Source organism: Aethalodelphis obliquidens, unplaced genomic scaffold (assembly GCF_003676395.1).
Source record: "Aethalodelphis obliquidens isolate GAN/ISIS:26980383/991018 unplaced genomic scaffold, ASM367639v1 scaffold15, whole genome shotgun sequence".
In the NCBI taxonomy this organism is placed as follows: domain Eukaryota; kingdom Metazoa; phylum Chordata; class Mammalia; order Artiodactyla; family Delphinidae; genus Aethalodelphis; species Aethalodelphis obliquidens.
In genome coordinates this window covers 23,493,807-23,615,933 of record NW_020837959.1, presented here as the reverse complement: position 1 = coordinate 23,615,933, position 122,127 = coordinate 23,493,807, and the positions used below count along the sequence as shown (strand labels likewise).

General features: G+C 34.8%; 1 pseudogene; it reads left to right on the top strand.

The window, feature by feature from the left end:
* Positions 1-1,770: 1,770 nt before the first annotated feature.
* On the top strand, positions 1,771-120,900 carry LOC113625299 (protein enabled homolog; annotated as a pseudogene).
* The last annotated feature ends 1,227 nt before the right edge of the window (positions 120,901-122,127 follow it).

The following is a 122,127-nucleotide window of genomic DNA, read 5'->3' as shown; positions in this document are numbered from 1 at the left end:
AGAAAAACAGTAAATAAAATGCAAGCACAATTTATTTACCCATTGTTAAATAAATTATTTAGCATATTGCCTCCCAATTATGATTTTAAGATATATTGGATTATATAATTAAATTTATATTATAATTGTATGTAATTAATTATAATAATATCATATTTACTTTTTACTCTCCAAATGGATACAAATAATATATGGTGGTCTTAAATCATGTAATTAGAAAGAATATGTCCACTAGTTTTATCAGAAAGACTTTCACAGTCTAAGTGGCTTTTAGAGTAATTTACAGATGAAATTTTTACTTAAAAAAAATACATTTCACAATTTAATCACAGATTAACACTTAGCAAAATGTCTTGTATACACATCATGTTAAACTAATTTTTATTCCATGACTAAAAAAGTTAAAGTGTTTTGTTAATAAACATAGTAATAATGAGTAATGCTAGTTGTTCAGTGGTTCAAAGTATTCCCGAAAATTTACAATCAAAAATGAAAGAACATCAAGAAAATGATGGCAAACTTAGTTTCGGTGGCACAATAAAATAATATTCTCTTTGTCTAATTAATGATCACATGTCAAAATTATATATAACTCTACTCATTTTCTTACTCATAATAAAATTTGCGGCATTGATGAATACAGAATTCAACCATTAAGATCTGACAGTTCCCAGGACAGATTATTCAGACTGCTTTTGTAACACATTAACTTTGATCTTTTGTTATTATTCTTTTTTTATGCATTTTTTTCAAGGATTTTTCTTCCTGCAGATTTCTTCTGCTGCATTTCTCTCAGCTGAATATCTAAGTTTTTCCTCCCTTTAACCTAGTACAACCCATTGTTTTCAAAATGTCATGTACAATTAAAATTACCAAGAAGCATAATCCAGGCAATAAAAGGAATTGAATGCTCAGGAACATTGAAAAGATGGACAAAAGTCCAAAAATCTGGTAGCATATATCCTGCTTAGTTTAATGGTCTTTGGTTTTCCTTTGTTTTTCCTTAACGATACAGGCTTTATGCCAAACATATATATTGTTAACTTCATGAAAATAATTTCAACTTTATTCTACTGGTAACATCAATATCAATAAATGCTTTAAATAAAATGGTAACTCCTTTAGAGGTATATTATAAAGTTTCTATTAATTTATAATTGTGATTATGTTTCCTATTGGACAAAACAATGTCCAAAGAAATCCAAAAGAAAATTAACAATACATGTTAATAAATAATAAAATATATGGGTATTGATTCATAAGAATATTTTAAGGAAAATAATAATGTAAAATATAAAAATAGTGTCAAGATGCTCTTCTATACAAAAATCTAAATGCCATTGGTTTTTTTCCTTCTTCCAAAGTAGTGTAATTGTATCCAAGTATATAATCTAATTATTGAGGAAAATATATTTTGATGCCCCTTTCTGATAAAGCCAAGATGGTTGATAAGTCTCACTGCCATGAGTAACTAAATGGAGGTGAATTTTTCCACATAATGATAATGAAGTTTGACTTACTGAGGCACCTATGAATTCAGAAAGAAAATGAAGTACCTACAAATATATGGTGAAAAAAAAAGCAGTATTTAGTGGTAATCTGAGACCAAAGAGGTATGACCATCAACAAAGTCTTAACTTTATTTTGCTGAAAGTCTTATCATACTATGTATTTCTCCTCCATACTCAACATCTTGAGACAAATATGACATAGAAGATTTTTGCTGATGTGATTTGAGAAGATTTTTGCTGATGTGATTTGTTTAGGGAAATGGAGAAACTGAGTATCTTCGTGGCTCTGGAAGATGAAAGCAGCTGTAAAAGACTTCAACTAGAGATTGGTAATTTAATGAAAAGAGCAAATTAGAGCTAGATGTGACAGATTAAATGTAAACATTCTCAGAGATTTTGATATGCAGGAGATATATATTTTCCAACAAGAGTGGAATTTAGGCTGAAGTCAAGATATTCGAGAAACACTGAGGTTATCTGTGTTGCAGGCTCAAACATTCAGTGACCATAAAATAAGTAACAAAGAATAGAGGCAATACAATGAAATGATAATAATGAAACTAGAATTTAAATGCATACTTTCAGAGTGAACAATTCCAGTATATGTGAAGAGGAAAATTAAAAGCACCCTATGTATATATACATATACACAGACACACAGACACACAGACACACAGACACACACACACACACACACACACACACACACACACACACACACACAGACATATACACCTCTTTCACTTTCTTAGTACAGTACAGTATGCCAAAAACAGTAGCTTGATAATGGTCTGTTTCTTCCATAAAATTTTAATTTGGCTGTTACCCAGATTGATCTTCTCAAGGACAACTGGTCTATGTATACTAAATTTGAAAGAGTACCATTTAGATTCATAACCAAAACATCCCTTTCTGAGAGACCATTAAGTATATTTTTAATATTTCTAATCCATACTAGCCAAGAGAGATCTGGACAACATCCACCGTTTAGTAAATGCAAAAGAACAGTCTGGATTTGCCCTTAAATATCTGTTGTCCAGGTTACATGGCCAACAATGTTACCAAAATGAGAAATAATGCTTATTTCAGTTCAGAATTGGTTATATTTCAAGTTTACTTCAATATTAAATTGAGGGAAGTTATGTTAAAAGTCTGTCCTATTTGGGGCATTTGTTCCATTGTTATTTTCCATAAATCTTGAAGTCATATTGACCTTATTCAGTGTCTAAGAAGGAACTCTCCAAGAGTCATCTTTGAATAGCTTTCTCTCTTTTTTTGAGTATTTAGTGTTACATATTAGGTTTTAGAAAACTCTTCTTGTTTACAAATATCCTTTCCTTTCTTTTGTGGATAATACTTTAACTTCTTTTTATTCTCCTCTATCTGATATTAAGTATTAGTGTGAAGCCAAAACAATTGAGTGATTAACTTTCATCAGAAATTAAAGTAGGCTTCAACATTAAGTTCCACATGTGAACTGAAAAATATCTCCAGTGAGTTCTAACAAATAACTAAGCCTTGTGCCCACAATGTGCCTTGAATGATTTGTTTTCCAAAGTAGCTGTGAAAATTTTATTTCTGAGTCTAAGCTTTTCTGGCTCTATTTTAAATTGTATTTTCTATTTTATTATTTATATTGGAAATACTTTTGATTTAGTTCATAATCTTCCTGCAAAAGATACACTGTACATTTGTACTTCTTCATACATTATACATAACAATAAGCAAAATTTACAGCAGTGTAAGCAAAAGAATAGTTAGCTTTACTACAATATACAAAATTCAGCCAATTCAGCAAAAGCCTTGAAACTCTAGTGGAAACATTTTTACAGGCTGCATATGTGTTAAAATAAGATCTTCAAATATTTGTGCATATACATTTTTTTCCTTCAGAGAAAATTGAATGGTTTAATAAATTGAAAGTGGCAAGTAGAAACACAGTGCTTCTGTTTTGCAGTAATGGTATGTAGTATGGCAGCTCCAAGTCTAAGCTTCCACAGCATTTGCTAAAGGAAACCACTACTAATTTCATGGTTCCATATAAGGACTGGAGCTATTTCAGTTGAGTGTATAGTTGTCATATAAGGAAATTACTGAACCACAGACGAGTCTAAGAAAGCCTTATGTGTCCCTCAGCTTGTCTAAACTTTAGATAGGTTTCTTCCTGACTATAGTCCCCCGACCTTCCTTTCTTAGAGCATACATTTTAGAAAACTTGCAATTGTAAATTATTTGTCCACTCTTTATAGGTGTAAATCTTCTCACATCCTCTTGCCAGATTTATAAACCCAGGCATATCTTCCTCAAGGATTTGGGAACCATCTCTTTGAAATCTAATCATCAAGAAAGCCCGTCCATCACCCAGTTTCTAAGGGAGGGTAGGAGTCAAGTTTAGATAAGTACCAGTTAGCGAACACAGACGGCATAAGCACAGTGACCAACCTCCCTCTCCCCTAACATCCTCCTGTACTTTTCCATGAGCTCATCCCAGTGTAAAAATCCTCCTGCCTTTTGTGTTAGTAGAGTTGAGTTCAATCCCTCTGCCCTACTGCCACAGTATCAAATAAATTCTTCACTGCCTGTTTAACTCCATGCAGTGAAATTTTTCTTTAACAAGTCTTTGTCTAAAATCTCCTTGTATAATAATCTGTGAGGAGTCTATTTCTATAAAACCTTAACTTCAGGAATGATCTAGTGAGACTATATTTGAGTGTGATAATTTGGGGCTTTCCTAATTGCCTAGGCAATTAGTAATGATTAGGAACATTTTTTTCATTTAAATATTTTATTTTCATCAGCCCTTGCCAGTCATTCCTTGGTTTTATTCTCCGACCAGAACAACAACAAAAGACATCTACAGTATAGTCAGCACTTGTATTCTGAAATATCGTTCCACATGTAACAACTGTCTTGGGCTCCCTCCTTGGCAAATTTATGACAAGGGCTAGACTTCTGTCAGTTCTCAGCACAAAAGCCCCATTCAGATGTCCTTCATCCTCTTTGCTCTTAAAGGGAGAGAGAGTCTCTAAAAAAGCATAATTTAGTTTCAACAGGTTTTAGATCTTATACTTATTTGGGGTCATATATGTTGATGAGAATTTTATGTAAGCTCTAAAAATTATTCTCTGAAAAATGAACCTATACATAGACAACTGAAATTCTGTTTAAATTTCAGGAAGCCCCTGGGCTGGGAAATACATGTTAGCTAACACAATTCCACTTCCAATAGCAACTCCTCTCCATCCTGAATTAATGGAATAGTGTAGCTGCTCTCTGCCCCAACATTGGCTCCTATTCTCTCTGCTGTTACTGCTTCATATTCCTCAACTTCTTATGTAACCAAAGATGTTACTTCTATACTAATCTGCTTAAAACCTCTCCTATAAATTCAGAGATAGTTTATCTGTAATCTTATATTCCCAAGTCAATGACAGTTTCAACCCAAAGTGAGTTAAATTATACTTGCAACTACTAGAACTGTTGCTTTAAAAAATCTTCACCAGGTTTTTATCTCTACTTTAACCGAGTTCATTCTTAAATGGTCATTAAGTATTTTCTAATATGTCTTCTATGATTATCTTCTCTATTGCACCGTTTTTCCTCATATTCACTACCTCTTAAAGAATCTGCCAGGAGTTGCTTTATTCACATAGCTAGAATACTATAATTCCATAAGAAAACCTGCTATTTTGTCTTTACCTTCTGCATTTAGTAAATCACTATCAACATTACCAAAAGATCCTCACCAAATTCCCACAAATTGTGTGGCCCGACAGTTTCTTTCCTCTTATCATGAAACCTGTCAGAGAGTTTGCTAAATTCCTGCCTAAGTATTATATTTCAACCTCGTTAATCTTCAGCCAAGTGGTCACCTTTTATCCACAGATTCATTCTAGGGATTTAAGACAGAGTGCTAGAGAAATGACTGACGAAACTGATTATGAGCATTGTGATAATGGTCATCTTATCCCTGGACTCAGGAAGAGAAAATATGTTCAGTGAATCCATTGGTTCAGAACTGACATCTCTCTTTGCTTCCTTGCTCTTGTTTTATGTTAGTACGTATCTTTGCAATTTAAAAATGTCTCTAGTCATGTTTCCTGAAAAGTATTTTTAAAACTCCACAGTCCCAACTGATCTAAATGGGAAAATTTCTCTCCTTACTTGTATCATACTGGAAAATCAACTTATATTTTTCCAAAATAGAGAGATTGACATCAAGTTCTGTTTTCTTTTATATTCCAGAAATTTAATAGAAAGTGTAAACAGGTATTAAAATGCCATTTATATATTTTATATTGGTAGCCTTAAATAATCATAAATCATGCTGCATTTTCTACTGCATTCTTTGTTTTTTTGTTTTTTTTTCTACTGCATTCTTGACAGAGACACACTAAAGATTCACAAATCCCAAACAACTTTTGCTTTCTCTACTATGGAGGACAAACTTCAAGGTGATCCACATGGTCCCTGTCTCCTGGTCTTCACACTACTGTATAAATCTTCCCCTTGAGTGTGGGAAGACATATGACTTGCTTTAACCAATGGCAAAGGTGATAAGATGCATATGATTACATTTACACGATTACAGATGATTGCTAGGATTGTGGTACCCATCTGTTTAGCATCTCTCTCTCTCTTTCTCTCTCTCCCTTTCTCTCTTTCACTTGCTTCCTACCTCCCTCTTTCCCTTTCTTTCTCTTACTGGTTTTGCACTAGGAAGCTGCCATGTGTCTTATAGCTATATCCTGGTTTATCACAGGATATTAAATATAGTTCCCTGTGCTATACTAGCCAAATACATTCATTCATGGTCCAACCACACATTCTATACATGATTTCAATATTTGGTTTTATTATGTCTTTGATTGATTTATTTTCTTTCCATATGATTGCCTAATTCCTCATCTTCCTGTCAAATGCAAATGAATGATCAAATAGCAAGTCCATGTCTCTTGGGAATTCTTCCTTTGTTGACCAAATAAAAATAAATAACTCCATCAAATCCTTAAAGCAGTAATTTTTAAAGTATCATACCAAGATCCACAGCATAAGCATAACTTGAGACCATGCTAGAAATTCAAACTGAGAACTCTGAGGGTGGGGCCAATCAATCTAATTTAAACAGTTCCTCCAGATAATTCCAATGCTCGTTAAAGTTTGACAGCCTTTTTCCTTTTTTTATAAAATTACTACCTGATATTTTGTATGGCAGTTTATGAATCTGTTTTATTCAATAGACAATGAGCTTATTAAAAGTAGGGACTACAATTATTCATTTTTGTACCTCTCATAACACCAAGGACGAAGCTTTGTACAGCATAGAAAATCAATGATTGCCTGCTGAATTAAATCATACTGAAAGGTGAAACAAATTATTTTTTTTCTCTTTATCGAGTACTGAATAAATGAAGTTTGTTTTAAAATCGATGTCCCTTGCTTCAACTTTATTCTTAGTTAGTCCCTCAAAATAAATGCAATCAGGAATATCAAAAGACATATGTTTACTTTTGATATTTAACTGAGACATTTTAAAATGAGAAATTTCCTCTCTTTTTTATCTTTACTAAGTCTGACTCTTTCGGAAGGGGAGGTATCTATATTCAGAGGCAGTAAATATTAAAAACAAAAAAGAATTTTACTTTCTAAAAAGCAATTTTATGTCCTTTTCTTTTGAAGGCAATTGCTGTCCCCTCCTTGGAATAATTCTTTTAGTTAATCAGGGTTGTGGTGTTATTATATTCATCCTCTTCATTGTTGTTGATTAGTTGGTTGGTTTTCAGAAGGAATGCAATTTATCTGATTATTTACATAGGAGGAATAATTGGTATACCCTGACCCCACTGAAAGCTCAAGTGTATACTCTTTAACAACTTTCTTAGCCATAAAAAAGAATGAAATAATGCCATTTGCAGCAATATGGATGGACTTAGAGATTATCATACTAAGTGAAGTACGTCAGACAGAGAAAGACAAATACCACATGGTATCACTTATAGGTGGAATCTAAAATATGACACAAATGAACCTATCTATGAAACAGAAACAGACTCACAGACATAGAGAACAGACTTATGGTTGCCAAAAGGGGGAGGTATGGGGGAGGGATGGATTGGGAGTCTGGATATATAGGATGAATAAACAACAAGGTCCTACTGTATAGCACAGGGGACTATATTTAATATCCTGTGATAAACCATAGTGGAAAAGAATATGAAAAAGAATGTATATATATGTATGACTGAGTCACTTTGCTGTACAACAGAAATTAACACAACATTGTAAATCAATGATGCTTCAATTAAAAAAAGAAAAACCTCCTTCTTTCCCATTACTATTTGAAGACCACTTTTAAAGGTGCGTCATCTTGCCAGAGTTCTGAATTATTACAGTTATGATTCTACTGACATCTCCCATCACAGGAAAATGTCACACTCAAAATAACAAGGTCTTCTATTTTTTATGTACATGCTGTAGACAAGCAGTAATCAAAACACCTTTTAAGTTAATTTAATTTTTTTCTCATCACACCCCATTTTAGTTCAGATGTTATAGCACTATGTTAGTAAGCATATTGTTCCTATTAGATTTAAGTATTTCTGCACACAAACTCATATAATGTAAATTTGTTGACTCTTTCAGTGGATTCTTCCAGATGAGGCTAATTTTTTAAAGTGAAAATTAGAAAAAATGTTTAGTTTAGTAACAGACTGCATGTATGCACTGCTGTGATGAATCTCATTTACTTCTGAGGAATTTTTTTTTTATCATTAAAAAATCTACGTAAGTGATTCATTTTATTCAAGTTCTTATTCTGGCCAAGAAGAAAAAAATGAGGCTAAATTTGGCATCTCACTAAAGGTTGAAGTAAACCAACCATGGTTAATGATGCCATAATTGGCACTAAAATTCGGTATGCATCAGAAGCCCAGGGCTACAAGATGACCCAACTTACTGAGTCAATACCTAAGTAGATAATACTGCTACAAACAAGATAACTGATAATGAAATCAATATGTTCTGTAACAAAAAATACTGATCCAAATCAATATATCAACAAAGCATTTGTTTGTGCTGCATTTGGCACTATTGCAATTAGAGTACTTATGATATATTAGAACTACTGTATTACTGTGATGGACTAATTTTTTTTAAAGTTTCACATTATCTACGTTTTACATGTATATAAAAATATTATATATACACACACACACACACACACACACATATATATATATATATATATTTGTTGATACACTCTTTAACTTAATCCTAATGTTAATAAGCCACTGGTTAAATAAATCTGAAATAAGTTTCTTTGTAACCAGTACCCACCAAACATGATAGGCAGTATTTCAACAGTAAGTTCACAAGTCAATCATTCAATAGTTTGCAAATCAATCAAAAACGTTTGGTCATTTGATTATTTTATTTTTAAAGTACTGCTCCATAACTACCTCTTATGGGTGCTCTAGATGGCACTAGGGAAGCATTATTTGTTGTCCTAGACCTCAAGTATGTACACCTTGTCTTGGAGGTCCTAATGAACAGAAACAAAGTAATAAAAGTGAATATATTTTCAATTCCTAAGGCAACTGATTCAGAATTGAAAATGTGATGACAATAGATAAGTTAGACTTAGTTTCTAATCTTCAATAAAACCTTAAACATGTCTTATACTTTAATAAATATGTATCTTATTTTGGAAGTTTTTCTCTTCATCAATCAGTGTAATGTTAAACACAGGAGTGTCAATGTTTCAGAAAAAACCTGGAAATTTTAATTTTTAAAAAAGTACTTTTTAAGCTTCTGTCTGTCTCAAGCTATCCTTCAACAGTGAAGCACGAAACAAGGTGAGTGAGCTTTGTGCATGTCCCCAGTTCATATTTTCTAGCATGTGTTTAGAACATACACAGTGATAATTATAGCCAGTTACCTGGTTTCCTACCTACACTGACTTGATTGAAGTAAGAGAAGCAACAGCTCTCAAACTTGTAGGCTTCACATAATGTGGTTACCAAATAAATGAACTCATACAGATATAAAACTTCTTTCCTTTGTTCACATCCTTGGCCCAACCCAGCTTAGTACCCAGTGACCCCTCAAGCCCTGTGCTTTGGCTCTCGCCATCATCAGACCATTCAAATGTGGTGAACTGCATGGGCTTTTTTATTATAGCTTAGTGAAGAAAGTTGCTGTCTGGCATTAGTTTCTGGCTTTACTATCCATGAACCCTTGGTTGGTTCTGTTGTTTCTATTTTTTGTTGTTGTTTGTTTTTAACAGGCACCCTTTTAAAAATAAATATAATTATTTCTAAAACTCCCTTAGTCCAATTTTTATATTATACTTTATTCTGTCAAATATATAATTATCAAGGCTTTAAGGAGCTGTCAGGGTCTTGGGGAAGACAGACACCTGATTCTGTGCTACGAGGTGGTTAAAATTATATGGAAGATCAAAAAAGGGACTATTAAATCCACTTATTGACATAGAAAAATCAATATTTTCTTCTAAGGAAAGTATTTTTAAACAGCTGAGCTTTGCAAGTTTGTGTGTATGTGTTATAGTTGCCAATGTTGGGTTTGTGAAACAGTTACCAATGTTGTGACTTGAAGAAATAATTTTAATCCCATTCAAATATATATTACCCTCTACATCACAAGGAATTTGTATGTATTGATTACATAACATAGATATGCCATTTGTAAATGTGAACATTTTCATAGTATTTTGTTTAGAATATTGTAACTATCTAGAGTTTTAAAACATTTAAATGTATAGAATTTTTAGAAACTATTATAAAATATTTGTAGAGTATATTAGTGTTATTCTTACATGTGTAATTTATATTCATTCTTTAAACATATATTTATTGAGCAGGTACTTGTGTGAAGCACTATTTTATTTGTCTTGTGGACATTAGATTTGGATATTGGGGTTTTGTGGGAGAAATACAGATAATGAATTTATGAATGCATTTCCATTTACGATCATCATAACTATTTAAAAGAAAATAAATCAGTAAGAAGTAATAAAGAGTGGAGGGAATGTGTATTTATTCTAAATGTGATGCTGAGACAAGGACAACGGAAAGTAGTTATACAGAAACTTTGATATTATGCAAATTTAAAGCCTTGAGTCAGGGGAAAGCTTGATATGTACAAGAAACTGAACATGGACCATATGAGTAAGGAACACACAGACCAGGTGGCAGTAAAAAACAAGGCTGAACAAAGTCATCTAAGCAATGAAAAAATGGTCAAATTTTCTTCTAACTGCAACAGGAACCTTTCTGAGGGCTTAAGGAAGTGGGTGATATTACTCAATTTGTATTATAAAAAGACAACTTACTGGGCCATATGAATAAACTCAGCCTGATAAACCTTTATGTCCTTCTGCCATTATCTCTCTCTTAATATCCATTCTCACACATATTCCACAGCTAAATGTCTGCATAAATTAGAAAAATCATGCAGTTGTTTTGGATTATGGGCACCTCTTCATGAGTCAATGTTTGTAGTTCACTTTTCGAGACCTGCTTGGGCTTGAGTCTCCTTACAGGTAGAAGCACAGAAGGGTGGTGAGAGTTGGTCCTGAAGAAAATCTGCAGTGTCTTGTTAGGCAGCTACCTCAGGGAAGGTCATTACAGATTTTTCAGGCAAAAGTGAGTTAACAGGGTTGAAAGAGCTGTTTCTACTGGCAAAGGAGACGCAGCAGAATTTAGGGGTCCGATGGCCCCAGCTTCATCAGAATCTGCCCATGTCTCTATTCTGACTTTCAGGATCCCATTTCTTCCCAATCAATGCCCTCAACTTAACAGAAGATACCCTGTATGGTTGGGAGATTCAAATTAGATTGTAATTCAGTCACTTGTATGATGAGACTCTAGATTTGGTTTTGAGAAACTTCAGCTCTGTGGCTACGGGAGATAAAAGTTTCTTTCGGGACAGATATAAAACCTTTCAGGTCATATATGTTGAGCTTGAACTGGGAATTTTAAACCTTGAGTTCATTCTTTTCTTTCCCAACTTATCCCCGTACAATTATGAGCAACCAGCCAATCTCATTATACTAGTTAGTTTGACAAAATTGTTCTAAGATATCAGATATATGGTCAACCAGAACCTCACTTTCATAAGTATTGATATTTAATTAAGAGTATTCAATGATGATACAACACAAAACAGAAAACACACACACATACACACACACACACCACAAAAACTCTCTTTTAAATACATAATGCTGGGTCAATTGAATATCCACACTGGACAAAAAAAAAAAAGAGAAAAAATCTGAGATGAGTGTTTGATCACTGCCTTAAATCATATGTATAAACGAATTCCAGTAAGACTGTAGACCTAGATGTGAAAGGCAAAACAATAAAGCTATTAGAAGACAGCATAGCTAAATAGCTTCAGGACTGTGGTGCAGTCTCCCAATGACACAAAGGAACTACCCATAAGAGGAAAGACTGATAAACCAGACTACATTAATTTTAAGAACTGTTCATTTATAGACACTGTTAAAATGCTGGGAACAGAAACCACAGAAATAGGAAGAATCTATTTTTCAGTACATTAGTATTCAAATATATAGAGAACTACAAAGCAGTAAGAAAAATAGGGACAATAAGAAATATCTAAATGACTAACAAATCTGTAAAGTGGTGCTCAACCCAAATAGTCATAGGGGTATTGTAAATTAAAACCACAGTGAGAGAGTTCTGCACAGCCAGAATGCCTAAAATTGAGAGAAGCAGTAAAAAGCTTAAACGAAAGAAAACTGACAATACGAAATATTGTAAAGGATGGAATTTTCATACACAGCTCTTGAGAGTGTAAATTAGTACAATCTCCATAAAAAGTCTTTTACATATTCTGCTAAAGATAAACATGCATTTATTTTATGAGCCAGCATATTCACCCTGAGAATGTGTCCATCAGAAAAGCCGTCACTCTCTACAAAAGACATGCACGTGAATGTTTTTGAAATATTATTCAGAATAGTCCCAAAAGACATCTCTCATGTCCATTTGTAGAATGGATAAACAAATTGGGATATATTTATATAAAGAAATGTTGTAAAGCAATGAAAATAAATCAATTATACCTATACATAACAACGTGAATAACTTTCACAAGCATAATGTTAACCCAAGAAGCCAGGTGTAAAAAGTACATCCTGCATGATTCCTTTTGTATATAATTCAAAACATGCATTAGCAGTGATGACAATGATTACTTTGGGGGATGGGGGAGGTAGTAGTTATCAGGACGGGCACAGAAGGAGGTGTCTGACATACTCTAACATGCTTGGCCTAGGTAATATTTACATAAGTGTGCTCACTTTTTGATAATTCAATGAGCTATATACATACGTGCCTTTTATCTTTTTCTGGATGTGTCTTGTACTTCAACTTAAAAAGTTAAATGAAAATAATCATGCTAACGATGGAAAATAGGTCCTTAACGCTTTAAAAGATAGTTCAGTGAAAACAATCAAGATTACATTTGCATGTATTTAACCAAAAGAAAAAAGGGAAGATTTTGAAGAATACCTCATTCAAATCGTATTTTTGGAAAAAAAAAAAAGAGAGAGAGACAAGTCAGTGATGATATTTTGCCTGCCTCTGTTGCTGCTTCACATTATGGACTCTCAGTGCCTTCTTTACCACTGGAAATAGAATCATGAATGCCTTTAAAACTCATCAGAGTAGAGAACCAATTCCGGAAATCTTAGAACCAATTTAGAACACTCATCCTTAAGATTCTGTTCTCCAGCACCACTCTCAGTATCAAAATATGTGTCACCAGGGTTCTAGAGCGAGAAACAGAAGGGTATGTCTCTGTGTGTGCACGTGTTTGATACCTATTTATACATTCAATTATGCAACTTTAAATGTTTACCTTTTATATATTCAAGCAGTATATACATGTTACATATATTAAATGTTATAAAGTATATAAAATATATATTATAAACATATATATAACAGTTAAGAGCCGCATCTTTACAGACGACTTGCACGGGCTGGTGGACCGTGAGGCGCGCGCGACGGCAGCCGACGCTTCACGAGCGGCGGAGACGCAGACGCTACGCCACGCGGGCGACGTCACGCGGTCGGCCCGGACCCCGGCTCCGGGCACGCGAGGAGACTGCTGTGAACGCGCCTCGGCAGCAGGCAGGACAGCGCGTCTGGACCCGGCACCAGCCCTCTGCCTGCCGTGGCCACTCCCGGGGCAGGAGCTGAGGGCCCCAGCCGAGCCCTGCCAGATCCAGAGAGTGCAAAGCCCTCGGAGCCCAGGTAGGCCGAGCCGACCCGGCGCCAGGCCGGTCTTAACTGGGAGAGGGGGTCGATGGGAAGTGACGGGCCTGGGGGCCACGCGCGCCTCGTGTCACTTCACGCTGTGTTGTAACAACTCTCTAAGCATTCTTTTCCTCACAGTTGGAAACACAAATGTAATGCAAGAATAAAAAAAAAAAAATGGGGGGGAGAAAAACATATATATATACATGCACATACATATGTATGTGTTTATGTATGAATGTCTCCTTATACTTTAATTTTTGATAAAATATATATTGAGCCTTTTTGTCATGGGCACCGTGTACCAAGTGAAAACGTCAGGCAAGGACTCTGTCTTTTGAATGCTTGCGTGAGAGTTGAAAAAACAGTCAGCAAGCAGGTGATTACATAAAGTGTATCCGTTTGTAGGCTGGGGAAATAGTATGCTCTGAAAGCTCAGTGGACAGCCGTATATAAAACAGACCAAAGATGTCAGGATATAACACATTGATCTCTGCTTTTCCTGGATCCCTACAACCTACTTTTACCTAAGGGCATCCTTACTCTGGTTGTTCTATCACCTTGGAAACTGCTTCCCCTAAATAATTGCATAATTCACTCCTTTAGTTCATGCAGGCCTCTGCTGAGATATTCATCTCATCAGAGTGCTTTTGCCGGCCACCCTTATCTCTTCATGATTCTTTACTCACCTTACCCTAATTTATTTTTCTTCATTACACATGATGTCACCTACTCCTTTGTATGCTTTTGTGTGAGACCCAATAGAGCATGAACTCTATATGTATTATTTGTTGATGTATTTATTCTTAGTTTCTGCGATAAATCTTGATACAGGGTTGGCCCTCAAAACAAGTTTGTTGAACAGATGAATCAATATATATAATTTAAAATTTGGAAAATGAGTATAAATTAACCTGAGGTGGAGAAAAGGGTGGAGTGAATTTCAGGCAGACAAAAAACTTGAGCCCATAGCCAGACATTCTAGAAAATGTACTTTGAATCAACTGAACAATATTGAGTAACTGGAGTACTGAATGTAAAGCTAAGGATGGAGGCAACAGGCAAGAGGCAAGGCTGAAGTAATCATCGGTATTAATTTGGGCAGAAGGGATTGGAAGGGAAAAGACTGAGGCAGATAGGCCAGTTGGGAGATGTGACAGTAATCTGCATGACAGATGATGGGAGTTGACACTCAGGGAGGTATGGTAAGGTGGAAATTGCACATATAACAATGTTCAGGAAATAGAATTACATACTTTTAAATTAATTTGATTTGGAGGTAAGGAAGAGAGCAAGATCAAGAATAAAGCTTAAATTTGTTGTTTGCAAAATGATGTTATAAAGAGGAGAAGAAACAGGGCAAGAGGTGTGGATTGCGAGTAGTGATTGGAATAGTGGACATTATGAGTTTGAGGTGCCTGTGGAACATCTAACTGGACTCGTCCAGTAAGAAATTTGCTATATGAAGTGGAAGATTGTGTGAGACCTTGGAGCTGGAGATAGACATTTGAAAGCCCGGAAGTGAGCATCGATGCTATAGAAATGAATGAGATACATCAGAGAGAATGAATGGAATAAAGTGGACGTGGAGACTCTGGAGAGGGGAAGGGAAATAGGCTCCACAGTATGAGTAAAGATTGATTTTATCATAGAGTGAGGAATGTCTCATTATTCATGGGAACTGAAGGTAGTTTTATCTTATGGCTTCTATTTTTTTTTAATATTGGCACTATTCTATATAGTTATGTGATATGCACTAGTCTCACTTAAACTTTTCCTTTTGTCATAACACATTCCTATAAAGCACATTCATATAAACCCAGGTGTTTAATGTAGATTTCTTATTATTGAAAATTATGTGACTAAGGACAGGCATCCTTGTATTATTTGTGTCTTGATTTGGCTTTTCCTAGAACCAGATCCAGAGAAAAGAAAATGTGTGAAAGTACTTTATTTGGGGGGGGGGGTGCAGGTGACATCAGTATGAGAGTGAAGAAGTTAGTAAGGAGAGGAGCTACAGTTAGTGATAGGTGCACTATCCATCCTGTTACCATTATGCCTGTCTGAAACTTAATTTCAAGGGGGAAATTCTGGAAAATGGTGTAAAACACATTCCTCAAAATTATACCATCTTAAGAGAGATGTTGTATGTACATAAAAACTCCTATCAGACATTAGTTGAGAGATGATCTTGGAGGTGTTAATTTCTTAACTACCACCAGTCTGCAGTGCACATGGGCAGATGACCTAAGATTGGAGAATGCCTCTAGGCAAAGAGATGCTGATGTCAGCACAACACAAGCAAGTGGCAAGACCTAAGCTGTCTGGACTGGTCACTGAAGAGCTACAGATAGTTTAAGTCTTTCAGTATTTTTTATTATTTTTTTGGCCGTACGCGGGCCTCTCACTGTTGTGGCCTCTCCCGTTGCGGAGCACAGCCTCCAGACGCGCAGGCTCCGCGGCCATGGCTCACGGGCCCAGCCGCTCCGCGGCACGCGGGACCCTCCCGGACCGGGGCACGAACCCGCGTCCCCTTCATCGGCAGGCAGACTCTCAACCACTGCACCACCAGGGAACCCCAGTATTTTTAAATTCATAAGTAGAACCGTCCTACTAGCCTGTCACAAATATTTTGTATATAATTGGTTGAATATTTTCAAAATTAATTTTAGATTCAGTAATTATTGAGGCCAATTTTATGCTTTTCTTATGTCTTCAAGCATGCAAGAGTGACTGTGTATTATATAACAAAAACACTCTCCAGAATGCATATTACCCTTTAAAATTTAGTTGAAATATTAGTGAAATAATACCACATCTTAGGTTAATTATTCTAAAGAAACACATTTTACACATCTTAGGTTAATTATTCTAAAGAAACACATTTTACAGCAATAACCAACATATAAATTCCCTTATACTTGAATTGTTTTGAGTACTTTAGAATTACTAAAATGAAGTAAACTTTAGAATAAATTTGCTGTTTCCATCGTTGTTTTATTCCGAGTGTGCCTATTAGCCTAAGTTTCTACCCTTCTCAAATCTTCTATGAATTTGACTAATCACAGATATAGTTATTGAATGTATTTGTTTAATTCTTTAATTCATTTATTTCATTTAATTGTTTTTGGCTGCATGGGGTCTTCATTGCTGTGCGTGGGCTTTCTCTAGTTGTGGTGAGTGGGTGCTACTCTTCGCTGCGGTGCACAGTGTATTTTCAGTTAATTATATAAAAGGGATCTCAGATGGTGCCTGTATATTTTATATTTGCTTTGTGCTGCTGCGTTGATTTATCGGTTCTATTTTTAGCATAAATTTCTATTATATTTATTACATTTAGTTTGTTTCTAAAAGCATCTTGCCACATGGTTTTTGTTTATGTTGTTATATCTTATTTGATCAACCTCATTTTATACAGGAAATATAAAAATTATTGGAAAAGTATGGGAACAAATCTTTAATGGCAATTTCCTAAAAACCAGTTTTTCATCTACAGTCAATATGGAACTAATCATTTTATGTTTTATACCCTTTAAGGTATGTTTATATTTAAAAAGTATGCATTTGAACATAGCCTTGAAAAAGCGCCACCTCCTAAAATATAGAGTAATTTTTATGTTTATTATTTTACCTAATATACAATAGATTTTGTAAAACATTTATTAAGACGATAATCAAAAATTTTATATTTATCTAGGTACCAAGTGTTAATGATGATTGTCTTTAAATTATTTGTATTTGGAATCTTTAGAACTATATTATACAGAAAAAGTATTATTTTAGGTTTATAAATTTTCCTGTGTACCACCAAAATTTTGGTAAGGGATCATTACTGTAAAAAGAATTTTTTTATTGAGGTCTAATTGATATACCAAAAAATGTACATATTTAATGCATGCAATTTGATGAGTTTGGACACATGCATACACCCTTGTGACAATCATTACAATCAAGGTAATAAGCATATCCAACACCTCCAACTGTTTCCTCTTGCCCTGTGTGTGTGTGTGTGTGTGTGTGTGTGTGTGTGTGTGTGTGTGTATTAAGAATACCTACTATGAGATCTACCCTACTGACAAATTTTTCAGGCCCACAATAGATTACCACTAACTGTAGGCACTACATTGTACAGTAGATCTCCAGAATCATTCATTTACATAATTGAAACTTTATACCCATTTAACAGCAACTCCTTGTTCTCCCTACCCCAGCCCCTGGCAACCAGCATTCTACTCTATGCTTCTATGAGTTTGGTTACTTTAGATTCCTCATATACATGGAATCATGCAGCGTTTGTGCTTCCTTCTATTACTGGCTTATTTCACTTAACATAATGCCAAGTTCATCCATGTTGTCTCAAATGGCAGGGTTTCCTTCTCTTTTAAGGATGAATAACACTCCATTATACATATATGCCACGTGTGCTTTATCCGTTCATCCATCAATGGACATTTAGGTTGTTTCCTAAATTTGGCTCTTGTGACTAATGCTCCAGTGAACATGGAGTGCAGATATCTCCTCAAATCCTAATTTCAATTATTTTGGATATGTAGTCAGAAATGTGATTTGTGGATCGAATGGTGATTCTATTTTTATTTTTTTTTTTGAGGGACCTCTATGCACCATAGCAACTGCACCAATTTACATTCCCTCCAAGAGTTCCAGTTTCTCCATATCCTTGTCAATACTTCTTATCTTTTGTCTTTTTGATAATAGCCATCCTGATAGGTGTGAGGTGATAGCTCATTTTGGTTTTAATTTGCATTTCCCTGATGATTACTGATGTTGAATACCTTTTCATATACCTGTTGGCCATTTGTGTGTCTTCTTTGGTGAAATATCTGTTCAGGTCCTTTACCCATTTTTCAATCAGTTTATTTGTTTTTTTTTGTTTGTTTGCTATTGAGTTGTCTAAGTTTTATACATTTTTTTGATATAAATCGCTTATGAGATAATATGGTTAGCAAATACTATCTTCCATTCCATAGGTTGCTTTTTCATTCTGTTGATTGTTTCCTTGATGCTGCAGAAGCTTTTTAGTTGATGCAGTTCCACTTATTAATTTTTGCTTTTGTTGCCTGTGCTGTTGGTGTCATATCCAAGAAATTATTGCCAAGACCAGTGTCCAAAAGCTTTTCCCCGTTTCCTTCTAGGAGTTTTACAGTTTCAGATCTTACATGCAAGTATGTAATGCAAATTGAACTGATTTTTGTGTGTGGTGTAAAATAAGGTTCCAATTTTTTTTTTTTTTTGCATGTCTATACCCAGTTTTCCCAACACTATTTGTTGAAAGACTGCCCTTTTCCCATTGTGTATTCCTGGCACCCTTTTTGAGGATCAGTTGACTGTGTATATGGTTTTATTTCTGGGGTCTGTATTCTATTCTGTTGGCCTCTATGTCTGTCTTTATGCCAGTACCATACTTTTAAAATTACTGTAGCACTGTAATATATTTTGAAATCAGGAAATGTGATGCCTCTAGCTTTGTTCTTCTTTCTCAAGATTTCTTTGGCTATTTGAGGTCTTTTGTGGTTCTGTATGAATTTTAGAATTGTTTTTCTATTTCTATAAAAAATGTCATTGGGATTTTGATGGCTATAGCATTGAACCTATAGATTCAATATGATAACCACATTAACAGACTGAAGGATAAAAATTACACAGTCATCTCAATAGATGCAGAAAAAGCATTTGACAAAATTCAGTATCAATTCATGATAAAAACTCTCAATAAATTAGGTGTAGAAGGAATTTATCTCAACATAATTGAGTCATGTATAACAGGTCCACAGCTAACAGAATATTCAGCCGTGAAATATCTTTGAAAATTTGAAATCTTTTCCTCTAAGATCTGGAGCAACTCATGGATGCACACTCTACAGCTTCTAATCAACATAGTACTGGATGTCCTAAGTAGAGTAAGTAAAAAAGGCGTGCAAATTGGAAAGGAAAAGTAGAATTTTGTCTGTTTGCATATAGCATGATCTTATATATAGAAAACCCTGAAGACTACACACACACACATACACACACACAAACTGCTAGAACTAACAAATGAATTCGGTAAAGTTTCAGGAAAAACAATCAACATAGAAAAATGCTTTGCGTTTCAAATACTGTAACAGTGAACTATCTGTAAAGAAATTTAAGAGATCATTTCAAAATATCATAACAATACTGAGAAGTCAGTAAGCTTTTAAACTGTAAACTGAATTTTTAAAAATATACTTAAGAATATATTTGTTAATTAATGTTATGCTGGGCAATTTTTGCTATGATTATATTATAGCAAAATGCTGTTGCCTTCAGAATGTCATAATCAAGGAATGAACCATAAAACTGAGTGAATCACACAAATAATCTTACGTAATTAGACATGCTTCTTGTGGTTAAGTGTCAGTTTTTCAGTTCAGTCTGTGTTCTTAGCCTATGGCTCCATCGTAGACTTCTTAAACATAGTTCTGATCATTCGGAAATTCCTTGTGATTTATATTTCATTGAGTTTGACTCATGAGTATTAGCTGTAGATGTTCAGATTGGAAATGAAACATAACGAAATACAGAGAACTTTCATAATATAGCAATTACGATTCTATATATTAATAATTAAAATATCAAATATAGTTAAAATATCAAATTATATTCAAACCATTGAACTAGAGGAGATATAAGAAAGGAGTGTATTTATAGTAATCATCAGAATATGATATGTTTTTATTATTAATTGTAGAGTGGTATTTTCCATCTTGGACATCAATTGAATGGATATAAATTGCAGCATTGTTTATAATTGGTTAATAAACCAAGACCTCTATTGAACATTGAGCACTTAAATAAGGCAGGAATAGAAGACATGGAATCTTCAATTTAGGTTATAGTTAGAAATGTTAACAATTTCCATATATATGGATAGTTTAAATAGAATATGAAGTAAAACAATGCCTGAGATGTTCCTCAAATATTTATTTTAGCTCTGTACCAGCTAATTTTAAAATTATAACATTAAAGATGTTTCTCAAGTTTGCCATGAGTCTACTCCTCTTACTACTTCTCACTCCTTGGGGCTGTGGCTGGTAGCTTTTGACATCACTTCCAATGAACCCACCTCTTCGATCTCATGCTCTTCTTTAAGCTTAGTCCATTATTTGTGAGCTGGGCTTAGTGATTTGGTTCTAATGAATAGAGTATGGAAATTAATGGGTTATCATTTCTGGTATGAGCTTAACTGTGACTTTCAACTTGCCTGCACTCATTTTCTCTTGCTGGTATTCTGTCTTGCTCTCTTGTTTGATCACTCTGATGAAGCAAGCCATGTTGTAAGGTAGTGTATATAGACGAAAATGAGTGAAGAAACTGAGAGACAGTTATAGCCAAACCTCATGAAGAACTGAGGTCTCAGTTTAACAGCCTGTGAGTGACTGAAGGCTGCCAACAACCACGTGAGTGAGTTAGGAAGTGAATCCTTCCCAGTGGAGACTGGAAGTGAATGTACATTTGTGAGAGACCTAGAGCCAAATGCATTGACTATACCACTTCAGATTCCTAACTTACAAACATTGTGAAATAATAAATGTTGTAAGCCACCAAGCTTTGGGATAATTTGTTATTGTAGCAGTCAACAACTAATATATAGGCATGGGCTAATTTATCTATTCCCAAGGATTAATTTCTCATCAGTTTTTATAAACTAAAATTCAAGTTACACAACTCTGATGTCTGTTGAAATTCACACCCGTATTTCAAAATTCTCATTTTATGTCTACATTTGATACCTCTTAGGAGCCACAATACCAATCTAAACAAAATTGAACTCATCTTTTTTTTCACAAAATTTATTTTCTCTCTTAAACCTTAGTTCATGAAATGATACCTTAATCAAACCAGTTTCCCATTATAGTGTTTCAGATTTAGAAGTCATTCTTAGACCTCTCCCACCCTCTCATGAATCTACCGTATGATCTTGAAAAACATATTAAGTTTATTTTATTCTACTTTTAAATGCTTCTGGAGTCCTTCTTATAACTCCTGTTTGTACCTGAGTTTAAAATATTGTCAATTTGAAAATGAATTGCTATACAAGCTGCATGAGGAGTATCCATTTTTAGTATGGCAGTGAAAATTATATTTTAAAAATAAACATCTCAGGGCTTCCCTGGTGGCGCAGTGGTTGAGAGTCCGCCTGCCGATGCAGGGGACACGGGTTCGTGCCCCGGTCCGGGAAGATCCCACATGCTGCGGAGCGGCTGGGCCCGTGAGCCATGGCTGCTGAGCCTGCGCGTCTGGAGCCTGTGCTCCGCAATGGGAGAGGCCACAACAGTGAGAGGCCCACGTAACGCAAAAAATAAAAAAAATAAAAAAAATAAACATCTCACAATTGGTTTCCTAACACTTAAAAAAACCTCTCATTTCTTTCAGGTAAAAGTCAGACCTTTAATTTGGATTTAAAGGATCTGATAAAAATGTCCTTTTTAACTCTAATATATCAATTTTTTGTTTATTTTAGACATAAGCTCTTTGAAACTGTCACAATTTTCTATATTATTTATTTCTTTATCCTCAGGCATATTTCTTTTCAATAAATTCATGAAAGAATGAACAAACAAATGATTAAACATAGTATTGCACATTATAGCCTTCTTAATATTAGGATTATGTTAAGAAACACTCTATTAAACACATTGACTTGTAAAGACAGAAATGTGTGAATTTTAGTCCCAACTTTGCTATTAATTTCATGTCTTTGACATTCAGAAAAATATTCTATAGATAATCACACTGGTTCACTACGCTGATATTTCACTGTAATTGAACCTGGTGAGCTAGAAGAATAAGCATTCCAGATGCATTAGTAAGACACATGAATGCAAGAGGGTGAAGAGACACATAAATGAAAAAACAACAAGAAGGGAGTTAAAACAAGAGAGTACACAGTAAGAACGTTTAACATACGTTAACATTGAGGATGAGTCAATATCTGACCATGTGCTTCAGGCAACTGGCCCCAGGTCAAACTGTGTATTCTAGTATATGACAGTCTCTCCAGGTAACTGTGTGTATCAGCTTACTTCATGAGTTGAACATCATGTGGCCACCACTGCTAAGAGAAAATCCTGAGATCTCAGTACTCCACTGATGTTTGCAAATGCTATTGCTTGGCAGAGGGAAAAAAAATCAATAACTCACTCACTGGATTAGCTTTCCTGCACCATTATGCCAAAGTCTGGAGTGGAGTGAGGTTCTGCCACATTCTCCGTCTACCTTTATGATACATTGCACAGTCAAAAAGAGCCATGGAGATAGATCTTTATGCTTCCCTTCAGTATCTTTTTGTATAAATCCAGTGAGAAGAAATTTTGAGGGCTTTTGGAATGTAAGAGCAAACTATTTTTACCACCAAATTATCTTCTATTTTAATGGAAATAGGGTGAATGATATATAGGTGGATATTAATTTGTCACCTCTACTCTGCTTAGATTTACATTTTGTCTACTATACCTTTACATATCACCAAGGTACCTACCCTGACAAATATAGAAGATCATTTTAAAATCATTAATATAGATTATACTAATTTATTTGAAAAATGTTTGCATTCAAAATAAGAAATACACAAATTGTACAATATCAACTTCTAAGTTTAAATTTGACAATGTTGTCTTTAAATTTATGAATTATCAACTGCCATTAATTTTCCACCATTGCTAATTAAATTCCTTTTAAAATGTAACAATCAGGAAGAAAATAGCCAACTTTTCATGCTGGTTGGAGTTTTACATATTCGGAAAGCTAAAGTAGAGGAAACACACAGGTGGAAGCTGCAGGTGTATCCATCTTCCTAGATTTATTTTGTGATAATCATGTGGTTGATTTCTAAACTGGATGGTGTCAAGTATGGTAAAGGGCCTGAGATTTACCTGATTTGCAAACTAGCAAATAAGCCTGCCATGGTTTTATGTTTGCTGACAGAAAACATGAGACACCCATAACAGAGAAAAAGGACTTTGTTTCTCAGATACAGCAAGAAGCATAAACTTCATAATTATATCAGTTTCTCTCCCCGTCCCCTATCCACTTCCCGAGCATGGGTGGGTAGAGCTGCTGGTGGGTAGAGCTGGGTGCAGCAGTGGGCTTGTGTCGCAGATGGAAACCCCAAGATTATAAAACCTCAGTCTTCTATAATGAACTGCAAGCAAAGCTATCCAATCTATTACCCAGAGGGAGAGCTTATCTTCATTAAACTGAATAGCAAACAGTTCTGCCCTCATCATCTCTATCTTCCAAAGCTGTTCACTATGCAACACCCTTAAAAGTAATCCAGGAAAAAAAAAAAAATGTTGTCAGTGTCTCTACTTTGCAGTGTCTCTACTTGCAGGTTTGATGAAGTATGAGAGACACCATGAACAGGAAGGCAAACCAAAAATGCAGTTGACTGTATCGTGTGAATGCATGGTGAGAGATGGGGATAGAGGTAGGGCTTGGCCAGAAATATATCTGTATTTTCAACTGCCAATCTTTGAATTTCTGTCATAAACTAATCAGTTATTAAACATTTACTGACCACACACTATGTAACATTGCCTTAAATTATAATTTATTACTTTAAAGAAAGCATATTTTGTTAAAAATTAACAAAATTCAGCGAACTGGTGCCTGCCGTTAACACACGTGTTTTAGTCATCATTTTATCGTCTAATGTGGTTCTAAGCTGAGAACAAGTTATAAAAATGGGGATAGGGGCTTCCCTGGTGGCGCAGTGGTTGAGAGTCTGCCTGCCGATGCAGGGGATGCGGGTTCGTGCCCAATCCGGGAGGATCCCACATGTCGCAGAGCGGCTGGGCCCGTGAGCCATGGCCGCTGAGCCTGCGCGTCCGGAGCCTGTGCCCCGCAACGGGAGAGGCCACAACAGTGGGAGGCCCGCGTACCGCAAAAAAAAAAAAAAAAAAAAAAATGGGGATACTGAAAGGAGAGATTCTGACAGAGGTGACTTCTCAGAGAGTCCAAGTGTCTCCAAGGAGTAGTGAGCAGTCAAAAAAGTATTACGAGAGAATGTGTTGTATGAACTCAGGAGAACATTGGAATGAAGGTGGGAAAATGTTCCAATCAAGCCTCTTAATTTGAATTGTCCTGTGATTTGCCCTCATCACTTAAGCTGGTTGCTTTCTTAAGAAAATCATTTCGTAGGCTAACAAATCACTTTAATTGCATTTTGGTTGAAATTACATTACTGTAACTTCAAACATGTAACTGAGTACATCATCTAAGAAGACTATTCTCACTAAAAATCAAAAGAACAATTTCTCCAGGCAACAGTGATAATGTATTTATGGCATAATAATTCAGACCTCAGTCTCTGGAATTAGATATTCTTGGCTTTAACCCATTACCACTTACTAGCTCTATGAACTTAGACAAGTAGCCTAATTTTTCTGAGTCTGATTTTGTTCCTTTGTAAAACAGGAATTTGTACTTAATGCAAAAATTCGTTGTGAATATTTAACAAGTTTATGCATGCAAAGAACACGGTGTTATACTGGAATGATTCTATAATTCTATTCTCTTAATAAATAAGCAGTATTTCCATAATTAGCATTATTATTATTTTAAAGAGCAGAGGAGTAACGCTGGGTTAACTACCTCTGAGAAAAATAGAACAAACAAATATTATAAAGTAAAAATAATACTTATAGAAACTAGAGAGAAACCTGGAAGGATGAAATATATACTGTATAGATAATTCCATAAATTTGGAGGTAAGGTAGTAAAATTTCTGAGAATAAAAAAGATAAGATCTTGTTTCTGTTACCTAATTGAAATCAGTTGCATCAAAAGGCATCCACAAGAAAATATATATAACAGGGAACTGGAAATACATTATTCAGGATGACAAAGTTTTTGAAACATGTCTGGCTTAGGAGCCTAAAGAAATGAAATATGAAAAGTAAGAAGATGAGGGTTATGTCTCCCAGAATAAAAATACAGTCTCCTTTACTGTTATTTATGAGGCCATATTTGATGTTCACACAGTTCCAGTGTCCACACCATTTCAAGTTTGTTGCAAACCCATAGGATCTGGATTAGAAGAGCCCACTGCAAAGTACTCTGCTTTCCTTCCCTCAGCTGTCTAAATTTTAGGCACAATTTTAGGAACAATATTGTCAAAGGATTAAATAGTTAGAGATCTTATGTGGCTTAATACTCACTATCAACATCAGAAAAGCTTTGGATATGTCAATGTGTGATCTTAAAGATAAGTAATATTAACTCTTCACTTTACACATTGAGAAAATTCAATTCAGAAATCGCAAACATTGCCTGTGTGAACCCTAGATCTAAAAAGACTCTGTGTCCATGCTGCAGTCCTTCTATTATTCCATAATCACCCCTCATCAGAATACTTAAAATGACATGGTCAAGTATACCAGTGATGGAGGAAATTCTGAGAGAATCAATGTATAGCCAAAAAGAGCCATAATGAGAAGTGTTGATGGACTCAGAGGACCCTGCTGTAGCCACCTAGACAATCAGCAGTATGTGTGCTTTATTCACCTTTGTGCCCCCACACATACTATCACAGGGCTTTGCCTATCCAGGTGTTCAATAAAATGCTCACTGATTGATTTGCTCTGTTTGAAATTCCAATTAAGTTGTCAACACCACTTAATATTTCTTTATCTCAGACCCTCCAGAGGTTCCTCAGAATCAGATAGCAATGAAACTGATTCTGGTTGGAAAGGTAGTTATATGCCTTGCTTTAAGATGTTTGTTCTAATATCTGTTCATCTGTGTCTCATGAAATCAAACAAAAGAGCTTTGTATTCCCTGTTGCCAGTATTCAGCATTAGTGCTCTCAGAAAAATAGTACAGAGTGAAGGTCCAGTTTTAAATAATGGTAATTATAATGGAGGTTCCTGGAAGAACTCTGTATATGTTCCCATTTTGTAAAATTTTTATTTCATTTATAATCTCACTTGTGCTCCCCACTAATCTACTGTTGATTGGTTGATTGACTCATTTATTCCACAAACACTATTGAGTATTTACTCATTACTAGCTAGTCAGCCTGGGTGCTGGGAATTAAGTGATTAACAGTCTTTGGCTTCAAGAAGCTGGGGATCTCATAAAAGAGATATACTTTAAAATTTGGAAATAAGGATTTATATTAAAATTTGTGCCATTAGATTATAGCTATAACAAGGAGACTTACCTAGTGTGAGGTTTATGGAAGACTTCCTAGGAAAGCAAATTTAAGGAGCTAAGATGAGGAGAAATTAACCCATGAAAAGAAGAAGAGAAAGCATGCCTGACAGAGGAGGACTTGAAATTCTGAGAATGTGAATAAACCTATATCATATTTGTTAGGAAAAGATAGTAGCTGACTGAAAAGAGTGAAGTAAATTTAGAGATGAAGTCATAGCTAGTTGCTGCAAGGTTTTGTAGTCTAGAGGAGAAGGCATTGTAGTTTTAAGCAGGAAATCTCCCTTATCCAAATCATATTTTAAAATACTTCTCTGATACTTAGTGATGAACCAAATGAAGGGCTGCAAGAGAGGACAGAGCAGATGAGTTAACAGGGTACTGCAGGGATTTTTTTGTTGTCTTTTATTGAAATATATTTGATATATAACATTGTGTAAGTTTAAGTTGTACAACATGTTGATTTGATACATTTATATACTGCAGTATGATTGCCATTGTAGTGTGTTAAATAGCACCTCTATCAGGTCACATAATTGTCATTTCTTTTTTGTGGTGGGAATGATTAAGATCTAGTTTCTTATCAAGTTTAATTTTTATAATATTATTATCTATAATCACTATACTGTGCATTAGATTGCCAGGACTTATGTATCTACTAGTTGCAAGTTTGTACCCTTAAACAACATCTCTCTTATTTCCCCACCTGGTAGCCACCATTTTATTCTGTTTTTAGAGTTCAGTTTTTTTTTTTTTTAATTCACACATAAGTCGTATCATACAGTATTTGTCTATCTCTGGCTTATCTCACTTAGCATAGTATCTGTCCTCAGGTTCCATCCATGCTGTCACAAATGGCAAGATGTCCTTTTTTCTGATGAATACTATTTCACTGTATGTATATATACAACATCTTTTTTATCCATTTATCCATTGATGGACACTTAGGTTTTCCCATATTGTGAGTAATAATAATACTGCAGTAAACATGGGAATGCATATATTTCTTCAATACCCTGTTTTTATTTCCTTTGGGTATATACCTAGAAGTAAAATTGCTGGATCATATGGTAGCTCTATTTTTAATTTTTTGAGGACTCTTCATATTGTTTTCCATAGTGGCCGAGGTTTAAGCTGAAGAGAATGGTGACTGTCACTAATGTCACGGCGCTGTAGTTGAGTAACAGAGATTTGATCAATATTTCAGGAGTGGAATCAAACAGTTGGTGATTGATTCTGAGGAGGGAGAGAGACAGATACACACACACAGAAAGTCACTCTCAGATTGTAGGTACAAATATCTAAGTGGAGAGTACTCTTGGCTGAGATTTGGATGGTTTTTCAGGTATGTGTGTGGGGGGTGGGGGTGGGGAAGGAATGGGCAGGAGAAAATCAGCAGGGTCCCATGAATTGATTTAAGGACTCTGCCTTTGTATTTCTATTGGGAACAAAGAAGCTCATAGTAAGTGAATAATTGAATATATGATAGAGGAATTTAGAAGAGCAGGTAGGATAGGAGATTTAAAATTGAGCATTGTCACAAAATAAGTCAATGCATGTTCCAGATAATTTGAAAATTTAAAGTACTTTTCTTTTTTCTTCAATTATTAATTTTTGATCCTAATATTAAGCATGTTAACTTGCTCAAATTTCCAAATTCCTTTGACAAATTAATCAGTTAATACTTATTTAAGCTACCTAATAAATATTATGTATAACAGGAACAAAAGAGGAGTAAGATTCAAAGATAAAGAAGTTATTCTGTCTGGCCTCCTAAATTTATATATGTGTGTGTGTGTGTGTGTGTGTGTGTGTTGGTGTGTGATATCTATATCTATGCGTATATCTATATATCTATATCTGTATATCTAAGTATGCAATCTATATATTTCTATCTATAAATATATTGGTGAAACCCAGTGTATGGAAAATATGATAAATTCAAGCTTTTCACATTTAATGTATAGAATTCAGATGAAGGAACTTGAGTGGGCTGACTTCAACTGCAAAGCCTTTATGTTTTCTGTGATTTATCGGTGTGGAATTGGTTTTGAAAAAAAAAAAGTGCTCAAGTTGTTTTGAAAAAGCTGTTTTTACCCTGTATGCTCTTTTGACAAAAAAAGAGAAATAAAGCGATTTAAAACCTTTTAAATGATGCATCTATTGCAATATAATAAGAGGCATCACACTGTTAAGAATAGCATCAAATCCCATATCAGGTCAGCTATTACCTTTTCATTCAGTTCAAAATGACCTTATGGAATGGGCTCCATACTGTGCGGAGTCACATACAGTAATCTAGCTTTTAAAATGCTGTTTATATATTGTATTTCACTCTTCTTGAACTAAATGTCAATTGTATGCCATTGAGTTGATAAAAAATGATTGCCAACAGAAATATTCATATTAATGAGAAATTAATATGTTAATGAGAAAAGGATATGTTATAATTTGTGTCTGGGATAAACTTTTCATTACCATGCAATGTATTTCTCATGTCGTTATCACTTATTTATACACAATGTATTTGTAAATATCATGCCATTTTTGGTTTCTAAAAATGACTCTTTTAAGGAAACATTTTAAAGTTCTTTAAATCCTGCAACCTTTTGGGGGCACTATATAGTTCAATCATTATATCTTCTAAGGGAAGAAAAATAATACAATGTCAGGTGGGAAATTATTATATATAAGTATGTTTCACTGTAGTAATTTTTCTTTTATTTCAAGTATATTTTCTTAGAGTTTCAGGTTTGATTCTCTTGTATGTGCTTTAATATCAGTAACTATGGCAACAAGATTTTAAATGCTGTCTGTAGTATAAGTAAAGGGAAAAATGGAGAGAATAAAACCTTAGAAGAACATATCAGTCCTTTTACTGCCATTGTGAATCACAAAAATAATTTTCAGAATTGTGCTGTCACTTATGCAGGTGATGTATCTTGTATGTCACAAAGAAGTTTTGTTTTAGTTTTAACTTTAGTTTTTATTTTTTACTATGTAAGTTTCCAGTTTTCAGGATTATAATTCAGCATCTGTATACACTACAAAGTAATCACCACCACCAAGTCTAGTTTCCATGTATTACCATACAGTTGACTCCTTTCACCTATTTTGCCCACTCCCAACCCCTCCAATTTCTTTTTTTTTTTTTTTTTGCGGTACGCGGGCCTCTCACTGCCGTGGCCTCTTCCGCCGCGGAGCACAGGCTCCGGACGCGCAGGCCCAGCGGCCATGGCTCACGGGCCCAGCCGCTCCGCGGCACGTGGGACCCTCCCGGAACGGGGCACGAACCCGCGTCCCCTGCATCGGCAGGCGGACTCAACCACTGCGCCACCAGCGAAGCCCCCGTCCAATTTCTTTATAATTATCTATACTTCTTTACAGGCCTTTATGTTTCATGTTACAGTTTTGTGTGATGACTGACATTAAATACATACATACACAGAGTCCATTTCCTGAATAGTGATAGGAGGAGATCTGTGAAACCAATTCCCAGTAGAACAGATATAACTGAGGAAAGTTATATTAAAGAAATTAAAATCACTGGGAATTATCCTAAAGATATAAAGCAAATGAATAAATATTTATTCAAGAAAATATACTAGGGAATTCCCTGGTGGTCCCGTGGATAGGACTCAATGCTTTCACTGCCATGGGCACGGGTTCAGTCCCTGGTCAGGGAACTAAGATCCCGCAAGCTGCTTGAGGCGGCAATAAGTAAGTAAGTAAATAAATAAATAATTTTGATTTAAAAAAAAAAAAGGAAATGTACTAAATATCAGGAAGAGAAAAAGAGAGACTGTATAACTTGAGCCATGGTCTGTTCCCAGCCTCCATGCTGAACCCCTGTTCCATCCTGGGCAGCTGTCGCCAAAATGGGAGGTCTCTCCAACTACCCTCACTTGGGCTTACAGGTTGGAGGTACCACACAGGGAGAGTCAAGCTGAGAAGACCAGAGGCTATTTCTAGCATCCATTTATATCCTAGGCATGTCATTATAAGAGAAGCAAGCAAGTGTTCCCAACCCCATCTTCAGAGCTCAGATTTTTTTCCCAGTGAAAGGTTTAGGCCATAAGAACAGAGGTCACCAGAGTTCTCCCCAAAAGAACTGACTTTATTTTGAAGAGCACGTAGGCAAGATTTAGCCTAGGGCCCCTTCAAAAACAAGAGAGGTTTTAATGGTAAGCAACCAAGGTAAAGGTTAATATATTCATAAGAATGAGCTAAGCTTTAGATCAGCTAGTTTACCACAGACAACAAGGTAAAAAGACAGCCTCCTGGAACCAGGAGAAACAAAAAAACTTTGAAACTTTCAAGATAGCCTCAGAAACTACCTCTGCAAAGGAACCCAAGTGAAGTTGGATCACTGTGTATTAACTTATGCTCCAGAGCATTGATAGAAACTATAACAATCAGCTATCAGTTTCGCTCTCTCACCCACCCCTTACCTCCTGCTGTGTGGCTGGGTTCCTAACAGGCCATGGGCTGGTACTGGTCCACGGCCCAGGAGTCGGGGACCCCTGATTTACAAGGCAGAGGAAACAGGTGCCACAAAAAGAGATCAGCCAGTTCATTAAACAAATGAACAGGTAAACAACAGCAAAATTAGCAAGTCCTAGAGGCACCTTAAAAATATTAAAGGAAACTTTTCAGGCTGAAAGCAATAAACCCAGAGAGGGAAATTCAAATCCACAGCAAACAGTGAACACCAGTGAAGGTAATTATGTAACACAAAAGACAAACAAATGTATAATGTTTCTCCTTTCTTCTCTTAGCTGATTTTTAAAAAGAATCGTGTGCAACAATTTGTATATAATTATATGGATCCGTAGTACATAGAAATGTAATATATTTTACAATAAGAACATAAAGGAGGTAAGTAGAAGCAAAGCTGTATTGGAGTAAGGAAATGATACCATATGATAAGTCAAATCCATAGATACAAATGAAAAGAACCAAAATGATATATTAGCAGGTTAATACAACAACCTCTATAAATATGTACTTACTCTCGATTTTCTATATAAACTTTTGTCAGTGATACACAATTATATAAAATAATAACTGCCGTAATGTATGGCAGACAAATCCAGCTATATCAGTTAATATCATTAAATTCTGAATGGATTAAACAATCTAATTAAGGCAGAGTTTCAGGCTGAATAGAAAACAAACAGGATCCATATATAGGCTGTCTATAGGAGACACACTTTAAATCCAAATATACAATTAGGTTGAAAGTAAAAGGATATAAAAAGATGTCAGTGCAAGCAGAAACCTAAGAAAGTTGGAATGGCTATACTAATATCAGATAATATAGACTCTAAAATAAATATTTCATCTTTGTGCAAAGCTTTTATTATAAAATTAAGTTTGAAAGAGTATATTACATCAGAAAGAATACTGTAGCAAACGTCTTATTGTAGGGATAATTTAAACCCCAAACATTAGATATATGGAGTGTTTTTTCTCTGGTTTACTGTTAAGTCATCATTTAGTTTTCTTCCTTCCTTCCTTTACTTTTTTTTTTCTTCCTTCCTTTACTTTTTTTTCTTTCTCTCTCTCTTTCTCTCTCTCTCTCTCCCCTCCCCTCCCCCTCCCCCTTTCCTTCCCTTCCCCTCCCTCCCTCCTTCCCTCCCTCCCTCCCTCCCTCCCTTCCTTCTTTCTCTCTTTTTTCTTTTTCTTCTGCCTTACATTTTCATACTTAAACCTATATATCTAAAATTCAAAATTCTGAATCTCAGCTTTGAAAATACATATTTTATCATTTTATATATAGACTTTTAATACATTATTTTTCATATCTTCTTGAATTTTATATATTTGAATATCAAATATATAAACATTTTTCATATAAATGTCTAATCTAGTATTGTTCACATATGAGTAGAGCATTGATTAATCAATAAAAATGATTATTTTTAAATGATATCATTTAAAAATAGTTTATGCATATATGTTAATTTGAAAAAAATTAAAAACAAGTTAGCAATTAATATGTTTCAAGTATTTTCACAATAGTTTAACATTAATGCATTTAATTTTTACAGCAATCTTGTATGTTAGTTTACTTTTATTTTACAAATGAGGAGCCTGTAGTATGGTGAAGTTAAATTACACACCCGTGGTCACAAAATTAGCAGCTGGTTGAACTAGAATTTTAACTCAGAAGGTCTGGTTTCGGTACTTCCCTGGTGGCGCAATGGTTGAGAGTCCACCTGCCAATGCGGGGGACACGGGTTCGAGCCCTGGTCCGGGAGGATCCCACATGCTGCGGAGCAACTAAGCCCGTGTGCCACAACTACTGAGCCTGTGCTCTAGAGCCTGGGAGGCACAACTGCTGAACCCACGTGCCACAACTGTTGAAGCTTGAGCGCCTAGAGCCCATGCTCTGCAACGGGGGAAGCCACCACAATGAGAAGCCCGCTCACTGTAACAAAGAGTGGGCCCCACTCGCCGCAGCTAGAGAAAGCCCATGTGCAGCAACGAAGACCCAACACAGCCAAAAATAAATAAATAAATAAATTTATTAAAAAAAAAAAAAGAAGGTCTGGTTTCAAAATCTGAGGTCTAATTTAAAAGTGCTAATTTTCTCAATAAGTAGTCACATTATTTTAAGATGTCATTACATTGCTCTAGAAATATAACCTTTATGGCCTATTAGAGGAAAGGTTGTGTTACATGATCTAAATAGTTTTTAGTATAGATGGCTTCTTTTTCACCACGTGAAACTATAATCAGTATAAGTGGTTTATCATTTATAAACATTAAACTGAGTCTTTTTTTAACATCTATACAAGCTGTGTCTTTTCATTTAATTCTGCAATATAATTTTGACTTTGACCCGACATACTGTCACAGAGGATTAATAAATAACAGTAGTAAATGTATGTTGAATACCTACTATCCTCAAGACACAAATATAGTTTGAACCAAAAGATACCAAATTTTATGATGAAATTTAAATCATTTCATTGCATTAAAGCCAACTGTTCATTTAGAAATATAAAATTTGAAGAGTATTGCATGTCTGTATCAAGGAGGTTATTTTAAAATTAGTTATCAAAGAAATATTAATTTAAATTGTCAATTCTTTTTACTACATAGTTAGAAATAAATACCCAATTCCATAAAATCAATGTTCCATGCCCCCCAAAAAAAGACTAGGTAGAAAAAAAAATGCATTGTCATTTTTGGATGGCACTGAGGTATACATTGACTGTTACGCAAAAGCACTCATGAAATAGAATTGTATCTTCTTATTCTAGCATTAAATAACTTCTTTTGATGAATGCCAAAATCAAGTTAGAAGAAACTATTAGACTTCTTTTAGAAGATGAGGTAGAATTAAACAAAATCCACTTAAGGATTTTACAGTATCTAATTTCTTCTTAATGTTCCTCTCCTATAATTATATACATGTAAAAATATTATATAGTATATAAGATAAGGTGTTGAATTTCAGATTAGTAAAAAATAATCTGTAAATTTGCTAACTTCATATTTGAAATTTAAATGAAATTTTCTAAGACTATGGGTTTGACTAATTCATCAGAGGACTTATTTTAAAAATAATGCTTTAATTTTTTGATTACACAGTTCAAGTGTTATATAGTATAAATTTTACTTTACCGGGGAACCCAATTTTACCAAAACATAGCCTGGTTAATTTTCTTTCCTAATTAGAATTTTCTAAGTATTCATTGTCAAGGATTCAAAAATTAATTATACCGTTGTTACAATATTTGTTTTTCATATAGCTCTGTTATTTAGTGTTCTCACAATGATATCAACTACTAATTTATCTAATTTATGTTTGTTCAATTTATTATAACATTTTATTAACATAATCACTCTATAAGTACACTAAATGACCAAGACTTTTATAATCTTAATTGGTGTATAATATGTTTCATATAGAACCTTTAATTTGCATTATTGGGCAAATGATATATTTTGTATTTCATAAATAATTTTACTTTTTATTTTAAATTAATAGCAACACTGGCATATCACTTCTATTCAGTTGTGATATTTTACTGTTTTTGTTTAAATAAATGTTTAGTAACTTAGCACTATCATAAAAATGTCTTAGAAAAAATGTTCATCTATAATACAGTAAATACATCTAAAATAAATTTGTGTACTCTGAGATGCATATTATATGCCAATGTAAAGCATATTGGAATGTTGAACAAACCAATGTCCACAAGCAGATTGAGTCAAAAGCCTTGAGGGTAAGAAAATTATTTTTATCTAGGCATGACTGATGAAATAAGTTAATGAATAGATTTTAAAAAGTTCATGACTACTTGTCAACATTATTCAAATTTATTTATTAATTAATTTACCATTTAGTATTAAAGGTAAGGACCTGGAGAAGAGAACTCAAATACACTTCTGTTATATGGTACATGTTCATTACCTTCTAAAAATTTAAGGGGAAAGTAATGCTATATAAGGTCCAAAAATCAGGAGAAATAAAAAAGACAAATATGTGTGTGTGTGTGTGTGTGTGTGTGTGTGTATATATATATATATACACACATATATATTTGACTTCTTTAATGACTTTTACTTGATGCTTTTGACTTCTTTTTTAGTTGATGTAAATTAATTTTTGAATAGCTGCATTTACCAGTTCCTAACAAAGACTGATAAATTTACTGATAAATTTACATTTGAACTGTGAAAAAAATTTCCAACTTTTACTAACAACAACAGCAGCAAAAAGCAAACAATACAAAATAGGACAAAACTATGGTTTTCAATGGTTGGGAAAATATAATCAATATGTTAAACCCCTGTAAAACATTTATCTATATTGATTATCTATATTGATATATCACAGTTGTTGAAAGGGAAGAAATGCTTGTGTGCAATGACATGAGTTTTATATTTAATATTAGAAGGTATAATATTATTTAAAGACAGACTATGTTAAGGTAAAGATGCATATTGTAAATCTTAAGCAATCACTCACACACACATGCACACGTGCCCATGCATACACACAGACCCACATGCACACACACAAGCAGGCTTAGCCGGTAAACATATTTAACCCAATACAAAGCAGAGAAAAAATACAAAAAGTACAAAGAACAAATTGATAAATAGAAAACAATTACCAAGATGGCATGTTTAAACCCAAATACATAGATAATTCAATTATAAGCACATTGTCCAAATGCACCAATTAAAAGGCATATATTGTCAACAATATGCTGCATACAAGAAGTACATCTTAAGTACAAAGATATATATATATATATATATATATATATATATATATACACACACAACTTAAAAGAAAAGGATGGAAAAATAATTCATGCAAACACTTATCAGATAAATTCCCAATTGGCAGTATTACAAAAATAAAACTAAACTTTAGGAAAAGAACTGTTACCAGAGGGCTTCCCTGGTGGTGCAGTGGTTAAGAATTCGCCTGTCAATGCAGGAGACATGGGTTCGATCCCTGGTCTGGGAACATCCCATATGCCATGGAGCAACTAAGCCCGTGTGCCACAACTACTGAGCCTGTGCTCTAGAGCCCACAGGACACAACTACTGAGCCTGCATGCTGCAACTACTGAGCCCACATGCCTAGAGCCCGTGCTCCACAACAAGGGAAGCCACTGCAATGAGAAGCCCACGCACTGCAATGAAGAGTAGCCCCCACTCGCCACAACTAGAGAAAGCCCACGCGCAGCAATGAAGACCCAACAAAGCCAGAAAAAAAACCAAAAAAAACTGTTACCAGAGATAAAGGGATATCTCATAATTATAAAAGGGTCAGTTCTTGAAGAAGATTTTAAAAGTCGTAAATGTATATGCATCTATTAATACAGCTTCAAAATATGTGAAGCAAGAACCGACAGAAAATGAAGTGGAAATGAATTTCAACAGGAATCTCTCAGTAATTGTTAGTATAAGAAGACAAAACATCTTTGAAAATATAAAAGACTTAAAGTAAGGTAATTGAAATAATGTAACCACTCCAAAACAGTAGAAAATCAGTTTTCTCAAGTTCATTTGAAACATTCAAACATGTCTGAATAGATTTGAGGGATGAAATCCTATAAATCATGTTCTTTGACCACAGTAGAATTGGGTTTAAAAAACACACTGTTAAATACCCCTCAGATTTAAAAAAGATAGTAAAATGGGAAATTTTAAAAATTAAAAATATATCTTACCAAAATTTGGAAGATAGAGCTAAAACAATGCTTGGAGTGAAATGTGTAGTTTTAAAGGCTTATATTGGAAAATAGTAAGGTCTAAAATGTATGATCTAAGTTTCTATCCAAAGATGCTAGTAAAGAAGTGCAAATTAAATCCAAAACATGTAGGAGAAGGATATAATAAGATAAAAAGAGCAAGCGGTAAAGTAGAAAATAAGCAAAAGATGAAATCAATGAATCATAAATCTGTTTTATTAAAAATCCTGTAAAATTGATGAACATCTACCTAGACTGATTATGCAATAAAAGAGTGAATAAGCAAATATCCAGTGTCAAGAATAAAGATGGATACATTATTAGGGATCCACAGATATTTTAGGAGAAAAAGAAAATATGAACAATCTTATGCCATACATTCAACTCAGAGATGAAATATAGTTTCTTTGAAATATGCTAAAACTTACTTAAAAAAATAAGATATCTCAGTAGACTATATGTACTAAGGAAAATAAATTTATATTTGAAACCCTTCCCAACAAGAAAACTCCTGACTCAAATGGCTTCTCTGATAAGCCCTTTCAAAAATTTAGGGAAAAGTAATATCAATCCTACACAAACTCTTCTAGAAATAAAAGAGAGAAGAAGGCATTACCACTTATTTTATAAGGTCAGCATTATCCTGGTAACCAAATCAGATAAGAGCATTGTGGAAAAAACAGAACTATATACCACTCTATGCCATGTGAACCTAGACTCAAAAATGAAAAAAAAAAAAAAGTATATATATATGTACATATATATACGTACCCACACATTAACAAAGGGAATCCAAATGCATGTGCATATTTAAAAGATAATTTAAATGAAACATATTAAAGTATATTTTAAGACATCATCATCATGTGGGATTTATTCCAATAATGGATCACTGTTTTAGCATTCAAAACTCTCAACGTAATTCACTGCTAAACAGATTACCAGAGAAGCATTTAAATAAATTTATCTTATTCATGATGAAAATGCTCAAACAGTGAGCAATAAAGGAAGCTTCCTCAATCCAACAATGAATATCACAAAAAAAAGAGAGGAAGAGAAAGAGAGAAAGGGGGAGAGGGTTAGAGAGAGAAAAGAAGGGAGGATACATACATAAAGGGAGGATGAAAGAAAAAAAGAAAGGAGGTGGGGGAAACGAAGGGAGGAGAGAGGGAGGGAGAATCGAAAAAACTGTATATAAGGCAAGGATGCACTCTCACCTTTTTTATTTAACATAGTATTAGAGATTCTCCCTAGACCAACAAGGCAATCAAAGATGTAAAACATACACCGAACAAAAAACTAAGAAGTAAACATCTCTTTGTTTGCATGTGGCATTATTGTAGATGAAGAAAATCCTGAATAATATATAAAAAATAATAAAAATAATAACTGAGATTAGAGTAGTCATTTATAAATTATTTGTATTACTATATACTAGAAAATAACAGTTGGAAACAATTGGGAAATTGAATCAAAATAAAATATACCATTCAAATTATCACCCCAAAGTATGAAATATTTAGGGATAAGTTTTAACAAAATACGTGCATGACCTCTGCACTGGTAACTGCAAAACATGGCTTTGAGACATTTAAAAGTCCTAAATTAATATATGGAAAGATGTTATTCATGAGTTGGCTGATTTGATACTATTAAGATGTTAATTCACACCACATTGCTGAATGAATTCAACATAATTCTAGTTAAAACCCCATCAGGCTTTTATTTTGTAGAATTATACAAGCTGATTCTAAAATAAATATGCAGTTGCAAAGGACTTGGAATAGCTAAAACAATTTGGAAAACGAAGAACACATTTGGAGGATGTACACACTATGTGATTAAAACATAAATCTACAGTAGTTAAGATGCTGTGATATGGTTTGAGGATATACATGTAGATCAGTAGGATAAATTAGAGTCCACAGATGGACTCATCATGTATCAGTGATATTCAACCCTTTTGCCATGGTAATTCAGTGGAAGGAGTGGCTAGTTTTTTCAATCTTGCTGATGAAGCAACTTGATATCCACATGGGAGAAAAAAAAACTTGGCTACCTCACAATATGAATGAAAATTAAATTTAAATGATTTATGGAACCTGAAACATGAAAGCTAAATCTATGATACTAATGGATTGAAAGATAGAAGAAAATCTTTGTGATCCTGAGACAGGCAAAACACATGGGCAACTGGAAAAAAAAAATGATAAATTGGACTTCAAATAACTAAAAATTTCTGATTTTCATAAATGCCATTGAAAAGGAAAGCGCAGACTGGAAGAGAATATTTGTAATACTGATATCTGATAAATGACTTGGATCTGAAATATGTAAGGACTCATAACTCTATAATAAGAAGGCAAACTACCCAATTAAAAATGGGCAAAGAATTTGTACATCAAAGAACATGTGTTAATGGCAAGTAAGCACTGGAATGCTGCCTACCATAATTAGTCATTAGGGAAATGCAAATTAAAATCACAATTATCAATAGATACCACCACACACTGCTAGAATAGAGAAGTTTAAAAAGGCAGAAAACCAAGTGTTGGTAAGCATATAAATTAAACTCATACATTGCTGATGGAAATCTAAAACAGTGTGACCACTTTGAAAAGTATTTTGGCAATTCCTTATACAATTAAACATATACTGACCATAAGCCGAGTAATTGGAGTCTTGAATATTTACCTAAGATAAATGAAAGTATATATTCTGACAAATATCTGTACAAACATTTTATTGTAATTTTTCTCATAATAGCTGAAAATTATAAGCAATGAAAATATCAACAGGTGAATGATAAACTTTCAATCTATCCATATAATGTAATAATACCAATACAAAGAATGATCTATTGATGCATGAAATTACAAGAAAGATTCTCAAAATCATTGTTCTAAGTGACAAAACACAAATACAAAAGAGTATTTACTGTATCTTTCCATTTATATGGAACACTTAAAGAGGCAAATCTCATTTATAGGGACACAAAGCTCATTGTGCCATGGATGGAGAGAGAACCACCAACAGTAATATTCTTATGTCTCTTTAGTTCAGCTTCCTTATTCTGTGCAGGAGCTAGAAGACAAACAAACTAAAAATCAAATAAAGCAAAATAAAAACATGGAAGAAAAAAAGAAAATTTACAGCACCGTGGCCTAGTATAATACATTTGTTAAAGGGACTCTCAAGTTGCTACATAATATAGTTTTGTTCTAAAGTTACTCTCTGAACCAGTTTTTTCTTGCCACTAGATGGAGTTCCATAATCTCCACTTCCAGGCATTTGAGCTCCAATCACATGCTCATTTAAGCATTACAATAACTACTCCATTGTCATAATCATAACCAATCAAAAGTTTTCCTTGAGGTTCAAACTGCAAAGACTGCACTGGAGAGTGACGTAGGAGGAAAGAAACTGGGCTTGGATAGAGGGTTTCAGTCTGTTTTCTCTAACTTTATGTATTTCTCCCCTCCCTTCATGAGGCTGCTTCTGTCCTATACAGATATAGAACAAGAAGGAGAACAGAGATGTAAGTGTAGCAAATGACTTTGTGCAAGGACATATGTGATGATTCCTTCTGAATTGCATTTCAGTTATTCTTAATCCCTTAGAACACTTGTGTGGTTTTCTCAAATGTTTCTCTTTAAGCTCTCCCAACTCTAATTTGATAGGGGCAGTACCTCTCATCCAGCTGGGAGCTAATGATTTCCCATTCAACTCTGGACATCCAGTGGTCCACCTTCTGCTAGGGTTACAAACGCTCTCTTGTCTGATGTTTTAATAAGGTCCAAGGAAACTTCAGTTATATTCTTTTATGGATACCTCGTTTTGCCCAGACAGAGGTGAGGGTACATTTCCAGTCTTACCTTCTAAGCTTTCATAGGTCACTTAAGTCAGCCTCTTGCCTGTAGAATTTCATGGCAATACCCACTAAAATTGCAGGGCTCACATAAGTTTTCTAATGATCCCCTGAAAGTCCTCTCATTTGGTTGACAGTAAAAAGAAAGCACCTGTATTAGGGTTGTCCAGAGAAGCAGAACCAATAAAATAAAAATGGATCTATAGAAGGAGATTTATTATGAGGTTTCACAATTATGGAGGCTGAGAAGTCCCATGTTATGCTATCTGGAAGCTGGATGGCCAGGAAAACTGGTAGTATAAATCCAGCCAAATCTCAAAGGCTTGAGAACCAGCAAAGCCAATGATGTAAGTCCTATCCTGTGTTCAAAGGCCCAGGAGCACTGAAGTCTGAGGGCAGCAGAAAATGGATGTCCCAGCTCAAGCAGAGAGCAAGTTTTCCTTTCTCTTGCCCTTTTGTTCTGTTAAGGCCCTCAGAGAATTGGCTGAGGCACACCTGCACTGGTGAGGGCAGGCTTCTTCATTCTATCTGTCCAAATGCTAATCCCATCCAGAAACACCCTCACAGACACTCTAGCAATAATTTTTTATCTGTTGTCTGGATATCCCTTACTCCAGTCAAGTTGATACATAAAATTAACAATCAGAACATCCCTACTCCTTCCCCATCTAAGTGGGGTAAGGAGATCTAGAGGACAGTGACAATGTTACTTAAAAAGAATGAACCCCAAAATAAATGCACACATACATAGGCAATTAATTTATGACACAGGAGCTAAGAGTATACCATGGGGAAGGATAGTCTTTTCAATAAATGATGCTGATAAAACTGGACAACCACATGCAAATGAACGAAACTGCATCCCTATCTTAGGCCATACACAACAATCAAAATGGATTAAACCCACAGCCAACATCGTTCTCAATGGTAAAAAACTGAAACCATTTCCACTAAGATCAGGAGCAAACAAGGTTGCCCACTCTCACCACTGTTATTCAACATAGTTTTGGAAGTTTTAGCCACAGCAGTCAGAGAAGAAAAAAATAAAAGAAATCCAAATCCGAAAAGAAGTAAAACTGTCACTGTTTGCAGATGACATGATACTATACATAGAGAATCCTAAAGATGCTACCAGAAAACTAGTAGAGCTAATCAATGAATTTGGTACAGTAGCAGGATACAAAATTAATGCACAGAAATCTCTTGCATTCCTATACACTAATGATGAAAAATCTGAAAGAGAAATTAAGGAATCACTCCCATTTACCATTGCAACAAAAAGAATAAAATACCTAGGAATAAACCTACCTAAGGAGACATAAGACCTGTATGCAGAAAACTATAAGACACTATGAAAGAAATTAAAGATGATGCAAACAGATGGAGAGATATACCATGTTCTTGGATTGGAAGAATCAACATTGTGAAAGTGACTATACTACCCAAAGTAATCTGCAGATTCAGTGCAACCCCTATCAAACTACCACTGGCATTTTTCACAGAACTAGAACAAAAAGTTTCACGACTACTAGGGAAACACAAAAGACCCTGAATAGCCAAAGCAATCTTGAGAAAGAAAAACGGAGCTGGAGGAATCAGACTCCTGGACTTCAGACTATACTACAAAGCTACAGTAATCAAGACAGTATGGTACTGCCACAAAAACAGAAATATAGATCAATGAAACAGGATAGAAAGCCCAGAGATAAATCCACACATATGGTCACCTTATTTTTGATAAAGGAGGCAAGAATATATAATGGAGGAAAGACAGCCTCCTCAGTAAGTGGTGCTGGGACAACTGGAAAGCCACATGTAAAATAATTAAATTAGAACACTTCCTAACACCATACAAAAATAAACTCAAAGTGGATTAAAGACCTAAATGTAAGGCCAGACACTATAAAACTCCTAGAGGGAAACATAGGCAGAACACTCTATGACATAAGTCACAACAAGATCCTTTTTGACCCACCTTCTAGAGAAATGGAAATAAAAACAAAAATAAATGGGACCTAATGAAAGTTAAAAGCTTTTGCACAGCAAAGGAAACCATAAGATGAAAAGACAACCCTCAGAATGGGAGAAAATATTTGCAAAAGAAGCAACTGACAAAGGATTAATCTCCAAAATTTACAAGCAGCTCATGCAGCTCAATATCAAAAAAACAAACAACCCAATCCAAGGCAGAAGACCTAAATAGACATTTCTCCAAAGAAGTATACAGATTGCCAGCAAACACATGAAAGGATGCTCAACATCACTAATCATTAGAGAAATGCAAATCGAAACTACAACGAGGTATCTCCTCACACCAGTCAGAATGGCCATCATCACAAAATCTACAAACAATAAATGCTGGAGAGGGTGTGGAGAAAAGGGAACCCTCTTGAACTCTTGGTGGAAATGTAAATTGATACAGCCACTATGGAGAACAGTATGGAGGTTCCTTAAAAAACTAAAAATAGAACTACCATACGACCCAGCAATTCCACTACTGGGCATATACCCTGAGAAAACCATAATTCAAAAAGAGTCATGTGCCACAGTGTTTATTGCAGCTCTATTTTCACTAGCCAGGACATGGAAGCAACCTAGGTGTCCATTGACAGATGAATGGGTAAAGAAGATGTGGCACATATATACAATGGAATATTACTCAGCCACAAAAAGAAACGAAATTGAGTTATTTGTTGTGAGGTGGATGGACCTAGAGTCTGTCATACAGAGTGAAGTAAGTCAGAAAGAGAAAAACAAATACCATATGCTAACACATATATATGTAATCTAAAAAGAAAAAAAAATGGTTCTGAAGAACCTACGGGCAGGACAGGAATAAAGATGCAGATGTACAGAATGGACTTGAGGACGTGGGGAGGGGGAAGGGTAATCTGGGACGAAGTGAGAGAGTGGCATGGACTTATATATACTACCAAATGTAAAGTAGATAGCTAGTGGGAAGCAGCTGCTTCACACAGGGAGATCAGCTCGGTGCTTTGTGACCACCTAGAGGGATGGGATAGGGAGGGTGGGAGGGAGACATAAGAGGGAGGATATATGGGGATATATGTATATGTATAGCTGATTCACTTTGTTATAAAGCAGAAACTAACACACCAATGTAAAGCAATTATACTCCAATAAAGATGTTAAAAAAAAAAGGATTAAAGACTTGAAAGTAATATTTAAAAACATAAACCCCCTAGAAGAAAACATAGTGAGTAAGCTCCTTGACATTGGTCTTGGCAGTGTTTTGGTTTTTTTTTCTTCTTAGATTTGAAACCAAAAGTAAAGGCAACAAAAGCAAAAATAAACAAGTGGGACCACATCAAACTAAAAAGTTTTTGCACAGGAAAGAAAACTATAAACAGAATGAAAAGGCAACCTCTGGAATGGGAGAAAATATTTGCAATTCCTGTATCTAAGATATTAATATCCAAAATGTATAAAGAACTCATACAATTCAATAACAGAAAAAAAATTTGATTAAAAAATTGGCAGAGGAAGTGAGTAGAAACTTTTACAAAGAATACATACAAACGGCCAACAGGTACACGAAAAGGTGATCCATATTACTAATCATCAAGAATATGCAAATCAAAACACAATGAGGTATCTTCTCGCACCTGTTAGAATGACTGTCTTCAAAAAGACAAGAGATAATAAGTGTTGGTGAGGATGTGGTGTGCACTGTTGGTAGGAATGTAAATTGGTGCAACCACAATGGAAAACAGTATGGAGGTTCCTCAAAAAGTTAAATACAGAACTTCCATATGATCCCGCAATTCCACTTCAGTGTGGATATCCAAAGGAAATGAAATCACTGTATCAAAGAGACTTCTGCACTTCCATGTTCATTGCAGCATTATTTGCAGTAAAATACACAGAAACAACCTAAATGTCCATCAGTGGATGAATGGATAAAGAATATGTGGCACATACACACACACACACACACACACACACACACACACTCACTCTGGAATGTTATTCGTCTATAAAAAAGAAGGAAATCCTACCATTTGTGACATGAATGAACACTGAGGGCATTATACTCAGTGAAATCAGTCAGACAGAGAAAGACAAATACTGTATGATCTCATTTATATGTGGAATCTAAAAAAAAAAATGTGATGGGTGTTAACTGGACTTATTGTGATCATTTCACAATATATACATATATTAAATCATTGCGTTATACACTTCAAACTAATAAGTCTATTATATCTCAATAAAACTCAGTCGGGGGAGCCTCACAGGATTTTTAACAAAATACTATGGAAAGAAAAAAATGATCGTGTTCAATTTACTCAGTTTTCACACTTCTATACCTTCAGTAAGGGTCACGGAACCGGTTTTCCACATTTCTCTTTGTAAGTCAATCAATTGGTCATCTAGCAGGTCAGTTTGGGTCTAAAGGTGTGTTGTTTTTTGTTTTTTTTTTTTCCTTTGCAACTTTTAATATCTCACATGAAATAGAATAAGAAGCTCACTTTTTGGAGAAAGAGCCTCATGAAGAGTTTGTGCTACTATCACTCAAGTTATAATAAAGGACCTACTGGTATAGGACTAGCCATAGTGCACATGATGACATGCTGTTATCATTTTTAAATGGTGACTGTTCTGAACAGCAAAATTGTTTTAATTTGGGGTACATTAGGCAAAGAAAGAATTTCTTTTCCTGGAACATATAATGGCAATATAATAAGTGATGCAAAAATCAATATCAAATCAATAGAATCATAATATGCTTATTGTAGCTACTTTTATTTTAAATAATCCAAAATATTTAATCACTCTAAAATGATTTCTGTTTGGATAATAGAGTTTACCGACCCCTGTCTAGTATATCTAATGCAATCAAGTATCCTTTGGGGGATAGTTTACAGATGAATACTGGTAATTTACAGATGAATAAATGATCTCAAAGATGTTAAATGACTTGTATGAAGCTACAAAGCTAGTAAGTGTAAGTGGTGGGCCTCGATATCAACTCTAATGACTCTTAGTCCAATATCCTATTCACAAGATTGCAGATGACAATGTTTATTAGCACAATTTCTTTAAACATGAAAATTTGAAATAGAAAAAAAAATCCTGCAAATAACAAATACATATTTTAAGAGGCCATCAATATTTTCAGATACTCAGAAAATAGAACTGAAACTTATAATACAAAATTAAAATGAACATTATATGGCCTGCAAGTAACCGTCAATTTAACTATTTAGTAAGGAAGAAAAAAGGTATATGATCACTTAAGGGGATATGAATTTTATTAAGATATGCATTAGTTAGAACTGTGAGAGCCCTCTGAGATTTGAGTTTAAAAATTGTAGTTAAAACTGCTAATGTGTTTTTTCCTTGCTAATATTTTGAGATCTTATCTTCTCAAATTTAAAATGGTACATGCTTCAGTTTTTATTTAAAAGTTCTCTTATTTTGTAATTTCTTAAAACCTAAATTCAAATGAGTTTATTTCTCCATTTAGCAATTTCATAAAAGAAATGTTATATTAATTTCTCCATAACACAACATAATATTGAGTAATAAGAGATTTTTCATTAATTAGGAAAGCACTGTAGTAGTTCTAATATGGAATTAGAAAATGTTTGTCATATTTTAAAATGACATGAAGTGATAGTAATTAGATAACACAGACTTTGTTATATTTTTTCATTAAAAAAATAATAATTATTCATGTTAACAGAAGCCAAATTGCATAAAAGATATTGTGTTTTGACAGTTGTATGTGTTTGCTAGCGTTCCCATAATGAAATACCACAGACTGGATGACTTAAACAAGAGAAATTTATTTTCTCACAGTTGTGGAATCTGAAAGTCTAAGATTAAAGTGTTGGCAGGTTTGGTTTCTCCTGAGGCCTCTTTTCTTGGCTAGCAGATGGCGGTTTTCTTGCTGTGTTCATATACAGCCTTTTCTCTGTGCATATGTGTCCCTATTGTCTCTTCCACTTATAAGAAAACCAGTCTTATTGGTTAGGGCCCCATCCTTAAGATTTCATTTAACCTAATTTCCTCTTTAAAGGCCTCATCTCCAAGTACATTGACATTTGAGGTACTAAGGATTAGAACTTTAGCATTTGAATTTGAGGGGGGCACAATTCAGTCCATAACAGTAAACTTTATATTTTACTGTCTTCACTTTAGGCTGTGATACACTCCAATTAATAGGTTATTTTATTTTTTATTATAACCCTAACATGATTCTTAAAGGGTTCTCTTTGTCAAAACAATTGATTTACTTTAAAAAAAAATTCATTCAGCCATTTATTAAGCATTAATTTGGTGCCTAACTCAATGTTATTAATTATTATGACAATATAAATCATAGATCACCTCCATTGGAAGAAATTCCTAAATGATGAGAAAAAATATACAAGTTTTTAAGAATTATTTCAGGCAAGATATGATGTATAGAAAATTGTAGAAAATTGATGTGTAGAAAATTGATGATATTGTTTTACTGTCTGTAAAATTCAGCAAAGATGAGGATGAACAGAGTCAAGGGCCATCCTGAAGAATAAGTCATGGCAGATGTGATCATTAAGTTGTATTTCAAATCTAATAAACTGTTTGGCTCGATGAAGCCTGGAATCTGATGATAAATGTGAGGCTTTTCACCTTCTGCTGTCTAATGCTGCTAGAAAGTTCATGTAAGAATATATGGTGTTTATCTTACTGAAGAACTGTAGAATTCAGTTTTGGGGAAATTACTGGGAAGCAAAAGATTAAGGAAGATTGAATTACATATATTATTTGAAATGCATTGAGGTTCAAATTTAAGACTCGCCATTCTGAAGAGAAAAACTAAGATGGAGGTTTCTGTACTAATTCTTGATGATAGCTTTGGGATTGGCTAAAATGAATATTGAAATTTGTAGGAGAGAGGACCAGAATAGAATATCATCTTATGCAGACATATATGGTTGTATTTTTTTCTTTTATCAAGCCTTTACTATCAGTATTATTCCAAGAGATTTAAATTCATATATTCAAAAATTTGTAAGGAAATTTTGTCTTACATTGGTAATAGATTATTTTCACATGCAGGTGAGATCTGCAGTGCTGGTAGGTATATAGATATTTAAGATGAAAAATTTTAAATTAAACTGATCATTTTTCTTTCAGAATATTGAAAATGTGGATGCAACCTTAAAGAAAAATCAGGATATTATTCTTAAAATATTTGCATATAAGCAAATAATTGTTAAATGCCTGTAGTATCACTGTGCACTTAAATATATGTAATAAATATCTGCTAGCTGAGTAAAGAGATGATGAATGCAAAGAGAAATTAAGATTAATTCAACAGATTTTGTCAATAATCACAGTGAATTCACTTTCATCAGTACAGATCCTTAAAGGCACTTTTTAAACACTTGTTTATCACAGTATTAATTCAATAATAACTTCTAAAATAAAAAAATAGGTAGTATTACGCTAATCCCTTTGTCAAGTTTCTGTCAGTCTTGGCAGAGTAGAGTATGAAAAATAGACCCCACAACTATATTATTTAATCTAGAGGGAAGATATGATAAAAACTATTACAAAATTCTGTTGACTTAGAATTACTTACAAACTGCATGCAGTGATTTAATGAAATTTTAATATCTGTTTCTTTTGGTAACAAAGAATGCCCCCCCCCCCCGCCCACGCAGTTACATTTCTGTTGAGGGTTATGTTTGGGAAGAGGCAGTATAACTGAAAGACACTTTAAATCCTTGCAGTACTGTATGGAAGCATAGTTCCATCACATATGTTATGAGTGCTTCTAATGATTAATCTTAATCTTGTGACAATTCTTTTGGAACCTTTATTGGACCTCTTTCTATATTTTAAAAATATTTATATATGACAGTGGAAAGTGCAAAAAGAGATAGCAAAAACAGAAGTAGCCAACTGTCTTTTTTAGCATTTACAGGCATACTATATGTTATCTTAAATATTAATATTTAGGTATGTCCAATGTTGGTATTAGTATGCTGTAAAAAAAGATATTTTACTAAATATATCAGAAGATTATTATCAGATTATTATCCATAATTTCTTTATAGTATTAAAATGGTTTAATAAATTGCATTTTTGTAATTTTTATTTGACACTATTATTATAGATATATACAGAAGTGCATCATAAAAATCCAGTGAAAAGTAAACTATGTTGAAAAACAAGATCCAGAATTCTTCAACTTCATGTGTCTTCAAATAAGTTGATGATAACATAAATGATTTTCTGTTAAAAGTAATAACAAAATCTAAAAACTTTAAAAAGAAATCTATGATATTATTTGCACAATGAAGAGTTAAATCTGTAGTGGTTTAAAGAAGACAATATGAATAAATTAAATTATAGACAATTGTGTTACAGCAGTAAGGAAATAAAAAACAAATAAACACAGCAGAATGCTATAGAAAAAAATGCTGATTTTAGATAAACGTTAGCACCAGCAGACATAGGGCACCATGCCATAGCAAAAACAAAAAAAAAAATCAATAAAAGAATTCCAAGTGAATGTTAGTAGACAGTGACTCATAACCAAAGCTTTGAAAATTTCATGTCATAGCTGTGTTGAGTGGAATGAGAAAGTACATCTTAATTCATTTTATGAAGCTTTGTGATTTTTGGAATTTGTTTTTCTCAATGTACCCTCAAATAGTTCCAATAATAGTATGCCGTTGAAAAATTGCTTTATTCTCTTTTTAAAAGCTGTGGTGATTATTTTTTAAATTATATTGTGCTAAACAAATCACTTTTCTAAATTGATCTTTCTATAGCAGAGTATTCTTATAACTAAATTAATCTTTCTATAGCAGAATATTCCCAAGGTCTGTAGGACTTAATGGTTTAATAGGCGTGCATATAAAAATTGTGTTTTACTGGCTTTGTTATGCGTATTTTAGAGTCACAATACACCATTGACTTGGTGTTAAACTTTTGTAGGTCGAGTAGATCTTTGCAAGTACTAATATCAATGAGTGAACTTATATATAATAATGTAATAAATACCATTTTAAATAGGATTAGGTACTACAAAATGCTCAAAACAATCTCAAATAGGATTTTATTAGTTTTTCTAACAAATGGAGAAAAGGAGACATAGACATTTTACAACTTGCCGACTTTGTTGTGTAACCAAGTTTAAGACCCAGATTTTTATCCTCTGAATTCTATACTGATCCCTAGATTGTAATGACTTGTGGCAGCATGTGGTAACTGATGACAAAACTATTGGTATTGCCATTTTAGAAAATTGTAGATCAAAAGAAAAAAATTTGGCATCCTAAAGCCTTCTTGCTGGAGTTAAGATTATTCTCAACTAGTGGAGGAAGGAAAACATAGGCTCAGTAAACTGAAGTATAGGTTTTAAGTGTAGACATTTCTTGATGGAAGACTTGAAAATAATGTCTATCAAAAAAAAAAAAATAGAATTTAGTTCCCTAGGCCAACTAGAGGCCTCACAAAGAAAATATACCATAGAAACATATTTGAGGTAGACAGAAATAGTTCTAATCTATCAAATTTAGAGCAACCTTGCACTACCCCCATATGAGCCATGATGGTGAAGTTCAGGGGACCTGAATAACTGAGGCTTGAAACCAAGTTAAAGCAAATGAAGAATTTCAAAACCATTAGTTAGCTGGTTATTTCCAAAAATTGGTTAAATTAAACTAAGACAAAGTCATCCTTAAACTCAAAAACCTTATCTTCATTATAGGTCAAAACTTGGGGACTTTTTTGTGACTATGTTGGAAAAAATACACATTTTAATGTTGGTGGAAATGGAGCTGTGATGGATAAACATTGTTTCTGAGATAGATTTTTGATTGCCAAGTAAGAATGATAAGTGAATCAGATTTTGCTCAGAAAGATTGATGAAGTGCTAGTGATGCAGTAAATAATAAGTACTAGTACAATATCTTTAGTCCATAATTTTTTTTTTTTCTTTGCGGTACGCGGGCCTCTCACTGCTGTGGCCTCTCCCGTTGCGGAGCACAGGCTCCGGACGTGCAGGCTCATGGGCCATGGCTCACGGGCCCAGCCGCTCCGCGGCATGTGGGATCCTCCCGGACTGGGGCACTAACCCATGTCCCCTGCATCGGCAGGCGGACCCTCAACCCCTGCGCCACCAGGGAAGCCCTTCTTTAGTCCATATTTTAAGGTTTGTTGGGTTCATCCTGGAAGCATTATATATATGCACAGATATATATTCACATATATATCACATATATGATATATGTCTGTGCTTAAATAAATATATTTGAATCTATATATACTTTATATATTCTATATATAATGTATATTCAAACATAGCTATATCTTTCCTAGAAATTTTACAGTCAGATATGAAAACTAATGGTTTAAATGTCTATATGAAAATAAAAGCAATATGGAAATCATAAAAATGTCTAAATATGCTCATATTACAGTATAACAAATTCATTTCTCACATATGTATTACTTATTTTAAATTAATATTTATTTTCTCTTATTCTGGAAATTTATTTTGAAGTTAAGTTGAATTTTCTCCTTTTTATTATTCCTTAGCAATATAGAAAATAGCTTGTCTTGGATTTAAGAACAAAATAATCTGGACAGCATTCTGATTAGTGGATGAAATAGTTTGAGACAAAAAAATTGTTCTAGTATATACTAACTTATGTGGTGAAGACTCTGGTAATACATTAGTGTTTGTTTCTCTTAAGGGGAGAACTTAGTGAGGAGAATATCCATACAAAGTGATTTGAGATATAAAAGAACTCTATACAGTAAACTGGACGCTGAAGTATATTTGATTTATAAAATGGAAAAATTACAAGGAAAATTATTATTTAGATTTGAACCTAGTGGAAAACCTAGTTTCAAACAGAGTGCTTACCAAGTCTCATTTGTCTGGTGTTTGCTTTATGTTTGCATTTTAAGGATTTGACAGAGTTTTCCTGGACTGGGTAGAAGAGAGAGAGAGGGAGAGAGAGAGAGATTTTATTGTAATAGCTAAATTATTGAAATAAGACAAGGGTCAGTGTTTTTCAGATTACTGTAAATTTTGTTAGCTAAACAAATTCCAAGATATTTTGCTGCTGAGTAAAATTTACAGTGTATTCAGTCATGCTATATGAGAAATTTTAGCTCAGGAATTTTTTAGCTCAGGAATTTTTCCAAAATAAATTTTTAAATGAAACAATATAATTTTGATTAAACAATAAAAATCTATTTCAGAAGTAAAATATATATATTTGATAAACCATTTAAAATTTTAGGATTCACCCCATTTTTTAATTTCATTATCTTTTTTATTATTATTTCATATTTTGAAAGGTGAATTCTATTAATATTTTGGAATTAAATCTTTTGGGAGTTTAGCTTTTGGAGTTAGAGACTGAGATCGTAGTTTTCAAACTTATTTCTGAAAAAATGACTTCCAAGTTAAATATTTCTCTCTAGCTATTTCCTATGTTTTATTACAGTAATTTAGTTCTCAGTTATCCATAATCTCTTTTAAGCTTTTTTTTCTTTTGTCTGTGGAATATTTATAACTGTTTTTAGAAGTAAGATATTTTTTGATATCTCCACTTATTTGTGACTTGCAGTTTATTCTAGACAGGTAATATAGATGAGTGATGTTCATTGTTTAATAATTTGAGGATTTTTATGGCCCAGCTTGTGTTCATTTTATTGTGAGTATTCCATCTCAAAAATAATAACTTTTTAACTTCAAAACATGATAAATATTAATCCATTGATTTCATGTATCCAGTGTTACTCTGAAGAAGGCCATTTCTTAATTTTTAATAATTGCATTTCATTTCTCTAAGTCTTCAGAACTGTTTCTTGATGGTTTAGAAACTGACTCTACCAAGTTTCTATTTGGACTTTTTTCTTCTTTATTCTGTTTGACACTATAGGTGCCCTTTCAAGCTGATGTTTTGTATATTTTTAAAATTAAATTTGGGCAACTCTGAGTTTTCATTTCTTCAAATATTTCTGCCAGAATATCAAGTATGAGGATGACATAAATATCTGTAGATTTGAAGAGATTTACATGAGTATGATACTCTGATGCCTCTTGGAGGATTCTTTAAGGCTTCAGGTTTGGTTTTTTTTGTTGTTTTTTTTTAAAATTAAAGTAGTGGAAAATCTGGCTTCCAGAAAACAGATGCCAAATCCAGGAGAACAAGGAAATGAAGTCTGAGAGTAAAAGCTAAGGAGTAGGCCTGGAGGGGCTTCCCTGGTGGCGCAGTGGTTGAGAGTCCGCCTGCTGATGCAGGGGACGCGGGTTCGTGCCCCGGTCCGGGAGGATCCCACATGCCGCGGAGCGGCTGGGCCCGTGAGCCATGGCCACTGAGCCTGCGCGTCCGGAGCCTGTGCTCCGCAACGGGAGAGGCCACAACAGTGAGCGGCCCGCGTACCGCAAAAAAAAAAAAATAATTAAGAAAAAAAACAAAGAAGAAGTAGGCCTGGAAAGCAAAAGAACGAATCAGAACAGGAATCCGGAGAATTAGAATAGTGTGTTCAAAAAGCAACTGCATTCTGTATAACTACTAGTATGATAAAGAACTTAGGTTAGATTATTTCAGACATTAATTTTGTTACTGTTCTTACTCTACATTTTTCCCCATGCAGTAACGTTTCCCTTCCCAGCTTTCACTTCCTCCTGGTAGGTTTAAAAAAAAAACAAGAACATGAAACCTACCAAGTTGAGTCCTGCCTCTCCCTTTGAGCCAACAAAATTCCTTCTCTTTCACATGTGAGTAAAAATTATTTCAAAATTATTAATGTCTAATACACATGAATTAATAAATATCTTAATGGTTCATTTAGGAAATGATATATGTCTGTGATCACCAGAAACTTCAATGTAGATCATTGACACTCTATACTATGTATTTTTTATGTAATATATGTACATATCCATATGCATAATTATTGAAGTTTTTGCAGGCCACAGACTTCAAGGTACAATTTTGCCTCAAAAAAATTTTTGTAATGAATTAACGGATGAGAATATGTGAATAAACATTGCATGCTCATACTTGGGGCATGCTCATACTTGGGGCATACTCAACAACATCTAGGATAAGTATTGGGGCTTTATTTCTCAGAATTACAAACTCAGTAGCCTCAACGTTTTATAGGTCAAGAAAAAAGTTATGATTGTACAATATTGATTTTTAGAAGATAATGCTTTCTCTAATAGGTACAATTGAAAGCAAGTCTGTCGGAAATTGTTCTTTTTACTTCTAGTTTTGTGCTGTTTAAATTTTTTTGTGCTATATTCTTATGGCCATAATTGAGGTGAAAATTTACTGAGAAAATTTCTGGTGGTGTCCTTTTCATTTCTGACATTTTGTAGTTAACTGAAATAAATGATGTAAAATTCAGGGGAGGATGTCTTTGTCATGTTTCCAAGGCTGTGGAATTCTCTGTTCCTGCAGTTCTAAGGCTTAATATAAGAGCATTTAGGAAGAAATTCAAAAGATAGCTCTTCATCAGTATTCTGCATCTACTAAGCCAAGCTAATTCTTATTTTGGCTTAGACTTTGTCTATATAAAGACATGGGATCTAAAAACCGAATTTATGCGGAAGTAAAACATATATCCATTTACAATGATATATATATATACACATACACACACATAAATATGTACATATCATATGTATATATTTATATATAATAAAGAAGATATGTTTAAATATTTATACATTTCTAGTATAACACATTCAAATTTACAAAACATGATGCTCATTTAACTGGGATTGATAGATTCTAGACTTTTAAATTGAAAGCATATATTCTTCTCTTAGATGTTCTTATTAGTGTCAGCTGATTCATATGGACCATGCTGATAATAAGCAAACCAAACAGCTGAGATGATCATTAAAATCGTTTTCACTTCTCTCCTGAATTTGGATAAACCTGTATTATTTTTCACATTTATTTTGGGCAAAGGACAGTAGAAAAAATGTAATCTAATATTAAAAATTCAAAGAGTACTCATTTATTTTTGCTTAAACTAGTAATGATCTCAATACACAAACAAATACAAACAACAAAGAAAGCATACCTCTTATCCTGCTTTAAGAGGCAATAAAAGGCAATGGAATGGGTGTGGGTTTCAGAGGCAGATGTTCAAGTACAAATCCCAGCTTCCCTATTTACGAGATATGACTTTGAGCCATATAACTAACTCTTATGCCTCAGTATCCTGCACAGTAAAGCAAAGAATAACATCTACCTCAAGGGATGGGGTGAGGAGTAAATAAATTCATTTCTGCAAAGCATGTTGCAAAGAGCTACACCCAAAATAAGCACTTGATGAATGTTAACATTTGTTATGTTGTTCGTCTTTAAGGATGAAACGTATTCATTTATACAGTCTGCAAATATAAATTGAGCTTCTATGATGTAAGCATATATTTGGTATTGAGAGTATAAGGGCAGTTCAGTCAAGGATCTTTTTTTTTCCTAGTAAAATTTAGCTAAACTAACTAAAAATATACATGAATGTATATAAAGTAGATGTGTAAGTATTTGAAGGTGCATGATATAGCAGATATTCTAGGAGGTAACTGAAAAAACTTTAGGTTTGGGGAGTGTGGATGAAATGTATTGCACCTGAGGTTATCACTGTGACCAGCTGCTGAGGCTAGTGCTCTATAAGCCCGTGCTGCTGCAGTGTCAGTACTACCATCTCTGGGGGACTTGTAACAACAAAAGCCCTGAGTAATTTAACTATCCATTTTTTTCTTTTACTTCATCAAACTTCACAGTTTCAGAATGGAACATCTGATTGGCTGAGGTAATGAGCCTAAGATTTAACAACCAGGGTATTGGGAAAGATACTATTATTTTCTGCTTAATTGGAGGAGATAGAAATAAAACTAGTATTTGTGAGGAAATGCTAGAGGTATAAATATAGAAGTGTGGATTCTTTTGAGGCATCAAGAATAAGTGAGATAATTCTAACTGGGACAAAGAACATTTCATAAGAAGTAAGTCGAGCCAATTTTATATATATATATAATTTTATATATATATATAATTTTTTTTATATATATATATATATATATATATTTGTGTGTGTGTATGTGTGTGTGGTACGCGGGCCTCTCCCATTGTGGAGCACAGGCTCCGGACGCGCAGGCTCAGCGGCCATGGCTCACAGGCCCAGCCGCCCCGGATCCTCCCAGACCGGGGCACGAACCCGTGTCCCCTGCATCAGCAGGCAGACTCTCAACCACTGCGCCACCAGGGAAGCCCGAGCCAATTATATTTATAGTTGTTTAGAAGAAGTGGGTTTGGGACTTCCCTTGCAGTCCAGTGGTTAAGACTCCATGCTCCTAATGCAGGGGGGGCATGGGTTCCATCCCTGGTCCGGGAACTAAGATCCCACATGCCACACTGCGCGGCCAAAAAAAAAAAAAAAAAGGAAAAGAAGAAGTGGGTTCAAAGGGTATTCTATGCAAGAGAGAGAGGGTGATCAAAGCAAGGGTTAGATGCAGACTATGCTGTGTATGCCTAGAATTGAATATAACTATTTCCACTGGATCCCAGTGTGGCCTGTGTATGTGTGTGTACACTAAGGATGGGGATTTGTGTATGATGACGGTTGAGCATGAAGTGTTAACAGAACCAAAAAATAATGAGTTATATGTGTAAATAAAAGACAGTTAGACTTTATCCCAGACTATTGAGAAGCAATTGAAGATTTTATAGATGACATACATCAAAGTAGTTAAATTTTAGTAGGGCCATTCAGTTAATAATTTGGAGAACAAATTTATGCACAGAAGGCTAGGGGAACAGTCCAAAGGAAGAGATGATGTGTCTGTGAAAGACAGTAAAGGAGAAAAATTAAAGAAAATTTTAGTAAAAATATTTTTGGATTTTATTAATATGATTTTAATAACTAATATATGCTGGTAGTTAGAAAATCAGATGTATTCATAGGTTTGAGATTCAGGAATTTACAGAATTGTAGTGTGATTCAAGAGATAAACAAGAAGGCAAGCATGTTTCCAGAGAATGTTCAGTATGGAACATTTTGAGTTTAGATATATATTGGATAGGTACATTTCATATATAGACACAAAAAGGAGAATAACTTTTTTCCCTAGAAAAATATATTTATAAATCAATAGCATTTAGGAGATCATTTAAATCCTCCTCCAATTGACTGAACCCAGTGAGAATTCTACTGGCAAGTGAGCCCAAAGGAGGCTGTCCTCAAATGTCAGGTTCCCTCCTGGGTCAGCCCCCCTTGGCTCAGTACACAGAAAAGAAGCATTGAGAATGGTTCGTGACCAAGGACAAAAGCAAATGGGCTTGCCCAAATATCCATTTGGCATCCAGATGACTTACTACCCATACAATCACCAATTACATACTATCTAAGGATACAATTTCAGAGTAATCCAAGGTTCTCTCTTCCTCATTATCTCCCTTATCTGTATACCAGTTATCTATGATCACATCATATCCAGAAGCCAGACACTTCTTGTTATCGCCACAACAAACACTGGTTTCAAGGAATCGTAATCCTTCATCTGTGTTACTAATGTAACATCCTAACTGGTCAGCCTGCAAACACTATTGCCAGTCAGGCCGTGTGTTTGTTCCTTACCCTTCCCCCAGGGCAGTTCAAAGCAGTATCTTCCATTTAAAAAATCCCTCAGTAGCTTTAAATCACATCTACAGAAAAAGCCAAAGTCCTATGTTTGTTTATTTATCAACCTATTTATTTTTGGCGGTCTACCTGCTATCTACTTCTACAGTATCATTCAGTACCATTCTCCTCCTTGTCAACTACAGTTCAGCCACATTCTTCTTTCTTTCCTCCAGCTATTCTGATCCCTTCCTGCCTCAGTATCTCTAAGCTTGCAGGTTGTTTTCTTCCTGGAATTCCCTCCCTGTATCTTCATAGGGGGCACTGCTCATTCAGCTGGTCTCTGTTCAGAGGTCTCTTTCTTGAGAAGTTTCTCTAAATCCCCTTCCAAAACAATCCCATCCCATTCCATTTACTCCTATTTTTTTGACCCTGATGATTTTCTTCATAGCACAGCAGTATATGAAATATTATGTGTGATATGTTTACTGGTTTAATGTGTGTGATATTCTGCATCGCTCCCTGCTGAATCACAAAATTTACAACAATGTTTGGAACGTAATAGGGACTTATTTAATAATTATTATGGTAAATGAATGTATGATAATCATCACAGTTAATTTACTGGCAGGCAGGTGGAAGCTAAACCAGTGACTGTGTGCTAGGTGCTGCTAATATATCAAATGTATTTGATATTAAACATAAATAGATCACCATTTGGGTATTTTTTTAAATGAAATAGTAGAGAGAAGTAACTCTCTACTATTGAAATACTAATGAAATAACTAGAGGGTAAAAAGAACAGAGTATACACTGGTCTGATCTTGCTATCTTCCAGACCTGATTACTCACTCTTTCTCCTGATTTACTCAGTATTTTGTGCGATCTTCTCACAGTGTTAAGTTCCTTGAGCCAGGGGCCCTATCTATCTACCTATCTATCTAGAATTACCTGAATAACAAGTTATAGCCAATAAATAAACTCACATTTGATTATATCATATAAACATAATCTACATTTATATCTAAGTTTCCTTTGAGTGGCTAAAATGACATTTAAAAATGAAGAGCTAAGAAAAATATACTTAATCACTTTTACACTATGATTAGACCAACTGCTTTGAGGATCTATTAATTTATAGTTTAAAAGGGAGCATGGAATTAGGACGTAAGATGGAATAAGGTTTAGGAATATAAAATAATGGAAGATGCAGAGGTCACCAGAATCTGTGATTTATTCTCTATTTACTGCTCCTAAAATGGATTTCCTACATGTGTTCAGCACTTATGTTCAGAAATGTTCTTGTGTCAGTTATCACCATGTAGCCACTGGAATGCTCCCAGAAGAGAGATGATAATTTCTAACTTTCATGTGTGGACCTTCATGAGGAAGCAAATGTGTCTGTTTGATGTGTAATTTTTAGGAGTAGAGTCAATTCAAATGACTGATAAGTCTATTTTCAAAAGACAGTAGTATACATTTTTGTTGCAGAAAATGTGTTCTTGTGGAAGGAAGAAAATAAAAACTACTAAGCATGAAACAAGGTATTTTTGAATGCACATTTCAGAGCATTGTAGATAATGAGTTCCGATTGGGAAAACTCTGTAAGACTGTGAAGGTTCAGTGCAAACAGCTAAGAGAAATTATCTGAAAATTTACAGCATTTTAAGCAGAGCTATCAATACTTTGGCCTTCTCCTATGAAGCAGAATATTCTCACCCCAAATTCTATTTTCATATCTGATTTTGGTCTTGGAATAGAAGTTACCTTATAATTGATTGGGCATTGAACAGTCTGTTACTTCACAGGTAACTATTTTTGACCTGAAACAAATAGACTGCCAGATATTTTTCCAGCAAAGATGGATTTATTCAGGATCGGCAGAGAATGACAGTTTTGGGCCAACAACCATGGTGAGCCATGTGCAAGGCCCCAGAAGGCAACAAAAAGAGAACACTTTTATTGGGAGGGAGAGAAAGTTGGGAGAGCTCTAGTAAACAAAGAGTTCATGGCTTTTCATTGGCTGAGTCTCTGCCAGGAAAGAGAAGTCTTTCTTTTCCCTTTTGGGCTCTGCTGTCATCGTAGGGCATGAGAGCTCCCCCTTCTGGTCTCCCAACTCTAATTAATTGAGGTCTCTTAATTTTTTTTTTTTTTTTTTTTTTTTTTGCGGTACGCGGGCCTCTCGCTGTTGCGGTGCACAGGCTCCGGACGCGCAGGCTCAGCGGCCATGGCTCACAGGCCCAGCTGCTCCGCGGCATGTGAGATCTTCCCGGACCTGGGCGCGAACCCGTGTCCCCTGCATCGGCAGGCGGACTCTCAACCACTGTGCCACCAGGGAAGCCCCAAGGTCTCTTAATTTTTTACATTTTCTTCTTTTGATCAAGTTCTTTCTTGGAAACCTCGCTGACTAGGTGTCAGGTTTCAGCTGCTTTCTGTCCCTCAAAAGGGAAGGATCTTCCCTGGGTTAGTGTCTCACATCAGAGAGAAAGTTCACAGATTGGAAACCTATTAAGGTCACATTCAGGTAACAATGAGGGGCAGGAGAGAGAACTCTCAGGCACTTTTTATCTGAAGTTCATATGTTCTCAAGATCAAAGGCTTTTGAAATCATCTGAATTCTGTCATCATCAAAGATTTGGTGACAAACATCCAGCTAGTCTTGGGAAAGCTGTCTCATCAGATGTCATTTGCTTCAGTTTGGGAAATCTTTACTTTTAGGTTACCAGTTGACGTGCAGGTCTAGTCAAGGTTTGGTGCTTTCTTTAGGTGTGTCACGTGAATCCAAGAGTCTGTTTCCTAAAATTGCGTGGCACAAGGGTTTGTTAGCAGTACTTCAACCAGCAAGGTTGAAGGGGTTTTTCCAATAGATAAAATCTCAAGGTTGCAAGGTATGAAGCTTAAGGCCTTCATCTCCTGAGGACACACTGTGAAAAGACTGCTGTACCAAAACATGGTTGTTTTTAATAGAAGCAATTACGTCCTTGCAGTATTGGAGTCTCTCTCCTTTTATTCGTGTGGGTCAAAAGAAGTGGGTGCCAAGTGCAGTGGGTATCCTCTATCTCAAAGGGTGAGAGTTTATGAGTTCCAAAAGGGTGGATGTGAGATTTAGAAGGACCAACAGCAATGATTTTGGCCAAAGTATTTGGAGGGCCTCTACAAAGTATGCCAAATGAGTCTTAGAAATGCCATTATTGCATTAGGCTAAAGCAAAGGATTGAGAATGGTTGGCACAATGAAAGTGCTGTAAAACTAGCCAAACAGTGCAGACTTGTCAGAGCACCTGGCCAGTAAAATGGGTTCCTTGATCTATGGAGTTCGAGAGGAGTTACCCAGCTAGGAGTAATCTTTACCAATAGGACCTTAGCCATGGAAGAGGCAGTAGACTATCTGCAAGGGAAGGCTTCAGTCCAGTGTGGAAACATACAGACCATGACTAAAGCATATTTATATCCATGAAACAGAGGAAGTTGTGTGAATACATTTGCCAGACATTCAGTGGTCCATTAGGCAGTTTAAAATGACTGGAAGCAGTTTTCCCTGGGTTGTACTTCGGACAAGTGGGACAAGTGAGGCAGGCACTTTTTGCAGCTTTGTTAATGTTTCCCCACCATATTGACTCATGAAGGCTACCATTTTGTCAGTAGACTAATTGTTTAATGCATGGACAGTAGTGAAGAGTGGGAATTTTAGTCTCTGGTAAGACTGGGTTGTTATTTGGTCCAAACCAGAGCTTCCTCTTTCTATCAGACCAACAATTGTTGAATTCCCAATCTTGTTTTTCCTTTTCTGAGGCCAATTATCGGGCTTCTTTAGCCAGTTTTTCTAAATTATTATTTGGGGAAATAGCCCATTGGACCATGACAGAGGTTTGGCTGCTGTTGAGTCCTTAAAGGGTAGCATTCCTTGCAGAAATATCAGCAAGGTGCGATTACCCTTAGCTTCTACAGAATCAAGTTTAGAATGCCCTGGAATCTTAATGATAGCTAAAGCAGTGATTTAAAGTATTGCATCCAATAATTCCTGAACATAGGGACCATTTTTAATTGTATTGCCACTGGAAGTAAGGAGGACACGTTGCTTCCACACTATCCCCAAATCATGAACTACTCCAAAAGCATATATACTATTAGTATAAATATTGGCAGTTTTGTTCTTGACTAGAATATAAGCTCATAAAAGACTGTATAACTCAGCCTGTTGTGCTGAAGTAGCAATATGTAGAGATGATTCCTCAACAACATCCAAAGGAGTTGTAGTAGCATTTCCAGGACAATATTTACCGTTGTCACTTTTAAATAAGAACCATCACTGGACCATGAGAAGTCAGCATTACCCAGGGGAGTTTCCTGTAACTCATCACAAGGAGTCAGGAGGTAGTTTTTTAGCATTACAGTCGTAAGGGACTTCATCAGTGATGTGGAGGGAAGTAGCCAGATTAAGGTTATTACAAAGTAAAAGAGTTATGTGAGGAACAGTTAATAAAAGACCTTTGTAAGAGATGAGGCAGCTGGCTGAGAAATGCTGACTGTGATGAGAAGTCAGGAGAGCTTCTACTGCATGAGGTACAAAAATGGTTAGAAGAGATCCCATGATTTTCTCTGTGGCTTTAACCAAAAGGGCAGTGGCTGTAATGGCTCTAAGGCAAGGGTATATCCCCATGCCATAGGGTCCAGTTGCTGCCTATAATACCCTATCAGTTGATAGTGGTCCCTGTGTTTTTGGTTGGGTCCCCCAAGGGCATTCCCTTCCTTTTCATATACAAGAAGGAAAAAGGGAATCTGATCATTGGGATGCCAGAGGGCAGGTGAGTTCATCAGACTCTCCTTTAAGGTCTTGAAGGCTGTGTTATCTGGTTCTTCCCATAAAATTGGATTGGGATTGTTATTGTTGAGTAAAACATACAGAGGTTTGCCCATAAGAGAGAAATTTGGAATCCACTTTCAGCAATAACCAACTGGCCTGAGAAAACCCCACAGTTGGCACTTAGTTTTGGGCTTTAAGACACCATGAAATCTATTGGGATGTGGGTGTAGCACTTGTTCTGATATCCAGTGCCCTAAATATTGAACCTGAGTTTGGGCACACTGCAGTTTTCTTGGCGTCCTTATGTCCCTTTAAGGCTAAAAGCTTTAGCAACTGGACACTGTGAGGAAGCTTGAGAAGGAGAGCAAAGAAGCAAATCATCCACATTGCAACAAAGCATCCAGATCAGCCTTCAGGACTTTCAGGAAATAGGGACTCACAGTATAACACTCAGGAATTACTGTTCAGGTGAATTGTTTTTCTTCCCAAGTGAAGGCAAAAAAGGTATTGGCTATCTTCATCAACTGGAATACTTAAGGATATACTGCATAAATCATTTATAGTAGAGAATTCGCTTTCAGTGGAAATGGATGTTAGTAACCTGTGAAGGTTAGGAACAACAGGGTATCAAGGGATAACAGTGTTGTTTATTGCTGTGAGGTACTGGACAAACCTCCACCCTGGGCCTTTAGATTTTTTTCACTGGTTTAATGGAGGTGTTACAGGGCTAGTACAGGGGACAGTGAAACCTTGGGATGTCTATTATGGGCGTTATGCCTCACAGGGCTTCTTGACCTCACAGGGCTTCTTGACCTCGACCTCACAGGGCTTCTTGACCTACAGGATATTGATTAATTTTGGGAAGAGGTTTTGAGGGGTCTATTTAAATTTTGCTGGGAGGTGACTGTGAATTTTGCCAACATCAGTTGGAGATTTTGCCCATAAGGAAAGTGGTAGCTGATTCAAAAGGGACAAATGATCAGTGTTGGCAGAATCTGCTCTAGTTCCATCAGAAATGGAACAAATGAAAAATGTCAAAGGGTCATTTAATTCACCTAGTTGGTTACTGTGATGACTACTATCAATTTCTAGAATTAGAAGCATGATGCTTCTCTAAGAAGTCTCAGCCTAATAAACGTATAGGGGCGGAGGAACTAAGGAGAAAAGGGTGAGTATCTCTCAAAGGGCCCAAACAAAAAGGAATAGGTTCGGGGACAGGAACCTCTTGAGGTTCATTAGAGATGCCCACTAGTTGAACTGTTTTAGTACTCCGAAGCAGGAGCTGTTTCATAGTAGCAGGGCTGAGCACTAAGAGTGTGGCTCCAGTGTCAGTTAGGACTGGAAGAGATTGATCCCTAATATGGAGACAAGTTCCTCCAAGCCAGTCAAGAGGGAGGATTGGGAGGAAGCCCAGTAGTTCCTTGTAGTCCCATCATTAGGGAGGACTTTGGAAAGGCTGGCTAGTGAGCTGAAGGTATCTAAAGTGCTTGAATTTGTAAAGATCTCCTTTCCAATGTTTTGCCTCTTTTCAATAGTAGCAGAAACTAGGTGGGGTTTGGTTTCATTTAGGAGCCTTCATTTGCTGGAGTTTAAGATTAAGAAGTTTGGTGGTCTTCCTTAGCGGTGACTCATCTGGAGTGCAAGAGAGCTGGTTGCCAGAAATTATTAAATGTGGAGTGGACATAGTTTCCCATTCCATCCTGGTCCTTTTTACTGGAAGGGAAAGGTCCTGGTTCAGCCCCATTAATAAGTATAGAGTTAAAAGCTACTCAGGTGGAATCAACATCTGAAGGAAGACTAGAATTTTCTTTTAAAACATTCTGAAGTTGACTGTAAAAATTATGAATAGGTTCTTTAGATGTTTGTGTGCACACTTGAGTTTTGTTCTAATCAACAGGCTTTCAAATAGCGCTAAGAATTGCTCAATGAAATTGCCTAGCAGTTGCCTGAATGTGATCGTAAGTTAGCAGGCCGGTCTCCCAGTTCTAATTCTAGAGACTTTTCAAGACTTACCCAATTAGCAGTTTTCATCCAGTGCTGGCCCTGGCCTTTACCAACAAGCATAAGAACTAGGTGATGTAAGTCAGAGAAACCAGGTTGATAAGTGTGGATGGCTATATTAAATTCCTCAGCAAATCTATGAGGATCTTTGATTACTTTAGGAAAATCTTTGACTATGTCTCACAGTTCAGCTTTAATCCAGAAAGTATGAAAAATTAAAAATTTAGCCTCTGGATCCTCAGAAGGCTTAATTTTAAAGGGACAGGTTCTGACAAGTCAGAGAAAAAGGGAGTGGGGAGAGTTTCAGAGAAAACGGGAAGTTTGGCAAGAGAATTAGTATGGGAAATTTGGGAGTATGTTGGAGGTGGAGGTGGTGTAGAAGGGAAGAAGGAAGATAGCTCTGGAGGCTGAGTCTGGCCAGGAGGTGCTGAGAGAGACAAGATAGTGCCAGTGACAGAGCCTGAGGGGAAGCCAAGGAAGAAGGTTCTGAGGCTGTGGGAGCCATTTTATCTTTCTTTAGTCATTTGTTTGCCTCAGTTAATCTTTAAAACTTTATTTTACAGAGGCAATTTTAGATTCCTAATAATGCTAGGAAGCTTCAAAATATTAATTGAAATAAGCATTCCACTCAGATCTGGAAACTTTCAAGCTATTGTAGTCCAGTACAGTTTTAAGTAAATTAAGTTTGGGTATTTCAAAAGTTCCCCATAATGGCAATTGATATTCTAAATTGCCTTTGGTCAGGTTGGTCCATTCAGTTAGAAATGTACCTGAGGAAGGACCATGTTTTTAAACGTAAAATTGGCCAGATTCCCTGGGGGGAGGGAGTGAGGCTCCCTCAAGACACTTAGATACTGGGATGCCATTTCCTAGAGGTTTTTCTTCTAGAGTAAAGAACAATTTTCAAACAGCTTAAATAAGTTTACAGCACAAATGGCTTAATTTGAACAGTTTACAAGCCATCTTAGCCAGTCTTAAGACAGCTTGGTCCCAGAGGAGCCAGGCCAAATGCTCTTTTTTTAGGCACTCTCCAGAAGATAGCCCTTCCAAAGGAATTGGCCAAAGGCAGAAAAAATTGGCATTGTTTCAGAGAAACAACCCCTGTTCCGGAAGGAATGGTTTGAAGACTAGCCAGCTTCTGTGAAACAGTCTGATCTTCAGTCAGACCAAAGTGCCAAAGGAGTATTCATATACAAAACAAGGCCTTAACCAGAAAGATGAAACCTTTAAAAAGATCCTAAGTAAAGACGGGAGAGCTTCAAACACAAAGAGCATGTAAGCTCAGATCCAAGAAAAAGAAATACCTTCAAACTCCAGGGTTTTGTGAGATAAGCATTGAGCACAATGGGCTCAATCATGGGTACCTCACCTGTTTTCTCACCAACCCTGGAGCTGCCGCGTTCTCCAGCATAATGGGTTTATTCGGGATGGCGAGCCATGTGCAAGCCACCACATGGTAAGGAAAGAAGAACATTTTATGTATTTATTTTTAAATATTTTATTTATTTATTTATTTTCTTTATTTTTTTGGCTGAGTCGGGTCTTGGTTGCAGCATGCAGGATCTTTCGTTACAGCTCACGAGCTTGTCTCCACTTACGGCACTCGGGCTTCTCTCTAGTTGTGGCGGGCGGGTTTTCTCTAGTTGTGGCGCACAGGCTTCAGAGTGCGTGGGCTCTGTATTTTTTGTGCTCGGGCTTAGTTGGCCCAAGGTGTGTGGAATCTTAGTTCCCCAACGAGGGATTGAACCTGCCTCCCGTGCATTGGAAGGCAGATTCTTTACCACTGGACCACCAGGGAAGTCCCAAGAAGAACACTTTCATAAAAGGGAAAAGGAAGTTAGAGGGAATCGGAAACAAACAGACCATGGCTTTTTGTTGGCTGAGTCCTTGACAAGAAAGAAGAGGAATCTCTTCTTCCTGTTGGGCTCTGCTGTCTTTGCAGGGTGTGAGAGCTCTAACTTCTGGTATCCCACATCTACTTGACCAAGGTTTCTGTTTATTAATTTTTAAAAAATCAATAATAACACTATCTTAAAAATCAACTTGACATTCCTTGTTATTATTTTTCCACTTTCTGGTAGATATTTACATTATAGTCAGCCATCTCCGCCCCCCGACCCACATCTCTCTCTTGTGCAAATGGCACCCTGTCTAGTGACAGGCCTGGGACACATAGAAGCTATGTAGCCTTGGCCACCTTAGTGCTAAACTCAGAAGCTATCATGCTGCTTCTTGCCATTCATCTGATTCTATTTGTCTGCCATTTTCTCCTTATTCCAGCTACTTGTTCTTGCAATAATTTATGTAAATATTCTCTGAGATTCAAGGAAAAAGAGATAAGAAACAAAAAGATTTGGGTTTCCTGGTCTGAGACATTTGTCAGTAATAGTGTAAGTAGAGTTGATATGTTTTCATAGAATTTTTTCCTTCCTGTCAACCTCTGTAGGTATATTTTTGACAATATCTAGATTCAGAATGCAGAGTTGCTAAAATCTAGCTTTGGCCCAGGAACCTTGCACTGATATCACAGATAAAACTTCGACTAATAAAAATGACTAATATTAATTTAGTGTTGTCTTCACTCAGCAGAGGACTTCAAAATGAAAAGGAATTTGTGGTGCTGCAATCCTCTGATATATACTTCTCAAATTAAGTGACCGTTCAACTTTTATTGGACTTATTTTACCAGTGAAGGCTGGCAGAATATACCACCCCCAAATTCGCTGCTCTGGCATGTTGACTATTTTGAGTTAAAGGCACTTGCAAAACAGAAAATGCAAGAAAAACACTGTGACCTTCCTTCTTTTTCTTAAGAGCAGAAGATGAATTGCCCATGCAAAAGATGTCCTTCCTATGTGAGCAGGACCTGATGGGGCCATCCGGGAACAGACCCCCACCCCCCACCATGTCCTCCACCTGCTTCTTATCTGTAGAAAATCTTTAGCCTCCTAGGTTTTCCCCGAGTTCCAAAGAATAAATTTAATCAGAGAAGTGAGAAAATGCAGAAAGAAAGGAAAACAGCCAGGCAAGACAGAATAGTAATAGTTTAGCCATTAAACAAAGTCAAGAACCTTTAGTTCCTTCTCAAGGGCTACAGATAATATTCCGAGCCATATCCTTGAGCTGTTTTTCAGATACTAAAACCCCTGCCAGATGGAAGAAGTTAACTGTATGCTGCCCACAAGCATGTAGACCCCAGACTTGTTGGAACCAGAAGGTTGATGATGTTGACTCCCAATTACCTCACCACCAGCCAATCAGAAGAGTATCCATGAGCTGATCATATACCCCACAACCCTTCTCCCTCACCCTGGCTTTAAAAACCTTTCCCTGAAAGCCACTGGGGAGTTTGGGTCTTTTGAGCACTAGCTGCCTGGACTCCTTGCTTGGTGCCCTGCAATAAAGACTACACTTTCCTTCACCACAACCTGGTGTCAGTAGATTGGCTTTACTGTGCACAGGTGAGAAGACCCAAGTTTGGTTTGGTAACACCTGTATCAGAAGGAAAGTAACATTCTTATCATCAAGGACAAGAAGCTGAGACCAAAAGAATTCTGTACAAACAGATCTTGTTAAAATAATTCTTATTTTCTTTTAGCGTTAACACATAATTCAGTTATTATTCCACTATTGCCTCTCTTCGTTCATCCTAATAGACTTAATCACTTATTTGGGTGTTCATTCTTTATGAAGGTTTCCATGTCACATAAAACTTATATATCTGAATGCTTTTCTCCTGTTAATCTGTTTTATGTCAGTTTAATTCTCAGGGCCAGAGGAAAACCTTAAGAGTATAGAGGTGAAAGTTTTGCCCCCTGTACAGTGACAAGGCACTGTTCTTCTCAATGGAGAATTAAAAGAGGTATACGACTTGGCACATTCTATTAAGATTTTTATATGATATTTGGGGGAGACAAGGCAAAATGAGATATGATACACTGTGTAATTCATTATAATTCATATCATAATGAGATATGATACACTGTGTATTGTTAAATATAAAGGGCTATTAAAATATAAGACATATCAGTTATGGTAAGAAAGAATGATTTGTTTTTACACTTGAAAACTTTCAAAATAGAAGATTATAGAATATAGGAACAAATGAGTTCAGAAGAGAGGAACAGTGTAAGAAAATGCCATAACCAAAGTTGAAAACTCTTGTGAAGGAAATCGTCACTTACCAATAAACAGCAGCACTTGACTGATTGAACAGCAGAATAAAGATATGCTATATTCAGGAGAAGGGGATTGTTTTTAAGACAGTGTAATAGTTCTAGGAGTGGCTTAAGGAAATGTGTTTGGTAAAAGTGGGAAAGTTTGAGAGCCTTTAGGAAGGGTTCATATAGGGAGATCTTATCAAGTATCTTCTGTAAGTATCATTTATTATGTGTACCAGGTATTGTGGTAAACAAGATTTAGTCCCAGTTTATCATTACACAAACCACGTGGGTTTTGTATTACTATTTAAATAATAATGGTAGAACACCGAGGCTCTAAGACATTAAATTACCAATTCAAATAGTTAAATAACAGACTTGGGATTCAATTTCACTTTTTTCTGAATCAAAAGCTAGTAACTATTTCTAGTAAGGTATGTTAGTAATGAACTATTCTATATCTCCTTAAAGTGTTATTGTTTAGTACTTTATTCTTAATGGTTTATATAATATCCTTAGTAAGGATATATTATAAGAATATCAAAACAAATATTTTAACATACTGATCATTCAGTTAGTCTGACCTTAGCAAAGCAGTATCTAAATCTCTAAAATGATTAGGTCACAGGAACCTTGGGAGCAAGTGCACATCTAAGGCATCTCATTTGTCTTAAACTGTGGTTAGTCAGCATTCTGACCTTCTATTCACAGGGTGGGTAATTGACTGAGTTGAGAAAATCATTTGTTTGACCTCTGTGGGAGGGAGTTCCATCAGACTTCTGGCACCAGAAGGAACAAAGTTATGATTAAATAACCACAACCTCCAACAGCTCTGAACGTATTCCTCTCACTTCATATGCTGCAGTTTTGTTCCAGTATCTCTGCTCCTGGCCAGGCACATCCTGTTCTCCCTTCCAGCCATAACTCAATCCTGTAAGGGACACCAGCACCCTCACAGACCGATCTGGCTCAGAACCCAATATCTTTTCTCCTTCTGGCACCCAAAGCACCTTCTCATTCCAACCTCATTCCCTTTCTATGCCTAGTCTTTACTTTTATCTTGGTACCCTTCCAACTGCCCATTCCAATTCTTTTTCCTACTCTGTCTTAAATTTTCCTCATTTTTCTTCTGATTCCAAGGCCATAATCTTTTCTTCCTCCTTCCTTTTTTTCTGTCAGTTTCTTCTCTTTCCTCTAATTATTATTGTCTGCTTTGTTTTTATTCATATAATTTGCCTAAACCCAAATATTAATGTTCCTGCAGACTAAAACCCAGTGCAATATTTGTTGATAAATATTTTCAGACCATATAAAGGTAGCTCTTTGGGGGGTTATTTCTATAAACTATATATTAGCAGATTACAGCACCTCAGTATAGAACCTAAAGAAAACAAAGGAAATGTACTAGATATATGAATATTGCCATATGAATTTAGCATCTGAAGGGCATATTATAATGTAATCATATATATCTTGAATTAGAGTTTTCAAAACACATAAAAATTTACTGTAACCTAAAGAGTTTCACATTTAGCTTCAATTAGTATAGATTAATTAGATGCATACATTAATATATACTTTATGAAGGACAGGATTCATGCTGGAATTTCTGATCTGTACTTCACATTATAATTATATACTCTGACACTAAACTCTAATTGCATTATTACACACACACACAAACTAAAAGCTGTGTATTCAGATTTTCTTTTTCTCTCTATAACTCTTAAGCGCGTGTCCGCATGGGACATAGTCCTACTGACTTAATAAACCTCGATTATCTCTTTTACACTTCTGCAGCATTCCTTGGAAATTACATGTTTTAATTATTCTATCCCTAAAGCCCAAAAGGCTCTGAGCATAATTTTTCCTCTTTTCGTTATATTCTTTCCTTCAGAAGTATAGGTTATTTTCTTGGTATTTTATTTTTTGATATACGTATGGGTAAGGGATTTAAAACTGTATTATTTTTCATATATAATATTCTGTAACTTCTAAATGCTAAACATATAAATGTGTGAATATAGGTAGGTTGACATACTCATGTAGTGGAGGAAACTACACTGAGAAAACTAATGTTGAGTACTAAATTCTTTGTTGAAAATCAGGTAAAAAAGTGGGGAAAATCACATGAATAGTGTTTATTTATTCATTAGCTCTTTAATTCCATATTTATTGTGTTTTTTTCATATTATTCAAATCTCTGAGACAAATAACATTTGAATCTCAAACAGGTATTGTGTTTTACAGTCTTTGTTTGAGATGATAAAATTAATGACTGCAAAATAAAATAGTAATAACTGTTGTGAGACATTCTTAAATAAAATACTACAGGAATTCAAAGGAAGGAGGTATTATTTCTACTTGCGTGAAGAAGATCAGGAAGATCAAGTAAAGTCTCATATTTGTATGTGATTTTTTTTATTTGAACAATAAAGTGCAGATACAATTAAAAGTTAGGAAAACAAAGGGTAAATACTCTGGTTATCTTTTTCTGGTTGTTTTTGTTTGCTTATTTGTTTTTTTTAATTGAAGTACAGTTGATATACAGTGTTTTGTTAGTTTCACATGTGTACAGCATAGTGATTTGAGGGATTTTTTTGCAGATTATATTCCATTGTAGGTTATTACAAAATATTGGGTGTTAATTCCCTGTGCTATAAAGTAAATCCTTGTTGCTTTTCTATTTTATGTATAGTAATTTGTATCTGTTAATACCCTACTCCAAATCTGTCGCTTCCCCACTTCCCTCTCCCCTTTATTAACCATAAATTCTTTTTCTATGTCTGTGAGTCTGTTTCTGTTTTGTATGTAGATCCATTTGCATGATGAAGTGATATCACATAATATTTGTCTTTCTCTGCCTAGCTTAATTCACTGGGTATGATATTCTCTAGGTCCATCATGTTGCTGCAAATTTATGGGTAATATTCCATTGTGTGTGTGTGTATATGGATATATGCCCAGGAGTGAGATTGCTGGATCATGTGGTAATTCTATTTTTAGTTTTTTAAGGAACCTCAATACTGTTCTCCATAGTAGCTGTACCAATTTACATTCCCATCAACAGTGCAAGAGGGTTCCCTTTTCTCCACACCCTCTCCAGCATTTATTGTTTGTAGATTTTTTGATGATGGCCATTCTGACCAGTGTGAGGTGATACCTCATTGTAGTTTTGATTTGCATTTCTCTAATAATTAGTGATGTTGAGCATCTTTTCATGTGCTTTTAAAGCATCTATATTTCTTTTTTGGAACAATGTTTATTTAGATCTTCCACCCATTTTTTGACTGGGTTGTTTGTTTTTTTTGATATTGAGTTGCATGAGCTGTTTGTATATTTTGGAGATTAATCCCTCATTGATTGCTTCATTTGCAAATATTTTCTCCCATTTTGAGGGTTGTCTTTTCATTTTGTTTATGGCTTCCTTTGCTGTGCAAAAGCTTTTAAGTTTAATTAGGTCCCATTTGTTTGTTTTTGTTTTTATTTTCATTACTCTAGGAAGTGGATCAAAAATAATCTTGCTATATGATTTATGTCAGAGAGTGTTCTGCCCATGTTTTCCTCTAAGAGTTTTATACTTTCTGGTCTTACATTTAGGTCTTTAATCCATTTTGAGTTTATTTTTGTGTATGGTGTTAGGGTGTGTTCTAATTTCATTCTTTTATATGTAGCTGTCCAGTTTTCCCAGCACTATTTATTGAAGAGACTGTCTTTTCTCCATTTTATATTCTTGCCTCCTTTTTGAGGCATTAAATATTTTAAAGTATGAAATTTTATTTGAGGAAAAAGTAAAAATAAGTTTTCATAATTTTATTAAGCATGTTGTTTGGCTTTCCAAACATTTGCTAATGAAGGAATGCCCTTAAAATGATCTGAACATATTTTTATGTTCTCCAAATACTTATGCTTAATAAAAAATGAATAAATAATATTGATATAATTTCTACCAGTTTTAGTGGAGAGAAAAGGAACTAAAATGTACTGTTGAATAAAAAAGATCTTCAGTCCCAACATGTTGAAAAATAAAATAGTATTTATATCTTTATACAATATACAAGCTGAAGTTATTGGAGTATAAAAATATGAATTCCTGTGATTTTTCTGAACTGACCTTCTAATATTTTTAATAATGGAGCACCTTTCTAGGATTAAAGATATACACACACACACTACAATGTTAGACATATGGTTAAAATAAATATATAAATATAAAATAAAATAAATATAAATGAACATAAATAAATATAAGGTTAAAATATATGGAATCATTCCCAAATACAGGAATCCTGTTATTTGGCTATGAGTGAGAAGTTGCTTGATATTTCAGATACTGTTTCTTTATTCATAAAACCAAGAATACTAATATCTTAAAGTACACAATACTTAAATATACACATTACATATTTTCTGCTTTCTTTTCACCTAATGACAGTGACATAGCTTTGTCATTTCTCCAAATGACAGTGACATAGCTTCTGTCAAAGCACTCCATTGAAATTACTTTTGTTAATTACATTGAAACCCTCCACATTTTGAAAGCTGATTTTTTTCCCAACACTTCTCTTGAACTTTTTGGCAAAATTTACCATTATTGTTCCCAAAGTTTTTTCCTCAGAATTTTATATTCTTTTGTTTCAAGAAGAGTGGTGTCTCTATATTTCTACTCTAGCATGTTGTGCTACCTGTTCTTCTTGAGTTTCATTTCTGGTTTCTTTTCCTTACTCACTCATAAATGGTGGTGTTACCAAAATTTTATCTTCATGTATTGTCTCTTCTTTTACCACACTATGTTTTTCAGGGCCATTTCATTGACTCCCAGAGTTTTATCCAAGAATTATGTAGTGTTGAGTTCCAAATTTTTTTTTCTACCCCATAGTTTCTTAATCACTAATTCCATGACATTGTTTTCTATTTCTCTATATCTGAAACTCAACATTTTGAAAATGACCAATCTTTCTTCAAACCTGTATCTTCTCAAAATTTCAATCTCAATGTATGGCATCATTTTCTACAGACAGTTATTTTTGGAGAAGTTGCTAATTTTTGTTTTCTTTCATTAATTTTATATTTTATAAAGTATGTTTTATTTCATTATATTTCACAGTTTTATTTTAAATTATTGCTCTAGTTCCTAAAAATGGGTGGGAATGTATGGCTTTTGTCAGGAAATGTCTATGTGCGTGTCTTTCATGATTAGTCTGCTAGAAATCAATGCATTCAAGAAAGTAGACTTGGGTTTCTCTTTGGCCCAGGAATGAGTGTCTATTATTTGTTGTCATTATTTTTTTAATTTTTACTATCAATTCTTTTTTACCTGGGTTTTTAATATTTAGTTATTAATTCTCAATATCTGAACTCCAGGGTTTTTGTCTCTTTCCTCATAATTTTCATATTTTTAATCTCTTTCCTTTTATTCCATTTATGTTTTAGGATATTTCCTTTACTTTGTCCATAATTTAGGACTCAGGGGCCGCTGTTCTTTCCTTTAATTGACTTATTGATTTTTTAACTAGAAAGCAAACCTTTTAGTTCAAGAAACTTTGGTGTTCCACTGAGTCATCTCATTTTAAAAAATACATTTTACTTCTAGATACTTTTTTATTTTGCATTGAAAACACCTGTGCTATTCTTAATCATGTATAAGTAATTGTGTTTTTTTTAGAATTTTAGTAAACTTTCTTCTGTAGCTGATAAATCATGTTGCACCTTTTCCTTCTGATTACCTTCCTCCTGAGCTCATAGCACAGCTTAGATGCATTGTTACTTATTTTTGTCAGGCCTTTTCTGTCTATATCTGATTCTCATGGTGACCTAAATCAGGGGTTGGCAAACTATTGGCAGCCGGCCAAATCTAGCCTGCCTCTTAGTTTTTTGGTTCACAAAAAAATAGTTTTTATATTTCTAAACATTTCTTAATCAATGGGATAAAGTGCAAAAATTAAATGTTTAAAGTCCATCAATAAAATTTTATTAGAATGGAATCACATTCATCTATATATATTTTATGCCTGTCTTTATGCTACAACTGTAGGTTTGAATTGTTGTGGAAGAGATCATATGGCCCACAAAGCCTAAAATACTTACTGTCTGGCCTTTCACAGAAAGTTTGTTGATCATCAAACATCAGATAGAATGTATTGTCCGCCCATTGGCAGAAGGAGTCTTGAAGCCACAAGACCAAGTGTAACATTGTCAACGGGGCCATCTTTCAGCTCTTGCAAGCTTTCAAGCTTAGGTCTAGTGTTGCAGTTTTTTTTTTAATGAATCCTTAGTGAATTTGTGGTCTGGGAAGATGGGAGCCTTCATGTGGCTTCCTCTATCTCTGGATAGAAGAAAGGGAAGACGTTGGGTTAGGGCCAAATTCTCAGTATTCTCCGTTTTTTCCAGTATGTGAAAAGTACTAGCCAATCTCCATTATCTTTAGCAATACTGTAGTTACTGTGCACACAGTGTGATTCAGAGTACAACTGTGGCTCTACTGGCTTTAAACCTTGAATTGTATATCATGAAGATCGTTTGCTATTGATCACTGAATTTATTCTCAACTTTTATATGATAAACTTCATTTTCCTGTGTGTCATGGGCATGATACTGACTAATGAATATGAGATTACAAACTATGAATGCCATAATATTATTATGCTACTTATGGTCACACTCCCAAACATTTGCTTTCAAAAATATTTAAATATTTTCTAAATTATAACATATACATGTAATTATGTTCAGTGATTATTAAAAGTCCAAGGTAATAATTCCGATGACCTTTAAAAGCTATCAAAATATTTGTTACTTTAGACAAATATTTTCTTAATAATTCTGGTATGTTCCTAAATATTTGGGACTTTTTGGTGATATAATTGTTTTTTGGGTTTTTTTCCTTTACTTTCTCTATGAATATACTTTGTCCAAATTATTAAGTCAGTTTTCTTCATTTTTTCTAAATGTATGTTAGGAATGTCTTGGCAAAAATTCTAACTGGATTCACTTGCACTCTTGCAATTTTTTTTCAAGTGTTATGATTTGACAAATAACCATTTCTTTTTGGGTATTCAAAAGTATTTATTCTACCTTTATGAGTCATATCAAAAAATTTCCCTGCTCCTTTTTCTATTATAATGATTCATACATAGTCAACTTATTAAATTATTTACTAGAAAATAAATCTTATATAATCCTTTATAGCAAGCTTAGGGATTTTATTGCAAAAAAAAAATTCCTAAACAAATTTGACACACAAAAAAAATGTTTCTAAACTCATACAAACAACCAAATGAAACTGTAATCTGATTTAGAAACAAGTGAATAAAGAGAAAATTAGCATGGAGAATCTGAGAAAAGCTAGGAGAATGTACAGACAATTTAATCACACACAGACACACACACACACAGAGGAATATAAGTTTAAATTGTTTGTATACAAAGCATGATTTTTCCCAACCTTAATAATATTTAGGTATATTGATATTTTTCTCAAAAATTAGAACTTTCCAGAAAAAAGGAAAAATGATGTCAAAGTGAGTCTTGTGATAAAAATCAGCTATGAAATTATAAAATAATTGTTGGAAAACTTATTCTAGTAGCCATCATTTAATGAGGACTTACTTTGTGTCAGATACAGTGCTACAGACTTAACATACAACTTTTATATATTTTTCCAAAATGAGATAAATATTGTACATGTTTTATACCTCTTTTGAGGAAGCCAAGTATCAGATCTAATTACACTTGTTTATAAGCTAAACATTTGTTGGGACTGGAAAACTTAGGTCTATTTGACACCAAACTTTTGGAACTTTCCTACTATAGGCAATATTTCTTACCTAGGTCTTTTGTTAAAAGTGATATTTTTATATATGCAGGAGAAAAACTCACTAACTAGCAATTCAGTACTGTGAAAACTGTTGACTTTGCCGTTTTCTGACACTTAAAAGAGCTCCTTTTATCTTTGTTAAGCAAACTGTATAAGATTGCATAATCTTCATATTCTATAAAAAAATTAAATATAGAAAAAACATTAGGTTAATCAAATGAAAAGCAATCCATATTTCTTACCAAGTGGGGAAATAGAAAATATTCTAGTCGTCAAAAATGCATTGCATAGTTTCTACATAGCAAGTAAAACAGATTCAATTTCTACATTTAAATTGTGTGAGAATAATTAGCATAGATTCAGGGGATTTATTTCATCTATAATTATGGTACAATTTTCATACATTAGAAGATTCAGCACTTGTTTTCCCTAATACTGAACATCTGAGAGTGCTAGTTCCTTAGATACTACATATGGTACATCTTAGCATTATAAATGCTTCATTAAGTGTTCATCAAAATAGTATAGCTATATTAAAATATTTTTATTTACCCTCATAATATAGAAAGTTAGTTGTATGATTTGGAAGTTAAACATTCTGTTTCTGTCATTGTATCACATACCCTTTAGCATACACAGTTATCATTGTCTCTTTCCTCCTTCCAAGTATGCCAAGATTCTGTGAAAGCCTTAATTCTGGTCACATCTTTGTGTCTTTCCATTACTGTTATCCAGTATTTCAGTTCTATTTTTATTTACAGTTTCATTATTGCTACTTTCATTGTTTTAAGCATTCAGAATTTTTACATAATTGCCATTATCTTTTTTAACTATTCCTATTTGCAGCTCAGTCTTCTAGGTTCAAATTCTTTCTTCTGTAAGTACAGACTTTATAGTCTCTTATATTGAGGACATGTTTGTTATAAGTTATCTATTTATTTTTACTTAAAAATGTATTTCTTTTTTCAGTGTGGAGTCATAGATTAGGTGAATAAAACAGTTTCTGTTGCAAATTTTTCTCCCCGCATTTTGAAGCTATTACTCTGCATTTATTGTTAGAGTTGAAGCATCATCTTTCAGTCTACTATATATTACTTTTCTTTCCAACTTCTTTTTTTTAAATAAATTTATTTACTTATTTATTTTATTTTATTTTTGGCTGTGTTGGGTCTTTGTTGCTGTGTGCAGGCTTTCTCTAGTTGCGTTGAGCGGGGGCTACTCTTCATTGCGATGCGTGGGCTTCTTATTGCAGTGCCTTCTCTTGTGTTGCAGAGCACTAGCTCTAGGTGCATGGGCTTCAGTAGTTGTGGCATGTATGCTCAGTAGTTGTGGCTCATGGGCTCTAGAGCACAGGCTCAGCAGTTTTGGCATGTGGACTTAGTTGCTCCGCAGCATGTGGGATCTTCCTGGACCAGGGCTTGAACCCATGTCCCCCTGCATTGGCAGGTGAATTCTTAACCACTGCGCCACCAGGGAAGCCCCTCCAACTTCTTTTAAGATACTCTATTTGTCATTAGGTTTATGTTTCCACACTTCTCGTGGGTTTTGTTGGAATTCCTAAATCTGAATTCATGTTTTCATCGGTTCTGAAAAAATCTTGGTCATTATTACTTCATTATTTTCCTCATTCTTTTCTGTTTGCATCTTCCATAACTCATGCTCAGTTGTTTTAATATATTCCCCATGTCTCTTTCTCTCCTTCATATTTTCCATATCTTTCTTTCTCTGACCTGTTCTCTTATCTATATCTATAAATCCATACAAATATATATGCACATGTATGTAGCTTAAAATATATACTCGGGTACACAAATTCTCTAAGTGGCTGTGCTAACTTGTTTTATATCCATCACTGAGCTTATATTTTAGTTGTATTGTTATTCTTCTAATTGCAAGAATTTCTAGTTAGATCTTTCTCAAATATGTCTAGACTACTTTGAAAGTATATTGTTCATTTAATCATAGTAAGCATGCTTATATTATTTGATACTGTAATATTCATAATTAAGTTTCCTGTAAATCTACCCTTGTCACTTACTGTTTTAGCTTATTCTCATGATAAATTATTTCCTTTTGTGCATTATAATTTAGAATTAGCAATTCATTTTTGGTGGGGCTTTACCTATGGACATCATTGTTGCCTGAGACTGAGGGTGTGTTCCTTGAAAGATATTTGACTCTCAGATTCGGTTGGCACTATCTAGTGTTATCAACAATGATTGACATTAATGTGTATTTTGTTGCTTGTGGCTACTTGAATCATACATGTTTTAAAATTCAAATCTCAATAGCACCTAAAGTCAGAACAGGGCATATTAATTCTCATGTAAAATTGTGTGTTTTGGTTTTTTTTTTCAAACCAAAATAAGCTTTCCTGTTTCCCTGATTGAAAGTAAATGTATTTTTGTAATTCTCACTTTCATGGATGATATAATTTTGCATTTTTCTACATATGCTTGTTAAGTAACAGGTTTTGGTTTACAAGTATTGGCAAACATAAGGCAAATATGTGCATTTCTGGTTTTCAATTATGTTTTCAATATTGAATTATGGGTATTTTTCTAAAATTCTTCTGATTTTATTTTCTTTTGAATATATTTATTTATCATCACATTGTATTTTTCTGAGAGATTTTCATAAACCATAGTCTACGAAATTCTTGAATAGGGAATGGCTTAACTTCACCAATCTTAATAACCATTCAGTCATTCACAAACATGTGTTCATCTCTTAGATGGATAGCACTATAAAAATATTCTGGAAATATGAAGTGTGATGAAATGACGGGTAACTAAATGACTGTATCATATAAAACTCAAAACATCTGACACAGTAGATGATATAATTATTCTTTCCCTTTACATATGTGTAGATACTTAGTTTCATATGAATGTATTTTGAATAAATATGGTTATTTATTTACACATTTGAATTTTATTTCATACACACACACAAACCCACGCAAAAGATAGGAGATATTAATAGATGGATAGCATTGTCTATGACTGAGATTTCATTGTGATGGGGCTCACTGTACATTATCAGTTGTTTTATTTATTTTTGCTTTCCAAAAATATAAAATAAAATTGTTGTCTAAAAATAATTTTGTTTTACATTTTCAAAAACTTGTTATATTTACTTTAAAGAAAACATTAACTTGAGACTAATCCATAGTTTAAGTTTTATTTGAGAGTAGAAAATGTATATATTAATAGTACCAAAAGATGACACAAACGGATGGAAAGATATACCATGTTCTTGGATTGAAAGAATCAGTATTGTTAGAATGATCATATACCCAAGGCAATCTACAGATTCAATGCCATCTCTATCAAATTACCAATGACATTTTTTACAGAGCTAGGACAGAAAAGTGCCCTGGTCCAGGAAGTTCCCACATGCCACAGAGCAACCTAGCCCGTGCGCCACAACTGCTGAGCCTGCGCTCTAGAGCCCCTGCTCAACAGCAAGAGAAGCCACCTCAATGAGAAGCCCTCACACCGCACTGAAGAGTAGCCCCTCCTCTCCACAACTAGAGAAAGCCCGCACGCAGCAACGAAGACCCAACGCAGCCAAAAATAAATAAATAAATTTATATTTTAAAAAAGTACCAAGAATCAATTACATGAAATTAATCTAAATATTAAATGGCATGGATGATGCCTATTATTGCCGTTGGTATAAGAACTTTTGGAGGTATAATACTAATTTGCATAATATTCAATTCTCCTATTGCACACAAATGCAAACTGAATTGCAGAGACTTAAAATCGTATAGTTCACTTGAAAAACAGAAACAAAGCACAGAATGTTTCATCATTTTTGCTATGTATTCTTACTTACTGAGTGACTTGTGGGACCTTCATCTGTGTTGACTTGTGAGATCAGAATGTTTGTATTAATCTTTATGGTTCCTATGTGTTCATTAGCCCTTGGAAGAGCGTGATCTGAGACGATTTAAAAGATAAGACATAAATCCTTTATTTCAGCTCATTCCAAATGTTAATAATTTACAAGCTTTATTTCAGAAATCATAAATATATATTAATAATATCACAATTTGAAAAAAAACAAAATAGACCTTTAGCTAGATTCATCAAGAAAATAAGAGAAAAGACTCAAATAAATAAATTTATAAACGAAAAATGAGACATTACAACTGCTACCACACACAAAAATACAAAGGAACATAAGATATGAGGATGAACAACTATATGCCAACAAACTGGACAACCTAGAAGCAATAGATAAATTGCTAGAAACATGTAACCTACCAACACTGAATCATAAAGAAACAGAAAATCCGAACAGACTGATTACTAGTAAGGAGATTAAATCAGTGATCAATAAGCTCCCAACAAACAAAATTCCAGGACATTTTAAATATCTTAAAATTTTATTTGTCATTTATACCTTAATAAAGCTGAAAAAATATTACAAGTCAATAGTTATTAATTTCTGAAATCCAGTTGACAATCCAAACTCCTAGACATCTTAAAGTGAGTATTAAGCAGGTGGTATGTGCAATAAAGTCTACAAACTAAAGGGAGGCAGAACAATCATGTCTGTGCCATGAATGAGTTTTAATTCATTAACTGAGCTAAAATTCCTTCCAATTAAATGATAAAGAAACATTTTTAATGTATGTTTAAATTGAGTATTAGAGTACTGCTGAGTGGACCATAAGGTAATCCAGGGAATAAACTATTGGTGACTCCTCTATGACATAAATTTCCAGTGCATATTAAAGAAGGGAGGGATTTAATTAGTCAGAATAAAGAAGAAAATTCTTTCAATTAGTTGGACTGCCATATCTTTTAAGGCCTGAAATGAAATATACAGCAATTTCATAAAATGATTAAAAAGAAAGTACTCCCCTAATCTGAAGGGGAGAATAGCACAGTTTTTGACATTTTAAAATAAGGCTTATGAGTTTTTGTTCAGACTTGCATGCCATAAATCTGTTATTCTATACAAATACACACATAAACTTTAAATATTAACATGCATTTATACTTATCTGGCTTTGAGCTTTCTAAGCACTAGAATCTTGATTTTAATACTCATATCTATTCAATTACATCTTGGTATTTTGTAATTTTTTTTAATTGCGAAGTCTATGAAAAATGAAAACGATTTCGTTAAGAATTGCGTCACCAACATCGCGGGTCTCTCACTGTTGTGGCCTCTCCCGTTGCGGAGGACAGGCTCCGGACACGCAGGCTCAGCGGCCATGGCCCACGGGCCCAGCCACTCCGCGGCATGTGGAATCTTCCCGGACTGACGCACGAACCCGTGTCCCCTGCATTGGCAGGCGTACTCTCAACCACTGCACCACCAGGGAAGCCCTCACCCACATTTTTGTATTAACTTATCAATAGTCAATTTTAAATGTCCCTTCCCTACATTGTGTTCATTCATTTCACATAAAATATTTATTTAGCAATTGCCCACCTAGATAATCCAGGCTACTGGCCCTATTTTAAGGTCAGTTTATTAGCAACCATAATTCCATCTGTAACCTTAATCTCCTCTAGCTAGAATCTCTTTTCTTGCCTTCTTCAGCATCTTGAGACTGCCTGCATTCTTTGGTTTGGGGCCTCTTTCCTCTATGTTCAAAGCCAGAAATGGTTGGTCAAGTTCTTCTCATACCCCTTCACTCTTACTCAACTTCCTTTCATCTTTACATCTCTTTCTCTGATTCTCTTCTTCTGCCTCCCTCTTGTATTCAATATTTTTAAGGACCTTTGTGCTTATATTGGGCTCACCTGGAATATCCAGGATCATTTCTCCATGTTAAGGTCAGCTGATTAGCAGCGTTAATTCCATCTGCAACTGTAATTCTTCTTATTTTACCCAGCATATTCACGTTGAGGAATAAGACTGTTAATTTTTTATTTTATTGGTGGTGGGGGCATTGTTCTGCCTACCACATTGTTGTTACCAAAACGTGAAACCTATAAGTAGTTGTAAAGCACAGTAGTTTTCTGAATTTTAAGGAAAATAATGATCTAATGATCTTTTAACTTTTTCTGTATGATTTTTTCCTGATCCATGAATCTTTCTGCATGGTTCATATTATGGTTCAGAATATGGTTTTCCTGAGGGAAACCTTTTGCAAATGTGCTTGTGCATCATGGTAATACTATTGAGATTCATATAATAAATTTTACAAAATATCTTTTCTGCCTCTACTGTGAATTTGTATGTATTATCCCTGCTTTATTTACTCTGGCATCATTTCTTGTTCTTGTCAAATTATTTCCATAGCAATATTTATTTAAGTAGATCTGTATCGTCATGAATCCATGAAAAGTTGCAATGCAATTTTACTAAAAATTTTACTAAAATTTTACATAAAATTGTAAAATATGTATTGTCTGACCTACTTTTCTACTAGTGGGAATGGCAGTCTTCAATATGCAAAGATAGCTTCTCAGCAAGCAGTCAAAGGTGGTCCTGCTCAGATAGATCTCTAGCTTAATTACATATGATTCTGCTAACTTGGTCCAAGTTGATTGAATTAGAGATGATACCCTTCCAATGTTGAATTAGAGATGGAATCCTTCCAATGTCATCCATCTTTAGCCTGCTTAGTGTCACTTATGAGAAAGAACACTTAGCTTGAAGAGTTTGCCTATATATGTGATTATGTATGCCTATATATAGTGATTATCCAGCCAGAAAAACCCTGCTTCCTGGGATGTCTGTAATTGAGAAACAAGGATAGGGACAGAGTCTAGGTTGATAAAAGAGGTGGAGTAGACAAGAAGTGATGACAAAGAAAACCTGTATCAGAAGGGGAGTGGCATCTGTAGGATAAATCTAAATAAATATTCTACAGTAACAACTTGCCTATATGCCCTTAAAATAACCCCCCCAATCTATGGTAATCTGTATGTTTCTTCTTACAAACGGAAGGATTTGAGTTCACTTACAGAATGAAAACTTAAGAATTTAAAGAATAGGGACAAGAATTCTACAATCAGAAATTTGGGGTAATAGTTTTAAAATTATTTGCAACTAAAGATCTGTAATTACTAAATTTTAATGAATATTTACAGTGTACAAGTCCATCTTCTAGAATTGTTCATATATATCAAACTTTATTCCTACAACTGTGTGAAATAGGCTATAAATATTTATTTAACTGTTCCTCACTTTTAAGTAATCTGTCTGGTAACATATACTTTAGAGCTGTATAGAGCAAGAATTTGAACACTATCTGTTGATATCTAGTTCAATGGTCATCTTATATTTAAAAAATATTATACATATTTCTTCATCAAAAGGGAAAAGAAAAATTAGAACAACAAAATCCTAGGAAAGAAGTGAGGGAAGAACCTTCCTAACTTTGTAATATAATTCCCAAAATAACCATATGCAGAAATTAGTTATTCAGGATCAGGAAATAAATGAATCAGAAAGTTAATTTGTTTCATGAGGAATAGCTTAGAAATATCCCAGTATCCAAGAAAGCCAAGGAAATATCCACAAACTTACAGATACTTTTTTCTATAACCTTCTCCTTTCTTGTGCATATGGTTATTGGGGAATTGTATTGCAAGGTTAGGAAGCTTCTTCCTTCACTTCTTTCCTAGGATTTTGTTGTTCTTTTTTCAATTGAAAGGATTTTAATTCCAGCACCACTAGAAAGAAACTAACGTGGATGTTATTCTTATCCAAGGAATAAAGTGGAAATCGTCTCATTTGTCTATGGCTAGAAAAGATCTCTGTCTCACTGGTTGAACTTCAAAAACCAGTCACCTACCTATTGGCAGCTGATTGTAGGTCTATTCAGACTACATTGGAGAAAGTAAACAAGCTTACAGCATATAGTTACTTAACTAGTGTCTCAAATGCAACACTTCCAACATGTAGTTCATTATATTGTTCTTTGAATCTGTTCTTTTTGTCTGGCATGTCTTATTTAGGTAGCCTTATCACCCAATGACCCAAGCTAGAAATCTCAATAGAAGTCACTTTAATGACCCCATTAATGAAACTCCCCAAATCAGTCTCATTCATATTTGTAAATATGTCCCCTTAACTCCATCTGTAGATTGGGTCATTATCATTTATTTCCTAACTTAATACAATAATACCCTCAATAGTTTTGCCTTCTGTTCCCACCTTGTACAAATTTATCACCTATAATATCATCACAGTGATGAAAACAAAAATCTAAATCTATACATTTGATTCCTAAGCTTAAAAACTTTCAATGAATGACTTAATTTATAGAATAAAATTCAGTGTAATTTCATGACATTCATAGTCCTCTATGCTTTTTCTTTCCATTCTCATCTGCAGACAATTTCTGCCTCATAGTTCATTCTTTAATGAATTTTCTTTGTTATTGACTCTTTTTTCTCCATATTTTGAACTCTGTTATCTCTGTATTTAAATATACTATTTATTTCAATGATATTTTTTATAAATATTTCTCATTACAAAATTTTCAAGTCATCTTAAAGTAAAACTTATGTCTTATTTATCTTTTTTTTTCATCCACACCTAACATAGTACCTGGCATGTAGTACATGAAGTTGACTAGAATGACAAATGTTTCACCCCCAAAATATTTTCTAAATAAATGCACAAAGCTTAGTTGGTGTTTTAGTCAGGATTTCCCAGAGAAACAGAACCAATAGGGACTGTGTGTGTGGGGGGGTGCAGATTATTTTAAGAAATTGGTTTATAAGATTATGGAAACTGGCAAGTCCTAAATCTGCAAGGTAAGTTGGCAGGCTAGAGACCTAAGGAAGAGGTGATCTTGCAGTTTAAGTCTAAATGCAAACTTCTGGAAGATTTCCTTTCTCCTTGGAGAAGGTCAGTCTTTTTCTTAATGCCTTCAACAGTTTGGATGAGGTCCACCCACATTATGAAGTTTAATCTGCTTTACTCCAAGTCTACTGATTCAGGTGTTAATTTCATCTAAATAAATACCTACACAGCAACATCCAGACATTTTTGACCAAATATCTATGTACTGTGGCCTAGTTAAGTTGATGTAAAGTTAATCACGTCAGTTGGTTAGCACAGTGTACAATTAAGAACAGAAAGTATAGACCAGGTCAGACATATCACAGGCAAATTCTTTGTTCCACTTCCACAGGGTAACTCCCTACCACAGCCCATAGAGGCAAGAAAATGTAATTCAAATCAATGAATAGATGACTCTGGGGCCTGCACATGATTATACAAGTAATTTGGAGCAGATACAGTACCACTAGAGAATTACAGAGAAATCTGTTCAGTTCACTCAGGATGAATCTGCAAGTTACGTAAATATAAAAACAGAAAGTAGTTTTATAGTATCTTATACAGTCTCAAGCATTTATTATAGTGTCATTTAAAAATAAAGAGTGCCCGTGTTTGTGAAAACCTTATAAGGATGGATTAAATATCATCAGATAATAGATAAAGCAACAAACAGAGTCTCACAAAGGATAATTTTCTTAAGTTTTTATGACTCCAAAATCCATACAAATAACACTCAGTTGTGAAATTAATGGACTCTGCAATTGTTCCCCTTCCAATTAGAGTTAAGTCAGTTTCTAGACATGTTGAGTAAACTATCACTAAATTTCTGTTGAAAAATGGTCAGAATTTACTTAACATGTTACTAAATATTTAATAAGTATTTGACATATTTTGAATAGTTTTAGAGAATTTAGAGATATTTGTCACTTTGAGAAAAAAATTTCACATCAGTCTCACTTGATAAATCACAAATAGAGTAAGCATTTGTTATCACTAACTAGTATCTCTTCTTCTCCTGAGAGAGCCTTTAAGCTTTTGGTTGCCACGCCATTATAGCTGTAGTATAATTTTGTCACAGAATAACAAACAGGAAAACTGAAAAAAGAACAAACAAAAAATATTTTGGCAGACAATGAATATGATGTTTTATATAACACAGATGTCATTCCATTATAACAAAATGATTTAACTACTTGGACTCTGTATGTACATTTACCATGTGCTGAATTATATATAAATACCATTACAATTGCTTATATCCATGTGCATTTTTCTTTTTATAGTAAATAGTCTTACAGAAACACTCTCCTAAACTAAATGCACATGGCTACTTATGTATACATCGTTTCTTCAAATCTTTAATGAATGCTGGTTAATTACAGGTTCTAGGTATTAAGGTTTTATAGTAATAGTTATTTTTCTGCTGCAGATGTTGTTGTTGCCTCAATTCATTTCAAGATTCTGTGATTTAGGAGTTTCTGTACAGATGTGTTTGCCAGTAATTAAAAAAATCATAGCATTATTTATTTTTACATGATTATATTTTAGCTGGATTTAAAATGACATACAAAAATACATGTTATGGCAAAAAAAAATTTCTTAGGTCAGTAAATGAGGGTAAAAGGAAAATAAAGGTGTAAAATTAGCTAAACTCAGCAAAGAACTTAACACTCAAAATGCGTTCTCTGGTTTTTCTATAGGTGGTGGATAACTTTGGCTTTTACAGAAATGTCACATAGGAGAAGCATGATTCACATAGTGCTCGACATGTGGCAGATGTTTCGTAAGTGAAATCAACACTAAGTAATTATTTTTAATGTTTCCATGTTGATTTATGCACATACTAACATAGGCTGAATTTTATACAGAAGAGGAAGGACAATGACGAGAATAAAATAAACTATTTTAAGATAGGGTAAATTATTATCATATAGTTAAATGGCTTCCCTCAAACAGAATTAGCCACACTGCATTGCTGTTCCTGTTCCATGATGGAACCAAAAAATATTCCCTACAAAACAATTAGCCATATAGAGGTGATGCAAACTTAACCTAGTCCAGCCTGTTAGCGATAAAAGTGAATGGTTTAAATTCTTCTTTTCTCAGTTTATATTTATCACAAATTATATATCCTTCATAGAGTCATTGAAAAAGTGGGTAGTGATCATTTGACTCTGCAGAGCTTAAATTCATGTGTTTTACTCATTACCCTCGAGGAGTTTCCTTTTGGAAAATAAAAGAGCAAAGGAAGTAAATTATGAAAAGAGACTGAGCTAGAATGCTTTGGGAAGAACCTAAGGCATGCATACTGGAGTTGAGTTGTGGGGCTTAAGATTCACTGGGGGGACTGAGGATATGATACAGATACTCTCCTGCAGGGACTAATTGTGGAGCCTCATTCATATGGTAAACTATAAGGGACATATCTAACATATATTTTTTCTCAATTTCAACAAAATTCTTTTAGATGTACCTTTAATCCTCCTCAGTCTTCAATTAAAAAAAAACTACTAAGAGCAAGACCTTCATACAAATTTTCGTATTGATTTCTTATAAGAAAAATTAGATCATAACCCTAAATTTACATCAGTCTTTTACAACATTCTGAAGGGAGTAATTCTGAACTGATAAGAGAGAAAAAAAATGCTATAGACTTTGAGACTAATTAACAATATATTTAATGGGAAAATAAAATGCAGTCTGGGTTTCAAGTTCTAAATGAAACAAAGTTCAAAGTTATTTGTGACCTTGTTAATATGTATACACTAAAACTGAATTTGTACCTTAAATGTATCAAGTAGGGAATGCAAACTCCAGCTTCGGATAAATGTCAATGTGGGATTGTGTATCTATAATCGTGGCTTTGGTTTAAATATAGCAAACTGGATTCAGGGTTTTCTCATATGGTTGGTGAGTTTGTGCAGGGCACATAGATGCCCTGCTGAGGGGTGAATTAAATGCAGCCGGGATTCCATTCATCAAGTCACGTGTCCTTCTCTGCAAGGACAAGGGACAATTTTTCTAAACAAAAATGCCTCGTGGTTAATATTTTGTTCCAACTGAGCCATAACACCCAGGGGAGGGGCAATTTCTAATTTACCATCCCAGACCTGCCGCCTTTCTCTAATTTGCTCAAAGACAAAGGCTAGCCTTGACCCAGGCTTAAATGTAGGTAGCTTCTTACATCTGTTCTCTTCCACATTCTTTTCAAGACTTCCATCTTGCCCTTCAATTGATATGGAAAGACTAATGAGAAACTAACAGACTAGCACATCAGCTAGTAACAGAGAACTTGACCCAATCAGAAAAGAGCAGGTCTAGTACCATTTCTTAAATGAAAGCAGTCTACAGACTCAACGTGGATGAGATGGGGTAAGAGACAAATGAAACAAAGAGAAGAAGGCATAGCCACTCCTTCTCTCTAGCAAGAACAGTTTTGCAAGGATTTGCTCATTCAGTTTTCTGAGCAAGTTATGGGTTCCAGCATTCAAAAAGTCTCACTGCCCAGAGCTAGGTACATTTATGCCACATGGCTGAGTCTTCAGTCTCAGCTGCAATAGTGCTTTGAATTTTACTCACCTGGAACAGTCTTCTTTAGCCTTGGAGTAGAAAAAACATGTGATAGAAACATTTACCAGCATGGAGGTTGCTTTCTCTAGAACTCATTACAGTGAGGGACTGAGGGAGAATATTACCTTGATAGAGACTTAGCAGTGTCTCAAAAAGGGGAAGTCAGAAGAGGCTTTTATAATAGGATTTTGGGATCTAGGTTTAAAAAGTCCAATTTAGATCTTCCAATTTGTAATTAGCCATAGATATGACATGTGGTGATGGTCTTGAAGCAGGTATCGATATTGTGTGATAAGTGAATGCTTTGTCTAGCTGAGCAGGCTACTGTTTCAGATAAATTTCTCTGCAAGAGATTCCTGAAGCAAAAAATAAAGTTCAGTATAGATTTACAGTTTTATCTTCCTGAGCAAAGAGCATAGGGAACAAACTGACTCATGTTGACACATGTAGTCTGAGTCCAGAAAAATATTCCAGGTATGTCAAAGAGTCATATTTTCTTTTATTTTCAGATCTTTGTAAAAGTCCCAATATATAAATATTTTCTAAAATATAATGTGGTAACTCACATTTTCTTGATATTTTCATAAACAAAATGAGCCGCACTTGACAGTTCTATATTTCACATTTTTAACCTGCTTGAAAAGGCAAATAACTTGAATTACATAGAAAATAGTTTACTCAACACCTACAAAATTCAGTTAAAAAAATAACTTATTTCACAGGTAAAAGTGCAGTGGTATCTAAGATTGTGCTTTATAGTCACATTTTTCTGTGTCAAACTTTAACAAAAATATGCGAAAAAAGTTTTTGTGAAAAAACGATTTTTTGCTGAACAATAGATATTAAAAAAGTAAGAAATCTATTTTTCTACACCTTCAGATTAAATTTACTAATGGATATATGCCAATGTACTTATATGGATTTAACTGTGAAAATTAATTTTCTGCTCCTTTGTTTTCAAGAGTTTAAATGAATTTACTAAAATAAAAAGCAAGCATAATAGCACATTTCTTTTTAGTGCTGAATAATATTCTGTTGTCTGGATGTACCACAGTTTATCCATTCACCTTCTGAAAGACATCTTGGTTATTACCTACATATTTTGGCAATTATGGGTAAAGCTGCCAAAAACATTTGTGTGCAGGTTTTTGTGTGGACATAAGATTTCAGCTCATTTGAGTAAATACCAAGGAACACAACTGTGTCTTATGGTAAGAGTATGTTATGTTTTGTGAGAAACTGCCAAAGCGTCTTCCAGAATGTGTGTAGTATTTTGCATTCCCCCTAACAATGAATGAAAGTTCCTATTGCTCAGTATCTTCGTCAGCATTTGGTGTGGTCACTGTTCTGTATTTTGGCCGTTTTAATAGATGTGTAGTGATATCTCATTGTTGTTTTAATTTCCATTTCCCTGGTGGCATGTATAGTGGAGCATCTTTTCATATGTTCATTTGCCCTCTGTATATCTTTTTCAGTGAGGTGTCTAAGGTCTTTGGCCCATTTTTCAATTGGGGTGTTTGTTTTCTTATTGTTAAGTTTTAAATGTTCTTTTATATCTTGGATAACAGTCTTTTATCAGATATATCTTTTGCAAAAATGGGCTATCTAGCCATGAAAAGACATGGAGGAAACTTAAATGCATATTAAGTGAAAGATACCAATCTGAAAAAGGCTACATACTGCATGATTTTTTTTAAAAAAAAATCAGTGATTGCCATGAGTTTGACAGGAGGGAGGAATGGATAAATGGAACACATAGGATTTTTAGGGTAGTGAAAATACTTTATGATATTATAATTGTGGATACATGTCATTATACATTTGATCAGACCCATAAAATGTACAGCACCAAGAGTGAACCGTAATATACACTACGGACTTTGGCTGATGACGATGTGTCAATGTAGATTACAGTATAGTTGTAACAAATGTATCACTCTGATGGATGTTGATAATGGTGTGGGAGGGGTATGGATGTGTGTGGGGGGTATATGAAAGTTTTCTGTACCCTCCTTTTAGTTTTGCTGTGAACTTAAAACTTCTCTAAAGAAATGAAATCTTAATAAAAAACGTAGCTAGAGACTGCTTGCTACCAAACAGGAAATATAAACTATGGCAATTTATTTTGTTCTTAAGATATAATAGTAAATATTGTAAAGGATACAGAAAAAAGCAAGTATAAAATGTTATTATTTCTGCCTACTTGTATTGATGAATCAGTTTTTTTTCTTCAGTGTTACCAATAACAGGGTTAAGACCTATGACTGATATAAAATGATGACCCAGTTTCAAATATTGGATTAGTTGAAGTAGCCTCAACTTCTCTTTCATCAACTTTTTAAAGAAATGTTTATTCCAAATTTGCATGTAAAATGAATATGTCCCAATCAAATGTTTTTAGATATTTTAGGTATTACTATATTACATATCTAAACTCAAACGTAGATGTTTTGTTTTAGAAAAACAAAAATCAAAAATTACAACAAAAATAAACTAAAATGAATAACAATGTGCAAAGGATAAGAAAGAAATAAAGAGGCAGGAAGGAAGGAAATGATAAAGCAGTTCATTAGGCAATTTCTTTAAAATAAAATAAAATTGCAAGATACGGACAACAAAAAATATGACTAAGAAAAAACTTAAAATACACTACAAGTTGGAATTCTGTACGCTGTTGAATCCTTTGAGAATTCTTTTTATCCAGGAATTTTATCTTTCACCTGCATTTGTGATTTGATTTTCTGTTCATTTCCTCTAAGATCTGAAAATAACACTTATTATATCCTGTTTTATTTCTAAGTGCATAAACATGCCTTCTGTTAAAGCAGTATTTTCCCCTTATATATATTCCATAATTAAAATTTAGGTTCAGTCAAGGGCAAATAAATTATTTTGTTTTTCTGAAGTGAATTTTTGGAAGGTTACATATAGGAGAAGGCCTACCTTCTCATAAAGGTTAAACCTTTTTGTAATTTATGAGTTTTCAAACACAAAGTCATTAATATTTTTTTTAATGTTGAAGTGAGTTAGGATGGTACTGGATAATTATTTCAAGGTTTTGATAAATGTTTGTATTGATACATTGTATCTAATATTAATACAAGGCAAAGACTAACTATTCTCCTGGTTGAGCTAAACTATAAAATTAACTCATTTTCTGATTTTATTTAAACCTCAGTCTCTTTTATAGTGGTCATTAAGTAAGAATAGTATACCATTGACAGTAAAGGACAAACACAACATATATTTTCATTCAAATTTGTTAATACTCTACAGTTTTTGGACAATGAAGTGTTCTTATTAAAAGAAAAAAGCATTTACTGTTAAACCATTATGGTCAAGGTATAGAAAATGTGCTCTTCTCTTCTCAAGAATTACATCAGAATGGATTCCCAAATATTTTAGACAAGAAGCCTGTATTTTTTTTTGAATGACACAGTTTGAAAACCATTTAATCAAGTGTACAAAGAGCTAATAAAATCTAGGATAAAAAAATCTGTGTTCTTTTAATTTTGTGCTCCCATCTTCTAAAGTGTAATGGGAAAAGTAGAGGTCGGGAAAATTTAATATAATTTTAGCTTTGTTTTTAAAACTGCTAATGTACTATTCACTAAATCGCTTCCACAGTCTGTCTTAGTTAATGTATTTGTAAAATATAGGTGAAAATTAGATGCTTAGTATGTTCTTGGCAGTAAATATTATAATTTTAATGTAATGAGTGCCTGGACGCTTATCTTGACCAAAGAATAGAGTCAGGATTTCTTGTGAACTTGGAAAGAAATCTGTTATAATGCATTTTATCCCTCACTTCTTAGTGTCATAGGAATTCACTCCATTGTCTTGCATATTTTTTTGATTGAGTAAGCAGGGACTAGGAGACAAAAATAAGATAGATAACAATTCCTTGTGCTATACCAGAGGTTCCAATGATTCATCATTAGCATCATTTTATTAATTATTTTTCATAAGATAATTTACTTTTTGCAGGCTTTATATTTTAAAGGATAGATATACAACACATTTTATTCTGCTGAAGAAATGCCATTGCCCTGAGGGAAAGTTTGCATAGCACACTGTCTGGGATGCCATGGTAATTGAGAAATTAAGATATTAAGCAACTTGGGAAATGGCTTGGAAAAATGGAGCATTCTCCAAAAGGAGACAGATACAGACATGGAACACTGTATAATAAAGGGGGAAAAAAGTGAAAGTTAACATCATTTGATGTATTCAGTTGAAGACTATTATTGAGGTACTTCAGTCTTCTAGAATTATACTTTTCCCGGTAATATTAAAATACATGTGGAAAGTCCATGCAAAACAATCATAACCTACTAGGTAGTTTATAGTCTAGTGTCATAGGATTAAAAAAATAAAAACAGAGATATAAAAAGTCATATTGTAAAGTCAAGGCAAAATAAAATAACTGTGGTTATTTATGGACTAATGAACTACTCTGTGAACTAGATCTTATGCGTTTCTAAATAACAGTTCATCCCCATAAGTTAGTGAAATATAATTAAAACCAGACATATGCTGCTAAAACAATTTGCCAGTAAATATATCAAGCCATGAATGGAAAGCACAGCCACTACTCAAAATAATTAACAACTGATTGCATTATTGCATCTTGTTAATGTAAATGCTAAAATAAAATGCTACTATTTGGTATAAAATGGACATTTACAGCTCAATTTTAAACGAATAAAGATATATGATATAGCTGTTTTATTTTCCTTATCTTGAGTGAATACCCTGTATGTGCATTTACATAGATGATTTGTAATTTTTTCCCTTCTGAAAATCATTTCTTGGCCTAGGTTAAAACCTCAATGAGATCAGAAGTTATTTTGTAGATTGCATTAATTAATTAATTTGAGGCTTAACAAAGGAATTTCTAAGATGCAAAAATAGACACTGTTGACATTACCTTTCCATGTTTCTTACATACTTTAGAAAATAGCAATGTTAATAGTCGGTTAACAAGGTTTCTATTAATTGATTATCAACTAAAAATAAAAATGTACATACATTTTACTGTATTCTGATGTTAGATTTTTACAGCAGTTACCATGTTTATTCCAGACACTATCTCTGCAGTGAAGCTAAATGATGTTTATTGGAATATCTCATTTTTATATATTCAGAGTTGAAAATACTCGCTTTTTAATCAATGTGAACTGTCATGGAACATTATATTCTTTATTAGTATATTATATGTATACTAAATTATTCATAAATTTCGAATATATCAAAATATCTCTTAATGCATAGGAGAGGCCATTACTATCATAGTATGATCTATGGACCACTGGCATTATGAAGGAGCTAAAAATTCAGAATCTCAAGTCCTATCTCAGAACTACTGAATCAGAATCTGTGTTTTTTGATAATATCTTCTTATTAGTTTTTGGGTACATTAAAGTTTGAGAAGCAGTGGTTTTGGCTGTTATAAGTAAAAGAATCAACATATTTTATGTAATATAAATATTACTACATGTAATAATATATGAAGAAATGTTTTTGATTCCCAATTATTATGATTATTGTCAATAAAGTAATTAATTTACATCTCTGAATTAAAAACACTGTACTATTTCAGTATTGACAGACTAATTTAAGATACATCATTTAATCAAGGTTCCAAGAAATATTAGAAATAGAAAGGAAGGAAAACAAAGGAAAGAAGAGAATAAAAATCAGCCTAAACGAATCTTTCTTTTAATTATATATTATTGGGGATTTTAGATGTTAACAGATTCCAAATTACCTAATAAGCGAAAAAAAAAAAGCTTTCAGACAATGTCCTGATTTATGTCTCAAAAGATGTCCAATATCTATAAGACTTGCATACCAACATTAGGTAAATGAGAAGCAAAACTCGCTTGTAAGCAATTTTGTTTACTGATCTAAATTAAATGATTAATGGCTATTCTTTAGGAAAACCATTTTGATTATATTTAATATGAAATAAGTTAGATGTAGTTGTCATACCTGCGCTGCCATAAAGATATTTTTCTAGGGACTTCCCTAGTGGCGCAGTGGTTAAGAATCCACCTGTCAGTACAGGGGACACAGGTTCAATCCCTGGTGTGGGAAGATTCCACATGCTGCGGAGCAGCTAAGCCCATGCGCCACAACTACTGAGCCTGTGCTCTAGAGCCTGTGAGCCACAGCTACTGAAGCCCATGCACCTAGAGCACATGCTCCACAACAAGAGAAGCCTGAGCACCGCAACTAGAGAAAGCCCGCGTGCAGCAATGAAGACCCAATGCAGCCAAAAAATAAATGGATAAATGAATAAAATGTTTTTAAGATATGTTTTTCCACAAATTGAACTGCACTTGAAAAAGTCTGCAACAGTTCCTTAACATACCTGGCATATTTTAGCAATTTTGCATTAATTTTATCCTTTTTAGAATATTTTTGTCTCTCTGACATCCCCATGACAAAATTCCTCACTTTTTTCCAGTAATCTCAAATATCATCTGCCTTTGAGGCCTGTGCTAACAAGATTATTTAAAATTGAAAATGCCACCAGCCCCTGTTTTCCCCTTCTGACACTCCGTGTCTTCCTTAACCTGTGCTAAGCTATACACATTAACCTAGTAGAATTGCACATTAACCTTCTACAGTACTGTGTGATTGACTTATTTCTGTTATTGTTAATTATATGTCTCCTGCAGAACTCTGATCTCACATGCACCTTAATCCATCCCATGTACCTCAAAGACTCTGGCACATAGTAAGCCCTCAATAAATAGGTGTTGAAGGAATGAAACAGTAAAGAGCCTTCTATTTATTAAAAACTTAATGGATACTAGGTCCTATGCTATGTCGCTAGACACGTTATTCCTCTCATGACCTGTGTCAATTGTATGTGTTAGAATTAAAACAATGATATTAAAATATGTTAGTAATTTTTACTGACAAACACTGTGTTAAGGGCTTTGCATATATTTTCTTTTAATCCTCACTAGAACCCTTAAGGTTACTAGTATTTGAGCCCTGTATTACATGTGAGGAAACGAAATAATTTACATAGGTTTCTTACCTCTAAGCAACTGAAACTGACTTTAGGTCACTTTAATATGTGTGTGTGCGTGTGTGTGTGTGTGTGTGTGTGTGTGTGTGTGTGTGTGTGTGTGTGTGTATTTATTTATTTATTTATTTATTGGATATCTCATAGAATCAGTTGAATAATTTGGAATTAACTGTAAAGTTACCTGGAGAATCTTTCTGAGAAAATAGTAAGGAATCACAGGAATTCAGATTGTGGGAAACTGTGCCAAAATGATGCCACAGAGTCTGCTGAACGCATTCTTCTCCTGCTGATCACTGCTCATGGCATTGCCCTATCATGGTTATTGGACTGAAATCCACTTTTCATTCTTGGCTACTACTACTGGTGAACATCAGATGCAGGTGCTATAGGACAGATTCTCGCAGCACTACAACAATGCTATAAACTGCTATTTTGAGTTACTTTGACTTTCAAAATCTTAGAAATTCTTATTTAAATGCATTTAAATATCTAAATTTCCCTTCCTCACTAGTTAATAGAGAAAAGTGAATTAAAACAATGAAATATTTTTCAGTAATTAAATTGAGAAAAAAATAGAATTTTATTAAGTGAGTAGCAAAGGCATGTTAAGGTAGAGGTGGAAATGTATACTGCTATAGTCATTTGGGAGAACTATTTGTCTGGATCCAGTGATAACATTAGCTTAATTTTTCATCAGTTGCTTGCAGTTAAAGTAGAATTCTATAGACTATGTCTCAGAAAAATATATATACATGTTTGACTAAGGAAAGATGTATAGGGATATTTATTGTACCCGTGATTGCAAAAAGAAAAAAAAACTGGAAAATATAAAATCTTATCAATACAGAAATGATTAAATAAATTTTGTTTCACTTTTAATATTGAAAATATGATGGCAGCTCTGTTTATTAACATGGAAAATTCATAGTATGATGTTAATTGGACAAACATGAAAGATAAAGTATAATAGACATTCAGAGGAGAATATTTTAATAGACCTCTATTTAGCAGATTTTGCAGATCAATAACACTCTCCTTTCCCTCTTTAAAACTTTTCTGCTGATGCTTAAAGCATGGTTACCACTGGACACTTGCAGGTTACTCTCTACTGAGCAATACCTGGGTGTAATTTTGTTCCTAAGATATGAAATTTATGGTCAGTATGGTAGACAGAATAATGCCTCCAAAGATGTCCATATTCTATTCCCCAGAACCTTTGAATATATTGTATTACGTGGCAAAAGGACTTCACAGATTTAAGGATTTCGAGATAAGAGGATTTATCCTGGGTTATCCAAATGGGTGCAGTCTAATCACCAGGACCTTTATAAAATGGAATTCAGAGGGCCAAAGTGAGAGAGATAAAGGATAAGAAAAAAAAAGGTCAGAGATGAGAGAAGATGCTGCCCTGCTGACCTTGTAATTTGAAACAGCAGCAATAGGAAAATAATTCAGTCAGTTTTCTTGGTTTTTAAACTTTTTAATGTCAGTTTATTTTATAGCTTTAATTATATTATTTTGTTAAGCACTGCATAAACCAATAAAATGTGTATGCAAAGAGAGTTGCAGTTTTTATGCTTTTGATGGCCTTGATAAGTGTAAGGGAAGGAAAATCTATTGTCTTAGGAATTAGCAGGGCAACTATAAAACTAGGCAAAACTCATAATAACCTAGAAGAGTCCTGGTTTCAGATGTTTTAAAAAAATACCTTAGTTTAAAACTGTTGAAAAAAAGTGTGTAACTAAAAGAATGGAATAGGCAGTTGGAGAATGTGGCTCAGAAAATATTGAAAAACATGATTTCATAGGTGGCAGAAAACACTGCCAATGGTGCAACTGAACTAGGTCTAAGTCTTCTTTAAGGAACCTGAAAGAGAAACTCATAGATAACGCATCTTAGACATAGTTAGGAAGTTCATATAGGACTCCAATTAATGAAATCATATTAAAAATAGTCTTGGCTCTACATCAAATGATTTATGAATAATTTAAATAAATGATGAATAAAGACCATCAATACCGATTATTAACCAGTAATTACTTGTCATAACTAGCTATTGACAATCATAAATAATACTTTCAATGAATAATATATAAATAATAACATAAGTTGATGAGTATTTAAGTTTACATTTCCAGCAGGTGGATGATTAATAACAGGGCTTCAGAATGAGAACATAAGCAAGGTCTTAAAGTGCAGATATAGAAGTTATTTATATGGATAAGTACTTCAACAAATATTTATTGAGGGTCAGTATGAGCTAGGCACTATTCTAGGCACTGGGAGATAGAGCAAATGGGGACAAACTATAAACAACACAAATAAGTAAATTATTCATTATGATAGAAAGTGATGAAAATGCTATGAAAAGTACCATGAATGAGGATGATACAATTTAATAAAAATGAATATTGGTGACCTTGGGAGACCTGGGTGGTGGTTTGAGATTTTGAAAATTCTCTTTTGATTGATTTTTCCCAGTGAGGTAGAGATCAATATCATAACGTGAGAGTGAAGTTTGGGGACAAAGTATAGGGTGTTTTAGGACAGCACAAGTGTGTGGACTGGGGAGGAGTTTCGTGATCAGTCCATTCCTCTGGAAGCTTGTGATCATTAATTTAAAGTGAGAATAGTTTAAATAATTCTGTGTGTTTTCCCAGCCTTGTTGATCAGCCTGGGTGTAGGTAGGGTCAGAATTGGATTAAAATACCACACTTGTATGTGTGTAGTTGATTAAGATGAGGTTTCATAAAGCCCCTAGGAATAGAGAGAGAAAAAATGAAGAGAAGATGGAAGAAAACAGATACCTGAAATCATCCATAGTGATGGGTAACCAAGATTAAAAGAGCAGGAATAAGAAACGGAGCAACAGCAGTCAGTGCAGTGAATAAGGGTAGTATGTGCTCAAGAATAGCAAGAAATCTCTGGTCACTGGAAAAAGAAACATTAAATTTTTAAAGTAATTTCAACTGATGGGTAACCTTTGAATAGATTTTATTGTTGTAATTGCTGTTTAAGTACTAGGTTGGTTTGTTTGGAAAGCATAAAAACCTGCATCATTTATTTTTTGTATTCACTACAAAATCAATCATCATAAGGCTTCCAAGAATGTTAGGAAGCAAGGCTAAAAATTGTCAATTCTAAGACAGAGGGTCATGTCAGCATTTTAAAAATATTAGTTAGATTAACGTAAATGATTAATAGAAAAAAATGATATTTCAGTACTATTTTACTCTTTTTATATGTGAGTGGATTAATTTTTTAAATAGCTAAAGTTGCTAAAATACTAATATGTTCATTACTTTCTGAGTCGCCTATGAAGCACTGTACTTATTAAAGTTTTAAGAACTTGTATTAATATAGATATTTCAAATTTATTCAGACTCTTTGTAAGTTTAGAATATTTCAAATATATATTTATTAATTTTAAGTTTTTAAAACAATTAGTGATAAATCCAAACATAACTGGTTTAATTAATAGAAGATTCGAGTTCTCCATCTGTATTCAGAGCTTAAAAGTATAATAAATAAAAACAAATTAATTTTTTCTCCATACATTTTATTTTTCTAAGAACACATTTGTGTGACATTTTTCCGTGAAAGAGTTTTACCAAGAGGCAATGCTTCCAGCTTGTGTCAAGTTTTAAACTCTATTATGTCTGAGGCCAATTTTACTTGATATAATTTGATAAGCACTTAAATTAAATTTCTAATGTATCCAGAAGTTTTAATAAAACTTTAAACAGAAAACATTCTTTCAAATAAAGGGTGAATTCAAGTATTTAGCTGTAATGGAGCATTTGGGAAATACTCATTTCAACACTGACCATGTTTCAAAGATTAACTCGTTTAGCTTTGGGCTGTGGAGATAACATTTTTTCTTTTGTAATTTAATTACATTTGAAGCCACTGTTTTCAGTGATATGAAGTGGCAAAATGGAAAATAACAACTGTTTTGAAATGGATGCAAAAGCCCCAAAACTTCTAAATACAGAGATAAAAACATCTCTCTCCCTAGGAATTCATTTTGCTGAATTTTAAACACTTTTTCCTATGGAGGTAAATGGACTTCCTACAAATTGGGAGCATTTAATAACCTAGTTGGTTATTCTTGCCGTTATTTTGAGGCAGCTGCTGTACTTATCGCTGCTTCTTTCAGGGATGTGTGTGTTTCAGAAACTTTTGTTCTTCTCCTGAGACAAGCCTCTCTCTATTATATTACCTTTATTCTCATGGCCCTTAGGTCTTAACCCTGTCCACTCATCCCTGATTGACAGATCTCAGAGGCTCTGTCAAGGCTGCTAGTCTCCAAGGCCATCAAACTATCATTCAACCTCCCAGTGCCATGACTAAATCCAAAAAATGTTCTTCATTGCTATTAGCTCAGCTGGGGAGCATGTTCTCCTTCTTTAGTACTTTCTTTTTTTTAACTTTTTTATTCTGAAAGTGGCTTTATCTTTAATATAGTCAAAGTATGTTTTAACAAAAAATACCTTCCATATAAATTTTGTTCTAATATTTTTTACCAAAATTTATATGTTGTTCAAAGCTAAACTATAACAAATAGCAAGTCTATTAGAGAAATAAGTACCATTATAAGAATAGTTGGTTTATACTACAGTTCTTTATTATGTTGATCTTTGACGTTTTCCAAGATTATAGAGTGTGCCTAGGGATAAAAAAGAACATATAAAGGGTAATGATTTTTTCAGATAAAGTGTTATATATAAATATTCAGAAGTTGATGAATAAGGATGACTAGTTGCAATATTTTCCAAAGATTGTTCTACAAAAATAAATATATTTTGGGGTGATCAGCAAAATACAAAATGCATTAATGGATCTCAGTTGGATATTGATTATCCCTGTAGTGTCTTCAATAGGTGGATCCAAACTAATACTCAGTGTTAGAGGTTAGGTAAGCTTTGTTATCTAAACCATATCACTTCCTTTTTTTTTTTTTTTTTTGCGGTATGCAGGCCTCTCACTGTTGTGGCCTCTTCCGTTGCGCAGCACAGTCTCCGGACACGCAGGCTCATCGGCCATGGCTCACGGGCCTAGCCGCTCCATGGCATGTGGGATCTTCCCGGACCGGGGCACAAACCCGTGTCCCCTGCATGGGCAGGCGGACTGTCAACCACTGCGCCACCAGGGAAGCCCCATATCACTTCCTTTTGCTATAAATGCAAGGAAAGTAGGTTGTTTATCTTTTGGAAATTAACCTATAGTTTAGTTACCCATGCTAAAATACCCTGTGACTGCTAATATAAAACTTTTCTGATAACTGTTCCTGTAGCATGAGGTTTAGTTCTGGAAGTCTGAAGTATTTAACTCAAAGAATATTAATCAGTTGCCTGACTCTGTACAAGGCAGTCTTCCAGTGCTGAGGATATATCCAGAAATAGAACAAAGGGGAGGTATTTTTTTTACTCTAAATGAATAAAAATATATTCCATCTTCAGCACAAACTTTTGACTTGTACCCATAGCCCCAAGGACAAGGAATTAAAACAGAGCAAGTTAGATGGAGGATAGTCAGAATAAAGTATTAGCAAAAGAACTTGAGCTTCTTATCATAAATGAAGCAGAAGATTGAAATCATAAAATTATATTTCCTGTGCTTTACCATAATTAATTCTTTAAACAAATATTCAACCCTTCCTAAGTACTAAAATAGTAGGGAAAATTTTTTTAACTTATATTTTAATTGTTGTAAATATCATCAGAATTAATCCTATGATATTTTCAGTATATTTATAATATGAACTCATATACAGACATTAAAAATGGACACACCTTTTCATAAGTAGGTTGACTTGTGTATATATATTAAGTTAAACATAAAACTGACACATTTGATATTGTTTTAATTAGAGTTTAATTTTGAAATTTTAAGTCATTTAATGTAAAACCTCATATGGCTTAAATCAGGGGAACGTTTTCAATTGGAATGTTACAGATTATTTAAGAAGTAGAAAAACATCTTGACTCTTGACTAACAACCAAAATATGAGAGAAAAAGAAAATATATCCTGGAATAGTTTATGTTTTATCTTCCTAATGTCTAACTTCTGAATTCCTCTTCTCTCTTCAATTGAGACCATTGATAACCCCATCCCAATTCCATCTCTCATCGTTAGGACCAGTCTTGACAATAGACATGTGTATTTAGAACAGTTTAATGAGTCACACTACAGAACTTGCTCTGGTACTGTAGTCTACTAGATTGAAAGCCTTCTGACAACAAGTACCGGTTTTGATTATCACTATAACTCCAACAGATATCGCAGCCTGGCACATGGTAGGCACTTGACAATGATTTGATGGATGTATAATTTATTCCTGTTCTGTGTCATTTCCTGCCATTCTCAAGCCATGAAGCAAAATTAGAAATACTTACTGTGCTGCGGTATTAGAAACTGGAATTCTGAGGTTAAAGCATGCCAGTGTCTGTTTCTATCATGATCTGTAAGTATCTGTATTTGTTGTTTGGAGCCAATCTAAAGATACAGATTGTCAAAACAGAACAAAACATCATGACTAAACTGTATGTTGCTTACAAGAATTTCTGTTCAAGTTCAATAGCATAGATAGGTTGAAATAAAATAATGGAAACAGATATACCGTGCAAACATTAATAAAAAATAAGAAAGCAAGAGTGGCTGTATTAATATCTAATAAAATATACTTTCGAGCAAAGAAAATTCTCAACACAATGTGATGGTTTCAACTCTGTATTTCTCCTGAGAAAAACATACCTTTTGTCCCTTTGTCCACCTTTAGAATGTTTACTTTTTTCAGTGTCACATCTTCTGTCCCAAAATTTTATTTTTGAAGATAATTATGACATTCCCATGAAGACAAACAAAATGTCCCCTCTGATTTTCCATCTGTATACCGTCATTACAGATTTGCCTTGTTTCTGTGAACTTACAACCATATATCTACTTTCTATGCTATATTGACAGTAGTTCAGAATGGTATCTGTAGCTTTGTGCCACCAACACTCATTACAGTGTCACAATTGATAAATAATTGATCACTTAATAGCTACATATATGATTAAAGCAAGTCTTTCTGTGTTCTAAATAAACATTTATTGTTTTGGTAAAAGAGCATGTATTCCTAGAAATCATATCCATCCTTATACAATATTGTTTTCTACTCTGAGACCATCTGTTACCTATAGCTATCCAATATGTTTTGCACTCCATCTCTGTATCTTGATAATTTTTGACACCGTGAGTCCTACCTTCTCAGAATTAGAAAGCCTGCATCCACAGGATCCCTTTCAAGTAGAGAACAGTTATTTAATCCAGTTACTCCAATGAATGCAACCAAGCAAGATTTAGATATAGGGCTTCCCTGGTGGTGCAGTGGTTAAGAGTCTGCCTGCCGATGCAGGGGACACAGGTTCGTGCCCTGGTCCGGGAAGGTCCCACGTGCCGCGGAGCGGCTGGGCCCATGGGCCATGGCCGCTGAGCCTGCGCGTCCGGAGCCTGTGCTCCGCAGCGGGAGAGGCCACAACAGTGAGAGGCCTGCGTACCAAAAAAAAAAAAAAAAAAAAAGATTTAGATATAGAAGTGGTCAACACCTAGAAGGAAATCAGTCTTTTGGCAACCTATGAGACAGGGCGTCCTGCTCCTCAAGGGTGGCAGTAGTAGAGTTTCTGATACCAGTCCTTGAATGTGATAGGAGCCACTGATAGTGGCAGTGATGTTTAGGTAGAGAAATCACTGCAGTGTGTGGAACGTTGTTGCTACCTTTTTCTTGCTTGTTTTGGCCTTACCAGAGATTCTGTAAACTGGCAAACATCCATTAATGAATTCTGTCTCTGCTTAAATGACTCATGATTGCATTGTTTGCAGCCAGAAATCCTGAACAATGACCACTCTGATGTTACAGTATGTTTGTTCTTAGAACAGTTATTTTTGATGGTAATGATAATAAACTACAAACTTTTAAAAAATCTTCAATTTTTAGCCCATATGCTGCAATAGGAAAATGAGCTTACCTGGGATGATTTGCTCTTTTGGGGGTTTACTGTATGGTTCTCTAATGACTCATAGATTTGCTTTGGGTACATAATTTACATTAAACAAATTACTAGCAGCTCAGGCAAAGAGAGTTGACTATATGTAGTTGACTTTCTCAGACAAATTCATTTGTCTTAGACTTAGGCTAAACGTAAAGACAGATTCCTGCTAAGAGTATGAAGAAGTAATGTTAATGCTCTGAGTCAATCTGGGGTTTTAAATAGTGTGAGTGCTCAGGTGAGGTTTGCATCTGTTCCTAATATCTATGACAAACGCTGTGAAAATTACATTTCTTGCCAGCTGGGACAACATAAGCAGCTGTAGATTTATAAGTGAATACACAAACGAAGTAGAAAAATAGTTATACTTGTATAAAACAAACAGAACAAATATTCATCTTTATTTAATGAATAAAAACTAAAATTCCATAAATATGCATTTTAGTAATGTGATTATTGGCTACATATTTTATTTCTATATTAATAATTTTTTAAACTCTCTGCCATCCCCATTTTACAATCGATCACTTTAGCGAATATTGTTTGGAGAGCTACTATATATATTATAATGTATATAGTGAGCTATATATGCTATGAATGTAGAAATGAAAAAGACAAGTCTATACCCTGATAAAATTACACTTGAGAAGCAAAAGGAAAGAATGAAAGAAGTAACATCTTATTATGTACTTGATGCTATGGACTCTGAAGAAATTTTTACCAATGTTGACAAACTTTGCTCATAACAGCCTTATAAGTGAGGTTTCATATAAATAGTGGATTCTGTTGTGTTAATGAGGGAACAGATGTTCAGTCCATGTTTAGCTGATTTTTAAAACTAGGTCTTTTCTCCTCATATATAGTTCTTACCCTTTTTATAACAATGAAGTGTAATATGTAGTCTTACATGATTTTAATTGTATTTTAACATTTATGTAATACTAAATTACTATATATTAAATAGCATGTTTAAGTATATTATTAGTATATACTAATAATAGGAGTATATTATTAATAATAAAGGTGGATATATATATTTGAAAATTAGTTCATATATTCCAGCTATTATCTATTCCATCACACAGACAATATTTGATTCTCATCTGTATTTGTGGATACTTGTAGTAACTCCATTGCCCCCAAATCACATGAATATCTTAGAATTCCTTGCCTTACACTGTGAGAAAAAATTATTAATTCAAGATAGAACAATTGTAGTGTTTTTATAACATGCTCCTCAGAACAGTAGTTAATAATAGTAATACGATTTCTTAGTTGGAGCGAAGTTGCTGAAATAAACTTGTCAAATTATGAGTTAAACAAAATTTAACTGCAGTACTCCCCAGGAGCTGTATTTTGCTAAAATTCCTATGGAGATCCAAAAAGACCATGTAAAACAATGGGCTTTCTGAACATAAACCACATATTACTTTTCTCACATGATACACCAAAAAAGACCAAGGTTTAATGGAATATGTTTTGGAAAATATTCTTTTACACAGTAATCTGACATCACTGGACAACTGATTGATCAGACACCAGGCAATAATTGGGAGATTACTGCAGTAATCCAGGGATATTTTTTGAGGGTTATTCTCATTTTATGAGAAATAAGCAAGAGGCCTGGCACAGTGACAGGCTGTAAAATATAGGTTAGACAGGCAACCAACTGTACTTAAAGACAGACAAAAGGATGTACAAATATAAAAATAATACCTATTATTTATTGAGAATTTACGGATACATGCTCTCCGCTCCTCTTAGTATTTTCATGGGTTGGTTTATTTAATCATTATCCTACAGCCCCATCTACAGATGGAGTCTCTAAGCAGAGAGGTTCAATCAGTACTTTACCCAAGGTAGCTCATTTATTTATCTTTTTTTTTAAATTTAATTTTATTTATTTATTTTTATACAGCAGGTTCTTATTAGTTATCTATTTTATACATATTAGTGTATATATGTCAATCCCAATCTCCCAATTCATCCTACCACCACCCCTCCCACCCCCGCTTCCCCCTTTGTTGTCCATATGTTTGTTCTCTACATTTGTGCCTCTATTTCTGCCTTGCAAACCAGTTCATCTGTACCATTTTTCTACAAATGACCCAATTTTGTTCCTTTTCATGGCTGAGTAATATTCCATTGTATATATGTACCACATCTTTATTATCCATTCATCTGTCGATGGGCATTTAGGTTGCTTCCATGGCCTGCCTATTGTAAATAGTGCTGCAATGAACATTGGGGTGCATGTGTCTTTTTGAATTATAGTTGTCTCTGGGTACCAAGGGTAACTCATTTAGTAAGGGCCAGGACAGACTTACAATCCCAGACTCTAGGTTCAGGCCTATGTTCTTAAACGCTATAGTACCCAGAAACTTATCTGATGTATCCTAAAAATAACATTTGGTTAGACAGTTCTCCCAAAACAACAGTAGAAAAGAATGTACATAAGGAGGACACTGAGAAATCATGTAAAAAGAAATAACAAGATAAATTTAACCTCAGATATAAGGAAATAACTTAGTTAAATATAGCATTTAAAAAGTCTCAGAATTTCCATATAACTAAATGTAAAAAAAATGAAGAGAAATTTTGAATGAAGCAAAACATAAATTGGTCTCTATGCAACATAGATTTTTTTAACTTAGAAATAAGGATTTGGACATTATGGTCGGAACTTCACCGGATTTGTCCTTTGAAGAAAATCCAGGACTAAGTTAGGAGAACACATAATTTTGGACATCTATTCTTGCCCTACCTCTGTATTCTAATCAAATAGATCTCTTTGCCCAAAAGATATCACCACCTTAACCTGAACTCCTACTGGCTGGAAAGATTTTTGGCAGTTTCGTCTGTTAATTTATTTATAATTTTAGGATGTTGAACCAAAGTCAAGTAATTCCTTAATTGCATAGCTTTTAGCAAAATATGACTTTTACCAGATATCTGGTGAGCTAAATTTTGCTAATAATATTTCTGAAAGGAATTTCTGATGTTCATCACAAATGCAAGATTAGCTTTTCCATCTGTTGAGATGTTCTTTACTATAGTGAAATATTTTTTTTCAAATCTTTCCTTAACATTTTATACAGATGAAATCCATGCTGCTTGCTCCTTCAGGTTATCTCTGATAGTACTTTGGGTATTTCAAGTGTTAACCTGAAAAGTAAAATAATAGAATTTATCAACAGGCAGTATAGATGATGGAACTACTTCCACTGAAATGGCTTTCAGAAACTCCTTCAGCACATTTTATTAAGGGATAAATAGTCCATATATACTGAATGCTGCAAAGAAATAAGAGTTATGGGTATCAGGAGGAAGGGCCTTATATTAAAACACTGTAATGTGTTATATACAAATAAAACAGTATTTAAAGCCCTTATATGTTAGCTTAAAAAACTTACTCTTCCAGTATAAAGTAACTATAATTCTATCTGTAATAGAAGGCTGTTTAAATACCTTATAGGGAAATTACTTCAGTTATTGAATTGAAGCGCTTGTGAAAATTTGAATTTAAGATGACTGTTTTTTCATAATTCAGTTTTTTTGTTTTAACATAATTTTATTATGATTGTACAACACTCACCAGAATTTGATGTCTCTGATATTTTTAATCCATTATTTGGTATGGGTTAAATGTTTTAATATGCATGTTGATAATGGCTAATGATCCTGCCCAGTGTTTCAAATCTTGTTGGTTATTTAGATATTACTCTTGTGAAGTGTTTGTTCATGTGCTCTAATTTTCTATTGGTTTTCTGCTTTTAATAATGGGTTTTAAAACATCATATTAATAAATTACTCTGCAAAACAGATATAATTATAACAAAGTTGTAGATATCTGTGGAATTTTTAGCAATGTCATATTGCAAAATTATGTTTTCAAGATACTAATGAGTGGGATTTATCCTTTTTAGAATGGAGTTTGGATTGAAAGTATGATAATAACTAAAAAGAAAGCCAGATATTGATTATTACCAAGACTCTCTGGTTGTCTGAGATGAAATGGATCTGTTGATGATTTACACAATATCCCACTATTATTGAAAATAAAATAAATTGTGGTTGATTTAAAAAAAAACTAATTCAATTTGCAACTTACTGTTACTTGCAACATTTACTTTGAATTTCCACAAAGCATGATAAATAAGCATTGGATTTAAATCAGGTGTGACTTAATCATCGTTTTATTTTAATTTTTTAAAACTTTATTTTCTAGAGCAGCTTTTGATTTGCAGCAGAATTGAGAGGAAGGTGCAGTGATTCCTCATATACTTCCTGACAAACACATGCACATCCTCCCCCATTATGAACCATGCCCCCCGCTTCCCAGAGTGGTGCAGTTGTTACAGTTGAATAGCCTATATTGCCACATTAGAATCACACAAAGTTCATGGTTTACATAGTGTTCACTCTTAGTGTTGTACATTTTATGAGTTTGGAAAGATGTACAATGACATGTATACATCATTACAGTATCATACAGCGTATTTTCACAGCCCTAAAAATCCTCTTTGTCCTTCGTTAACTAAGGTAGTACTATTCCATTTAGAATTTTTCAAGATAAATCTTTAGCAAAGTATCTAATCTGATCCAATCTTTAGTTTAAATATAACACTTACATCTATTTAATCTTCTTTTGCATAACAGAGTCTATGTGGAGTTCAGCTGCTACATACCTTATAAAGAAATCATTTAAAAGTGTGTCTGGGGGTGGGTGGGTGTGTTAATAAAATGAATGTTCTGCAGGTGTATTGTGGTATATACAGTATTTGATACTATTTTAAAATGATCGCCCCCCCATAATATCACCCCAAATCCTTTGCCTTTGAAATATAATAAATTGATAGCCATATTACAGTTGAGTAGACATTATTCACTTATAATAATTTCAAAACACAGTCAAGTTTTGATAGAATTTTAAAAATTATAAATGATACTTGTCAAACGTAAACTTGCTTTTAAAATATTTTATCATTTTTCCTGCCTTATATGTGTGTTGGATTAAAATTATAAATGGAGCATTTATCTAGTTAAGAGATTATATACATATATACACACGCACACCCACATACACACACTTTAACTGTATCACATGTTGACTTTCTTCTGCTAACATTGACATTTTATCAAGGTCTCTGTAACATTTATCTTAACCTAACAAATGACTTCTCTGACTCTCGCTTGCTTATAAAAATGTTAAAATTAAACATAAAAGTGAAAGAACTTTCCGTCTTCTCATATTTTGCCTGGTAAAATGACACTAGAAGAATATTATACCTTAGAGGCATTAATATATATATTTAATAATTTCAAAAATATAATTTTAACACAACTTTGCAGAATATTTCAGGTTATCACACATTTAGGTAAGTTTGTTATCTTCTGTATTTGAACAAAAACTTTTTTTCTTTAAAGTAATTGTGGAACATTTTTAATATATTTTAGTTTTCTCTGTAATTTATGTAAGTTGTTCTTCAGGTTTAAATAAGAACATATATAAAAATATAACGAGTACAAAAATTAATTTCCCCATCTTCTGTTGAGGTTGAAATGTGAGCTTTATTTGTAAATAGCTATATTTAGCAATATAACTGCTTTGTAGTAATAGCAAAAAACAAAGCACGTATTAGCTCCAGAAACCATAAATGCAGTATGAGGGACATGAGTGAGAAAATAAACATAAATGGAAGTAATGTTGATACCATTTTTCACAATGCAGGGGCTAATATCTTTGAAACTACTTTGTTAGTAATGCTTTTCAATTCCCTATACATAGTTCAAAACCTATAAAAATACAATTTTAGAGGAGGCCCTGAACGAAGACGGTGGAGTAGAAGGACGACAGGAAGACACTGGAACTCACCAAAAAAGATACCCCACATCCAAAGGCAAAGGAGAAACCACAGTGAGATGGTAGGAGGGGCGCAATCACAGTGAAATCAAATCCCATAACTGGTGGGTGGGTGACTCACAGACTGGAGAAAACTTACACCACAGAAGTCCACCCACTGGAGTGAAGGTTCTGAGCCCTACGTCAGGCTTCCCAACCTGGGGGTCCAGCAACGGGAGGAGGAATTCCTAGAGAATAAGACTTTGAAGCATAGTGGGAATTGATTGCAGAGCTTCGACAGGACTGGGAGAAACAGAGACTCCACTCTTGGAGGGCACACACAAAGTAGTGTGCGCATCGGGACCCAGAGGAAGGAGCAGTGACCCCAGGGGAGACTGAACCAGACCTACCTGCTAGTGTTGGAGGGTCTCCTGCAGAGGCAGGGGGAGTGGCTGTGGCTCACCGTGGGGACAAGGACACTGGCAGCAGAAGTTCTGGGAAGTACTCCTTGGTGTGAGACCTCCCAGAGTCTGCCATTAGCCCCACCAAAGAGCCCAGGTAGTCTCCAGTGTTGGGTTGCCTCAGGCCACACAACCAACAGAGAGGGAACACAGCCCCACCCATTAACAGTCAAGAGGATTAAAGTTTTACTGAGCTCTGCCCACCAGAGCAACAGCTTTCCCCACCACCAGTCCCTCCCATCAGGAAACTTGCTCAAACCTCTAAGATAACCTCATCCACCAGAGGGCAGACAGCAGAAGCAAGAAGAACTACAATCCTGCAGCCTGTGGGATGCAAACTACATTCACAGAAAGATAGACAAGATGAAAAGGCAGAGGGCTATGTACCAGATGAAGGAACAAGATAAAAGCCCAGAAAAATAACTAAATGAAGTGGAGATAGGCAACCTTCCAGAAAAAAAATTCAGAATAATGATAGTGAAGATGATCCAGGACCTCCGAAAAATATTGGAGGCAAAGATTGAGAAGATGGCAAGAAATGTTTTAACAAAGACCTAGAAGAATTAAAGAACAAACAAACAGAGATGAACAATACAATAACTGAAATGAAAACTACACTAGAAGGAATCAATAGGAGAATAACTGAGGCAGAAGAACGGATAAGTGACCTGGAAGACAGAATGGTGGAATTCACTGCTGCAGAACAGACTAAAGAAAAGAAATGAAGACAGCCTAAGAGACCTCTGGGACAACATTAAATGCTACAACATTTGCATTATATGGATCCCAGAAGAAGAAGAGAGAGAGAAAGGACTCGAGAAAATATTTGAAGAGATTATAGTCAAAAACTTCCCTAACATAGGAAAGGAAATAGCCACCCAAGTCCAGGAATCACAGAGAGTCCCATACACGATAAACTCAAGGAGAAACAGCAGAGACACATAGTAAACAAATTGGCAAAAATTATTGAAAGCAGCAAGGGAAAAATGACAAATAACATACAAGGGAACTCCCATAAGGTTAACAGCTGATTTCAAAGCAGAAACTCTACAAGCCAGAAGGGAGTGGCATGATATACTTAAAGTGATGAAAGGGAAGAACCTACAACCAAGATTACTCTACCTGGCAAGGATCTCATTCAGATTCGATGGAGAACTCAAAAGGTTTACAGACAGGCAAAAGCTAAGAGAATTCAGCACCACTAAACCAGCTCTACAACAAATGCTAAAGGAACTTCTCTAAGTGGGAAACACAAGAGAAGAAAAGGACCTAAAAAAACAAACCCCAAACAATTAAGAAAATGGTCATAGGAACATATATATGGATAATTACCTTAAACATGAATGGACTAAATGCTCCATCCAGAAGACACAGGCTTGCTGAATGGATACAAAAACAAGACCCATCTATATGCTGTCTACAAGAGACCCACTTCAGACCTAGGGACACATACAGACTGAAAGTGAGGGGATGGAAAAAGATATTCCAGGCAAATGAAAACCAAAAGAAAGCTGTAGTAGCAATATTCATACCAGATAAAAAAGGCTTTAAAATAAAGAATGTTACAAGAGACAAGGAAGGACACTACATAATGATGAAGGGATCAATCCAAGAAGAAGATATAACAATTTTAAATATATATGCACCCAACATAGAAGCACCTCAATACATAAGGCAACTACTAACAGCTATAAAAGAGAAAATTGACAGTAACAATAATAGTGGGGGACTTTAACACCTCACTTATACCAATGGACAGATCATCCAAAATGAAAATAAATAAGGAAACAGAAGCTTTAAATGACACAATAGACCAGATAGATTTAATTGATATTTATAGGGCATTCCATCCAAAAACAGCAGATTACACTTTCTTCTCAAGTGTGCACAGATCACTCTCCAGGATAGATCACATCTTAGGTCACAAATCAAGCCTCAGTAAATTTAAGAAAATTGAAATCATATCAAGTATCTTTTCTGACCACAACGCTATGAGATTAGAAATGAATTACAAGGGAAAAAACATAAAAAACACAAAACAAATCGAGGCTAAACAATACGTTACTAAATAACCAAGAAGTCACTGAAGAAATCAAAGAGGAAATCAAAAAACACCTAGAGACAAATGACAATGAAAACATGATGATCCAAAACCTATGGGATGCAGCAAAAGCAGTTTTAAGAGGGAAGTTTATAGCTATACAAGCCTACCTCAAGAAACAAGAAAAATCTCAAGTAAACAATCTAACCTTACACCTAAAGGAACTAGAGGAAAAAGAACAAACAAAATGCAAAGTTAGCAGAAGGAAAGAAATCATAAAGATCAGAGCAGAAATAAATGAAATAGAAACAGAGAAAACAATAGCACAGATCAATAAAGCTAAAAGCTGGTTCTTTGAGAAGATAAACAAAATTGATAAACCATTAGCCAGACTCATCAAGAAAAAGAGAGAGAGGACTCAAATCAGTAAAAATTAAAAATAAAAAAGGAGAAGTTACAACAGACACCGCAGAAATGCAAAGCATCCTAAGAGACTACAACAAGCAACTCTATGCCAATAAAATGGACAACCTGGAAGAAATGGACAAATTCTTAGAAAGGTATGACCTTCCAAGACTGAAGCAGGAAGAAATAGAAAATATAAACAGACCAATCACAAGTAATGAAATTGAAACTGTGATTAAAAATCTTCCAACAAACAAAAATCCAGGACCAGATGGCTTCAAAGGCAAATTCTATCAAACATTTAGAGAAGAGCTAACACCCATCCTTTGCAAACTCATCCAAAAACTTGCAGAGGAAGGAACACTCCCAAACTCATTCTATGAGGCCAACATCACCCTGTTACCAAAACCAGACAAAGGTACTACAAAAAAAGAAAATTACAGACCAATATCACTGATGAATATATATGCAAAAATCCTCAACAAAATTCTAGTAAACAGAATCCAACAACACATTAAAAGCACCATACATGATGATCAAGTGGGATTTATCCCAGGGATGCAAGTATTCTTCAATATATGCAAATCAGTCAATGTGATGCCCATATTAACAAACTGAAGAGTAAAAACCATATGATCATCCCAAGAGATACAGAAAAAGCTTTTGACAAAATTCAACACCCATTTTTGATAAAACCTCTTAAGAAAGTGGGCATAGACAGTACTAACCTCAACATAATAAAGGGCATATACTACAAATCCACAGCAAACATCATTCTCAATGGTGAAAAATTGAAAGCGTTTCCTCTAAGATGAGGAGCAAGACAAGGATGTCCACTCTCACCACTATTATTCAACATAGTTTTGGAAGTCCTAGCCATGGCAACCAGAGAAGAAAAAAAAATTAAAAGGAATACAAATTGGAAAAGAAGAAGTAAAACTGTCACTCTTTGCAGATGACATGATACTATACATAGAGAATCCTAAAGATGCCACCAGAAAACCACTAGAACTAATCAGTGAATTTGGTAAAGCAGCAGGATACAAAATTAATGCACAGAAATCTCTTGCATTCCTATACACTAATGATGAAAAATCTGAAAGAGAAATTAAGGAAACACTCCTATTTACCACTGCAACAAAAAGAATAAAATACCTAGGAATAAACCTACCTAGGGAGACAAAGACCTGTATGCAGAACACTATAAGACACTGATGAAAGAAATGAAACCAACAGATGGAGAGATAGACCATGTTCTTGGATTGGAAGAATTAATATTGTGAAAGTGACTATACTACCCAAAGCAATCTACCGATTCAGTTCAATCCCTATCAAATTACCAATGGCATTTTTCACAGAACTAGAACAAAAATTTTTAAATTTGTATGGAGACACAAAGGACCCCGAATAGCCAAAGCAGTCTTGAGGGAAAAAAACGGAGCTGGAGGAATCAGACTCCCTGAATTCAGACTATTCTGCAAAGGTACAGTAATCAAGACAATATGGTACTGGCACAAAAACAGAAACATAGATCAATGGAACAAGACAGAAAGCCCAGAGATAAACCCACGCACCTATGGGCAACTAATATATGACAAAGGAGGCAAGGATATGCAATGGAGAAAGGACAGTCTCTTCAATAATTGGTGCTGGGAAAACTGGACAGCTATGTATAAAAGAATGAAATTAGTATACTCCCTAACATCATATACAAAAATAAACTCAAAATGGATTAGAGATGTAAATGTAAGACCGGACACTAAAACTGTTAGAGGAAAACATTGGAAGAACGCTCTTTGACATAAATCACAGCAAGATCTTTTTTTTTTTTTTTTTTTGCAGTACGCGGGCCTCTCATCATTGTGGCCTCTCCCGCTGCAGAGCACAGGCTCCGGACGCGCAGGCTTAGCGGCCTTGGCTCACGGGCCCAGCTGCTCCGCGGCATGTGGGATCTTCCCGTACCGGGGCACGAACCCGCGTCCCCTGCATCGGCAGGTGGACTGTCAACCACTGTGCCACCACGGAAGCCCAGCAAGATCTTTTCTGATCCACCTCCTAGAGTAATGGAAGTAAAAACAAAAATAAACAAATGGGACCTAATGAAACTTCAAAGCTTTTGCACAGCAAGGGAAACCATAAACAAGATGAAGAGACAACTCTCAGAATAGGAGAAAATATTTGCAAATGAATCAATGGACAAAGGATTCATCTCCAAAATATATAAACAGCTCATGCAGCTCAATATTAAAAAAACAAACAACCCAATCCAAAAATGGACAGAAGACCTAAATAGACATTTCTCCAAAGAAGAGATACAGATGGCCAAGCAGCACATGAAAAACTGCTCAACATCACTAATTATTAGAGAAATGCAAATCAAAACTACAGTGAGGTATCACCTCACACCAGTTAGAATGGGCAGCATCAGAACATCTACAAACAACAAATGCTGGAGAGGGTGTGGAGAAAAGGGAACCCTCTTGCACTGTTGGTGGGAATGTAAATTTATACAGCCACTATGGAGAACAGTATGGAGGTTCCTTATAGAACTAAAAATAGAGTTACCATGTGATCCAGGAATCCCACTACTGGGCATATACCCAGAGAAAACCATAATTCAAAAAGACACATGCACACCAATATTCATTGCAGCACTATTTACAATAACCGGGTAATGGAAGCAATCTAAATGCCCATCAACAGACGAATGGATAAAGAAGTTGTGGTACTTATATACAATGGAATATTACTCAACCGTAAAAAAGAATGAAATTTGGTCATTTGTAGAGACGTGGATGGATGTAGAGACTGTCATACAGAGTCAAGTAAGTCAGAAAGAGAAAAACAAATATCGTATATTAACGCATATATGTGGAACCTAGAAAAATGGTATAGGTGAACTAGTTTGCAGGGCAGAAGTTGAGACACAGATGTATAGAACAAATGTATGGACACCAAGGGGGGAAAGCGGCAGAGGGTGGGGGTGGGGGTGTGATGAATTGGGCGATTGGAATTGACATGTATTCACTGATGTGTATAAAATTGATGACTAATAAGAACCTGCTGTATAAAGAAAATTAAATAAAATTCAAAAATAAAGACAAAACAAAAATACAATTTTATTCCATTATCTTTAAATCTTATAAATAGTGCAATGCTGTGGAATTGGAAATTTTATTTCATACTACAATGCTGATGTGCCTAGAAAGCATAATAGTTAATCTCTACTTAATTTGGTCTGACTCAATAGCATGTATGCATGGATGAGGGAGAAAAGTAACTTTCTGTTATATAAAGTTTGAAAATTGTATGATACCTTATTTTTTTGTAGTCCTTTTAAATAATGTTTGGTGTCTATTAGATAAAATTTTCTAGTTACTCAGCATCCCTTTCCTCTTTCTACTTCTATAATTTCAGTGGCAAAGCCCTTGGAGAATATACACTATCTGTAGTGACCATGTGACTTATTGTTCAGAATGGAATACTTTGACAGTAAAGAGTTGCTATTAATAATAATCACATCCAGACAGTCAGCATAGGCTGGGACACTCTTTGATATACATAGCTCAGCTTCTCTTCTTGGTGAAAACAAACCTTAAATCCCACAAAATTTTCCATCTGACTCACTACAATAATCCCACTTGTGTTTTTTGCTCAGCATTTTTATTCACAGCTATATTTTAGTTCTTAATTCTAAACCTACAGGTTCTGAAAGGCTCATGACTCATACCTAAGCACACTGCCAAGGTTCTGTGGTGATATCTGTGTACTAGATTATTATATAGAAGCCTTCTAGATATCCACTTTCCTCAATCTAATTTAGAGAGCCAGGTGAGTCACTATCTCTCCTATCTCTGCCCTTGTAGAATCTTGCCTGATATAACATATATCCTCCTCTTTATGTTAAAGACTATATAGGTGGAAAATGGGACTCTTTCAAATCTGATTCTCTCTCTCTCTCTTTACTTTTTTCCTTCTCACCCCTCAAATATCACTAGGTCAGAAAAGGACTGAATCTCATTCTACCATAATCAGAGATGATGAAACCTGTGGATGATGTTTACCCTCCACCACACAGAACAATGTACTTATGTGTTTCCTTTAGGTGCATTATTGACATTCTAATGGGAATGTTGGTAGAAAATTAGAAAATCCTCTCTCATAATAACATCTTGATTAACACAGTTATCCTCCCCACAATGTATAATGCTTTTTATATTAGAACATGAATATTATCTCTCTATTCAATGTATATCCCTCGATAATACATCGCAGTCTCCATATTCCTTTTAGAATTTATCCTACTCTTCTCTGAGATGAAAATTTTAGGTAAGGTAGGCAAAAAGAAAAGCAAATTTATAATAAATAATCTTGTATTAATAAGATACATAACTTTTTAACTTTTGCAGAGAGTAAACAAGAAAACTAATTTAAGCTGCAGAGGAAGTGTATTTGTCATATAGTACATGTTTAAAGAAAGGAAGATAATTCCCATATTTTTTCACAATAATTCCATATTTTCCATAATAATTTCACAAATCTTTTACATAATTTATGAGTATTTTCCTAAAATGTAAAATGAATGTAATTTCATAATATACAAAATATTTCCTGACATTTGATACTGTACAAAAGGAATACACTTTCCAGAATTTTGTTCCTCATTGCATTATTTTAAGAAGAAATCCACATTCCAGTTAAATCCATTTTTTAAAAAACAACAGTCAGTACAGTACTAGCAACTCTAGTTTTTACTCTTGCCAAGAAATTTTGTCATTGGTTTCAAGAGAAGCTTAAAAATGATATTGAATGAACTTTTAAATCTGCTGCTTTCCAAATTAATCTTTCTTGGAAATTATGTTCTGGAAATTATGTTTTGGTGGATCTGTTTTCCACAGAAACAAATGAACAGTCAATGTTAGTAGCAGTAGAAAGTATCATCAGTAGTAGAAGATCAAGATATTTGAAATATTTATGCACTTTCAAAATTTTAATTCTTCCTGAGTAGATTGTTTTTTTGATTAAGTAATGCTAATGTTGATAATGTTAATGTTGATAATGCTGAAAATTTTCAGCTTAAAAAATAGTGTCCGTATAAAGATAGCACAAAAGTGATTAAGTATCAAAGAGAAGTGGATAATCTTTGTTGATAAAATAGCCAAATTTTAAGTTATATTCTGGACATTTATTTTGTTTAAGGTGTCATTTAATTTTCAGAATAAGTATTTTTGGAAAATAAATTGTGTGTTGTTTTGCAATATGACACTTGCCAACTCTCTGCATTACTACTCTGATATATACCTTGCCATGTGATTAATGGGGAAAATATCAAATAACCAGGTTTGGAAGAATATAAATGCTGTTAAATTTCTAATATATGCCACAGATGCTCCTACTTCACAAACAAAATACTTGCCTTTAATTCACTGTATATCTTCATCAAGAGTAGTCCTTTCAAGAAGGAGGAGAGAATCAAGATGGTGGAGTAGGAAGAACCTCAGCTCACCTCCTCCCGTAGACACACAAAAACTATGCTATGTATAGAAGTTTTTCTAAGAACAACCTGAAGACTAGCAGAATGCCTCTTTTACAGCTAAAGATATAAAGAAAAATCCAAATTGAGATGTCTGGGAGGGGCAGAGATGCAGTCTAGTCAGGACCCACATCCCTGGCACAGTGACCCACAGTGGGAGGGGATATCACAAACGCAGAGGTCCTCCCTAAGGAGCAAAGGGTTTGAGCTCTACATCAGGCAGCCCAGCCCTGGGGACCTGCACCTGGAAGATGATCCCATATAATGTCTGGCTTTGAAAACCACTGAGGCTTATGGCTGGGAGAGCTGGAGGGCTATAGCAAACAGACTCTGCTCTTAAATGGATTGTACACAAACTCACTCACTCTGAGTTCCGGCAAAGAGACCTATGTTTGAAAAGTGCCTGGGCTATATGTGAAGGAGATTCATTGACAAACTTTAGGGTGAGTCCCAAAGGAGCAGGGATCTATTGGAACTTCATCAAGGTACCAAACCAGTGGTAGATGCCATTTTTCTAATTCTCCTTTTACCTAGCTGGCCAGGCGCTGGTGGGCATTATTTCTGACATTTGCTAACTACCCTGCTAGTATTTCCTTCCCTGTCCTAGCAGTCCCCTGAGGACCCACCCTGTCCAATCCATCCACCCTGGTCAGTGCCTTTCCAAAGCAAGCCCTACCCCACCACACCTGGCAGGCAGCCTCAGGTGGGTCTGGCATGCCTCCCCCACAAAATGGCTCCTGTGCCAGGGGACCAACCCCATAAAACCACCATACCCACAGCTGTTGCAGTCAGGCCCTGAATCCAGCCTCACTGGGGCAGCAGTTAGGACCAGGCCTTGCAAACAGCTGGGCCAGGGAACAGCCCCACCAATCAGTACACCAGTAGCAAACATGACCCCACCACAACAGGAGGACTCAAACAGCCCACAGAAGGAATACTCATGAAGTGCCTGGCTCTGGTGACCATAGGGGATTGCTCTTCTGGGCCTCACAGGAAACCTTCTACAATGGACCACTCCTTCAAGACCAGGAGATATATCTGATCTACCTAATACATAGAGATAAACACAGAGAATTAGCAAAATGAGGAGACAAAGGAATATGTTCCAAAAGAAAGAAAAGGACAAAACCTCAGAAAAAGAACTAAACTAAATGGAGATAAGAAATCTACCTGGTAAAGAGTTCAGGTAATAATAATAAAGTTGCTTACCAAACTCAGGAGAAGAATTGAAGTCACTGAGAACTTGATAAAACTATATATATATATATATATATATATATATATTTTTAAACAAGAGCTGAAGATTACAATAACTAAAATTAAAAATACACTATAGGGCTTCCCTGGTGGCGCAGTGGTTGAGAGTCCGCCTGCTGATGCAGGGGACACGGGTTCGGGCCCAGGTCCGGGAAGATCCCACGTGCCGCGGAGCGGCTGCGCCCGTGAGCCATGGCTGCTGAGCCTGCGCATCCGGAGCCTGTGCTCCGCGGCGGGAGAGGCCACAGCGGTGAGAGGCCCGCGTACCACACAAAAAAATTCAAAGGCAACTACAAGCACAGCAAAGAAAAGGAGCTGGAGCGGGAAAGGGCGAAAGAATGAAAAGGGAGAGATTGGAGGGGGAGAGGTTAGAAAGGGGAGGGCTGGAGAGGGAGTGACTAGAACAGGAGCAGCTGGAGAGAGAGAGACAAGAAAGAGAAGTTCAGGATTGCCTGGAGCGGCAGAGACAAGAGCGGAGAAGCTGGAGAGACTGAACCGAGAAACGCAAGAACGAGAGCGGCAAGAGCAACTAGAAAGGGAGCAGCTGGAATGCGAGCGAGAGCGAAGAATGTCAAACGCTGCTGCCCCTGCCTCTGTGGAGACTCCTCTAAGCTCTGTGCTGGGAGTCTCCTCTGCTGCTGAGCCAGGCTTGCATTGTCTTGGGACCACCGGCACCTCCACCCCCTCCTCCACTCCCACCAGGTCCTGCCCAGGCATCAGCTACACTTCCTCCTCCCCCAGGACTCCCTCCATCCCATCCACTTCCATCCTCAGGGCCTCCGCCTCCTCTACCACTTTCTTCCTAATCAGGTACCCCCTCCTCCTCCACCACCTCCTGCTTCTCCCCTCCCTGCATCTGGATCTTTTGGGGATCCATGTCTGAAGACAGTCACCCTTTAACTGGACTTGCAGCTTCAATTTCTGGATCAAAACTTAGGAAAGTGTCACGGATGGAGGATTCCTGTTTCCCAAGCGGAGAGATCACTGGTGTGAATTTGGCCTCATCTAAAAAATACAGGTAGTGGAAAAGGACCCCTTCCATTAGGGGTGGTGGGTTAATGGAAGAAATGAGCACCCTGCTGGCCAGGAGGAAGAGAATTGCTGAAAAATGATCAACAATAGGAACAGAACGAAAAGAAGACGAAAATGAAGATTCAGAGCCTGTAACTTCTAAGGCCTCTTCAACAAGTACGCCTGAACCAACAAGAAAACCTTGGGAAAGAACAAATACAATGAATGGCAGCAAGTCACCTGTTATTTACAGACCAAAATCTGCACCCTCCAGTGCCAACGGAGTCCAGACAGAAGGACTGGACTATGACAGGCTGAAGCCAAACACTTTAGAAGAAATGAGAAAAGAAGTAACTAAGCTACAAGAAGAGCTCATCGATGCAATCAGGCAGGAACTGAGCAAGTGAAATACCACATAGAGAAACAAACTAAGAAGAGATAGGACTTTAATCTGGAGAAAGAAAAAAAAAAAAAAAAAACCTGCAAAGAACAACTGTTAACAACAACAAAACCCCTACATTCTGTGAGCTGTAAAAAGAAAATGGAGACAAACAGAACGAGGGAAAAGACAACATACTTTGAAAGCCTTGAGACATTACTACTCTGGCAATAAGCTAGTACCCTCCCAATTTGATGCTTTTTTCTGACCTTTACAACAGGGTGGAAGAGAGTTGTATAGGAGTTCCTGTATCAGTTATGCAGAAAATACTAAACCAGTCAGGCAAGGACACCGTGCCTTGAAATATCTTCATGTCAAGAGAAAATCACACATTTTCCACAATCCATTGCTAAAATAAGGAGGAGAAAGACTTTGAGAAGTTTTTTTCAGAGAATGCTGATGAAGAATTTAGCAAGTTATGCTATTGTATTGTAAATGTTTCTCTCAGGTTTGTCTTCCTATCACATTTGATGTCCCATGAATAATTGAGATCAGCCCTATGTAGGTTAAGATCATAAAATGTGGAACAGTTGGAATTGTATGTGCTTTCAAAGGGTGATATTTATAAAAATGATTTGCCCAGAGTGAGGAATTCTAGAATGATAGGAAGTCTCTCGAGTTTAGCCTTAAAGCAATTTTGTAGATTCGAACATAAATTCATCCAGAATTTAAAGGTTTAGATGCCTTCCTAAATTATTAGTGATTTACCAAATCTATGATTCCTACATAACACAAACCAGTGGTCAAATGTAAAACACTATATTGTAGATTCACTGTAGGTTTTCAACCTTTTTAGATTGATGAATGTGGACATTTTTATAATATAATTATAACCATCTCAAAATTAGCTTTTTTAATTGCAGACAGTAATGCATGTCAAACTAATCTGTAGTGGCCTTTTCAAGGCCTAGTCCCAGGGAAAACATTTTGTAGAGTATAGGGAAGTAGGAGGAAGGGAAGGAATAATGTTTAATTTAAACTTAATTTCTGCACTATCTTTTTCTCAATTATCTGCATGAATAATAATGAGGAATATTTTGTGACTTTAATTGGTAAATATGTTAACAGAACCAAGTACTTAATCTTTTACATCATGTCTTCAGCTATTTGTATTTTAACTTCAGTAAGTTCAATGGTCTGAAACATGATTCAGACCATTTATAATTCACATGAATTATATCTTACTGTGGAACTCAAAAGTTCGATC